Source organism: Rhamphochromis sp. 'chilingali' (genome assembly GCF_963969265.1).
Source record: "Rhamphochromis sp. 'chilingali' genome assembly, chromosome: 7".
NCBI classification, from domain to species: Eukaryota; Metazoa; Chordata; class Actinopteri; order Cichliformes; family Cichlidae; genus Rhamphochromis; species Rhamphochromis sp. 'chilingali'.
The window spans coordinates 2,076,698-2,218,785 of NC_137934.1; the positions used below are offsets into that span (position 1 = coordinate 2,076,698).

Here is a 142,088-nt window from a genome sequence, read left to right on the forward strand (position 1 = left end):
CTAGTAATGTTGTGGAGTTGTATTTTGTCTCGCATCAATTATATCGTCGGTTATATCGTTATCGCAAATTTTCAAATATATATCGTGATAAATATTTTTGGCCATATCGCCCTGCTCTACCCTCGAAGCGTTAAAGCTAGCTTTGTAAGGGAATATAACGGAAAAGTATGAAACGAAAATGTTTTCTTTGTTGATAGACTTTGTTTGCAGTGCAATTTATTTGTTGCCGGATTGTAAGATGAAAGTAGACACAATTTCGGGCTCCCACATTTTATCCGAAACTTTACATTAACAAGTTTTTTTTTGTTTTTTGTTTTACTGTTATTCAAATGCAACCGTGGAAATAACGAATAGAACAAAAGTCATTCATTCTTACCTTATACTAATCGTGGTGCAGGCCAGTGCAGTGCATGAACTGATGCCTTCTCCGGTCAATTCCGCTGAGAGTAAATCTAATGTCCCGCTCTACTGTACAAGACAATGGTTACCTGGAGGGATGTACCAATGTGATAGGGGTGCTGCGGAATAGTCCAATGGTAGCAGCTTTAATTTCCCGCTCAACCATAAATCGATGGTTTTTCAACGTGATTGTTGTCACCTTGTCAACTATAAATAGATCAACAATCAACGATGACAGAACAACAGTGAATCAATGTTATTTCAATGTCAGTGTCAGGTTTCATCAGTATTTCAATGTTGTTTCAACATTGGTTTTGTGTTGACATTTCAATCCTGACGATTCTGATGGTTCAGATGGAAAATCAACATCTGTTCAATGTCTCCTTGCTATCTGGGTTCTTCAAAAAAGTAACTGAGTTTTGCAAACAACAAAGTTTTTGCAGCTGTTTTGTTATGATGATTTCTGATATGAGGTTCAGTTCTACGGTGGTGATCGCAGGGTGTGCACAGGTCAAGTGCCACTATGACCCTCCAGAAATTAACGAGGACAGGGGATGATCGTTCAGCTCTTTAATGGCAGATTTAGCGTGGGTGTGGGTATGTGTGTGTGTGTGGTTCTACAAACAGAATGGAAAATAGAACACAAATTACAATCAAATTATAGACAACAATAATCACCATATAACATATTACAGCCACATACTTGTCTTATAGGCCCTAATACTAAGCTGGCGGCTTTTACTTATAGTCTGAACCATATTTGACAACAAAGAAAATAAACATCTTCCCATCACTTAACTCTTGTGCCCCACTCACTTATGATGCCAACTAAAGAAGGCAAATACACATAACAAATCCCCAACTCAAACTGAACTCAGTTTGGCCTAGGCGAACTTAGCTTAGCTTAGCCCGCTTAGCTTAGCGATAACTTAGCTTATAGAAAATGTACAAACAGAGGACATCCAGAGCAAGAAAACATACAGGCTATCCTTCTTACACAAGAAATATCCTGTAACTCACCAGTCTTATGGACGCACACTCTCATTGAACCCACATAAACTGCTCCCGAGCATAACTTGTGATTCACACTGCCTTCATGAACACCATTTTCCATCCCAGTCAAACATTACTCACAAAACGGCCGCGCCCTCTAGTGGCGAGGCAGAAAACTGCATCACAGTCCTGCCTTCAGAACAGCCGCCCCCAAACTTGCCCTCGCAAGTTTGCAGAATGTCATTTACTGTCCATTTTGTTCTGGTACTGCAGGTAGTCGAATAAGGCGGCTCACTGGGCGTACGTAGGTACGGTCCTTTACGTCCACTTCTGCAGATCGGATCAAACCATCAGCTCCGGGGAATACCCTGTTGATCTTCCCAACAGGCCATGATGCTCTGGGAAGATGGGGATCCACTATCATCACCACAGTGCCCAGCTGGATCGGAGCAGTGTCTTTCTGCCACTTTGACCGTGTCTGCAGTGTAGGCAGGTAGTGGCGTATGAACTGTGTCCAGAAGCGATCGGATAACACCTGACAGGTCCTCCATGATCGTCGTCCAATGAGCTCTGAGTCGTGGTATATCACTTGGGGTAGGGAAGGGTCTAGCCGCCCCATCAGCAACAAATTTGGGGTAATGGGGTCTGGGTCAGCCACGTCTGATGACACGTACCCCAAAGGTTTCGAGTTGAGTATTCCCTCGATCTCGATCAACACTGTTTGGAGTATTTCCTCTTTTACAACCTGTGAGCCCAATGTGGAGGCCAGAGCTGCCTTTATGGACCTGATCTCTCGCTCCCAGGATCCTCCAAAGTGGGGAGAACTGGGAGGGTTAAATCGAAACTTGATCTGCTGCTCTGCTAACTTGCCTTGTAAAGAGGGATGCAGGGCTTTGAAAGTTTCCTGGAGCTCCCGATCCCCACCTCGGAAATTTGTTCCCTGGTCACACAGTATCTCAGCTGGTTTCCCACGACGAGAGACAAATCTTCTTAATGCCATTAGAAATGAGTCGGTGTTGATACTAGACAACACCTCAATATGAATGGCACGAGTCGTCAAGCATTTGAAGAGCAGGCCCCAGCGTTTTTCATTTCTCCGACCAACTTTCACCTGCATTGGCCCAAAGCAGTCGATGCCTGTTGAGAAGAAGGCTGGCTGATGTAATCGTAGGCGTGCAAGGGGAAGGTCAGCCATCTTTGGGTTGGCAGGTTGGGCTCTCCATTTTTGGCACTCAGGGCAGGAGCGCTGTTCGCTTCTTACGGCTTCACGGCCGCGAAGAATCCAGTATTTCCTTCTCAACTCTGCAAACAATCTCTCTGCTCCTGGGTGTTTCAAATCACTGTCAGCCTGTCGGATGAGTAGTCTGGTGACTGGATGTTTAGGGTCCAATACTACTGGATGTATCACAGCAGCTTCCAAATCATGGCATCGTCTGAGACGACCACCTACTCTTATGAGTTGAAGCGACTTATCAAATTCCGGGTCTAGGCAAAACAGACGGCTGGATGAGAGAACTGGTTTCCCAGTGGTCAGGCACTGGATCTCATCAGGGAAACTGTCTTTCTGAGCAGCTCTCAGCAGAATAAGCTCAGCCTCCTTGTAGTTCTCTGATGTGAGATTGTCACCAGCCGCCCCGTGAAGGCACCTGGCTGTTTCTTCCAAAAGCTTGCTAAAACTGGTAAACTGCTGTGCATCAGGCAGGGAGATAGAGTCAGTAGACACAGCTAAGCAAGTTATTGGTTTACGCTGCTCCTCAGCAAAGTCTGTACATGGTGTGGCTGGGTGCTCTGGCCACTGGTCTCGATGTAGCTGCAGAAACGGGGGCCCACATGCCCACCGGGACTGGACTGTGAGGTCTTGTAGCCTTTTACCCCTAGTTAGATCATCTGCCGGATTGTCATATGTTGTCACATAACGCCAAGACTGGCTGTCTGTCAGTTCCTGGATTTCAGCTATCCGAGTTCCCACAAACACCTTGAAATGACAGGACTCTGACTGGATCCATGTTAGGACAGTGGTGGAGTCTGTCCATAACACCACTCTGCATAGTGGTAGGGTGAGCTCTTTGGTCAGCAGGCTAGCAAGTTGAGCTCCAGTCAAGGCTGCACATAGTTCCAGACGTGGCATGGACATCTGCCGTTTAGGGGCCACCCTAGAGCGGGCAGTCAGGAAAGCAACTTCCACCTTTCCAGCAGCATCTTCCGTCCGTAGGTAGGCAACGCTTCCATATGCTTGTTGAGATGCATCGCAGAAGATGTGCAACTCACGCCTACTGTCAGATTTGTCCAGCTCTGGGCTTACATAACAACGTTGTAGACTAATGTCGTCCAGATGTTGCAGCTCACCCTCCCATTCGTTCCATGCCGAGAGCAGGTCACTTGGTAACAGGGGGTCATCCCACTCACGCTTTTTGTCCCACAGCTGCTGGACTAGTACCTTCGCCCTCGTTGTGAAGGGGACGAGAAACCCTAGTGGGTCATACTGACTCGCCAGAACCCGGTAGATGTTTCTCATGGTAGGAGGATTCCTCTCCAACTGCATGGACTTGTAGTGCAGAGTGTCAGAGCAGCAAATCCAGCGCAAACCTAGAGCAGGTTCTTGAGGGTCCATATCAGTTTGATTCAGCCACTGTACGCTGCTCTCCGATCTTATTTCCTTTGGTAGATGGCTGATGAGATCTGGGGTGCTGCTGGCCCACTGTCTGAGCTCAAATCCTCCCTCCGATAATAGTGACCGTAGTTTGTCCACAACCTCTGTGGCCACATCTGGAGAAGAGAAGCTCTGTAACCAGTTGTCAACATAAAAATTCTTCTCAATGGAGTCACGCACATCATCTCCCTGGTCACTGTGGTCATGGACGTGTCGCTGGAGTGCATAAATTGCACAGCACGGTGAGCATGTTGTCCCAAAGGGGAGCACCTGCCATTCATACACCTTGGGATGGGTGTCTCGTTGCAGATCGCGCCAGAGGAAACGTAGTAGTGGCCGGTCCTCAGGCAGTAGTCTCACCTGGTGGAACATCCCCTTGATATCACTGCTAACTGCGATGGAGCGTTCTCTGAAGCGTAGCAGCACACCAAGAAGAGAGGCCCCCAGGATCGGGCCTGGTAAAAGCAGCTCGTTGAGGTTCTGATCCCTATAGGTGAATGAGCAATTAAACACCACACGGTTCTTTCCGTTGTGTGTCACCATGTGGTGGGGGATGAACCATGATTCTGTGGAGGCCCTCATTTCCTCCTCACTGATTTCTCTGACATAGCCTGCTGCTATCAACTTTGCCATCTCCGCTTGATAAGCTTTAGCCTTCTCTGGGTCTCGACTGAGGCGCTTCTCCGTGCCACGTAGATTGGGGAGTACTGCTTCAGGTGGCACCCGGAGTGTAGGCATATCACTGACACGCAGAAGGGGAGTTGAACATCTGTTTACTCCCTCGACATTCAGTCTTGTCGTCTTTGCCTCCAAAAGCCTCATAGCTTGCTCTTCCCTCCGAGACCGTGTCACTAGTTTCTCACTTCGATATGGGAGAGTGTCAAGTTGCCAAAGCCTCTCTACTTGACTATGAAGTTCTGATTGAGGAGAGGCAGTTGAGAGGAAGAGGCACTGTTGTGGTTGAGCAGAGTGCTTAAGGGAGGGGATTGGTCCCTGTAGTACCCAACCAAGTCTAGTCTTGACTGCAGCTGGTCCTCCAGGTAAGCCTAGGCGCACAGGTTTGATGGGCGTTACTAGGTGAGGACAGTCAGAGCCGATCAGAAGGAGTGGCTGGGCATTTGTGAAGGGCTGCAAGGGAAGCCTTCTCAAGTGTCTATATTTCTGTTGAAGTGCCTTCACAGGGTAGGAATGTTCAGCCAAGCCTAGGTCATCTGCTGTGAAGGCTCTCTCAATGGTGAATGTTCTGGATGGTTGGCTGGCAGGGGAGACTTTGACTGTCACTGATGCGCCATGCAAGGTTCTCAATCCTTGTCTCACCGTACGTAGAGTAAGACTCTCTGCCGTGCCCTGTAACTGCAGTCTTTGAGTGGCCTCAGGGAGAAGGATCGTCCTCTCAGATCCATCATCCAATATGGCGAATGTCTCCAGGGTGTGCTCACCGTTCTGCAGCAGCACTTTGGTTATCTTCAGAAGTACTTGGCTACAGCCAGCACGCCGGTCTAGATAAAGTACCTCAGTAGATGGTTTACTCCCCAGCTCAGCGACGTGTTCCATTGGTGGATTGGGTGCAGCAGGTCTGAGATTCACTTCATGCAGGGCCTCTAGGTGTTTTCCCCTGCATGTCTTACACTGCACTTTAAGTCGACACTGAGCGGCCTGGTGGTGCCGCCCACAACGCCAGCAGCGATTGTTGGACTTAATCCAAGTTGATTTCTGCTCCTTAGTCAGCATCTTGAAGTTGACACATTGATCTAGGAAGTGCAGAGTGTTATTACAATATGGACAATAAGCTGTGTGCTTGTCTTGGACCTCAGAAGTGGAAGGGGTTGTGGCTGAGGACCTTTGGGGGGCAGTGTTGTGTGTTGCACCATGCAGCACGGTGGTAGTCCTTTTGGTGGCTCGTTTATCTCTTTTCATGCTGCTCCTGTCTCTCGAGCTCTCCTCTACCTTCTCTGTGTGATCTCCGCCCTCTTGAATGACCAGCTCATACTCCAGCCACTCTGCAAAGTCTCTCAATGATGGTATTCCATCTTTCTGTGGGTAAAGGTAGCGGCGGAAAGCAGCACGTAGGTCTTGGGGTAGCTTTCGTGTCAGTCTAGCAACATGAGACCCGCATTGCAGCTCTGTGTCCATCTTCCCCAAGTTGCTCTAACATGCCGACCAGAGCACGGACTCTCAGTGCAAACCTTCTGAATCCAGTTGTGTCACCTGGGCGGATGCTGGGCTCATCCATAAGCTCTGCTATCCTCTGCAGTGACAGCTGGTGCGGCTGACCGTAATGTTTAATGAGCGAGGCCATCGTGTCAGAGTAGGGGTGAGGTGAGTTACTGTAGGAGTCAGCAATTAAAAGAGCTTCCTCAAATATAAGGTGGTCACATAAGACCTGATATTTGAACCTCTCCGTTGCATCAAAGGGGAGAATATTGTCTAGGGCAAGCCTTAATCTAGCAAACTGCCTGGGATCACCCTGCGTGAACTCTGGGATGGAGGGCGATGGTCCTCTGTAGGTCTTCTCCTTTACACCTATGGCTGTAGTGGGAGCCAGCACTTGTTCTGGGGGGAGCATGTTCGCGTCGAAACTAGGTCCAGCTAGTGATTGAGATAAGGGGGTGGACTGTGGCGCACGAGGCTGAAACTCAGGAGCTTCAGTGGCTGAGGGTTGCTGTAACTGTAGCTCTTGTAAGCGTTGGCTAAGCTCTTGTGCAATGGCTGGTAGCGGTGGAGGTGGAACAGACTGTACCTCTGGTAGATCAGGATGATTTCTTGGGAGAAAAACTGGAGGTGGTGGTACTGGCCATTCTTCAGCTGCATCCTGTGTGTAGGATATATTGTGCTGCTCTGGTCTCAGGGGAAAAGGCTGTGTAGTTAGAGGTGTGGAGACCCAAGTGTTATCAGCTGAAATGTAGCCCCCTGGTTGCTGGGCAGAACGTAAGCGGGTGGATTCCAACGTGCTGACATTACGATCCATCTGCCTCCTCATGTCTCCTACCATCATCTGAAGTTGCCTGTTGTCCTCCTGCAGTTGCTGCACAATGTTCATGAACTCCTGAGGGATGCTGGATGACACTGGAGTCTGTCCTGCAGCTCCAGTAGAACCAGGAGTCTGGGTGAGGGGCGTCATCTTGGCGTATCCCTCTCTAGTCTGCTGTTGCTCCAATGTAGCAGTGGGTGGCAGTGTGTAGCCTTCATACTGAGTCATCCATCCTGGTGGTCGCACAGCCCTCCGTGGACGTGCACCTGCTCTCTGGGGGTCATAATCCATCTTCACTCTGTAATCACCTATCCGGCTCGAAGGACCAATTTTGTTATGATGATTTCTGATATGAGGTTCAGTTCTACGGTGGTGATCGCAGGGTGTGCACAGGTCAAGTGCCACTATGACCCTCCAGAAATTAACGAGGACAGGGGATGATCGTTCAGCTCTTTAATGGCAGATTTAGCGTGGGTGTGGGTATGTGTGTGTGTGTGGTTCTACAAACAGAATGGAAAATAGAACACAAATTACAATCAAATTATAGACAACAATAATCACCATATAACATATTACAGCCACATACTTGTCTTATAGGCCCTAATACTAAGCTGGCGGCTTTTACTTATAGTCTGAACCATATTTGACAACAAAGAAAATAAACATCTTCCCATCACTTAACTCTTGTGCCCCACTCACTTATGATGCCAACTAAAGAAGGCAAATACACATAACAAATCCCCAACTCAAACTGAACTCAGTTTGGCCTAGGCGAACTTAGCTTAGCTTAGCCCGCTTAGCTTAGCGATAACTTAGCTTATAGAAAATGTACAAACAGAGGACGTCCAGAGCAAGAAAACATACAGGCTATCCTTCTTACACAAGAAATATCCTGTAACTCACCAGTCTTATGGACGCACACTCTCATTGAACCCACATAAACTGCTCCCGAGCATAACTTGTGATTCACACTGCCTTCATGAACACCATTTTCCATCCCAGTCAAACATTACTCACAAAACGGCCGCGCCCTCTAGTGGCGAGGCAGAAAACTGCATCACAGTCCTGCCTTCAGAACAGTTTACCTGAAAATGCAGCCAAGGTGTTTTTTAAACAAACATTTCAAACTATTTACAGAACAATCAGCTGTTCTGCATCAAATCTGATGCCACACAAATTATTTGTGTCACAAAAAATAATTTCTGTCCATTATGAGATGAAGGAGAACAACAGCCTGATACCTGCAGGCCTGACAGCAGCAGATGTGTCACTGCTGTAACACCTGTAACACTCAGCAGGCGCCTCATTGTTCTGACACACACAACAAAACTACTGACCACACTACACACTAACTACACACTAACTACACAAGATTTGCGCTAACTTCGCAAATCTCTCACATCTCAAACACGCCTTCACTCCTAAAACTTCCCCCTTCCTAAACAACTAAATGTCATGTTGCCATATCATTTTTGATTGGTCCACATGGTACATTTTTCCACCAATAGGAAAGGCTGGAGGGTGTTTTTGTTTTTGCTCACAGGCTTTTGAGCGTTTTCCTTATCAAACGCAGTTTTTACCGTTTCTTCCCGCAGTAAATATAAACAACGACAGTATTCAGGAAGAAAAACAAACATTGCAGATATTTTTATCATAACTCTGGTTTTACGCGGCCGATCAACACAGTTTAAAAACTGGTATAAAGTCCACACTTTGTCCGTCAGTTGTTCCGTCTGTGGCTTGGACTGTGGGATAAGGTGGCATCGCTCTAATCCCATACGGGAGCAGCCAGTCACTCACTGACTAACACTGCAAAACAGAATTGTTAAAGTTTTAATTTTAATTTCAATTCAGGTAGATTTTTTTTTGTGCGCAACGCAGATTTTCTGTGCGCAGAGACCGTGCCCGCAGTGCGCACGCGCGCAGCTTAGAGGGAGCATTGCATCCAACTATTATTAAGTTGGTTTCTACATGAGTTCAACATTTATACATTTATACAAAGCTGCACTGAAGGTTACAGACACACGGGGGCGTGCTTACTCTACTTTCTAAAATGTTCAGCTTGCACTTCTTTTCTTTTCCTGTCACTGGGTTGTTGTTTTTTTGTTCTTAAATTAAGATCAGCGGGTTTAATCAATCTCATTTCACAGTATATGAGTGAGAAATATTTCTGCTGATGTTTCCTGTGATGTCTGCTAGACCCGACTGTTTGGTCGGCTCGGCCACTTCAACCAGATCCTGTTGTTATTATTGGGTTGACAGGAGCGTACTAATGAGCCCTTTTCCTCTAACTGAACCATGACATGATGGAAAAATACCACATGCATGATACGGTCCGTCACAACAGCCACACGAGGCTCAAATTATTAAAATGTCTTGTCTGTTAAGAAGGATGCTGTTTGTTCCACTTACAAAGAAAGTAACAAACAAACAAACAAATAAAAAGAAATAAAGCTACATTGTTGTAGGTTTCTTTCTATCTGTGTTTTACAGGTAAAGGTGTACATTTTAAACGATGTTAATCCTGCAACAGTTTACATGAAAACACAATAAACATTCTATTAATGAAAATACAGAGAAATAAAGTAGCATGTGACGAATTCAAATACATTGAATTTGCTGTGAATTAATTTACAGTAACTTTAATAAATTACTGTAAATTCCAGTTACAGCAGCAGAGCAGGAAGAGTGTAGAGAATAAGTTGATTATGGGTGGAGGGAGTTACAGCCAAACGCAGTCACAGCCTCTTTAAATACTAAAGATAAACATGTTTTTACTGAGACGCTGCAAATGCTACAGTAATGTCCCCAACTTGAAGGTCAGGAGGCGTTAAATCAACCCTGTTTTCCTTCTCTTGCACTGTCATTGCAGCTTTTTGGCCTTCAACACCTGTAAACCTCATATTTAACAGTACAAATGGTGAATATAGGAGTTTATTTATTTTGGCAGTGACAAGAAACTCAGCTGCCAACAGGGGGAGAGAGGATTTAATATGATTTTACTCTTGATCTATAATTTAATAATTGCTAAAACAAAGATGTAGTAAATGTAAATTGTCTAAGAATAGTTTTAGTGCGTATGTGCTTTATTCTAAAATAGATGGCAGCTGTAAGGGGAAATCAGATTCACAATAAACAGATATATAGAACATATACAGAAAACAGCCAGCTGCTATTTGAGTGTCCATGTGACTTTTATTTGGAAGCTTTAAAGTCTGGGATGAAGCTAAAAGAATTTCCTACTTGTGAACAGTCGGGTTCAGACACTTTTCTTTTTTTTCTTCTTCTTTTGCTCGGAAGTGTGTAAAGTCCGACACACGTGTTTTGATGTCCTTCCAGCTGTTTGTGGCGAATCATGCTGTCTGGACCTGCAGTCTGGACTGGAGGACCCTCCCTACAGCCTGTGAGATCACTGCACATTTAATTAGACAGGATCCGCCAATTAATGGGAGGTCACACTGCAGCTCTCAGCCTTTTAAAAGCAGGCGGAGCCGAACCTTCAGCAGTGCTCCGAGGCTCCGGCGAGGTAAGCCACGTTTTTGTTCCCGTGTTGTCCCTCTTTGGCACATCAGTCAGAAACATCACTGGAAATATGATGGAGTTTGTGTGCGTGCTTTTGTGTCTACTTTCAGATTCTACAGGAGGATGTCTTCCACGCTACTTTGTGCGCTTATTTTTCTGGCTTGTGCTTTGACGTTTAGTGGCGCTCAGAGTGAGTATAACCTGGCATCCTGTAACATGGAAACATTAAACTGGTTTCCATTCTTTAATATTCTTTGGTTTCATTTGTTTTTAATGAAAGCCTTTCCTGGAATGCTTCAGGTTTTTTCTGCTTGTACTCGTTCATATTTACTCTGTTAAATAATTATTTACCTGAGGGGGAACCTATGTGTACCTTATATACATAAGGTACACATAGGTTCCCCCTGTGTCACTACAGCAGAAATCAATTTCTGGCAGGGTTGCACAGACTGTGCCCTCAAGCGGGACACATCAGGAGCGCACGTGTCGTCTCATCGCTGCACCCTCTGCCTCTGACATTTATCCTTCTTTTACTGTTACTGACAGCGAGCTGCAGAGGACGGTGCGGTGGCGAGTACTACAGGGGTTACAGATGCCAGTGCGACTATAACTGTCTGTCTTATGGCGAGTGCTGCAACGACTATGAATCTCAGTGCACCACAAGTGAGGCCTTTTCATTCTTTGGATCTGTAGCATCCAGCAGAATTGAGATTTTTGGTCACCATTGCTGAACCCTTACATATAATAACGTCTAACAACCAGCTGTGCAGTCTCACTGTGTTTGTGCGTCTATTATGATGTTTGTGCGCAACAGAAAACTCATGTAAGGGGCGCTGTGGAGAAAACTTCAAACGAGGCCGGCTGTGTAGCTGTGACTCTGACTGCATAACGTACAACCAGTGCTGTCCGGACTACAAGAACCACTGCGATGCACAAGGTTGGTCCTTTCTAGCTCATTCAACTCCTGTGTGTATGTGAGGGATTCTTAATGCATGCTAAACAGATAGATTTCATCATCATCCTTAGTTCATCTGTGGAGTCATACAGCCCTTATGTAACAGATTACATTTAGTCATCAATATAATATACCATCAGCTCATGCACGTTGTTATTATATAATTATGGCAATTTGTGACGCATATTGTGCACAAACGGGAGGAAGATACTAGGATGAATGTGTCTGTGAAGGTTCTCAGTCATCCAGGTCATCGTAGTCTAAGGAGCTTGGAAAGAAAAGCGTCTGGACTTCTTTAAGTTGCTTGAAGACGTTTCACCTCTCATCTGAGCAGCTTCTTCAGTTCTAGGGTCAAATGGTGGGGACAAAGGTAAAGATCAAAGGTCACTCTCTCGAGGATGCTAATGTTCACATTTTGGAAAGAGAAGACAGATGGTTTGACAGAAACATCTATGTCCACTGTGAACGACCATCTTTGAACAGAGGGCGGGGCTTACCACACCAAGGGGGCTCTGGGACTCTCCACCATTTGACCCTAGAACTGAAGAAGCTTCTCGGCTGAGAGGTTAAACATCCAGACGTTTTTCTTTCCAAGCTCCTTAGACCAGGATGAATGTGACATCCCCACTCTAACTCTGCCTGCATGTCCATCACCAGCATGCACAGTACGGCAGTATAACCGCAGCATGCAGCGCATGCAGTAATCTGCAACGATGCAACGTTTGACAATAATTTCTGTCTTGGTAATTGCTGCAGAACAGAACAGTGGAGAGGCCAGTGCAGCAGCAGCAAAGAAGACTAGTTCATGCAATAATGTAAATGATAACAAATCCAAAGGTATATTTTTCTTGGTAAAAGGTTCGATTCCTCCTAGATTTTCAGTCATTTGGGGTTAAAGGCAGATTTTATGGGGGCTACACCAATAATGGTGATTTTTGTTCTCGTTCGTGAACGTTCCCACAGATCAAACTTTGAAAGAGGCAACAGACCAGCTTTCTACGTTCAGTGAGGGAAACGATGAAGGTGAGTTTGCTCTTTTTGAACTTTGCTAGAGAAAGCTATCCAACATTTGGCTCTAATGACAGGAACAAATGCTCACTCAGTCACTTTGATGACTGTCGTGAACTTGATTCGGTGGATTTTAAAACGCATACGTCAGGAGGATGTTTATGGCTGTGAATTTGTCACAGTGGTTTATTTTCGGGGCTAAATCCAGGGGCATTAGCCTCACAGGCCAAATGAAACACAAGGTTGTTGTGAGTGGACTGTGTGTGGGAGGGTTGGGCTGAGTCACAAGAGAGGAAAGCGCTAAATGATGCCAGAAATGAGGACAGGACATTTTCTGGGAGTTTTCTTCAATCAAAGCTCTGAACACTTTTGCATCCAGAGTCCGGAGGAGGACATGTAGGAAAAATAAAGATGGCCGATTAAATGATTAAACTGTTTGTGTGAACCCTGCTGCTGCCAACAGATGACTCTTCAGTTCCTCCGGTCGGTCCAACATCACATCCACCAGATGATCCCACTGATGGTGAGCAAAGCTCTTTCCCAATAAAGTTACACAAGTCTTACGTCCAAGTGCGCACCTCATCTCGCTCTCGTCACATTCTCACAGATGTGTCTGGCCCGATCTTTCCCACTGAAGACTTTTCTAAAACTGAACCTGAAGATCTGGAGGCCAGTCCAGTCCCGGAGATCAGCAGTGACTATGAGCTCTCCACAGTCGACCCGCTGGGTGAGATTTCCACCGAGGCCACCCCGACTGCAGTGAGGACTCCTTCAGACAACGACGACCTCGTCAGCACCACTGCAGAGGCCCCGAGTGACAGCACGAGTATGTGAGATATCTGTTTATGGTATTTGATTCATACAGTTTTTGTGAGTTACTTTAGCAATAGATTGCAGAAAAAAACCTCAAATGTAGCAACTAAGATACAAATTGCAACTAAAATATGCAAATTGATATTTAATTATTTTATTAAATCGATTAAAAGACTTGATTTACAGTGATATGACTTTCTCTCTGCTCACAGCAGCAGCTGACCACATTTCCAGCGAGCCAACATCAACTTCAGTACCCTCAGTCGAGCCTAGTTCTTCAACCAGCTCCCCACAGCTGGACGCGCAGACACCAGCAGTGGCTATTATGGATGCTGTCTTTCCCTCTGATGAACCAGATAACTCACTGCTCACCATCACCTCTGCCTCCTCAACCATCCCAGAGGAACCCACTGCAAGCCACCCTGAGGATGTCACTGCAAGCAACCCTTCAGTTCTTCCTTCCACCAGTGCTTCCTCAGTGGGATCTGAGGAGATATCAATGGTTGAAGCTGTGACCACCCACGCTCCCTCACCCACAACTGCAGCGTGGAGTATTGCCACAGACGATCTGCAGACCTCCAAACCCACCGGGGCTCAAGAACCAGAGCCGACTCCACCTGTGGAAAAACCAGAGCCATACGAGCCAGACCCAGCTAAGCCCACTTCTAAACCTGACACGAAGCCCCTGGAAACCCGGAATATAGACGATACAGGAGATTACCAAGCAGGTAAGACTGTTTAAAAAAAAATAATTTGACCAGATTCTTTATGTCACATGCAGAAAACACCTGAGGGACTCACTCTGTGATGGGCACAAGTACCAAAATTTCCGAAAATCTAATTTGTTTTACGAGTCTGGCACGATTGCAGCCTGTGATTACGTGTAATCACAGGCTGCTACCAGTTTTATGAGCTCAGTTGTTTTTTCATTTTCCCTCACGCTGTAAATAAATCTGACATTCCTCCGAAATTGGAAGTAAAGTTCAGCCACATTTAAGAGGTGAAAACAAGCTCACAAAAACAGCAGAAAATGACAGTCAACGCCCAGAAACACAGTCTGGGATTACGTGGTGGGTGGTGTTTATTCCCACGGGTGTCTTTACTTTCCCCAGATGACAGCAACGATACAAACCTATGCAGCGGGCGGCCCGTCAGTGGAGTCACCACACTGAGGAACGGCACAATGGTGGTGTTCAGAGGTTAGTGCAGCTCCTGTGCAGGTTTAACTCTAAAAGGATCAGTCGTGTCATCCCAGTCCAACAACAGTGGATTTGCATATAAGAGAGAAACTAACGGAATGCATTGAAGACGGGGAGAACTGAGGGGAAATTATTATGAAGCATTAAACTGAGAGAATGAAATTACAATGTTACAATAGCTTATCTAAAACCCTATATAGTGATATTATCACTTTTACAGGTCACTACTTCTGGTTGCTGGATAGTAACAGGGTGCCAGGTCCACCCAGAGGCATCACCCAGGAGTGGGGCGTCCCGTCACCCATTGACACCGTGTTCACCCGCTGTAACTGCCAGGGCAAGACGTACATTTTCAAGGTAAACGGACCAATCTCAGCAGAACCACTGAGCGAACAGCGTTACCCTTTATCTGCCCAGAGTTTAACACTGCATGGTGTTCACAGGGAAGTCAGTACTGGAGATTTGAAAACGACGCTTTGGACCCCGGCTACCCCAAAGTCATTACAACGTGGTTCGACGGGCTGCGGGGCCACATCACGGCCGCCCTGTCGGTGCCCCAGTACAAGAGGAGGGCAGAGTCAGTCTACTTCTTCAAGAGAGGTAAAAATTAGGGGGGCGGAGCTTATTAAACTACCAGAAAAGATAGATTTTGCTGTTCATTGCTTCAGAAAGAGAATTGTAATAAACAATGTGTACAATGTTTGTTTTGAACACATAAAAAGGTTTTAAGATGTTTACTTTCTTTTCCTCTAGGTGGAATGGTTCAGAAGTATTCATACCAGGCTGGTGTCAGGCCAACATGTGGCAAGAAAGTCCAGTATGACGTTTACACAGTCCGCAACCGAGTAGTTCGACAAGCAGGTAACCAATCAGTTTATTTCGATCATGTAAACAATATACAAAGTTCATTTAGCAAAGAAAAGAAGAGACACAGCTACACAACATAAAGCCAAAACATTTCACCGTTACCTGTTCTGATTCAGTTACATATAGAAGAGCAGGAAGTAATCCCGCCCCTTCGCCACGAGTTATCGGTCAGCATTCAATCAGCTTCCTTACTGATAATCTGCAGTAATAATAACGACATTTCTGATATAATATTTACACCACATTATATCATTGTGTTTTTGTGGTTCAACAACTTTGCCTCCACTTTTAAAAAGTTAATGTAGAATCCAACAAGTATGAATCCAATTTCCATTCACTGAATTTGAACATTTTCCCTTTCTCTATAACTCATAAAGAACAACTTAATACCTCTCTTTATGTTTGTGCACACTAACTTTTACAATAGTTGTGCGTGAACTTCATGAAGCGAACCCCGGACAATCCTCACTATTGTTAAGCGTGTTTACAGACGTATGACTGGCTCCATGCTTAGACTTTGGCTTAAACGTGTACACGAGCTGCAGCGCACACACTGCACCGAAAAAGCGAGTCATAGCTGGTGGAGAGGAGCAAATAACTGCAAAATGGAAACAAACACCCATCGTACGGTTTATGGGATGAACAAGGGTTAAGAGTTTGTTCACAAAACAAAAACACTGCACTGGACAACGCCAGTACGGTTTGGCTTCATGGCACAACTTTAAACCGGATCGTTTCATTTCCAGCCCCCGTTTTAGGACCGGTCATCAACATTCGGACTTCCTGGAGAGGCTTCCCGCCCGCCGTCACAGCCGCCGTGTCTGTTCCCACAACCGCCGAACCAGAGGGCTACAGATACTTTGTCTTCTCAGGACGTAAGTCACACACACCGCACTGTTTACAGAGCTGGAATAAAAGCATGCGGTTTGGCAGTGTTTAAAGCAGCAGTGGTGTTTACGCACGCCTTTGTTGCTCAACTTCAGAAGCACAGAATGTCCTTCACGTGTCCGTCGGCATGTCGTTAACAAGGACCACGTGTGTGTGTGTGTGTGTGTGTGTGTTAGGGTGTTCACCTGCAGCTCAGATTTATTGCAGTTCCCACAGTCAAGATTTCCATTTCAATGGTGATGCGTAAGAAAACAGGCGGGTGTCCGTGGACGAGCTGCAAACTGTAGCAGCGACCGTGTTGATAAACAGCTCTGTGCCGCGTTCATGCCAGTCTACCTGAATATAGAGCGGCACGAAGGAAAATATTGTTTTGTAAGTATCAGCTATTAATGTAATCGTCTAATGAACTTTCTGTTTATTCTGCTTCTGCAGCAAAATCCTACAACGTGAGGTTGGATGGTGAACGTCCCGTCATCGCTCCTCCTGCGGCCGGCTCATCACCGCAGTCCAACAACTTCATCAGATGTTCACAGTAAAACAACAAAAATGTTTTCGCTTTGTAAGTTTATTATAATCATCATAAAACACATCAGGATGGACCCAATAACAAGAAAGTATCTAATCGCATTAACAAAATGAAACTAAATCAAAGCCAAACACGCTTCATAACAACAGATCAGTCTGAGCTTTCCTGAAGGGAACTACGGGCTCTTCACTTTGATTTTTCCTTCATCGGGCGAATCTTCTCCCCTGTTTCCATGACGGAAAAGCTTGACCTGTGGAGATGGAAGCATGTTTTTAGACAGGTTTGCTGCACTGATGTAAAAAATTAATAAAAAATAAAAATATGGTGACAGTAAAATGTGTTCTGAATAACCACAATGAATGTACCGTGTTTCCTGTCGTGCTTTTCATTAATAAAAGCCTGAATGAAATGTCTGAAGTCCTTTATGAGTGGCCATTTAAAGCAGTAATAAAATCATTGCTCAGTCTTGTGCCCATTATAACGTTCGTGTTACATCACTGTTACCACGAGCTTTCAAACGCGTTACCTCCTCTCTTCATGCGGCCGCCGCGGCTGTCCGGCCATCGTTGGAGCTGTCTGCTGGGCCCGGGCCGGGACTGTTTTGGTGGAGCGCTGCTTGTATCTAAAAAAACAAAAACAAACATAACCTACTGAATATGCAACAAAGACAAAACAGATGGGGAACGGCACAGTCACGAGGCTGCAGTGCACCTGCAGAGCTGGAGGAAGGCTCCTGGCTGGTGGAGGGGAGGCTGCTCTTGTCGGACGCTTGGCTCGACTCCTCCATATCGCCCTGAGACACCACGGGGTCCATCGACACTTCAGCACCGGGCCTGAATCAAGCAAAATGCACCTCGGATTATGTAAACTGTGACCTTCGTAACTTCTCTCATTTTGGTGAAGTTATTGAAACCGAGTGGAACGAAAGGTTTCAAAGAGGCAGAAGTTCGAGGAGTGACAAGCTGCTGAGAGGGCGAGGCTCACCGATCAGTGTCTGGCTCCAGGAAGACGTCGTCTCTCTCCTCCCCTGCACCGGCAGCTCCTGGTGTTGATGTGCTCACCATGGGAACAGACTGAGAGGCGTGCTCTGTTGTGTCGGACTGAGCCACTTCTGAGAAAACAGTTACTGGAAGATAGAAAGATGAAAACAAATTTCAACTTTCCAGTAACTTGTAGTGCTCCCAAACCCAAATTTCATCACACTTATCCTAGAAAAGATAGTTTTGAGGAAGCTCGGGAAAAGGCAGTGCGACATGCTTTAACGGACACATCCCTTCACATCAGACTGACAGAGACAGACAAATACCTGGAGCCCCAACTTGTAGCGGAGTGGTGGGAACGCTGCGTCCACCAGACTCCTCCTCGTGAGTGGCTAAAAACAAGGGACTGTCATACATCCCAAGACCTGAAGAGAAGAATTAGTTTGCAGTTAAAGAGACTGTGGTGCGTACTGATGGTTCTTTGGGGTTAACATTTGGTAGATTACCTCCTTGTGATGCGAGCTGACCCAGATCAGAGTGTGAGGAAGAGCTGGTCTGCGGCATGTCCTCTGAAGGGCCAAACCTGAAGCGTGGCACGCCAGCTACCTGTGGCGAGCTGAGAAACAAAAGAAGCACGAACGTGAATTAGGCGACTGTGGAGCGACCAAAACGGACCAGTTAAGATTTCATTTTAGAAGCAAATGATCAAGTTTGAATGAATAAAGGCTGGTTTATATGAACTCAAGTCTCAGTTTGAGGAGATGCAGTCAGACAGCTCTACATGACTGCATGTTTGTGGCCTATACACGTGCTGTACTACAGTAATGTATGCTACAGGATAATGTAGCACACAACACAGTAGTTCTTTGCAGATTTTCCTCCCATTAAAACATTAACACACACACACACACACACACACACACACACACACACACACACACACACACACACACACACAAAAGTCTGGACACACCTTCCCATTTAGTCATTTTTCTGTATTTTTACTTCTTTCCACACTGTAGATACAAACTCAAGAATCACATATATTAAGTAAGATCTATGGAATCTAAATTTGTTGCCAAGTAGCCGTTCTTTGCTTTGTTGACAGCGCTGCAAACCCTTCTCTCAATGAGCTGAGTAAAGAGAGGCCACAGTCCATCATTACTGAAGGTCAGTCAGTTTGAAATTGCGAAAACTCCCCAAGTGCAGTCGCAGAAACCATCAAGCGCTACGAGGAAACTGGCTCACATGAGGACCGGCCCAGAAAAGGAAGAACAAGACGAATTTATCCGAGCATCGGATCACAAGTTAACAACACCTCAGATTAGAGCCCAGATAAATGCTCCAGGAGCTGGAAAACCACGACCTCATGAAGCTCATCGAGAGAACACCAAGTGTGCAAAGCAGTAATCACAGCAAAGGGCGGCTATTTCAAAGAATCTAAATTTTAAAACATGTTTTGAGTTATTTCACAATTTTTTGTTGGCTACATGATTCCACGTGTGTTCCTTCATAGTTTTGATGCCTTCAGAGAGAATCTATGATGTAAATAGTCATGAAAATAGAGAAAAAACATTAAATGAGAAGGTGTGTCCAAACTTTTGACTGATAGTGTATAAAACAATGTGTTTCTGTCTGATGAGATCTGGTCAAGTTATATGTACAATTTTTCCAACCAACATTCATCAGTCCATTAAATCACGATAGGTGATATATTCACGCAGGTGACTTTTATGAGGGGAGGAGCAACGTAGTCATGCACAGACTGATTTGTGTGCTTAGAAAACTTTGTTTGTTTCAGTATTAATATAATATAATAATAATATAATACAGCTACTTTTTGTATTATTTATTCACTTATTTGAAATGCACCAAACTGCACAAAAGACTTAAAGTTGGGGATTTTTTTTTTTTTTTTTTAATTTCTGTTCGCCTGAAGAAACTTTTTGATTTTTAACTTGTTTAATTTGGTATTTGTTGTTTGGTTGAGTGCGTAAGACAGATAAACGCAGTTATAATGGAAAAAAGCCAGTTTTTCTTCTGTGTTTTCTTTAATTTAAATTACATGTTTTGTTTTTTCTGAACATAGACCACTGCCCTTCTTTCCTTCTGTTATGAGTTTGAGTAAGTGAATCGCTGCACACTATTACCGTTTTTTGTTGACTGCTCCCCTTAGCTTCAACCAACCTTATTAGCAAACTTACTCAAGGACAAATAAATAAATAAATAAATAAATAAATAAATCGCTCTTGTAAAAACGACCGGTGAACGGCTCAGCTTATCGTTGATTAGGGCTGTGCGATATGACCAAAATCTCATATCCCGATATCAGACATTTATCGTCACAACGACATATAATCAAACATTTTACATTTTCTGTAAATTTTGTGAATCTCAGGCAGCTCAACTTGCGTGAAGTGTTTTCAGCTGCGCGTCGTGTAGCTGGAGTCGAGTGTTACATAAGTTTAAACAGCTGCAGTTTTCTTTGTGAGCATTTATTGCACGGCTGCGGGCAAAAGCCTGTTCTAAGGTTTATTTTTTAGCACCCGACAGCTCTTTTTAGCTTCTCATCCGTAAACACTCTGCATCATATTTCACGTAATTCAGTTTATTTTGAAAGATCTCCGCAGGATCTTCAGCTTTATTGTGAAAGGTTTATGTTAAAAATAATCAAATGGACGGCGGAGGCACGCGATGGTGTTACCGTCGTTGTTGCCAACGACAACGCATAAAACAGTCGCTTGTCCGTCCGTAGTGTGGTTATGTTACATATCAGAGAACTTTCAGAAATTCTACAGTGACATCAAAACGATGAAAAATTATTGACGGAAAAAGTTTATTTTGCGACACCACGAAACAAACAACAGCGTAAAATGAAACGATAGACGTTTTCACATCGTCATCTGATATATATCGTTATATCCAACAGCCCTATCGTCGATGGGTGATAAATTCGTCCAACCTTAAGACCAAGGTTAATTTTTAGTCTGCAAGTCCAACAGTTCGTTTAGCACAAAAACAAAGTGTTGTTTGTTCACATGGAGAAGAATTTCCCCTTTCAACACGACCGAGGATACATTTAAAAACAACAAACAGAAAACTGAAGTTTTGAATGAGCCAGCCGGAGCCACGTCACTGGTGTGAGCTGAAGACGGAGGTGCAGAGATGTCCTCATAATCTGAGTGCTTTGCAACAAAGAGTGGGGAAACTACACTACGATGTATCACGCCAGCTGCTACCCAAGAAAACTGAACAAATCAAAAGGTGCATCAACAGAGTACTAGTGTAATGCTGTGCACTTATACAACCAGCCTAATTTACATTTGCAAAATATTTATTTTTCCACTGACAAGATTTATTTTTCAGTGGAATTACACAAACTACAGGTCACAATGAAACCAGGAGAAGTTTCGACATGATTCACTGTTTGTATAAACGTGTAGTTCCTTAAAACCTTTAAAAGGTTTTCTGTGTTCCAACTTGCGGCCCGATGTGTGCGACACTTACTGGATGGCCTGATCGAAACCATCAGAGCGGTGAGGCACCACCAGAGTGGGAGTGCTGGGAACCATCCTGTCATCCTCATCGAAAAAGTGCTGCTGCAGATTGAAAGAGGGAAGAAAAGGGGGTCAAGGTTTCACACAGAGGTTCGTAGGAGTATCATGATGTAAATTCTCAGCCTTTCGATGTGACTCACAGCGCTGCCCGGCACACCGGGAGCAAGTCTGCCCACTGACTGGCGGCGCACTGGGATACGCTGTGAAGGCAGCTGATGCACTGGTCTCCGTGGCGACTGGGGCATGCGTGTACCAGAACTTGTGGGTTGCTCTGCAGAGAAAGCCTCCATTGTGCCACTCTCAACTAAAACAGAATTCAAAGGTTCAAATGAACAAGAGAAAATAAGATTTTAGATAAATATACTTTAAAACACCAAAAATGTAAACAAAGTAACTCCCTTTATAATCAGTATCTCAGTTACTTGTGACATTTAAACCTCCTTTTACCTAAAACATAAGTGAGTCGGGTTAATTTGCTTATTTTTCCCGTAAAGCAAATCTCTTCTTAGCAGTGACCTTTGTTACGCCCGCTTTCAGACAGAAAACACAACACGACATCTTTCTCAGTCATCGCAGACTGTGGATACTAATTGGATGGCGGGACGGTTTGTGAGCGCATGCAGAGTCTGAGGCACAGCTACGTATTCGACAGGGTTTCCTGGCGCTTACAGCTGGGTGTCTGGGAATCCGCCGGCCTTTGGGTGGAGTCGGACGCCCCCAGACTCTCCTCCGTCTCAGTGCCCGGCTCCGTTACGTCAGCTCCCTGAGAAACGAGGGGAAATAAAAGGAAACGAGTCAAAGAAGAAATTCAAAACCACTCAGAGTTTAAAAAAGGCTAAATTTGGCAAACGAAGGTAAGACCAACGAGTAACATAACTTTGATGAGTGAGAGGAACCGCCGAAAGAGAAAGGTCATAAAACGGAGCAGTGCCAGGGTATACTGGCAGAGCATCACATGCAGATTATGATTCACTAAAACAACCGTGAGAGAAGCCGAGAGGTTAAAAAAAAAAAAAAAAAAGAAGAAGTTTGACCTCCGTCACAGAGAAAAACTCTGAATCAGATAGTGAGACGGTCCAGTGGTCTAACAGGCGAGTCCGGCTTAGCCTCCCTGTACTCTAAACAGGTACTACGGATGGCTTTATCGATTCTTAAGAACGGTCCCGTCCTCTACGGCAGCGGTCTCCAACCTTTTTTGCGCCACAGACCGGTTTGTGCCCGACAATATTTTCACGAACCGGCCTTTAAGGTGTCGCAGATAAATACAACAAAATAAAACCAAAAATTTAATGACTTTAAGTTAATTTCAGCTGCTTCTCTGGAGGTGTCTAGCGCCAAGATGCAGTTACAGAAACAGCTTTTTCCCCGCTGCCGTCACTAAACTTACCCGTGTATGTGTGGACGTAGGCTACTTTTGAAAACTGCAGTTTTGAAAAATATCTCCGTCCACATGTAAACGCTAAAAATGCACTTAAACGCTGTCAAGAACATGCCAAATCCTAGCTGTGCAGAAATGTTGGCCCATTAGAAGTGTAGAAGCCTGGCAGGGAAACAGTAAACAGGGTTTTATGCAAACCGTAACTACTTCTGAAAGGTTTTTGGGGTTTTTTGGAAAGGCAGCTAATTCTGTGTTACTTTTAGAGAGCCTTTATATTTTAAATGCTAATAACCAAAAACAGTATTTTGGCTGGTATAGACTCACAACTCAACTTAGGAATGAACAAAATGCATACAGCATTCATACATTTTAATTTAAAATGTATTCAAACCCGACGTCGGTGTTGAATGAAGTTCACTCTGATGCATCAGTCTTTCTAAATGGAGGGACAGTAACTGTGCGTACATGTTTGTTACCCAAGTAATACTAAGCTGTTTTTGTTTACACATTTTATAGTTTAATCCGTGCTGCTATTTAACATTTTCTATCGTGTATAAAGAGAATAGTTTCTATTTAACTTGGTTCAGATACCTGCCTTTGAATATAACACGTGTATCATTATTCCAAAACCTCACACAAAGATTACAAGTAAAAAGCTCGTTAGCTGTTCCCTTGCAGACACTGACTCATCCTACTGAATATGTGCAACGAAGACTCGAGTAAAAATGTAAACAGCTAAAGTCAACACAGGCGCGCAGACAGGACGTTACGACACAGGGGCAGCATGTAAGTGACGGTGAAACGAGAGTGTGTGGAAAAACTGAGTGTGTGAGCGGGAAAGGCAGCGAGTGGGAAGGGTTAACACGGCGTGTGGGTGGCAGAGGTCACAGCTGGAGCTGCAGGTACTCTTACCTCTGTGTCGTCTCCTTCGTAGGGCTCGTTGCAATCGCCGCTGCCCTCATTGCTGTCCTCTCCTTCCTCTCCCATCTCTCCGTCATCATCATCCTCCTCATCATCTTCCTCCTCCTCGTCTTCATCTTCTTCATCCTCGTCATCGTAGTCCTGGAAACCGGCAAATTTGTAAGACAAATTTTCACCGTTTTAAATGTCGTCTTTAAAAAAAAAAAAAAATTCCGAGATTGAAGACGAATAAAAGTCCAGGGAGTGATGGGTACCCCAATGAGTGGTATAAGACTTTCAAAGAGGTTTTGGCCCCTATTTTGATAGATTCTTTTAATTGGACAATAAAACACGCTAAAATTCCACCTTCCTGGAAAGAGGCCATCATCACAGTCTTACCGAAAGAAGGTAAAAACAAGGAAAACTGTGATTCTTATCGCCCAATCTCCATCTTAAATGTTGATTATAAACTATTTACATCTATAATCACAAGACGCCTAGAGCTGTTCCTTCCTGATCTGGTGGATGAAGACCAGACAGGGTTCATTAAGGGGCGACAGACACAAGACAATATACGACGCACATTGCATATAATTAATGAAGTTAATCGAGAAAAAATCCCAACAGCCTTAGTGAGTTTAGATGCTGAAAAGGCTTTTGACAGAGTCTCTTGGATATTTCTTTTTGCTGTTTTGAAGAGAATGGGCTTTGACAGTATCTTCATTAAGTGTATACAATCCCTGTATCATAGGCCAATGGCTAGAGTTAAAATAAATGGGGACTTGACAGACAGCTTTGAGCTCTTTAGAGGAACTAGGCAAGGTTGCTGCTTGAGTCCAGCTCTTTTTGCTTTGTATATTGAGCCTTTGGCTCAGTATATACGGCAAAGTACAGACTTAAAAGGGGTTTTTGTTTCCAAACTTGAACAACGAATAGGTCTTTTTGCAGATGATATAATTATATATCTACAGGATCCTGATACGACCTTTCCTTGGCTGTTTAAAGCATTAAAATATTTTGGTAAAAACGCAGGATATAAACTAAACATCGAAAAGACTCAAGTACTCTGTCTGAATTATTTCCCCAAAGAATTATTACAAAATGAACTTAAACTAAAATGGGATTCAAATAAGATCAAATACTTAGGTGTCTATTTAACTAGTGATACAAGTACTTTATACGAGGCAAACTATGTGAAGTTTAGTAACACAATCCAAAAAGATCTGATTAAATGGGCTCCGCTTGTCAAGGACCTTAGCTCAAGAATAGAGGTAATAAAAATGAATGTGCTTCCCCGGTTATTGTACCTATTCACCTCATTACCAGTCCAAATAACAGATGCACAGTTTGGTAAATGGGATAAATTAGTTAGTAGATTTATTTGGAAAGGGACAAAGCCAAGAATAAGATTTAAAATACTTCAATCAGGAAAAGAAAAAGGAGGACTTGCCCTCCCGAATCTCAAGGAATATTTCTATGCAGCCCAGCTGAGATATACTGTTTACTGGTGTTCATCAGAATATACTTCAAAATGGAAGCATATAGAGTTAAATTATTGCCTATCATGTCATCCACTAGCAAGATTGGGAGAAGAAACTACCCAGCCCACGAACAAAAATCTCATCATTGAATTTACTATTAAACTCTGGTGGACAATAATGAAGAAATATAGAATTACAGAAGATTGTAAATTGCTGATTTGGCCTGCATACTCTCGAAAATTCCAAAGTGGACAATGGGATAGCACATTTTTAAGATGGGTCAATAAAGGAATTACAGCAATGTGTACATTAATAGATGGGACAACATTTAAATCTTTTGAGAATCTACAGAAACAATTCGGATTGGATAAATCAGATTTATTTAGGTACTTTCAATTAAGACACTTTTACAATACAGAAATTAGAAAGAAGCTCTCGAGAGAAAGAAATCGTATAATAGGAACAATAACAGGTGCATATAAAAATCTTCCATCAGGAATTCTGTCGAAATTATATGATGGCCTACAAAATTCGAATAGGAATGAAACATTATATATTAAACAAAAGTGGGAATCGGAACTACAAATTGAGTTGTCAGAGGATGATTGGCGATCCTTATGTCTCACACAGCATAACTCCACTAGCTCTAGACGATGGAGAGAATATGGCTGGAAAAATGTGATTAGGTTTTTTATTACTCCGTATATCAAAAGCAAGCAGTTGAAAACACCCCAACAATGCTGGAGATTATGTGGAGACTGGAACGCCAATCACTCACATGTGTTTTGGAAGTGTAAATATATTAAATCATATTGGGAAAGAATCGCGGCAACAATGACGAAGGTGCTGGGGTATGAAGTACTGTGTGAGGCACGAGTAATGTATTTTGGAATATGGGAAAATGTAAAAAAGGAGGACTGGTATTTGTTTAAGATTATGTTGTTGTCAAGCAAAAAGGTGATAACAAAAAATTGGCTGAAAAGCGATCCTTTAAAACTGGAAGACTGGATGGACGTAATCGAGGACATATATACAATGGAAAAAATGACTTACACTCTGAGACTGAAATCTGATAAACACCGAAAACAGTGGACAAAATGGATAATTTATAAGTCTCAGTCAGCCTTATAGGGCGGGACCTCTCGTGGTTTTTTTTTTTTTTTTTTTTTTTTTTTTGTGTATTTGTTGTTGTGTTATTATTATTATTGTCTTGTCCGTATGTAATACAAAGGAAAAAGTACAAAATAAAGAGTTAAAAAAAAAAAAAAAAATTGAACAAAACTGCCGTACCTGCTCTTCGTCTTCGTCTTCCTCCTCCTCTTGTTCTTCGTCACTCTCTGTGTCCGTTACGATAACGATCACTTCCTGCTGCAGTTGTTGCGTGGTCTCGCTTTGGCTCAGGGTAACCTCTTGCTCCATTGTAAGGGACTGGGAGGCTGTGCCTTCATCTCCATCCTCCAGCGTGGAAAACGCCTCCGTCTGCGGGGCGAAAAAGTGACAACGCAAAACATCATGCAAACTAGATACCAGCACAATTCCTGCATGAATGTGACAACATTATCACAAGACTACTTTATGGTACTGCTACAATGGTGAAAACTGTTTTATGGTACAACATTATGAAATCCTCATTGGCAGCTTTGAGATTGAGTCTATTTATTTACTTTTAATCACTGCAAAGATTTAAATGATGGTAATTATCAGCTGATGTACAAAACTAAAAATGTTTGGGCCAACCTGGCTTCCTTCTCCACCGTCTAGACTGTCTGTCGGCACCACTCCCTCGGCCTCAGCGCTATCCTCGGCCAGCACCTCTTCCTACAATCAGAACCGGCGCATCAACATTCGCTCAAATTTAAAACAAACAAACAATCAAAACCATGGAGTTTTATGTGCATCAGTCCAGCCTCACCTCTGGACCCACTCTCTGGATAATGCGCAGCTTCTTTGATATGGGAGCCCGCGAGGTGTCCTCCTGAGTGGCTTCAGTGTCAGTGACCACACTGGCGGTCTCCTCCTCTTCCCGAGGACGCTTGGACATTGCTGATGTCCCCGGTGTTGCTGACACTGGAGAGAAAGTGTGGCTATCGTTGGTTAAAGAATTAAGAAAAAACCTCGTCGTCTAAAACAAAATATCGCCTCGGCTTTCAAAAACATCATCTCTCACCGGTTCCAAACACAGAGGACGACGTTGACGGCCGCTCCACCTGCGAGCTAGGCGTGGCCTCGATCGCCACAGGCGGTGGCTCCTGATTGGCTGGCTCTGTATGGGTCATGCTCTGCTGCTGCGTTGGTTGAACGAATGCGGTGGCCTGTGTCTGGGTCTGCTGCACAGTGAGCATGGGGCTAGCTAAGGTCGTCTGGACGTTGGGGCTGGCGGAGCGCACCGAGCCGCTCGCACTGCCGTACACGGTCACGTGCTCCACTGGTGGCCCTTCAGCTGGCTGCATCACTGTCCAAGAATAAAAATTACAAATACTGCAGGTTTTACCATGACTAAAAAAAACCAAACCTGCGGTTAGTTTCCTACTCACGGACTCGCTAACAGCTCAGCTAAAGCTTTGCCGTTAAACCTACCTTCCTGCGTCTCCACCTGGGTGGTGGGCATGACCGTAGCAGTGGGCGTAGGAGTGGGCACAGGAGCTGGGGTGATCATGGGCCTGATGCTTGCTCTCGGAGTGGGTTTGTTCCCTGGGTTGACGGGCTGTTTACTGGCTGTAGCAACTACAGGTGTAGGCTTAATGTTGGCGGTTGGAGGCTCGGAGGTGCTGGCACTGACGGAGACAAGCATTAGGATGAGTCATTGTTCTCTGGACCTCAAAGATCCACTAAGAAAATGATACTCTCTCCTCCAAAGTCCAGACGTGGCACCTACACTGCCATTTAATTTTGAGATTGCAGAAGTCAGCGGCACGACCAAACGAGTGTCAAACAGCAAAAACTCAGAAAAGTGCAAGTGTGGACCAGCCACCAGTCAAATGAATAAAGTCACCATTAAGACAAATACAAAACTCATGAAATGCATTGATGCATACTGAGTAAGACTTTTTAAATACTCCTCCATGCTTAAATAGTGCCCCTACCTGCCCCTGTCTGCAGCTGGAGTGGTCTTCAGGCTGATCTGCCTCTGCTCTGTGCTCCTCTGCGGCTCTTGGGTCTAAAAGCACCGAAAGAAAGAAAATGCTCAGAATCAGGACGCCGAACGGTCACTAAACTCGCCGTACTTCTCCAATCCAACATAGTTAAGCCATCAAAATAGAGAACACTGATAAAATAAAGACACAATTTTAGCAACGCTTGCAGATAATCGTGTTTTAGTTGTGTGACACATACCTAAAACATTAAAATATTTATATCACAGCGAACCAGTGTAAGTAGACTAAAGTAAACAACATCCTCACCTTGCTGGGACCTGCCTCAGCTGGCTCATCTCGCTGCTCTTGTCTCTCCTGTTGACCTCGCAGGTCTCGGAGTTCTCGCTCCTGCCGACTCAGACGGCCCTCGTATTGAGACTTCAGAGCGCTCACTCGCACCTCCAGCTCCTCACGCTGCTGTTTTAGCTCCTCGTTTTCCTTCTGCAACTGGTCTTTAGCGCCTGGTCATAAATCGCAAACGTCACAGATTCGAAGTGAGAAGCGATGCTCGTTACGCAGAGCCAAGCGATGTGAGGAAGAGCAAGTAACTGGTAAAAATCAGGAGTTTATGGTAGTCCCCTCACCCATGAGCTGGTTGATCTTCTGCTTGGCACAAACGATGGCTTTCCTGGTCTTCTCCTCCTTCTCAGCCATCTGCTGTCGGAGCGCGTCCTCCTGAGAAGCTTTATCCTGCAGCTCCTGCCGCAGCCTGGTCAGCTCCGTCTGCAGCCGAGATGATTGTTCCTGGGCGTTACGTGCATCGGTCTCACGCTCCGTGACCACCTAAGGTAAGCGTGCAGAATTGTCTAAACACTTGTTTTTTTCCCACCATCCCAAGAACTTTTAGTATAGAGGTTTATCAGCACATATAAAACGGGGGGAAGTTTTCCTACCTTGTTCATGTTCTCCAGCTGTCCTTCTAGGTCTGCACTCCGAGCTTCAGCTTGACTCAGAGAATCTCTGAGGCTCTGCAGCTCCTGAACAGAGGCCTGACGAGCCTCCTCCTCTTGGGATGGGCCTGCCGCGGCCTCAGCTACAAGCTGGAGTACATATGGAGTTAAAGTTTAACCTCAAGGAAGCACAACTGTACTACTGATGAACTAATTTATCACCAGATCGTGATAAATTAAAACACATTTTACAACCACCCACTTTAACTTCAGGCTTTGGATTGAAGTTTAAGCTGTAATGGTAACAAGTACCTTGTCGTGCGCCACCTTAAGCTCATCGTACTGCGTCCTGTAACGCCGTCCGATCTTCTTGATCTGTGCGATGGTTCGCATCTTCTCCTGGAGTTCATGGTTTTTGGTCTCAATCTCCTTCTGCAGCCCGTTCTTGTCTTCGGTTATCTTACTCATACTGTCACGCAAGCTTTGTATTTGGTTCTGTAGGGAAGCTGTAAGATTATTTGTCCTATGGAGAGAAAAGAAGAGAAAACTAAAATGAATGAAGACAGGGGAAGAAAGAACAGACCAGGAGAGCCCAGTTCAGCACCTGTATGTAGTTCCTCACCTGACCACCTCAGATTTAAGTCTGTTGTTTTCCTCATTCAGCTGCTGGATACGTTTTAGATGCGCCTCCTTCTCAGAATGCAGACGCTTGTACTCTTCTGGATCCGAATCTTTCTGCTGACTCACCAAATGCTAGAGCGACATAAGGAAAACTAGTCATTCATCTCACAACTTAGAAGTCTGTCTCATGACAAATGTAATTTTTCCCCTTCGTGTACAAAATAAAATCTTTTTGTTTATATTTGGGTCTTTGCACCGACCTGAGTACGAGCCTTCCAGCGTTTGATTTCCTCTTCCAGCAGCTTCTTCTCTGCCTGCAGCATGCCGCTTTTCTCACTCAGCTCAGAGTTGGCCTGCTGCAGTGGCAAGATGTCCGACTCCAGCTTTTGCACCTGAACACACAAGAGATACTCGCGCACTGAGAAGATTTCAAACATAGCTGCCGCTTTGCTGCTGATTTCCTCCACCGAGTTGTCAAGTCTGCAGTTTATGTCTGTCTAGACTGTGTGTGTCTGTTAGGGTTCGGCGATTGAACGAATACGTCGACTATCACCGATAGGCTGAGCCCACTGGCGATCGTTTTTACAAGAGTGACTTATTTATTTGTCCGTGCGTACGTTTGCTAATAGTGATGGAGCTAATAGAAGCAGTCAACAGAAAAAACATAATAATAGCACCCTGTTTCATCTGCGAGCAAATGCTTGTTCCTGCAGAAGCTGGTGATAGCCTAGCATACTCAGCACGTACATGTTAATGCAAGTTAGTCGTGTTTGAGTCCTTTGCTCGCACTACACGTCTGCACAAGCGGCACACCGCTTTGGTTACATCCTCAGGTTTACCTCTTTCATCTGGTTTAAAGCCAAAGAAATCCCAAATTGGTGACTTTAGATTTTTTTATTGCTGTCAGCGTTAATGCGCCGTCATCAAGACAAATGCGATTAACAATTAACCCATCTGTGCGCAGACTGAGTCAAAATCCCTGAAATGTCTCCGTCAACGCATTTGTTCACTCTGCGCTCCAGATGTGTTGAGCGCGTCAATAATTTTTAATCGTTAACCGCGTTAACGCTGACAGCCTTAATTTTTTTGGAAATTAGTTCGTCCATGTTTGGACTTCCTCTTGTTAACGCGCAAATCCGTGCATGATTACATTGCTCCGCCCATCAAAAAGTCTGCGCATGTGCGAATATATCGACCGGACTGACGAGTGTCGGTTGAATTTATTATTTTTTTTTTTTACACATCTTCTGTGTTTACATATCTTTGTGGGGACCAACAGCCCTTATGGGGACAAAATCCAGGTCCCCGCGAGTTTGAAAGCATTTTTCAGACTCAAAATGTGGTTTTAGTCTCAGGGTTACAATTAGGTCACGGTTAGGCATCCATTTTTGATGGTTAGGGTGAGCAGCTACGGAAAGCATTATGTCAGTTAGATGACAACACAGTGAGTGTATGTAAGACTATACAGAAATCTGATACGTGGGCACTCATTCACTATAACTCACCCTGTCTGTGAGTTACAGGTGTGAATAGTGATCATAAATTAAGCTGACCATTCAGATTCAACATGTTGGTGTTTTTGGACATTTTTATGGTCACAATAACCTTTGACCACCAAAACTCTTAAAATACGTAGATGTTAACGCAAAATTTGAAATGTACAGAAGACTTTCCAGACTCCACGTAGCATGCACTGATCGTCAAAGGGAAAATAAAATAACGCTCTTCTCGTGGGTGTTGTCAACATCAAATTTAAACACTTGCAATATTTGGATAATCGAGTGGTTATAGTGTACAAATGAGAAACTAATCTCCAGTGCACTGCTGGAGAACATGTGAGATTCAAGTCATCAGTGAGACTGACCTTGGCTTGAGTTTGCTGCAGTTCCTGCTCCATCTTATCCCTCTCTTCTCTCAGACTCTTGTTTGTCTCCAATAGGATGCTCATCGTTTCCGTCTTCTTCATCAGCTCATCGTGCTGAGCCAGGGTCTTCGCTGTCACCTGAAACAGAGTAAAGTGTAAGATAAAGAAAATCCGTAGGTGATCTGCGCGCTCGGTACAGCCGCAAACCAGAAGTTACTGAGTCAACGAGTAAACAAACAAACCTGCATCCTCTCTCGAGCAGCGCTCAAACTGTCCTGCACCTCCTTCAGCTCTCGTTCCAAATGCTCCACCCTCAAACGGTAACGCAAAGTCTCCCCTTGGGCGACCTCAAAACGAGACTCTGAGATCTCCTTCTCCCGACGTACAAACCTGTGATGAACAATGCGGATCAACCGTTCTTAGAAATAGTGAAATCATGATTGTGCAAGAACATCCTGCAGTGTAAGCTAGATAAGCCCGTTACCTGAGAATCTCAAGAAGCTGGTCCTGGGATTTTCCCTCTTCAGTCAAAGATATGTTGAGGGAACTTTCACTGGCAGCACGCTGCAAATTATCTGCCATCTTGCTGCTCATGGCCTGGATCTGCTCATGAAGGAGGGTGTTCTGCCTTTGCAGCTCCTCATAGCGGCTCTCCATCTTGGACATCTCCTCCTGTCAGACGAGTTAAGACGAATTAAAACATATCATAATATATCTAACATAACATATCTAATCTATTTATGTAATGTAAAACAAACCTTGAGGATCTTCTCTTGCTCCTCCCATGACACTCTGGCCTCCAGTAGCTCAGCACTGATCCTCTGCTCTCTCTCCCCCAGCTGGTGTTTGAGCTCTGCAGCCTGCAGGACCTGGGCTTTAGCTGCCTGCAGGGCTTCCACGTCCGCTGCGTGCAGCATCATCTCCCGCTCATATTTATCTTGAGCTTCAGCTGCCAGTTTAACCTTGAAGAGCAAAAGAAGGTTTGGAGTCAATCTCTGCATATCAGAGTTTCTCAACATTTCTTCCCCTCTCCCCACAAATTACTTCATATTTTTGATTTTTACCTGCATTAAGTGACCTCAAACCAGAATATTCCACACTTGGATTATTTTCCTCCATGTAATATTTTATTATGACTGCTTACCTGATCTTGGCAGTCCTTAATAGCCTGCTGTTTCTGGGCTTCAACGACTGCAACCTGCTGTAGCGCTGCCTGGTGGTCTGCCTGGGCACTGCTAAGACTTCTCTTCAGGTCATTTATCTAACACAAACAAACAAAAATGTTTCCAGTAACAGAAACAAGTAAACGCATTTTTCACTTGTGCCTGGTTATAACAAGGCTTTCGTACTTGTTCCTCCAGAGCAGCCAGGACACTCTTCTTCTGCTCCTTCAGGTCTTGCTTCTCTTTCTCTGCTTGCAGAAGCTTCTCTTCGAGTCTGCAGCGCTGCTCCTCGGCCTCCTTCATACGGCCTTCAATGGATGAGCGCGCCTGCTCCGTCACCTGGTTGTCACACACGTCACATTACATTTAGAAAAACAAAACATTTACGTGATTTTTAAAACGTGCCAAATTTGTAATTGTTGAGACGATCTCAACCCTGATCATTGTGTACACCAATAATAAATAATATTGAGCTGCGTCGTGGCTACTTTTTAACTTTCATACAGTAACAGACTGTGAAGCTTCTTGAATCACATCTGTATCGTCTGTACTTTCATATAAAGTTACAATGTCAACATAAACTAAAACAACTTTTTATTTGATTAACAGCAACAACCCTTTGAATGTTTTCCACTTTCATATTTTTTGTCCTATTTGGATGTTTTATGAGCTGACGTTGTTTCACGATCGAGCCCCCAACCTGTTTCTCGTTCTCCAGCGATTCCTCGAGGCTCTGAGCCATCGCTTGGTACTGCTCCATGCTGGATGTGGTGGCCCGGAGGCTCTCTGCAAGCTCTTCAACCCGCGTTTCAGCAAGCTGCAGGCGGCCTCGTAGGTCCTCTCTGTCTTGATCTGAACCAGGCAGGCCTGCAAGCGAGTAAAGCATTTTGAAGTGGTTGTGTGAGAAAGGGGGACGCAAATGTGCACTAATCAAATATACCAATTAAGTTTGAAGAACCTGTGCTTAAGTTCCCACAGATTTTCAAAAGGAGCGCGGTTTTAGACATTGAGTGCAACACTCAGGCTTTTAAAAGTTCAGATAAAACTGGAACATCTGAGCAATTTACTTGCGTCTCAAACATTCAAACTAGAACGTAGGATCCAAAAGAATGACGACGCTAAACATGCCTCGTGGTACTTCATGACATCCCGACAACATACAAAGAATTTAGGTTTGTACGTGTCTGGATTTTATTGTGAATGTTAGTTTAACTTCTTCTGTCTGTAAACATTTAATGCCGACCTCTGCCGATCGGTGTAGAGGGGGAGCTCAGGATGTGACGCCCTTCGATGCTGCCTTGCTGCATCCTGAGGGTGTTGAGCTCAGACTCGGCGGCATGAAGTTGTTCCTTTGTTTTTTGGTGTAAGGCGACTTGTGTCTCCAACTGCCTCTTTGCATCCATTAACTGAATCTGTGCATATGAAAAAAAGAAAATCATTAGCACTATATCTGCATCCTTCTCTGGCCTACAAAAGATGATAGAAACTGTTTTATTGGATGCCTACTTCCTGGTTTCTGCTGAGCAGGTGGCGCTGCTCCACTTCTTGTTCAAGCCTCTTCTGTAGCTGGGAGATCTCTCGCTCCTGTTTCTCTAGCTGGCTGTTCAGACGCTGACGTGTGTCGACCTCAGAGCGCTCCAGAGTGGCCTAAAAGAACAGAAAAGGTAACGTTAATTTTGTTTACGTGAAGATGTGACAGTCAGACACTGACAGAAAAAAAACAACCTCAGATTACCTGAATAGCCTGGAGGTTGGTCAGCAGCAGGTTTTGGCTCTGCTGCTGGCTCAGAATCGTCTCTTTCTCCTGACTCAGCCGGGACTCGACCAGCTTCAGCATGTCTCTCTCCTTACGCAAGTTCTCAGCACGGCCCTGAAAAGGTGGATGAGATTCAGTTCACAGTACGTGTCTCAGTATATCCTGGAGCAGGGACACGTCCAACTCCAAAGTGATCCGAAGCACAAATATGACACTGGATACGGGGCAAACCTCAGCCATGGCGAGTTTCTCCTTGGACTCTTTAAGATCCTCATTCAACGTGTGGACGGTCTGTTCAAGCTTTTGTGTGGCAGCCTCCATCTTCTGTCCTTTCTCTCTCAGTGAAGCAATCTCCTTCCTGTAGCCCTCGACATTGTCCTGCAGCATCTCGTACCTGAGAGCGTAAAAAGCTGACGTCACTTCTGCTGACTGATGTCCTTGTGATTAAATGTTTGATTTTAACAGTGGACATTTCCCCTGAAAAGTTCACATGCTCCCAAGTTCTGTTCCTGCTACACCCCCCCCCCCACACACACTTTTTTTAAATTACCTTTTGGAAGCAAACTCTAGCTGTGTGGATATCTTGGCATTCTGGGAGCGGAGCTCCGAGAGCTGTTCCTGGAGTTTCTCGTTCTGTTCGGTCATCGCCTTCTCGCTCTCCGCGCGCTCCTTCTTATAGGTGGAGAAGACGTCCTGCAACTGCAAAGAAACCAGACATTTTATTTACTTTGATAGAGGTGTTAGTAAATAAATAAATACAATTTTATTTCTATAGCACCTTTCTAGACAGAATCACAAAGTGCTGCACATAAGATAACAAATAATAAAAGGGTAAAACAGACAATATAAAACAGGCAGAAATTTAACCAAAAACAGTTTTAAAAAGGTGAGTTTTGAGTTGTTTTTTTTAAAAACAACGACCGAGTCCACAGATCTTAATGTCTGAGGGAGAGAGTCCACAGTCTCGGGGCCACTGTGGCAAAAGCTCCGTCACCCTTAATTCTCATCTTAGTCTGTTTTATAGCAAGTAAGCCCTGATCAGATGACCTCAGGGACCTGCTGGGGACGTAAGGCTGTAGCAGATCGGAGATGTAGGCTGGTGCCAGTCTATGCAAGGCTCTAAATGTCAAGACCAGGATCTTAAAATGAACTCTAAATTCAACAGGAAGCCAGTGTAGCTGAAACAGCAACGGTGTCACATGAGAATACTTGGAGGATTTTGTCAAAAGTCTAGCTGCAGCGTTTTGCACAACCTGCAGACGATCCAGAGAACCTTTGCTTAGACACATGAACAAAGAGTTACAACAGTCCAAGCGTGAGGAAATAAGTGCATGTATAGCTATCTCCAGTTCAGGACGAGATAAAATAGGGCTTAACTTAGCCACATTTCTTAAATAATAAAAAGCGAGTCAAAAGTGACACCTAAATTCCTGATAGAGGATTTAACATACACAGAAAGAGGACCAAGGGCTTTCACTATCTGGGATACAAATCTGTCCGGAGCACATATGAGGACTTCAGTTTTCCCTCGTTGAGTTGGTGGAAATTTACAGCCATCCAACGTTTGATAGAATCTAAGCAGTCATTTAAAAGCCAATAAAGTCTGCCAATAAACACACTGCTGTCTGTGATTCAGAGACCTACAAACGTCTTTATGTGGGCACTGTGCCATCTGGTGGCCAGCACGAGCAACACGATGCAAAGTCCCAAGCTTTTAATGAAGAAAAGAAATAAAAGAATAAAATAAAAGAAATAAATATTTTCAGTTTCCGTCTTGTGAGGCAAATTTAGCTCACCTGTCGCAGAGCCGCCTTGGCCTCCAACGCCTCAGCAGACTCTGTGGCCATGGAAACAAGAGCGGTGGGTGTTCCTGCGGTGGGAGTGGCCGCGGGGGAACGACGTGGGGTAGACGTCAGGGAGAATTCTTCAGTTGGTGTACCTGGTGGATAAACAATCAAATATTCATCCGTGCTCTTCTGCTTATCCTTTTCAGGGTCGCGGGAGGGCGGAGAGGCAGCGCAGACCCTGGACAGGTCGCCAGTCTGTCACAGGGCGAACACAGAGGCAGACATTCGATTCGCTCTCACCTATCGGCAATTTAGAGTTTCCAGTTAACACTAACTGCATGTCTTTGCACTGTGGGAGGAAGCCAGAGCGAACAACATGCAAACTCAAATATTCAAATATTCAAATTCTGTGTAACGTGTAAAACTGCTGTGAAATTAGTGTATCGAATTCTATAAACAGTATTCGTTTATGATTTTCAAGATGCAAGTGTTCACGTTCTTACCTTGTTGTGGGAAGTTGACTCCGGTCGCCTGAGCCAGTAAGACTCGGTACATGTCCCTCTGCCTCACAATGGACTCGGTCATCTTTATCTGCTGGCTGCGTTGCTCTCTCAAAGACTCCAGCTCAGCCTGGGCCTTCCCCAAACTCTGCTCCAGCTCCCCGTGCCTGAGACAGTTCATTGTGGGGGAAAAAAGGTGAGATAATATTTTAGGTCAGATGCAAAACTCTGGCTAAATAAATACATTTTAAACAAGCCATTAAACATTGTAACATACTTATTGCCGGTAGCCTCAAACTCCTCCTTCTCCTGGGCTTCACTGAGATCTCTGAGGGCCGCAAGAAGACGCTGGTTCTGCTTCTGAAGCTCCTCCACACTACGGAAAGTCACCAAGTGTTGGCTGATCACCTCTGACGTGCTGCTGACATCAGCTGAGCTCACCTCCTCCTCGTGAATCACGTGGTTCCCACGAGCTTCTTCGAGCTCAATCAGCAGCACGCGAACCTAGAAGAAACGATAAGGGGTAGTAGAGAAATTTTATTTGAGTGATTTGATTATTTCGGTCATTATTTTGAAGACTGACAAAGTTTATCCACACAAAGAAAAGGACGAACCCACCTGCTGAGCCATGTCAGCGAGCTGAAGCTCAAATCTCTGATTGTCTCTCTCCAGGACCGAGGAGCGCTTGTTGGCCTCGTCGGCCTCGCTCTGCAGGCGGTGAACCTCCTGTAACAAACGTGAACGGAAAGCTCGAGCGTTGCTTGTTATTAGCAGTCACTGTTTACGGTTTTCTTGTCAATTAAAAAGCAGCAAAAATCTATTTGATCACGCAAACAACGCGGCTCCATTACAAACCTTAACAGCCTGCTCCAGCTTGGCAGAAAGGCTGGCCACTGATTTCTGCATGCGCTCATGCTCATCCCTCTGCCTTTTCAGGATGGGGGCTTTCGCTTCCACTTCCTGCACAATGTCGTCCAGATACTTGTTGACTCGCTTGTTCTCCAACCGCTCCAACTGCAGCTGCTCCTGGCTCTCCACGTATGCTGTATACAACTGAAGACGTGATAATCAAACATCTTGTTGTTAGTTCAACACACGTCGGTAAGAAATCCGAACAAGCAAGACACACAACTCTAGAGTAATGAAATTTGTAATGAAACTTAACCCTGAGCTGTACGCACCTCAGTCAGCTTCATACCAGGTTTTATCTTGGATATAGCAGCGGCTGTTGGAGACATTGTTGTCATTTGCTCTTCTGTCAGAATGGATGTTGAGGCAACAGGGCCTGGACAGACAAAGAGAAAGTTCAAATGATCACATTAAATATAAATAAATAAATTAAATAAATCCACGCAAGGCTTGGCTGAAGTTCCAGAAAATTTATTTTGCATTGCCTACAAATAATCAGCATGTCAATGAAATGAAGACAGGAATAAAAATCAACTCCACTGACCTCTAAGTTTGGAACTTGACAGCAGTTCATTGGCATTGTCCAGCTCCTTCTCAAGGCCCTGAATCCTGTCCTTTAGCTCACCGACAGTTTTGTCTGTGACGCCATTCATTTCCTGCAACTTATCCTCGAGAGCCTTGTTGGCTGTCAAGGAGGGAAGAAAAACAAAGACTCTAAAATCCCAACAACCTGCAACTACACGAGCAAACAAACTGAACATCTTCTGTCCTTCTAGGATAGAAAACATGATTACAGAGGAGCCTTTTACCTTCACCGGCATCTTTCAGCAGCTTGTGCAGCTCCTCCACCGCCTGACTCAGCTCTTTGCTTTTGGCCTCAGAATCTGCAGCTGCTCCCTGCCAGAATAAACGGTGAAGTATAACAAACACCGGCAAAGAAGCCGAGCAAATACATGCAGGTATTCATTGCATTTACAAACGTAAAGCTTAAGCACTGTCATTTTAATTAAATATGTAAACACTCAAAGATTATGTTTTTAAATCACAAGTTCCTTATAACAATTTTATTGAGCCAAGAACACACAAACAATAATTAACCGGCATCTGTGGGTCAGCAAAGAAAGAATTTCATTGCACAAAGAAATGACTTTTCTCTTGTGACACATGACAATAAACACTTTGAATCTTTGAATTTGAATCCTGGTAACAAATTTAGAAGTTGTTGATCACGGGCGCTACAATCATAACGTAACGTAATAATTTACCAATGCAAACTTGGAAATAATGGTACCACACCACATGGTTTCATTTTGCACGTGTACATACCTTGTGTAAATTGCAAAGCTTAATGTTGGTATTGAGCTCATTTCGTAACTTCTCCTCCATGCTGGTGTGTTGCTCCTTGGCCTAAAACAAGTTCAAATCCAACCATTCATTTTCACTCCGAGTGCCTTCATTATAATGTAAGTTTACATAATACCAAAGGGTTTGATTAAAAAGGAATTACTGTCTGCAAACAGACATACTTCTTTGAGTTTGCTGATCATCTCCTCATTTTGTTTCTGAAGGTTCTCGTTTGATGTCTTCAGACTGGTCACTTGATCTTGGAGTTTTTTCATCTAGAAATCACAAATGGCATCAGATGACAAGTCAAATAAGGTTCTACACAGTCTCAAAATAAATAACTGCCTACACTCAAGGCACAATGAGCACTGAGATCAAAGTAACAAACCAAGACTATCGCGACAAACTTCTTCAGACATAAACATCCCAAAGAAAAAACAAAAAAAACAAAATCAACAAAAAAAGGGACTTGCCTCATCTTCTTTATTCTCCAGGGAACACTTCAGCTCCAGGATCTCGTTACCCTTCTGCCGGGACAGGGACAGCAGGTCCTCACTCTTGGCCTTCAGCTCCTCGTTAAGCCAAGCTGTCTGGCTGTTCAGCAGCTCTTTCTCTTGTTCCATTCGCTTCTCCTTATACTAGAATAGATGACAACTTCAATCAGTGATCTGCTGATAACCGCAGAAAACAGAAAACAACTTTCTCTCGCAGGTGGTGTTAAGATATTAAATCTACATGAAAATATCAACTCACTTTGATGTTGACTTCAGCTGCTTCGAGATCATCCAACTTCATCTGCAGGGTCATCTTTGACGAGTTCACTTCCACCAACTTATCATTGAGTTGCCTCAGGTCATCTGGAAGAGCAAAAGAAATGACTCTGTTATGTAGAGGTGAGATTTTACATTTACAATATAGATGCAATACATATGAAGTTATATAAAAATGTTCTTTTCATACCATTTAAGTTCTCCACTTCTAAGGATCTCCTTTCCAGTGTTCGCACAAGTTCTCGCTTTTCTGCCTCCAATTCATCTTTGGCTTTGGACAGCACAGTCTAAACAAATGCATGAATTTAAACAGAGTGCTTAGTGTTATAATACTTACCGTACAAATTAAGCACATCTTAAATCCTTAAAGCATCCAAAGCAGTTTAGTAACGCAGACATTCCCTCTTTACACATATATTTTCATTATAAAGAAACTTCTTCTACAAGGTGCATGAGTGCAAAAGGGGAGGGGCTGGTCACGTTAAGAGATCTGATTGGTCAATCCAGTGTTATTAATGAAAATGAAGGAATGGGCTCCTTTTATATTAAACGTGGAAGTTATGGCATAAGCGCAAGTAGGATTTAAATCTTGGGTGTCAAACTGTGTTAAACCTTTTTCTATTGTTATGTTTGATTTGATCACCTGCCTACGTACAGTTTTTACAAACATTCTTGCTAAAAAACGCTTGATTGTTCTAAAACTGTTCGTAATTACTCTGAACCTCACACCAACAGCAATAATAAATGCTCAGGCTCCAGAGGACATGACCACTGCAGTTCCCGATAGACTAAAATAAATTAGAAACATTCTTTAACACAAAGCGGTTATCGGTGATTTTCGGATTCCCTACCTGCTCTGATGACAACCTCTGTTGTGCAGATTCATATTCTCGGTTCTTCTCGCGAACACTTTGGAGTTCCTCTCCTTCAGGAAAAAAAAATGAAAGTTAGCAGAAAGAATAAAGGTCAACATTGTGGAGTCATAAGTGGAATCAGTCCGAGTCCGATCAGAAAACCTAAATATATTATTCTCACCAAGTCTGTTAAACTCATCTTTGAGTTTAAGATGTTCTTGAGTGTGAGACAGGAAGTCTTCTTGACATTGGGAAAGCTGTTTAACTTTTTCGAAGAACTGTTGCTCTGTAACAAGAAGGTAAACAAAAACAGCTAAGACAAGAAGACAGAATCATCGCCTTCTTGCTTTATTTACATCTTGTTTGCTATGAAAAGCAGTGGTTAGCTCAGAGGGTTAACTAGTGCTAGCATTAGCTAGCATCTCGTTCTTGTTATTGGAAAAGCGCAGGTTCATCGCTTGATAGCTTTAATCAACATTTTAAAGCCCCTGACGGACAAATGAAGTAACAAACAAAGGACGGTTAGTATGTTCAGTACGTTCAAACTTCTGAGGTTTAACATTGCACGGTTTAAAACGGGCATGCATGCACTGTAAGCAAAGCCAAACACTTTAGCACAGCTAGCTATCAGGATAACAGGGAATAACTTACCGCTGTCAACCCGGAATTGCTCGTGTTGGGCTTTTAATGAATCGATTTCATACCGCAGATCAGAAACTATTTTCTCGAGTTTACTTTGAATTGTTTTTGGTAGCTTGGCTAGTTCGGAAGCCTCCAACTCCTGTTGCAGGAGTGCCGCCATTTTTCCCGACTACAAGACGAGCACGCGCAGTTGATAATTTGAAGCATTATGGGAAATGTATTTCTTTTAAGCGAGGTAGCAGTTTAGTCAACCTAAACAAATCTCGCTTGAAAACATAAGTATTAAGCTGTAAAAACAAAACAACAAACAAACAAAATAATTATGTGTATACCGTGTATTAGCAACTAGGTCTAAGTTTTTAAAAAATCGTCCTCGTGACCTCTGGTGTATACAGATACTCCAGACAGTGACCGCCGGCAGATGACGCCAAAACATACTAAATCGACGTCAATGTAAGTACCAATGTACCAATGACTGTAGAAAAGATTGTTTTTACAGTCATTGGTAAATACGCTTGTGCAAGCATAGAAATACAGGTAGCAAATATCTGTTATTTTTATGCATCATATATATATATATATATATATATATATATATATATATATATATATATATATATATATATATATATATATGTGTGTGTGTGTGTGTGTGTGTGTGTGTATATATATATATATATATATACTGAGCATACATATACATATATATATATATATATACACATATACACACACACACATATATATATATATATATATATATATATATATGTGTATATATATATATATGTATATGTATGCTCAGTGAATACCTCAGGTAGCAGAAACCCAAGAAGGAGGAGGGAGACGAGGAACCATCATGGAAGGACAGGCCCCTACATGGTATGTACCACCGGCAGATAGGGGAGGTGGCTGATATCCAGAAATCCTACCAGTGGATGGACAAAGCTGGACTGAAAGACAGCACAGAGGCACTAATCATGGCAGCACAAGAACAAGCTCTGAGCACAAGATCCATAGAGGCTGGGGTCTATCACACCAGGCAAGACCCCAGGTGCAGGCTGTGTAAAGATGCCCCAGAGACAATCCAGCTCATAACAGCAGGGTGGAAGATGCTAGCAGGCAAGGCATACATGGAAAGCCATAACAAAGTGGCCGGCATAGTGTACAGGAACATCTGTGCCAAGTATAACCTGGAGTAATTAGTTAGATTACTCGTTAGTCCCATCACTGTATATATATATATATATTTACATATATGAGGCATAATATATAATAATAACATTATGATATCATCAAATCAAATCTCATGAGGCATTAAAAAAATATTTGCAAAAGGCTTAAAGACAACTGGAGTATATTGGACTAACCAATACAGGACTAAAGTTGTCTTTAAAAGTCTCTGTAGTATAATTAAAGGATACTGAGGGTAGTGCTGTGCAGAAAGAATAAAAGCCTAAACTAGCTTATTTATGTAATTCATTGACTGCTTGACTGGATATCACTATTTTCCATTATTATTAGTATGTATAAAAGTTCTGTATAAAGTTCAGTTTGCATTTTTGTTTGCATTTATGAAAAGGCAGCACGATGGTTAGCAGTGTTGCCTCACAGCAAGAAGGTCCTGAGCCGGGGTCTTTCTGTGCGGACTTTGCATGTTCCCGTGTTTGCGTGGGTTCTCCCCGGGTACTCCGGCTTCCTCCCACAGTCCAAAGACATGCACTTTGTGGTTAATTGAAAAATCCAAATTGCCCATAGGTGTGAATGTGAGTGCGAATGGTTGTCTGTCCCTGTGTGTTAGCCCTGCGAGAGACTGGCGACCTGTCCAGGGTGTACCCCGCCTCTCGCCCTATGACAGCTGGGATAGGCTCCAGCGCCCCCACGACCCTGAAAAGGATAAGCGGAAGCGGATGGATGTATGGATTTATAAAAAGGTGTGGGTCTTGATAAGTGTTAAACTTATACACTTAAAAAACAATCGTTGGCCCTTAGAAACATGGACCAACAATTTTAAAATAAATAATAATAATGATAATAAAATGCAGCTGAAACATATGAAATCATAGGTTTATTTATTCAAATAATTAATCATTAAGGATGTTGTGTTAGGTGGAAACTGAATGTGTACAGATTATATTTGAATAGATTAAATTTAAAGTCATTTCACTCATATAACAAAATTACATTGAAATTGTACATGTAATGTGTGTATCTGTCGATCTAGCTAGCTGCCTATTATGATGCACATGCAAGTTTTGCTTTGTGTCCTTATGGATTTACAGTAATAACTTGAATATCTTTATAAATGTGATTCCTCTGCTCCGTACAGGAGCAACAGAGCTAATCTTATCTTTGAGCTACACCCTTCATAACTTCATGCTCCGTATTACACAGCACATTTAATTACTTGTAGAAGGTTGAAGTGTGAATGTTTTCTTTTTATGTGTGCAGCTGTGTGTGTTTTTTCCTTTCTTTTGTTACACAGCCACTTGCACTTTCACTTGGTGCTCTTGGGTGGAATTTCTTCGGAAGTCTCAGTTTCAGACATTTTACTGTGTCCCTTTGTGACATAAACCTTGTTGGTATTCAGAAACTGTTGAGACTAGTTGGACAAATACCTCAGTGGCTTGTTGGTTCATAATGAAAATGAGACTTCCATGAGACAAAAGCGTGAACACGAGACGTTTTAAGGCAAACATTTGCTGCAGGCAGCGGAGCTATTTTCTGACAGTCTGCCGTCACGCCTGGATACCAACGTGTACAGTAAGCTGCAGCAACATTACAGTGAAAACCTCTTAATCTGAGTCAACCATACCGACAGTTGTCAGGACTTGTCATCAGCATTAAAGGCAGGAGCATGGACACTCCAGCCTGTGGTGTTTGAATTTAAACAGATGTGATTCATGGTTATGGGGACATTTACTTAAATCCAGCAAAGATGAGAGTACTTCAAAAGAACTTTGCAGGAAGTTAATCCTTTGGAAATCTAGCCACTCATCTCTTACACCATCCTTGACATTTTTTCAAGTTTCGGTCCTTTCATTCAGTAAAGTGAGCCTAGCGTGTGAAACATCAATAGGACCAACCCAAAAGTAGGAGGTGGGAGCCTGCTGTGCACCATAATTTATTTTTCTGCAGCCGTTCCAGCTGTGTTACTCATTCTCATCCTCCACTGAGTCCTCCATCCTCTATCTTCCCCATTTCTTTGAAAAGTTTGCTCCCCCCACCTTTGTTTTGGTAACAACAATCACGTTCTGTGAGGCCGTGTTGCTGTGGCGGTTGCATTGCGTTGGACTTTATTCCACGCGTTCAAAAAGTTGCCCCTTGTTTGTACTGAAAGCTCACCAGGCCCAACACTCACATCATCACTTCATCGCTGACCTTCATGAGTCACGAGGATCTTAACAACATATATAAACAACTTTACTTAAAATAGGTTTTCTTACAGGCAGTTAAGTCATCTCCCAAACATCCGGTGTCCATATTTGGTCTAGCGTGTTTCCAACCGGGTGTCCTGCTGTGTCATGACATCACCTCAGTTAAACTGTTTTTTATGTGGGTGAACTAGAGCGTGACAGATGGGCTTTCCAAGACTCCAAACATAAAAAAAGCACAAAAAAGTGTTCCAATTAGCGAAGGAGTATAAACAAAGGGGGGACCAAAATGTCAGGATGGGGGTGGAATCAGGTGGTCGGAGCATGGGTAAACAGTGAGATAAACATTTGTTTGAGTGGAGCAGTGAGTCAGGTCATGTATGGGGTCTTTTCCAAGAGGAAAGACTTACTGTATCTGTGTAAATGTTTTTCTGGACTTCACTCTGCAGTTATTCAGGAAACTCGGCTCATGTGAGGCCGACCCTTCAGATAAGCATCGAGGTAAAATATACCCTCATTTCTTAATGGCGTTAAAAAGATCTTTCCTCAGCTCTTCCAAGATGACTCACTGTGTCTTCTGCCTCACTCACTTGTGGCCAAAAGCCAGGAATAGATGGTTGTAGATTGACTAAAGTGTGACTTAAACATTGCACCATATTATTAGGAAGTCGATGGCTGTCCTGTTTGCAAACAGTGCTGTAGTAGTCGAGACTTGACGTGTTTGGGCACCCTGAACCACTTTCTGCTCCGATGGCTTCTGTGGAAAGTATCCAAAAGATTTTGATAGAGACGCTATGGTGTAAAAATGATGCAATAAAAGCTAGAGGCTATGCAAGTCATGCGAGATGCGCTACTGTGGAATGGCAAACACACGTAGATCCTTAGAGGAATATTTATAAGAGTGTAACAGTTTGGCAGCTCTGGCTTCAATATTCATTAGAAATCCTTCTTACAGGCAATTACTGTATATAAGAGACTAATGTAATTTCCCCCCCAAGGAAGCCACAACCCCCCCTCACCTGAGAAAGTTTGAAATAAGCTTGGACGTTCTTTTCCAAATTTCTAAATCACTAAAGCTACAAAACCTACAACAAATAAAGTGACCCCCTATTAGTCAAATTTAACCCTTTTCTTTGCCTTACAGCAGGGCTGGGCAACTCCAGGCCTCGAGGGCCGGTGTCCTGCAGCTTTTAGATGTCCTTGAACCAACACAGCTGATTTAAACGGCTAAATTACCTCATCAACACGTCTTGAAGTTGCAATCATGTCATTCAGGTGTGTCGACCCAGGATGAGATCTAAAACTTGCAGGACACCGGCCCACGAGGCCTGGAGGTGCCCAGCCCTGCCTTACAGCATGAAACCTGCCAGTTCAATTAACCTGATACGTCCATGATACGTTAGGTTGTGGGACCATCTTTACCAGCAAGAAGTCTGGAGTCTGAAATGGTCATCACTGCTGTGCTCGTGGTCATTTGTCCTGTCACGTGATCCAGTTTCAGCTAAATTTTGTATCTGAAATTGGACATGAAATTGGATTTCATACATGATTCAGTGACTCCAAGGTGCCCAAGTCCTGTGGCTGTAAATCAAACCCAACTCATCACCCCTGCGCCGCCATGCTTCACAGTCAGCAGGAAGTGTTTTTGCAGATATGCTGTGTCTATTTTGTTTGTTAGATGTCACACATCTATTCACACAGAATAGAAGGTGTTTGCTGTTAAACCATTTTAGTGTTTGAGTTCATTCACGACAATTTGGTGCGATACTCCAGTAACTGGGACCGGTGGTGGCACTTGGTGAGCATATTAGAGCTTCATAGTCCAAAGGTAAACTGTGCCTCTGAGTCAGTGCACAACTCTGACGACCTGGGTAAGTCCTCCAGGGGACCTCTTCAACTTTTTCTCAAACTGTTATGGAGTCGAAGCATCGCATTAAATGAGAACACACGGATGAACTTTCCCGGAAACACATAAAACTGCAGCCTTTTCAGATACACGCGCGCCCGTCACTGAGCAATAATGTCCGACACTCCTGCTTTTCAGTCAAGCTGAAGATTGTCGAATCATTGGTGGACAGAAGATTAAAAAACAAGTCTGATAAATGAAAACGATAAATGTAGTAAGAAAAGCAGTAAACTAAGGACGGCCTTTTGAGAAGAAGGAAGCATGAACGGTAAATGTGTCTTATTTCTATAAAGCTTCTCTATTTTCTCAAGTGTTGTTCCCAAAATGTGGTTTTAATGATTTGATTATAAGTTAAACAAAGTAAGTATGATAATATAGTTCTGATAAATTTACGACGAGATGGAGGAAACCTGTCTGGAGGCTGTCTGAGCTTTAAGAGGCGAACTGCGTCTCGAAAATACACACATAATAACACAAAAACACTTACCTTCCATAAGAATTTATTTGATCCTATTATCTACTTCATGACAAACCTTGTTTCCTAGAGGCTGTTTGATTTAGCTCACTGCAAATTAAATTGTGGGTTATTGCAAGTCATCACTGAAAAGGAAAACAAAAAATTAAGTTGTGGTTTCAGCATGCCAGGAGGAGTTCAGGGGGTCACGGGTGAGTCAAGTCTGTGCTTCGATACAGATGAAGTTATCATACACGCGACAGCATCCGTCTGCACACTATTTTTCTTCCGTAACCTTATGCAAACTTTTGAAAACTTTCTTTTTCTGATCCCTTTTTGAAAATTTTACTTCATTTCAAGATGAGTTACTAAACTCGAGAGTATTTACACCAGGCCTTTTAATCTACGCAAAGTACGCACACTTAAACGAAAGGGTTTAAGTGTGTGGAGTGTAGACAGAGGTGGTGGGAGTGAAGGAAAAAGTCGTCAGATGACAGAGTAAAATTCTTGGCTTCATCTCCTGGCAAATTCTGAAGCGATCCTCTGCTGCTTAGGTTCAATATAGACTTAAAATATGTGTGAAATTGTGTGAAATTTCACTGTATTTTAGTTTTACTAAGTATGAATGGAAAATGGAGAAAAGCCTCGCTCTGTCCGAAGGCTTAAACACATTTGAAATCCTAATTTTACTTCCTCTTTGAGCCGCAAATGAAACGTGCAATTTCTACAATTCGAAAAAGCCCAAACTCACTACTTTATAACCACCTGAACAGGAACTACTAATGCAAGATGTTGTGGACTCCATCAGCGACTTCCTGGCCACAGTGGTGAGCATTCTCACCCTGCCTTTAAAACCCCCAAATCTATATCGTGTATGAATGAAATGCAATGGCAAACATTCGATTTTTTATTATTATTGTTATTATGACTGACAGGAGTATGTTTACTTAAATACTAATACAAAGGTTAAAGGGAAACCTGGCGTGAGCAACTTTAAATGCGATGATGTTGACACTGTGCTGAGTCATGACTTGTGGGGTAAGATTACACACAGGAACCCCAACATTAACCATTTCCTTTTTTGTGACTTCCTCCATTTGTTTCCAATTCCCAGTATGACCTGTGCAGACATGAATGAACCCGTCTATGATCACAGTGATGAAAATGAAGCTGCGAAACGTTGATCTTTTTCTTACTTCCTCTGTTTTTAAATGCTGTCAGAGCACCCGGGATACATCAAACATACACGTGTAACACATTTGGGGATGTCTGTTTGTACAAACCCTGATTTTTTACAAGCAGCCTGTGTAAATCTCAATTGAATCGAATATAAAAACTACAAAAAAAACCCTGTTAATCATTATTTTTACAAGTAGATACAGCGTTGGAGTCAGTGTTACAGTTTTGGCTTGTATCGGGGTAGTGGTGAGGGGAGTTGTGCTCTCTCTCTCTTGCTCTCTCTCTCTAAATATATATATTTATATATATTGTATTAATAGAAGCTGCTCTCCTCACATTACTGTAACTGTCTCGCCCATATTCTGAAGCACCCATATCTGGGTCACTGATGTTTCGTCATCAACTGGATGTCAATCTTTTCCTTTAGACAACAATCCCAAAACACTAGAGCGCTGGTGGAGATGTTACGCTTGCCTATTTATTGAAACCCAGCTCAATATTTTCATATTTTAATGTAACTGTCTTTCTTAGATCTTTCTTCCTTTGGTTCTTCATCAGCAGCCAAACTCTTCATTTACTCTATGTTGTTCTCTTCATCGTCTTCCATCTGAGGCTGCTCTTTCTCTGGCAACAGGCCGTAGCTGTTGAGGAAACCCTCCACGTCAGTAGCAAAGAATTCCTCATTTAGATGCTGTGTGCAGGACAGGAAGTTTCCCAGTAGCTCTCCAGCTTTGTACACGAGCAGCGTGGGTAAATATTCATCTGAGAAGCGCTCGGCGGCACCGGAGGCGACGGCGTCAATCTTGCAGAACTTTACGGTGGGATACTCAGTGGCCAGGCAGTCAAGGCAGCTGTTGAGTGCCTCGCAGCCTTTAATCCCATTCTTGTAGATGTGCACAACCACAACCGTGCTGTGATGCTCCTTTTCAATAACTTCTAGGAAAGCCTCTCCACTGTCCAGGTCATACACGCCTTCAAACCTTGGCCCAAAGCTGAGCTTGTCATGCATCTCTTGCATGCACCGCTTTCTGTAGCTCTTTAGACATCCTTCATCCTCCTCCTTAAGCAGTTCATACTCTTGGACACTCATCTGAAGGAAGTGTATTAAAACAGTAGTTACATTTTTGGGTTGATATTTATGTGCAGCATTTGGAATGGCAAACATTTGCTGCTCGAGGCCAAAGTTTTCTAAATTAACTGAGAATTTCTACAATTTCCTGCACATCGGAGTTAAGAACTGGTTTAGCGCTGTGGGAACTGGGTTGTGTCATACCTTGCGGTTAAGGTTTCCTCTGGAGGTATCTTTTGCTTTGCTGGGGGATGACATTTGTCTCAGCAGTTCCCTTTTTGCAGGATTCAAGTTTTCTTGGTCCATGCTTTCCAACTTAAACCTCCTCCAGTCATTGATCACCCCTTTGGGGCCTACGGAGAAAGCAGATAGTTGTTTGTGTTCAGGGAAATTACTAATGTCTGTGCTAAACTATTTATGAACGCAGAGTGGCGAGAACGAAACAGGAGTGGGAAGGCAGATGCTTCAAGAGACAGGATTTAATTCATGTCTGTCAGTCCTGCATGTGGGAGCTGTGCTTTTATAAAGCAGCAGTCATACAAGTCTTGGTTTTAACAGTGATGTCGTATATATTTATGTTTGAAACCACTGGTCACGCTTATGGATAAGGAAGTGTACCAGTTACCTCCGTGTTGCATAATAAAAAGAAGATTAGCATCTGTTAACGTCTTACAATCCTCCAGGTCACTGATGTACAGTGGCTCTGAGAGGCCAAACGGTCTGCAACTTAAGAAAACACCAGCAATAAAAAAAAATGCTGCAAAAGCACACAAAACACAACGGAAACAGGAAAAAAGAAAACAGAAATAGAAAAAACAAAAACGGAAATAGGAAAAAACAGATTTCCAAAAGCACAAGGGAAGTGTTTGTGGGGAGACAATAACTCGACGGACCAGTTGCAGTTTTTTCCTATTTTTGTTTTCTTTTTTCCTAAATCCGTTGTGTTTTGTGTGCTTTTGCAGCGTTTTTCTTATTGCTGGTGTGTTCTTAAGTTCCAGTCCGTTTGGCCTCTCAGGGCCACCGTACTGATGGCTTGTTTAAAGCTTTGATTTTCAAACAATAAAAAACATCCACAGAGAATTTTATTTAAAAAGATGTGCAAGAGTGTCAGCAAACTCTTCTTCTATGTCTACACTTCAGTTTAACACACACGGCCCAGTTTTATAGAATCGTCCGTGTGGTAGATTGGAAATGTTTATGACCGGAGAACTGTGATGCCAAAATTCATGCTTGAGATTTAATTTGAACAGTAGCTTGTCCTAATTTCTTAAGATATGCTTGTTTACCATGTGACTCAGACACATCCTAACCCATGTCAGGTTGCGTTAGGTTGTGTTTGAGCCACAGCCTGGCCCTAATCTTTGTCAGGTTGCTGATGAAGTGGTGGACGTGAGGTTGAAGTGCCCAGACTCTGCAGATTTACACTTCGCTCTGCTTTTTTACTCTAAAAACGATTTTCTTGATGAAAAATCTCATAGTGTTTGTGAAAACACCATAAACACAAAGTGTCAGTTCCTGTGTGAGGTTTTAAACGCCATGTCGCCTCACCTGTTTGGGTCGCGGTCTCTTCCAAGTCAATCAGTCGCTCAGACATTTTCCTGGTTGGTTAGCTGGAGGACGAAAATCGAGAAAATGCCGACATGGCGCCATTAATTATTTAGATAATGTTTGGGTTGTCACTGCAACAGATTTAGAGTCACTGCTACTGGATATCCGGTGACTTCCACGATTTTTAATTAAATTAATGCAGTCTAAGAGGATTACTGACCTGCGGCAGACTTGCGTGCTTGCTATAAGTCCTTAAAGCTACTGCTTGAAGAATGAGCTGATGAATGTGGTCACTAAAATCATGAAACGCAATCATAAACACAAGATTACAAAATCACAGTGATGCTGCAAATTTAGTGATTAAAACAGATGTGTGAATGCAACAGAAACTACACATTTAGATGCATTAGCATATTCTTATTGCAAATATATTCTTAGTGCAAATACTGGTAAAATTACCATCTTGCTAAACTTTTGACCTTCGCACTGCTTCCTAATGTCTCTGTGATGCTGCTGTTTGCACAGGTAGGTTGGCCTACATCCACCTCTATGCTGTAGCCAATATCTGATTGGATTAAATGATCTGTCCCCAGGGTTCCAGGTACTGCAGTCCTGCTTCCTGTATGCAGTCACAATGCTCATCTGGGGTAATGATCTTTATGACGGCAGGTCTAAGTTCCTCTAAGGTCACAGTTTGCAAGATGTAATTTTCTGTGATTAGCTCTAGCATTAGCAAATGGAGCTAGGTAAACAGCCTATACTTGTTATTATTATTACTATTATTATTGTTATTATTATTATTATTGTAGGTCTGTTTCTCTGTGTGTTGGTGAGAAATTGACGTCTCGTAACCATCTGACTTCCAATTAGTCACAGACCCGTGACTAAACTCAGCACTGTCAGAATGAACTCTTTGTTTGTGTTCTGCGCAGAAGCTTTTACTTTAAGTCATCAAAGAAACGAAATGAGAATAAACAAAAACAGCCCCTTGGATACATAACGTGGCAACATAATGTAAATTATACACATGAAACATAAAAAAGGCCCCAAAGTCTGTGTATGTAAGCAAAACACACTGACCAAATAACTCGTATACTTTAAATGATTTCGTTCAAAACTCAACTTCACATTTCTAAACCCGCCTGTGTGACTTTTTACTGCATTATTAACAAAGGTTGTCTTACCTCCCACGGTCACAGTGAGGTCCTCCCTTTGTAGCAGCAGATAACCTTGCACTGATCTCCACTCAGTCACTTCACTGAGCTATCTGTTGCTGGACGGTGTGTGTTTTTGCGTGCTTGTGTGTGTCTATTCCAGCCAATGAAATTGGTCTAATGGAGATTTCAAAAGCAACCCTGTACGCCGAACAGAAATAGAGCGCAGATCCTAAGAGGATTTCACTTCAGCAATTAGAAGACTCGACTTGATAAAGGCCTGACTACACTTGACGACGAAAGAGAGAGAATGACAAAAAACTGAAAGAAAAACGTTTCTTTTTTAAAAAGCTTCTTTTCTTTTTTCTCCCATATCGCACATTTAATGCATCACTTGATCAGGCAGCTGATAAAAGCCATCCCTATTCAAGAGCAGTACACAAGAGCCACTGTGTTGCATTTTTTATGAGCAGCGCATTAAGAGTTAACTCGAGGAAAAGCACCATATCCCCAAGATGAACTTTCAAATAAAGTGATCCTGTCTGGAATTCAAAGTTCTTCCAGGCATAGAGCTTCACACGAAACACATGACGGGAATCTTTCAAAACACAAAACACCGCTAGCTAAGGGTGGGGAATATCTAGTGATATGCTTTGTCATGTGCTTCCCGACTGTTTTCCACACAAAAATCCCACTCATTCATTTCTAAAACCTAGATTTCCCTCACAGGTAGATTGGTCGTTACGTTTCAGAATTATGTAAAATTTTATTTTGAGGTTAAAAAAAAACAAACAAAAACAAAACAATGTCAACATGTGATCCTGTTTTATTCACTGGTTATAACCAAGTAAGAAATACTGAGAATATTAAGAAACACAAGTAGTAAGAACAAAGCAGAGACAACTGTGAAAGTTGTGTGTGGTTAGGTAATTAAGTTCTTCAAGTTAAGACAGAGTTCAGCACGAGCTTATAAAACCTAAATTCTTGTTATAGTTTTGTCATGTAATGCGTGTTGTCTCCTTGCATGTCTCCACAGGTCAAGAATTTCCGCTTTTAAGCGACAAAAGAGGAAGACGTGATTTCCTTTGGTTTAAGAATGTATGCATCTGTTCCTCAATATTAAAATATAACTAACTAATATTACTAATCAGGAGGACGTTTATATGGATAACAAAGCAAATTTTATCCCTTCCTGTTTTTATATTTTCCCAAATACGAGTGCTTGTTACTGATCCTTAAACAACAACATTACGCAGTAAACTGGTGGCACACAGTGACGTAAAAATGGTAAACACTTTAAGTGGAAAAAGTATTTTAGTAAACACATTTACTTTCCATTGCAGTTGAACTTTGCTCATCTGCCCAAAGCATCTGAATATCATTATCTTCACAGCAGGTATTTGTTTCCCTTCAGAGCAACATAAATGCAGGAACTGCACCTTTCAAGTTTTACAATTTCGCAAGTTTACGTGCGAGAAGGAATCCCCTCTTTGCACTCTTTGCCTTCATGCATCACTGCAAGCTTTCCGTTCCCTGAGTGCTGAATCACTGCAGCGCATTTAGGAAGGGCAAATGCTCGCCACACCCACACGATATTTTCTGCTACCGTGTTTGGCTTTTGCCCTTCATCTCTGCGTCTGTGTCCTGTCTTTATTGGCTTAAGGGATTACTGGACTTTTTTATTTAGGCACACAGAGCATGCATGTCAGGTGGGGTTCCATTATTCTCAGTCACTCGTAAAGCCCGGGTTGCTTACAGTGGAATTCGGCTGAATATTTTGCACCTTTTGTGCTAAAACTGTCTGTCAGCAGCAGCTATCTATCTGTCTGAAGGTTCTAAAAAAAGAGCAGCGACTATTATTAACGTCAACAACTGTTTTTAATGTGTTGTTTTAGTAACTTTTGTGAGAAAATGTGCTTTCAGTTGAATTCTTGTAATGAGCACAAGGTCAAACAGCCCACTGCAAACCTTATATGTATTAGTGTTTTTTCTCATTTTAATAATGAAAAATACAAGTGACCCAAATGGATCTTCTCATTGTGTAATGGCTAACATAATAGCATACTGCCAGTGTACTGCTAGCTCTGCGTCCAAGCCTGGATAATTGTGGAGGGTTTTGTCATCTGGTGGAAAATCTTTGCCAACTACGACATGGAAGATTAGGATTTCCATACTGGATCGGCTGGGGAAGAGTTAACAATGACTGCATCTGATGTTGTTGGCCCACATTAGAAGGTGTAAACTGTGTTACTGTTGGCCGAAGACAAAATAAGAGTAATGGAAGAAGATTCAGAGACAGAGAGGGAAAGAAAAGTGGGAGTGTGGAGGTTAGACTAGAGCTTTAAATGTAGGGACTATGAGTGGTAAAGGAGAGCGTTGGCTGATATGATGGAGAAATGGAAGGTAGATAAGGTGTGTGTGCAGGAGACCAGGTGGAAGAGGAGCAAGGGTGCAAGCTCTGGAGGTGGAGTCAACTTGTTCATCATGGCATAGATGAAGAATTGGAGTAGGGGTAACGTTAAAGGAACGGTACATGAATAAAGTCGTGTAACTGAAGAGTGTTGGGCTGGATCATGGTTGACTGGTAGATTGGATCAGAAGATGAATGTGTAGGTGAAGGGAACAGGGGTGATTAGGGGCTGTTGGGTATGTATGGTGCTGGGGAGAGAAATGGTGGTCGTGGATTTTGTGAAAACCAAAGCAATAGCTGAGATCGGGTGACAAAGGAGTGTCGGGAGGTGCACACCAGGGGGACTACAACTTAGGCAGAAGGTGCAAACTGAAAGCGACAGGAGAGAGCAGGTTGCCTTCCTCGGTCAGGTTTAGGGATTAGAGATGTGATCAAGCTTATCATATTAAAATTTGGGACACATCGTCAGTAGTGGACCTTGGATTCATCGGATGTTTCGGCCATTATCACCTGACACCCTCATCCAAGGAGGCCCTGCCAGGGTTGGTCAGGCCCCACAGTGTGTCACTGGTTTGTGTTAAAATTGTTATTTCTCTTCTTCTTTCTTCTGTTTAGTTTTCTAAAGTTTATTTTCTTCTATCTATTCACTGCAGCTGAGAAGTAATACTTACCTCTTTAATATTTATGGAGCCTCACTTCTTCAAAGGGATAGAAAAGGAAGTAGATACGATCACTGAGCAGGAAGCTATGATGTATTCTTTCATCGTGCTTGTAGCACTGAAATCTCCTCCACTGTCATCAGATCCCTTAATTGGGATCTGAAGTCATGGTCTAAATATGAAATTAAAATATGAAATACTGAAATACTAATAAAAAAAATTCACTTATCAAATGGGAGGTTAAAAGAGCAGGCGATTGAACACTACCAGGGATGTAACTGTGCACGTGGCTCTGTTATATCATCGGTAATTCGATCGCTTCCCTTGGCTGTAAAAGGTCAAGACAAGTCGAGACAGCCCTTGAACACTAGAGGTCAGCCTTCATCCTAATTCATTTGACTTTCAAAGCCTGTAAGGATGGAGACAGTTTCTCTCATTAGCTTTTTCTCCAGCTGAATTCCTCACAGCATTTCTTACTTACGACCAACAGAAAGAGTATTTCTGTTTCTGTCGATATTTGAAATGTGTATTTAACACACAGGCAAATCATTAAGCACAGCTGGTTCCCCTTCACCATTGTAGTCTTAGAAGAGTAAATAACGTAACCCACTTTTCCGAGAACTAAAAATAAGGTTTTAGATTCCATAGGTTGCATATACAGCTGCACATAAAGTTGCATATGCACCCACTTACTTAACAAAGATTTTCTTTGCCTAGTACCCTTACATTTCTTTTGCATTTAATGCAGAATAACATTTTATCGACTTATTTTTGCCCAGTCCTCTCGCATTTTGTGATATTGCGGTTTGGTAAAATAACAATGAAAATGTTGAAAAATTTAACAAAAAACCCAACTGTCACGGTCCTGGGTCTTATGACACATGAACACATACAGTCTGCCCCAGCCAGACTGTGACACCAACCTCTTCACAGTTCAACTCCAGAAACATCCTGGCTCCTTATTTCTTGATGACGCGCCAAAGCCGCCATGCTTTTGTTTGGTTTATAAATACGCATTTACATCTACCAGCATGCCAGGCGCCGGGTCATTTAAAAGGTACATCAGATTGATGTTTTTAGGTTTCAGTGGCAGGTGGGGAAATAATAAAATAGAGACCAGGAGTAAACAAAACGATCGTATGCGTCATCTTGCCTCTCCCACCACAGTATGGTTTCAGCTAATGCTTTACATACCTCTGTGCTGCGGTTTCCCAGTAACGTGGTCTTTACGTATCACTGAGGCATGAAGAGCAACATGAAGGTGTGGAGTGTTGCTGGTTTTATGTAATAGATGAAAGAGATCTCTCTTGTGTCCGGTGCTGTGGGATAAAGGAGTCCCTCTACCTGCATATTACTCAGGTTACTCAGTCATGTTTGCATTCCTGCGATAGGAAGGAAGCAACGGCTTTTCCCGAGGCTACCGGCCATTTATATGTTAAAAGCAAAAATGATGTTTTCATCAGCTGGAGAGGCGACAATGACAGATTTGTTCTTGAAAGAGAAGTTTGCTTTACTCTGCTGTTTTTAGCTCTTGACATAAGTGTAAGTCAAGTGCCAAGTGCCTGCTGCCATTTCTAACAACTTTCATAACCTAAAACATTTTAGCTCATGACAAATGTTTATATTATGTTGGGTGGCTGTGAGCAGAGCAGGTCAGCCACTAATCAGAAGGTCGGTAGTTTGATCCCAGGCTACATGCCAAATATCCTTGGGCAAGATACTAACCCCATGTTTGCCTACTGGTGGTGGTCAGAGGGCCTGGTGGTGCCCGGTGGCGCCAGTGTCCAGCAGCCTCGCCTCTGTCAGTGCGCCCCAGGGCAGCTGTGGCTACAATGTAGCTGCCATTGCCAGTGTGTGAATGACTGAGTAAAGCGCTATACAAATGCAGGCCATTTACCATGAATTAAAAGTAATCTATTAAAAAGTATATATTTTACTGAGCTCCACTATAGCAAACCTTTGGGTGTTTTATTGCTCGGTCTTTTGGTCTGTAAAAACAGGAAAACATTTGTGGTTCTGTAAGTTTCCCCTGACCGCGATTAGACCTAGTTTGTGTTCTTGGTGTGAAGCGGTCATTCCTAGCAGTGTTCCAATATTATGACAACTGTGGGCTATTACGTGCTTAGGAGAAAGTCTGAAAGTCCAGCCTTGCTTTACTCGAGGCACAAAAAAAATCCAAACCGCTGACTCAGGAACTTTCATTTCCAGTTGAAGAGTTATCACAAACTGGCTGTTACCGGCTGTCTCATCCGGCTCCATGATGGTGAGTAAAAAAAACAAAAAAGATGAGACACTGAACATGCGTCAGGCGATTCTAAACTAGGTGTTGTTTGCTCATAGTCTAGAGGTTTTTCCCCCATTTTCCAAACCGAGGTCAGACGCTTAGCTTTGCTGTGAATGATGATCTGCTTTTCACAAACTGCTCCGACCTAATTTCCCAAAGTGGAGTCCAGCCTTGTGCAGCCTCTTGGTATGCAGGTGTGAAAATAAACAGAGATCCACACTTTTTCCCTTATTTCCACGTTGGTCTGCTCATTTCTCTGTTAAATATTTTTCTTCGCTTCATTCTCTTCTTCACTGCAGGCTTTGACAAATAAATAGCTTCTTTGATTAAATCCAATAAATATTTGTATTAAATATTTTTTTTATTTGTAAAGAACTAATGCTGCTTTCTGCCTGTCTAATTAGTTGAACCTTACAGGACATATAGTTGTAACTATGTATAGCTATACATCCATCCATCTTATTCAGCTTATCTGGGGCCGGGTTGCGGGGGCAGCAGCCTAGGCAGAGAAGAAGCCCAGACCTCCCTCTCCCCAGGCCCCTCCTCCAGCTTGTCTGGGGGAACACCAAGGTGTTCCCAGGCCAGCTGAGAGATGTAATGTCCTGGGTCCGCCCCGGGCCTCCTTCCAGTGGGACTGTTATGGCCCTGGGCCTTGGAGGGAGTGAGACTGCCCTTTTGTGTTCATGCAAATCCATGTGTGCCATGACTTGTGGGTGATTGGTTACTGGGAGACCCGTGCCAGCCCACTTTTATGCAGAATGAAGTGTGCCAGACCACACGGACGATTGGCTGCCCGGGGATCCCGTGATGCTCCAAGAGGCAATCAGTGGCTGATCGTGCCCACCTGTATGGAACTCCAAAGTGTTCAAAATTAAATAAATAAATAGGTCAAGATGAAATAAATAACTATGTGAATAAATAAGACACAGATATGTAATGTGAGAATGATATTGTGAAATAATGGAACACATTTTGAAAAAAATGCTCATTATTGTGAAATATATTGCATTCTGCTATATAAATTTACTTATTATTGTGAAATATTATTTCATGGTCATTATTTTTCACAATAACAGAGATTATTCCTGAGGCATTTTATTTATTTCCAGCCGTTTTTAGTCCAAAATGACCTTTTTTCAAAGTCAGTCTTTATTTCAAAATCCCGTTTTTCCCGATGGTCTATTTATTTCATAATGCGACTTTTCAGCAGAATGACTTTGTCTGTCAATCAATGTAAGTGGGCTGGACCTTTGCACCTATTGGCTTATCGTTTACCATCGACTAGTTTTCCTGGATACCGGCTCCGCGGACGGCTACTGCAGCTAGCAACAGCGTGCTAGGTCAAAAGTCACGGAGGATGGCGGACTGGTGTGAACTTCAGCCAGTTCTGCTCATTTAAGCAAATCAGATAGAGAGGGATCATTTACCTGTAGATACTGTTTTGAGTCGTTTAGATGTTTCTGAAATGCTTGGGATGATAATTGCTCTTCAAGATGTTAGCATCGATGACAGCATTGTCAAAGGTTTAAGATCAATTCAGCACCGTGTTCGTTTGGAATACGCCGAGGAAGAACAGTCTTCAAATGTTGGCCGTCCACGTCTAGAAATCCCGGTGCAGCACTCAGGACTTTAGTGCTGTCCGGGATAACCATCGGGGTAATTGCCGATACATTTTCTGTGTCTCCGAGCACAATTAGGAGGAAAATGACGGAGGATGGTCTAAGGTAAGTTTATGCTGTAATTGAGCACCTGTGTGATTCTGTACACAGCATTGTTTAGGTGTTGACCTTAATTATGACGTTTGACAATGAATTATCGCTTACTTTTTTTTGTTACTGTCTAAACTAAGTGGGGCAGCTACGGCTAAAGCTATCGGCGCCATCTCGGCGTTGAGACACGTTTAGCAGTGTTAGCTGTTAGTGTGTTAACTCGGAGACTGGGGTCAGTGGAGCCTGTAGGAACCTTTTACACAGAGAGTAGACCCACCAGCTTTCCACAGTCTACTTACTTATCACATCTTGTTAGACAACAGGGTCATTAGTGCTTTAAATAGTACATAGTTGAATGTTTCATTGCTGTTTGAAGTTGATTGTTCTCTGATAACGCATAACAAGGTTGATGTTAAATAGCGAGTTTATTGAAATGGTTTTGTCTATTTTAGCAGCATTATAGATATACTTTCTCTGGTGTCTTCGGTAAAGCTAAAACAAGAATACATTTACATCCTTGGTTCTTTCAGCATTAATTGGAAAACTTTGAGATTTGCTGTGCGCCTCCCAAGCCATTCTCTTTTATCCCACCTGTCAGGTATAGATGGCAATACTTTAAACAAAGTTAAATTTGTTATACCTGAAGAGAACCAATCCTGACCTAGAATGGGTGAATGAATAATTAGTTGGTAGCCAATGCCTAAGCAACTCACATAGGCCCTGGCAGACTCAATAAGTCCATCTAGGAACAGCTGCAGGAAACACCTCTTCAGTTTAGATTTAAAACATGTGCATGCTCTTTCAGGTTGATGAGGATTATGGTGTGGACTGGACAGGACAACATAATCGCTGCCCATCAAATGAGATCACCATTCCTGAGATTCAGCTCCCAGATGCACTGAATGAACAAGACCCTGCTGTGCTACCAATACTTCAAAATCACTTGTAGAAAGACATTATTACATTTAATCAGTTTCTATGTCAGGAGGATTTTTTTTTTTTTTAATTTCTACAGCTTTGTAGCTAATACTGACTCAAAACAGCATAACCAATTTCATTTTCAACAAAACAGTGAGTGGCTATAAAACAGGATTTGTTTTATACAGCTGTCACTTTAATGATATTCATTTCTTGGTTGGATATACAGTACATGTCAACTCTGAGCAGATTTAATACAATGAACACAGAGTAGTGTAACATCTTAATTCAAATAATTTTTTCTAGAAATTTTTTTTGTATCAGTAGCGAGTATAAACAAAACATATTGTGTAATTTATAATGTACAGTGAACAACTGATTTTGATATCTGAACTCTTCATCAGTTTATATTAAAAAAGCCATAAATGCACACCTGTACTCTGTATTTTTCACTGTCAAGTGTATTAAAAAGAACTAGAACTCACTAGATTGTCCGTTTCTTTGAACACCGAGTACAGTAATGTGATGCAAGAAAGAAGAAATGGTCTAATTTTACCATGTGGTTATGGAATCAATCGTAAACCAGACCAAAACCTGAGTCAGTAGAGTTGAGACACACCTGAATGTCCATTAGAAATGACTCATAGGTACAGTAGTGTGCAGGAAGACGTAGTACTTCAAAACCGGTGGAAGACTTTGGAAGATTGCTGTTGACCACTTCCACAGTCATTTCTCGGCAAGACTTCCCATCCTGTCCAAAACTTGATGAGGGCTTTTTGTTGTGCACAAGATGCTGCAACAGAAGATTGTTTTAAACTATAATGACATCCTATATTCATTATTTTGAATCTTTTATGGAGAAATACCATAAAAGATGACCACTTACATACAGGGCACCAGACATTTTTGCCCCACTCAAATTGCTGTTGTAGCTTTTATAGATATTTTTATGTTAACAAAGCTAAAAGTAGTCTACATACAATTCTAGTGCAACTGATAATGCCACCACTCTTATGTATTGCATGGAGCAAATAACAAAACAAAATTATACTATAGCGTAGAGCTGGGCGATAGAACGATAACGATATGTATTGCGAAATAACTTTTTCTCAATAGAAAAATTAAACTATTGCGATAGACCTCACCGCTCTTGTCCTTTTTATAAAAAAAATAAATATCGTGATATGAAAAAATGTCATATCGCCCAGCTCTACTATAGTGTACTTTGTTAATGACCCAAGATCACTGGACTGTATGTAATTTACCAAAGTATAATCAGAGAAAACCAATGGCAAAATACCTATCGCAGCAGACTTACCATTTTCAATGAAGGACCGAAGGTAACCTGCCACTCTGCATTTATCCTCGAGAGCATTCCTCTTCTTCCTCATCTTCATCTTCTGTGGCAGGCCACAGTCATTTTATAGCTTTACTTATCTTGTAGTCTTAAGAGCATCAGCAACATTAGGTGTATTTTTATTAAATGTAACCCAGCTGTTCAACTAACCCACGCATACAAAACAGTATATTGGTGTTTTGTGTCAACAATTAATGTTCATCCTTCATAAATTAACCAAATAGCTTTACTATTCAGATGTTAAAAGATGTGACCTGACCTTACCTCACAACAGGGAGCAGTCTCTGATTCCCTTGGTAAGAAAGGAGGAATGATGTCTGATCTTTCTGTCAGAAGCGGCCATACCATGGTTTCCTTAAGCCCTTTCCTCAGCTGCTTGACTTGACGACTTGTTTGTGTTATGACCTACAACGGTGAGACCAAACCAAAACTGAAGTTGGAGTCTGTAAAGTGACACACATTTTAAATGTTAAATATTTAAAGAACATCCACTGTACTAGTAAAAGCATTTTCAAATTATACCCACTTACAAAATCACTACGTTGAACTAAAATTGCTTTCTTTTCTTTCACATAGATTACTTGTCTTCCATATTAGCACAGAAGATAAGCCACTTTAAAACAGTCATGAATAACTATTACCTACAACAATGTAAATAGTAATACAGACATTAACCCAGAAGACAATTATTTTCTCTTACCTAATTTATAGAATTCTTTGCTATGATAAAAAACAGTATTAAAAAAAATCTGTGACTAAACTGATTAAAAAGCTCATTTTTGCCAGACAGACAGACTAACCAAGCAATAATAACATATCGTTACTTACCCTGAACAGCGTTTCGTGGAGTGGAGCTAGCTGTGATAGCGTTAGCATTTGCTAACGTTAACACTGTGCGGTTGTGATGAGAACTTGGACCAGGGACCACTTCATCTCCAGTACACTGCTGCAATACGCAGACTGAGGTGAAGACGTTCAATCTAAGCGGTTAGCAAGTTCTCTGAGTAACTCAGAAACGGACTTGTTTCCTGCAGCCATGCCCTTCACAAGAATTGATACACCTGTAACGTTATTCGCGCCCAGTGTTTTGCATTTGTCGGTGCCTTAAGTTTATTTTGAGCTGCATACTGCCGCCAGCTGCATAGGAGATGCATTGCACCATTAAACCTAAATCGACAATTCATGTGCTATTACTTATGTCTGAGTAAAGGAGCAACCAATCACACAACTGGCTCCGCCCTGTCTTTCTTGATTGACAGACAAAGTCATTCTGCTGAAAAGTCGCATTATGAAATAAATAGACCATCGGGAAAAACGGGATTTTGAAATAAAGACTGACTTTGAAAAAAGGTCATTTTGGACTAAAAACGGCTGGAAATAAATAAAATGCCTCAGGAATAATCTCTGTTATTGTGAAAAATAATGACCATGAAATAATATTTCACAATAATAAGAAAATTTATATAGCAGAATGTAATATGTTTCACAATAATGAGCATTGTTTTCAAAATGTGTTCCATTATTTCACAATATCATTCTCACATTACATATGTGTCTTATTTATTCACATAGTTATTTATTTCATCTTGACCTATTTATTTATTTAATTTTGAACACTTTGGAGTTCCATACACCTGTGGCTACAAAAGGCTGGAGGTCCTTCACTCAGTGGCTGCTGCTTAGGACTGAACGTGAAGTTTGCCCTTCGTGCCTCCCTCTTCGATCTTTGTTGAACTTGTTTGTAATGCTGAACTTTGTCAAACCTTGGTGCATGCTTGAACTTAGCCTGAGTTTTGAGCTGCTAGCTTGCTTTAGTTATCCCTTAGCTTTTACGTTTACTTGTGTTTTGCTTTACGTGTGTTAGTTGGTTTCCCGGTGGCCTGCTGAACAGCCCTGCCGGTTTTCTGTTTAAAGTTTGAAATAAAACCTTTTATTTTACTCAGTTTTTGTGTGGGGGCTTGTGTATGTTACTCCTCCCCTGTCGCCTAGCAGAGGGGGTCGTAACAGGCACATGCCCAGAACACGTCACCCAGGAGGCGCCCAGGAGGCATCCTTGTCAGATGCCCAAACCACTTCAATTGGCTCCTTTCGGTGCAGAGGAATAGCAGCTCTACTCTGAGCCCCTCCCAGATGGGTGAACTCCTCACCCTATCTCTAAGGGAGAGGCCAGCCACCCTTCAGAGGAAACCCCTTTCCTGCCGCTTGTATCCGCGATCTCGTTTTTTCGGTCACTACTCACAGGCGAGGCGAGGTGAGGTAGGGACCGGTAAATTTAGAGCTCTCACACTCAGCTTCACCACGACGGCCCGGTACAGCGTCCACATCCCTGCAGCCGCAGCACCAATCCGTCTGTCGATCTGCCTTCTACTGTCACTACTGAACAAGACCCCGAGATAACTCCTCCACTTGGGTCAGGAACTCGTGCCATTATATAGTTAAATAAGACTCTCTCCTACCCCATAAACCAAAGTAATATAAAAAACCCCAAATCATTTACTGTAACAAACATAAGGAATCTTACATCCAAATGAATTTGGGCGTATTTTGATTCAAAGACCTGCTGAATTGCAAAACCTTGACAAGAGTAACTGATCAATAAATTATAAACTGAGGGAGGCTGTTATAATAAAATAAAATATCTGACAAACATTATATCAGTTCGTCAGTGAAGATTATCCAAGGTAACTACAATACAAATCCATTCATCCTCTTCTCCTTATCCTCGCCAGGGTCACGGGAAGATGGAGCCTATCCCAGCTCCATAGGGCAAAAGACAGGATACAGCCTAGACAGGTTGTTAGTCTGTCGAATGGTAAACACATAGAGACAGCCAACCATTCGCACTCACATTCACACTGATGGGCAGTTTAGAATCTGCAATTAACTGTGGGAGGAAGCTGGAGTAGAAGCCACACAAACACAGGGAGAGCAAACTCCACACACAAAGGCCTCTGATGGCTCACAGAGTCAAATCAGGACCTTGCTGTGAGGCAACAGTGCTAACCACCACGCCACTGCGCTGCCTCTGGTAAACTGACTCCTTACACTTAAAAAATATATATATATAATTTGACTGAGCACACATGGTATTGCTATCAGCTCAGTTGCACAGAGATGCTGGGAAATAGCTCTGAAAATTAGAGTTATTATGTCTCCTCCCTACGGGGGAAAATAGAAAATCTGCTTTGAACGAACCCCTTAAAGCTCGAATGAACTGGATGAACCCGATGTCTTCTTACCACACTTGTTTCCACTGCTCTCACTTACAGTAAGTTACACCAAATTATTACTTAATACACCGAGTCTACGTTAAAGAGGGACGGAAAGTCTGATCAAGTCCAGAAAGACTTTGGTTAGAAGGTTATGCCTGAATGAGTCCCCCACAGTCTGCATGTGAGCGCAGGGAATCTCACTGGGAATGTGGGAGTCAGTCGGTTGATCTTACGGAGAAAGTTTGAAAATAAGCTTAGTTGAGTCAGTGATTCATTGTGAGCAAAATGTTTTTCTGTGTGTGAAATTTAAGAATGATCATGGCACACATGACAAAACAACCACAACACAAATGTCTATTCAAAAAAATGAAACTGCTGCTCGGTGTCCTGGGCACGCTGGCTTTCAGTGTGCGAGCACAGTCTCAGTCACTTTGTTTTATTTGAGGATTTTTACTGTATTTTTACTGTTAGTTTGTTAGTTAGCGTATATTTTGTATAGCCTGTGCAGAGCTTTGGTCACTAAGGTTATTCAAATCGTGCTGTAGAAATAAACTTTTCCTTGGCTTGAAACCAAAGAGGACATATTTCCTTTTTTCTTTTAAAAATGCACTGGGTCTTTTACATCAACAATTAATTTAACCAAAAATGTTCATTCAAATTGTTTGTTTGTGTCAAATATAAACAGTATTTATATAAAATGATTTGATCTCACCTGTGGTCATGAGCTGTGAGTAGTGACCGAAAGAACGAGATCGCGGATACAAGCGGCAGAAATGGGTTTCCTCCGAAGGTTGGCTGGGCTCTCCCTTAGAGATAGGGTGAGGAGTTCGGCCATCTGGGAGGGGCTCGGAGTAGAGCTGCTATTCCTCTGGATCGAAAGGAGCCAGCTGAGTTGAAGCGGTTTGAGCATCTGACAAGGATGCCTCCTGGGTGAGGTGTTCTGGGCATGTCCCACCAGGAGGAGGTCGCGGTATTCGATGGCAGATCGTAGAGTTGCAGAAAAAGGAGGACAAAAAGTGAAGAACTCTAATGATGAAGGACAGTGGATTTATTTACAGTGAACAAAGAAGTACAGTGCAAGTGTCCGTGAATGTGAAAAAGTCACAACTCCAGAAACACACACACAGCAGGATCATCCACAATAGCGAGGGTTTCTTCATACAAAGTCCACAGCTGTACTAACGAGTGAGACTCAAGGATCCAGCGCCGACCAGAGCGGCAGGTGTGGCTGCCTCCAGCGCAGGATCCCGAGTTTGTAAGTAAAAATTAGTTCACAAAGCTTTCCAGACTCTTGTGTGTAATTTTTTCATAGACAAATAAATTAATAATGTTGACAATGATGCACCAAGCGGGAGTTTTCTATTCTATTCTATTCTATTCTATTCTATTCTAATGAATAATAAAGATAATAATGGTAAAAATGGTAAATGGCCTGTATTTGTATAGCGCTTTTCTAGTCCCTAAGGACCCCAAAGCGCTTTACACAACCTGTCATCCACCCAGTCACACACACATTCACACACTGGTGATGGCAAGCTACAATGTAGCCACAGCCACCCTGGGGCGCACTGACAGAGGCGAGGCTGCCGGACACTGGCGCCACCGGGCCCTCTGACCACCACTGTCATAATGTGCTGTCATAACCACCAGGTGAATACAGTGTCGCTGGAGAATCAAAAGCCTTGTTTGTTTCAGACCATTCAACGCCCTTAAACAAATCCATATGATGTCAGATATGATCTCTGTGTAGCTTTGACACTTTCTAGCCAACTCAGCTTTTCAAGGGTGAGTGAGTACTCGGGTGAAACCTTTCTCTGTAACATGAAATCCAGGGTAAGAAACCTTCACACCCGATCCTGAGAGTGGAAATTGGCTTTGCAGGAGCCAATGTTTGCCTTTGTGTTAATCTAAGCTCAGACTGTGGAAGTGGACAGTATTTTCCCACATTTTAGTTTTTATATTCACTTTCATTGTCAGTGTTATACCTGAAAAAAGGGCAAAGTATTATAGCACACGAAGCTTTGTTTTTAATCTGCTGGATTGACTGAAGCCCCCTGATTCACGTGCATGCAGAGTGTGTGTTGAAGTATTGTGAAATCGTTTGCGTAAGAGAGGAAGAAAGGGAGTGACTCTTGTGTCTATCGCTGTTGCTACTACTACATTCATAACTACTACACACCTACTCATCACAAAGCTATGCTGTTTTCATCCGATTAGCTGCGCTTCGCTTGTTCGACTTCAGTGGGAAAAAGTGACACACATTTTAAAACCACTGAGCAGCGTTAAGTGTGTTTTAACCTGCTGCTGGGAGGAGCTCACAGAGCACACGGAAAAGAAAGACTTGAAATGCCAGTGTTGGCCAGTTTTTTTTAAATTTATCTTTGAAATGGCCAAAATTTACCATAATGATGCAGGCATCATATATATATATATATATATATATATATAAAAACACCCAGCACGCCCCTGCGGGCGGTTTATCCTTCAAGCTCGGGTCCTCTACCAGAGGCCTGGGAGCTTGAGGGTCCTGCGCAGTATCTTAGCTGTTCCCAGGACTGCGCTCTTCTGGACAGAGATCTCCGATGTTGTTCCCGGGATCTGCTGGAGCCACTCGCCTATCTTGGGAGTCACCGCACCTATATATATATATATATATATATATATATATATATATATATATATATATATATATGATGCCTGCATCATATATATATATATATATATATATATATATATATATGATGCCTGCATCATATATATATATATATATATATATATATATATATATATATATATATATATATATATATATATGATGCCTGCATCATATATATATATATATATATATATATATATATATATATATATATATATATGATGCCTGCATCATATATATATATATATATATATATATATATATATATATATATATATATGATGCCTGCATCATATATATATATATATATATATATATATATATATATATATATATATATATATATGATGCCTGCATCATATATATATATATATATATATATATATATATATATATATATATATATATATATATATATGATGCCTGCATCATATATATATATATATATATATATATATATATATATATATATATATATATATATATATATATATATATATATATATATATGATGCAGGCATCATATATATATATATATATGTATATAAATATATTAGGGGTGCAATGATACACAAAATTCGCGGTTCGGTTCGATACTTTGGTGTCACGGTTCGATATTTTTTCGATACAAAAAAAATTTTCATGCCTTTTTAATTTGTCATTTATTAAAATTATAAATATATATTTTAACTCAAAAGTACAGTTTTTAAATTTAATGTTGCTGAAACAACAAAATACAAGAAAAAAATAAATCTGATTGAGGAATCCCTCATCTTTGGAAAAGAGTTTATTACAGAGAAATGTCTCTTTCCAAAATAAAAGCTCTACTATACGATTCTTCTGGGCTATATTCTCAGCAGCATATTAAACATATCAGGTCCCCATAAGGAGAATCACGTGCTAACGGCTGTCTAAATGACTCGGGTAAAGTTTGTAGCATGCGTGCTTGTTGTTTTTGTCTGCTTCCACTTGTCTTTGCACGAGGATGATGTCGGCATAAATGTGCAGTCATATTCGTTGTGTTCCCACTAGTGCTGTCAGCGTTAATCTCGTTAAAATGACATTAACGCCATAACGTGGCAAATCTCCGTTAACAAGTTACCGCGGGATCATCCCGTGCGTGGGGCTGGACGGCGTCAACACGTTAACAAGCTAACTGCGCTAACGCACTAGTTCCCACAAATTGAGCATTGCGTGGCACATCCGACATACTGTTTTACTTTTGTCCATGAAGCGCTTACCTTCAGGGTCATACGTCACATGAAAACCAAAATAGTTCCAAAGGCCAGATCTGAATGAGGGTGGGGGAGGTTCAATTTGCCATGTTACAAAGAGCTTAACTTCTGTCTTGCTAGCTTGCGCTGCGCTCAGTGGATCTGCGCTCGACAGTGCAGCCTAGGTGGAGTAGTCGAACGCAGATCCACTGAGCGCTCAACACAGTCAGAAGAAAAGGTGATAAAATAAATAAAAAATGTTGTATTGTTCGATACATATGCGTACCGAACCGAAAGCACTGTATGAACGGTTCAATATCGATACGAGTATCGTTGCACCCATAATATATATATATATATGTATGTGTGTATATATATATGTTGGATAAAACGAAATAACCATACAGGGTCAGAACCAATTTAAAAAAATTTGTCATTGAATTACAGACTTACTGGCTGTAATCAGCCAATCACAAGACATCAGCTCAGTTCATTTCATTTCAGCAGGTAAACACCGCCAAGGCAATCTGCTAAAGTTCAAACGTTTTTTTTGAAGATGACAATAAGTTTACACCTTTGAGATACAGTGACACAGGAATATTCTTGTCATGGATGTACAGCTGCAGCAATTATGCGATGTTATCATATGACTATGGACCAGAACCTCTGAGGAATGGAGATCCAGCCCAGTACTAGCAAGTGTCCAGCAAGTATACGGCACATCCACAGAAGTGTTTAAATTTTTATAGAGGCTACTTGGTGAAGATGGGATAAGTATAAGCATATTCTTGTCTGACTTTGGAAGCGAAAAGTTGGATGAAATTCAGTCCTGAAAGGAAAAGCTGAACGATATTTAACCTGCATAGCATTAGCATGAAAGCAAAAGTAATTTGATTTCCATAATTAGATAAAAACAAGAACAAAAAACATAAAAAAGCAAATGTCAATACTTGAAACAATGGCATGTGCTATGATGAAGGCAATGTGTTACAATGGATAAACAAATACATGTTAGAGTATTAGCTCTAAGTGCGTTCATGGTTTTGAAACGTGCCAATCACAGACAACAAAGGCCGCTCCTCAGCCACAACCCTTTTGTGTGACGCACAACTCCAATAATAAGAATCTCAGAAACCACTGCAAAAAATTCCCAGAGTAGATTATCTGCATACAATCTCTATACCATTATTAGCCACATACAAGAGAGAAGTTCGCTTAGACGCTCGGTTTTAAAGCTTAATAAAAGCTTTAAATTTAGCTGAATTCTTCATAACCCTCACTCGTCTTCTCTGTTCTTTCTCAGCTTTTCCTAGTTTTGATTTGATTCTTAAATGGAATTGCTGAAAGTTGTCATGATACAGGAAGACATATAATAAAGATACGTAAAGCAAACGGAGGCAAATGACCAGGAACGGTCGTTTTCGATTTGAGCAACGTTTGTTTATATATGCAGCAAGGAAACAACAACAGACTGTGGACGTTTGCTGAGAAGTACAAGCCTCCTCTTTCACTGTTTACGAGAAAGAAGGTTAACCGTGAGTCTGATTTAGAATCTGTGCCAATAAAAGAACAGGAGCGACAGGATATCCCAGCACTATTTATAACTGTAGTATAGTATTGCACTTTTCTTTTTGTAACTGCAGATCTCTGTGTTACAAGAGAGTCGTTATCCCCAGGAGACAATTAAAGTCTGGCACAAGAGGCATTTACTGTCAGTAAAACATGCAGGAAAAGACAGTTATTAAATCAGAAAATGATGAATACTATTCAAATTAATTCATTAATTAATCCATTCATAATCATGCATTTGCTCAAGTGCTTTGGAAAATTTGTATCTGGAAATGATTCAGCATGTGACGACTTGCACGGTGAAATCATGAAACTTAAAACTTCAACTGAAAGATTTCTACTTAAAAGTGATGATTTATAAACCTTCAAATGTCATTTGAGCCAAAGAATGAAAAAAGCTAATATAGTGAATATTTATATAGTAATATTGCAGTTTGTAGGTAATAAGTCAGTAGTTTCCTGGAATAAAGGCTTTTGTTATTTTCCAGGTACATCTCCCAGGTAGATTTCGTGCACGCGCACACATCGATATCTCCACCCTTCCTGTTGTCTCATGCTTCTTCGGTAGTATTTACGTGTAATCTCTGACCGACAGTGATTCATCCACTATAAATACACAAATTACCTGCTCTAGGTTGCTTTCGTAAGCACATACACCAAAACTGCCGTGGTCCTGTAACTGTATACCCAAGCCCACATAATTAGGGTTGCAGGGATCAGCTGAAAGTTGTAAAGGTGAAGTTTTAAATTACTGGCGCTACAATGTTGTTGTTTTTTTGTTTACTCAACAGGAGTTTGTGTGTTTTTTGAAGGTAGAGGTACATGTAACTGAAGCTAGAATGGCATCATTAAGGGGGGGGGGGGCGCTAGCGAGCCAGCAATGGAGTAGGACGTGTTTCTGAAGGCTCCCGCTAACAGAGTTTCAGAAATAGTTTTTTTTCAACCTACAAAGTCTCATTTTATGTCACAGGGGAAGCTAACAGTTTTATATACTATATTAAAGCTTCACTCGAGACAAAATGGCATCGAACCTAAGGAAATACAAGTACACCGGAGGAACTGCGGCTAGACCCGGCGCATCCTCGGGCGAGAATACCAATGGTGGCCCAAGGGCGGCGCCCGGCTCAGCGACCACTGAGGAACGGGCTCAGCAGAGCGATGGGCGCTTTGTGGACACTGATGCCCTGAAATTAGAGCTTCTTCAATCCATTAAAGATGATATCAGCGTGGTGTTAAAAGAAGAACTCAGGAATGCACTGAAAGAAGATTTTGATAACATTAGGGCTGACGTGCAAGAAGTGAGAAATGAGATTGCTAACAATACGGCGGCAGCGCGCGCTGAAATGGATGGAGTTAAGGCCACGGTGAAAGAAGTAGAGGACGGGCTGTCAATGTGGAGCGATGAGGTGGTCACCTTGCAATCTACGGTGAAGACTTTGAGGAAGGAGCTATCTGACCTGAAAGATAAATGTGATGACATGGAAGGCAGGATGCGGAGATCCAATATCCGTATCATGGGGGTCCCGGAGGGCCCGGATTCGAGCTCCACCACGGCCGTATCCGCGCTACTACGTGAAGCGCTGGGTATGGATAAAGATGTTATTGTCGACCGCTCACACAGGAGTCTGGCCCCGAGAAGGCCGGGTGGTAACCCGCGGGCCATCATAGCCAAGCTTCATTACTACCAGGACTGTGTGGAAATTCTACGCCGTGCCAGGACCCAAGCTCCGCTGAGGTTCAATGGACAACCGATTGCAATATTCCCGGATTTTACGACCTCGGTGGCCCGAGCTCGGGCTGCTTTTACAGAAGTCCGGAAACTTCTCCGTGAGCAGGAAGGTATCCGTTTTGGGATCAGGTTCCCAGCGCGACTTTGTATCACGCACAACGGGGAGGAGAAAGAACTTCTGGATGCGGCGAAGGCAATGGAATATGTTAAAGAACATATCATCAACGTTTGAGGAGGCTGCGCCTGTCGCTCTATGTGGGAGTGCCAGTGCTACGGTTGGTTGTCTCAGTTACGGCTGAGTGTACATGACTGTTTGTTGTAGCGTTCGCACGGTGATGAAAAGCTTGAAGAGACACTTCTTGTTCAGACATTTAAACTTATTTCATAAACACATTTTGGTTCATTTTATTTCATGGCAATACCATTGGGTTTAGAAAAGTTCTATACTTTGTTTGGATGTCGATATATGTATGTGTATATATATATTTTTTTTCTTTTTCTTTTTCTATTTTATTGACTATTTTTCTTTGTAGGATATGTTATGTCAAGCGGCCAGCGGGAGCCTAAGAGTCTGGCTTATAGTAACCCAAACAAGCACTAGGCTATATGTGTGGATCTGTTTGCAGGGGGTTTGGCAGTCACCATGTTCGATCTGGTGTAATTGCTCATTGTGTTCTTGGTTTGGGCTTCAGCCAGATATGTTTATTTTACTTATCAATGTGTTTTTTGTTTTTCCCTTTTTTTTTTCTTTTTTTTTTCCTTCTTCTTCCTCCCCTCTCTTTCCTCTTCTCCTATGCCTGTTGTGCATCTGGAGCTTTCATATTTTACTATTTGAGCAGGGATGAGCACAGCGCGATCATTTAGTGATCGGGTGGTAAATTTTGTAAGCTGGAATGTAAAATCACTCAACCATCCAGTCAAGCGGAAAAAGGTTATTACTCATTTACAACGACTTAGAACGGATATAGCATTTCTCCAGGAAACGCATCTGCGTACCTCTGATCATCTTCGAATCAAGTCTGGATGGGTAGGCCAGATATATCACTCTAAATTTAATTCTAAAGCTCGGGGGACAGCAATATTGATAAGCAAAACTTTACCATTTATAGCCACAACTGTAGATGAAGACCCTGCAGGCCGTTTTGTTGTAGTTGTAGGACATTTATATGGTTTCCCCTTGATTTTAGCGAATGTCTATGCCCCTAACTGGGACGATCATAGTTTTTTCACTAATGTCTTTGCACGGCTTCCCAACATGGCAACGCATAATATTATTCTTGGTGGGGACCTAAATTGCTCATTATCTGCTATGGACCGCAGCTCGCACAAATGCACGCCTATTTCAAAATCAGCACGTGTTATACAGCGTTTTCTTCATAACTACGGGTTAGCTGATGTATGGAGATTTCGTAACCCAACTTCAAGTCAATATTCTTTTTTTTCTAATGTCCATAAAACATATACTCGTATAGATTATTTCTTTCTGGACAAAAAACTCCTCCCTTTGGTGACAGACTGTGATTACAAGGCCATGGTGATTTCAGATCATTCACCTGTTGTTCTTTCACTGCGTATTCCCAATGCCTACTCCAATTATCGGCCATGGAGGTTCAACCCAGTATTGTTAGCAGACGAAGAGTTTGTTAATTATATTAGGTCTCAAATAGATTTCTTTCTTGCCATCAATCAAACTCCAGAGATGTCACCATCAACTGTTTGGGAATCTCTAAAAGCATATCTGAGAGGCCAGATAATCTCATTCTGTGCGAACAAAAGGAAGAGGGATACTGAGCAACTCTCTCTATTGGCTGACGAAATTACTAAACTAGACGCTGTATATAGCCATTCCCCTGACCCGGTATTATATAAACGTAGGCTGAAATTACAAACTGAATATAATCTTCTATCTACAAAACAGGCTGAGTATCTAATTTCGAAGTTGCGTAGCTACTCGTATGAGCATGGAGAAAAAACAGGCAAGCTGCTAGCTCATCAGCTACGACAAAGAACAGCTAATCAAGCTATCCCTGAGATCCGGAATGACCAGGGAATAAGATGCACGGATAACCAAGGTATAAATAATAGTTTTTTTTAGATACTATCAGACTTTATACAGCTCCCCCCCGGCTAAGGATGACCTGGCTCTAGAAAATTTCTTTGAGAAACTTGATATCCCTTCCTTAGGAGAAGATGCGGCCACCAGTTTGGAGGAGCCCATTTCTGATGCTGAAATTGAAATGGCCATACAGAGTATGCAGTCTGGAAAATCACCTGGCCCCGACGGGTATCCTTCCGATTTTTTTAAGAAGTTTTCTAACCAATTGAATCCATTGTTAAAATCGACTTTTGAAGAATCTTTCCTCTCACAATCCTTGCCTCCAACAATGCGTCAGGCAGTGATCTCCCTAATTCTAAAAAAGGATAAGGATCATTTAGATTGTGGCTCATACCGTCCAATATCTCTGCTGAACACCGACACCAAAATCCTTGCTAAAGTGTTGGCCCGCCGTTTAGAGAAACATCTGCCCTCCATTATCTCACCTGATCAGACAGGCTTTATCAAAAACAGGTACTCGTTTTTTAATATTAGACGTTTATTAAATATAATCTATAGCCACGTCAAAGGTACTGTATTGGAAACTGTTATTTCACTTGATGCTGAGAAAGCGTTTGATCGGGTGAGATGGGACTTTCTTTTCCATACGCTTGAAAAATTTGGCCTCGGGAGTAATTTTGTATCCTGGATAAAAGTATTGTACTGTGACCCTGTAGCGGCCATTCGGACCAACAATAGTCTGTCCCCCTTTTTTCAGCTTCAGCGTGGCACACGACAGGGGTGCCCTTTGTCACCTCTCCTTTTTGCCATCGCAATTGAACCGCTAGCTATTGCTCTAAGACACTGTGTTGAGGTTGAGGGAATACGTCGTGGGGATATCGAGCATAAAGTCTCTCTTTATGCCGACGACATGCTCTTGTTTATTTCCAACCCTTCAAATAGCCTCCCTAAACTTTTAGATGTACTTAAGGAATTCGGGACAATTTCCGGACATAAGGTGAATTTCGGGAAAAGTGAGGCAATGCCTTTAGGTACAATAACCAGGGAACTTTCGTCTATTTTAGCACCTTTCAAGCTCAGCTATAACAAGTTCAAATACTTGGGCATTTGGATTACGCAGAATCATAGAGACTTGTATAAAACTAATTATCTTCCTTTATTGTCTAAACTAAAGGAGGATTTTGGAAAGTGGGAGTCCTTGCCTCTTTCGCTGGGTGGTAGATTAAATATCATTAAGATGACTATATTCCCTAAATTTCTATATCTTTTTCAGTGTCTTCCAATTTTTTTAACCAAGTCTTTTTTTAATAATCTAAATAGTCAAATCTCCTCCTTCATTTGGAACAAAAAACCACCTAGGCTGAAACAGAGTGTATTACAAAGACCGCGGAGCGCAGGAGGCTTGGCACTCCCAAATTTTCTGTTTTATTACTGGGCAGCTAATATAAGAGCATTATTGTACTGGATGAAAGACCATGATAATTTATCATCATCATGGGTAACACTGGAGCGGCTATCGGTGAGTCAATCCTCCCTGGTGTCTTTGCTGTGTGCCAGATTACCTCTGGCGAGACCGATCTCCAGCTTCACCACGAATCCTCTTGTTGTCCACTCACTGAAGTTATGGTATCAGCTCAGACGGCACTTTAAACAGACTGAACTCTCTCTTAATGCACCATCGCATAGACATTGCATGTTCTCCCCATCCTTGACGGACGAGGCATTTAACATATGGACAAAGCTGGGAATAACGTCAATGGCTGCTCTTTTCACGGACAATATCTTTTCCTCATTTGAACAGCTGGTGAACAAGTTCAAGATCCCTCAGTCACACTTTTTCAGGTATCTACAACTCAGGAATTTTGTTGCTTCTAATACTGACTGCTTTCCGTCCTGTCCACCACCATCCCTTTTGGATGTTATTTTTGATTTTAAGCCAAATGCTAAGCGGGTTATAAGTGATGTTTATGAGCTGTTGAGTAATTTTAGGCTGTCCACATTGCAATCACTTAGGGAACGATGGGGAAGTGATCTTGGCCAACGGATTACAGATGAGACTTGGCACAAGATAATCAATAGCATTTCTTCATCATCTATTTGCCTTAAACATGTGGTGATTCAGTTCAAAGTTGTTCACCGTCTCCATTGGTCTAAAACTAGACTGAGCAAAATCAAGGATGGGTTTGACCCCACATGTGACCGGTGCAAACGAGAGCCTGCTTCCCTATTTCACATGTTCTGGGCGTGTCCAAAACTGGGTAGCTTTTGGAAAAGCATATTTGAAACCATATCCAACATATTTGGTGTTCCAATTGCACCCTGCCCGTTTATAGCTATTTTTGGAGTGACGCCTTGTGATGCCAGTCTTTCCAAATCACACTCTGATCTTCTGGCCTTCTGCACTCTTTTGGCCCGTAGAATGATATTATTGAAATGGAAAGAGCCACTTCCACCTGTATATGGGCAATGGGTTAAGGATGTCATGTACTATACTCAGCTGGAAAAGATCCGCTACACTGTAAAAGGTTCGGTTCGGCGGTTCTATGACACATGGCAACCTTTTCTTACTTACTTTGAAAGATTAAGTCCGGATACTATTGCTTAATGTGCGTGTGAGTGGGGTTTTTGTTTTTTTTTTCTCTTGCTGTTGTTCATTTATTTTATTATTTACTTTGTATCTGTAACTTTATTTTATTTTATGTTATTTTGTCTCTCCTTTCCTCTCTGGCTGGGTTTTAGTTACACTGTTCTGGGGGGGTGGGGGCACAACTGTTTGTTAATTTTGCCATAATTGTTGTTGGAAGCAATTCTTTGTTCAATAAAAAGACCTTGATCAAAAAAAAAAAGAATGGCATCATTAACCTCACATGTGTATTTTAATTAGATAAACATGAACATTTGAATTGTGAAAACTGCAGACAAAAGCTGAGAAAACTCAAAAAGCTACTGAGTCAGTTGCCTCGATTAAAAAAAAACATATTAATAGTAATATTATTTTGGACTTTAATAACACTATTTAAGAGCTGCACCCACCCTATGACACCATCTGGGATAGGCTCCAGCCCCACCACAACCCTGAATTGGATAAGTGGAAGAAAATTGATGGATAGATGAATGGATGGAGTTAATGAATTGACAAAGCCTATGACACCATCTGGGATAGGCCACAGCACAATCCTGAGATGAATGAGTGGAAACAGAACTTTCACAGTTTAATAAGCTCATTATGTTATAATTAGTTTTTGTATGAAGGGTGATCAAATTCACAGTGGAAAAATAAATAAATAATCTTATTTTACCTACTGTCAACAAATTACATGAAGGAAACAAACCAATAATGAACAAATAATCATTTAGCCTAGTTAAGAAAAATCACTGCACAGTCCACAAATATTTCATTAGGAAATCCTTCACGTGAATGTTAAATGAACCTGGAATGCTGGCGTACTGGAGTCAACGCAACCCTTATTGGCAGTGTGACTGAAAAGTCAGACTTCATTAAAGACCTAATATGTGATGATGAAAGAAACAGAAGCTTTAGGATGATAACCTGATGTGGTTCAGGCTCAGGTGGGCTCAGAGTTGAAATTGAAATGATTCAATTCAACTCAATTCAAGTTTTATTGATGTAGTGCTACAATAATAGATCAAAACCCCAACAATCATATGACCCCCTATGAGCAAGTACTTTGGTGACAGTGGGAAGGAAAAACTCCCTTTTAACAGGAAAAAACCTCCAGCAGAACCAGGCTCAGGGAGGGGCGGGGCCATCTGCTGTGATTGGTTGGGTGTGAGGGAATGAAGACAGGACAAAGGCACGCTGTGGAAGAGAGACAGAGATGAATAATAACTAATGATTAAGTGGAGTAAAACAAACAGGGAATGAGCAGAGATGAAATGCTGAGTGCATGATGGGAAATGTGGTTATTATTCCTCCGGTGTCACTACACTCTGCCCAATTGTCATGGCTGTGTGCAGGCAGGCAGAGAGGAAGGACCCAAAATGAAGGACTCGCGGAAGCGAAAGTGAGTTCAGAATAAACAGCTTTATTGCAGGGGTGACTGAACAGAAAACTAACTATACTGGAAAATAACTAAACTGGCAAACAGAACACACAGGGAGGTATGGGTGAACAGACGTTAGCGACGCTACACTGACACAAAGACACACTGGGCTTAAATACACTGAGGGAGGACTGAGAAACAGGAGGGAGACACAGCTGAGAGGGTTTGGGCTAACGAGACGCGCGGCGCAAAGCTAGACACACTGACATGAGGCACAACCTTTCACAATAAAACAGGAAACAAGAAACAGACACAGACTTGACACTGAACTGAACCTATACTAAACACGAGACACAACCCAAGAACTAACCCCCCACAAAGAACATAGAATAACACTAATAAACAAAAGGAATGTAAGAACTGAAAATGCTGGGTCAAAATGACCCGGGACCGTGACACCAATCTTGATCTTTAGCGAAAGCTGGCTGAGAGGTCAACCGTGGGCCAAAAAGAAAACCTATGTTTGATGTTGAAAGGCACCGTTTCCTTTGAAAGTGGCCTCAGCAAAGTTTGACGCATTCCCTCCATTTAACACTTGTGACTCTGAGAAAATAATGACTGTTTTTTGTTTGCTTCCTTCCACTGTGTGCTACATTCAAAATGTCAAAAAAATTGTATGATATTACATCTTCTTTGTACTGCAAACCAAAACCACTGTTCTCTTTTTGAAGTAATGACCTGCTTTGAGCAGAGCGTTCTCTACTTTGTTACCTGTCAACTAACGTGTTGTGACAACAGTACAGATTACATGTCATGGAAACTTCTAGAAGACCTTTTGTTTGTATGCACCTATTGTTTCCGAAATCGGCGGCAGGGTTGCTGTGACTGCCACAATCCATTTTTTTTGCAGTAAGTTGCTTTTACCTGCTGTGATACGGTGTTTAAAAAACCCTCTCCTGACCAGAAGTCCTTCGAGAATATTTCAAACTAGTTGTGTGAACATTTCCACTGAAAGTATCTGAGGACGCAACACCTTCATCCATGACTAGTGTTGGTCAAGTCACTGGAAAATAGTAATTAGTTCCTAATTACTGATTACTTGTCCAAGAAAGTAATCCAGTTACTTTACTGATGACATATTTTTGAAAGTAATTAGTTACTTTATTACTTAGTTACTTTAAAAAAACGTGATACACAACCTGAATAGGTAATAAAACAATAGAACTTTCAGCCCAATTCTATTTTTCTGCATATTTTATAATGTAGAATTGAATCAAATGAAAAAAATGTCTCTTTTTAAAACTTTTTATTAGTTTTAATTTTTTTTTAAACTTTATGCGTCAAGCAAAAATGTAATTATATGCAACAGTCTCTGACTGGAAGAAATGTGTTTAACATTTAAACCTATTTTCTCCATATTCCAGCATATATATATGTGTAAAACACAGTAAAAATGAATAAAATCACAGATTCAGCAGCACTGAGTCCTGTCGCTCTTAAGTCTATTGTCACCTGTGTAGCAGGAGTGGGGCAGGTGGAGGTTTGTCCACAGCGGTCATGTCAGTGGGAGGATCCAGGGTTTCTCTGTGAATGTCACATTCCCGTGGCAGCGTGCTCGCTGTTCGCTCAGAGCTTAAGTTTAATTTTTCGCTGTAGAAAGAAGTTTTCTTCCCACGCAGAGTGAACAGTGGACGCTAATGTTTTTGTCACTTTTTACAGAATCAGACTCAGAGTAATGTGAGTACTGCCAAGCTTTAAACGCTGCATCACGCCATATTATCCATTGTTGATCCGAGCACGTCTGTTGCTGCCACGGACGTCGCACGTGGTTACGTCACTGTCACAAGACGCTCTCAAAAAGAATCATGGTTTAGTAACACAGTAATGCAGCGTGCTTACAGGAAAGTAACAGTAATCTAATTACTTTTTTGCAACAATTATCCCTCACTTTACTTGTTACTTGAAAAAAGTAATCGTATTACAGTAACTTTTAACGTGTTACTGCGAATCTCTGGTTATGACTAGACTGCTTTTGAGCAATATCTTAGAAGGGCACCATGTAAATTCTGAATTTCTCAGCAGACACACACTTGAAATCTGTCTGTAATGTCCTGTACAACTAACTCAAGATTTAATTTAAATTCTCATTCATTTTTTTGTTGCCTTTTTATCAGAGCAGAAACACCAGAAAGCAGGTAGTTGAAGGAAATACAGCAGAAATACAACAAGCAGAGCAATTATTTACAATAATTAGATTATTAAAAGCTTCTGGAATTTTCCTGAACTCACTTTTAGTTTGATGTAGAGGTGGCATCTTAATTAACACACACACACACACACACACACACACACACACACACACACACACACACACACACACACACACACACACACACACACACACACACACACACACACACATTCATCTGAGTTGGAATCTGGACACTAATTAGGGATTGAGTTGCTGAATATGCTTCCAAATAAACTATGGGTGTTCTGCAAATGTCCTGCCAAATCTTGAATCCCTGTGACGTCTTTTCATTGAGCTTTCCAACAAAGACAAAAAGATCATTTCATTTAGACGACCAGAGCGAGATTAAATGAGATACTTTGCATTTGTTAATGTGAAAATGTACTGATTGGCCTTCTAACCAGAGAAAATCTTGCGGTTTTCTTATTTCTATAACTTAATGCTTCCTCATTTGGTTCATTGTCGTCATTTTTGTCAGCTGCCATCTCACTTAAAGTTTATTTAGTGTAACAGCTTTTTTTCTTTGCTTGAAATTAGAGTAATGTTTACATAAGCAAATTACTATATCCTGTATAGATGGAAGAGTCCATGAAAGGGCAGAACACGTAGATGTGACAGATTCAAGGCGTGTCACCGACTTCCAGACGTCAATTACTAACATGGAAAACACAGCATGTCACATAACTGACATTCTACAACTTTAGACCCTTAGTCATTACAGATGATGTCTGAGAAAGAGACTGAGAACAGGTGACGGTGACAAAACAGCGAATGACACAGTGCGGCAGCAGTAATTCCTTTTGTAGTTGAACATGGGAAAAGCATAATGATGGCATCATCTTCATATTTCATACAGAAACACCTTTAAGGGTTCAAGGTTCTTTATTTGTCACATGCATAGTTATACAAGTATAACACACAGTGAAATGTAACCAAATTATTATTTTTTTTATACTATAAAACTAGAGGATTTTGGAACGTAAACCAGAGCAAAAAATAAGTAAAAAAGGAGAAAAGTGGATAGTCGGAGCGGTCAGGAATTCTATTGCACAATACTGTGTCACTTTCTAGAATCGCCTGCACTGATAGTTAAGTTATTTATTCACCAGGATATAGTTATATATATTACTTCGTTAGAGTTATCCGATACTATGTCTTGCACTATCCTACTGTATATTACTGTACACTACTATTCTTATTGTATATATTGTATATCGTATATCTTATTCATCTGTTCCTCTGTCTCTCCTGCTGCTTTGAGCATGTACATGACAAAAGAATTTCCCTCGGGATAAATAAAGTTATTCTTATTCTTTTTTTATTGAACAGCTTTCCTAGCTCAAAATGTTCACCACCATAAAAAAGCATTGCCAACAAACCTACATGTTACACAACCAACATGTGTAACATGATTTCCTTTTAAGAGTCTGAGGTGGTTCCTCGTTTTCTAGCCTTTATTCTATATCTTGAGGTTTCCTGCCTCCCAACGACATTCTTCCGAGCCACAATTACTCATGTACTACATATAGAAGTGTACAAGTCATACATTATGTCACAATTCCCTGTTAGCTTTTATGTTTAAATGTTGTGTTAGTCCATACCTGCCTCCTTCCTGAGATAACTTCATATTAACTTAGTTAAGCGTATTTGCTAAATAGTTACATTTTAGTGAAGTGCAAAAACAAAGTGTTACCGCTTCAAATACAGGCCACAATCTACAGTCAAAATGGTAACAAATAGACTCCCTACCAGCCATCACTTCCTCATTGTTCACAGGGTCAAACATTAGCTAAACATTTTGAGAAATATAGCATTATACTTCCTTGCTCGAAGTTATGAGAAGATGATAGATAGAAGAAAAACGAAGCAAATAAGCTATTTGCTGGTTAAAAAGTAACTACATTTGCTCATTTTAAATGAAGCCATTTCACCAGAATATTTATTAAAAGCAACAAGGAAGTAAAAGTAGGAAGCTTCTTTGTAGCACGATCAGGGTCGGGGGGGTGACTGGCTGATCAACAGAGAATGTAGTGCTACTATTTAAAGCTCACCAAACATAAGAACCTTACCTTCATGTCTGTGTAGGTGTCTCTAACATGCCCTTTATATAAAAGATGAATGAGGCTTCTGGGTCTAGAACATGTAGCAGTTGCAAAAGTGACTCTCACACCAATGGCCTCATTTTTGTGAATAAACAGACAAACTGAAACAAAAGAATGACAAATAAACCAATGGGTGATGTCACTGTGGTCATCTTTTATATACAGGCTGTGGAGCACTAGCCCTGCTGTTTGCCACAGTATACATCGCTATTTAGTTATACTTCAGTGCCATGTTATACATAATATAAGTGTTATTTTTATGTATTTTACCAGTTTTGTACTGAGGAAGCCAATTTTGACACCGATGTCTAAAAGACGTAAAATGATTCTGTTGTGTTGTGGAACAAATAATGGCCGCTGATTGACCCATATCCTTTTTACATACAAGGCCAACCTGCAGTGTTTTAATGCACATCAATAAGATTACGTTAGTGTCTGTGTCTGAGTGCGTATCCTCTCAGAAAACCATGCCCAGGCTTGCATAAACATACCTGAAATTCTTGTGTTTCGGGTTTCACAGAGTGATTCTTATCAGTGCAAAATCTGTTAGTGGAACTTTATAAACAGCGATCATCTCCTGGGGGTGATGTCATGCACTGCATTTCCTCAGATGATTTTACATACAAGCAATGAATGTCTCATAGATGAGTAAGGAAGGTGAAACCAGTGAGTATGCACTGATGACATGATATGACTGCACATCTGTGTGATATAAAGTGTACTAACAGCTGTTTTGTGTTTTATTTTGGTGTTTTCTCCTCCTGTAGCATACTGTCGTGTTGTCGATGAGAAGCCTTAAAAGGCTGTTATACGCAGTGGGGAGTTTCTGTGTAAGAGACACTCCTGTAACGTACACATCCACTGATACTCTAAGTTTGATCGGAAATGGAAACAGTCAGATACCGTGCATTCCTCCACGCTGAGAGTCACTGCGACAAACAGAGCATTTGCCAGCAGGGAAACAACAGCAAACACAAATATTAAAGTAATCCAGTGGCCTCTTTCTCATTAAGAGTAGCAGCAGCGGAGCGGCATGGATGGCCTCTGTGTAAACAGTGACAGCTTTAAGCTTAATTATTAAGGTGTATTTTCATGATTTACCACAGTTGAAATAACCTTTATCTTATCTCTCAGGAACGTCACAGTGAGTAATCCAGATGCAAATTGGTATACACACACATACAGTCAACTGATGAAGATGAGTCATCAGGGCTGTCCTTCCTGTCTGCCTCTTACCTGCATCATCTTTCATTATATGCAGATTTGGGTGAAACCTCATATTGTCCTTCCTTCCTTTTAATCCTGTACAGTTATAGGTTGACCCTGCACTACCACAGGGTCTCACAATCTGTCCAAGGATTTCATCCCAATACCTAATGGCAGATAGGGTGCCGTTGCCTAGTCTCTAGAGTTCTGCATATCAAATCAGCCCATCGCTGACCGACCACCAATCCACTCATGCTAAACGATGTTACAGGAAGCAGAATGTTCTCCACGGCTTCTCCAGACCCTTTCAAATCTCTTAATGTGCTCAGGGTGAACCTGCTCTCATCTGTGAAAAGCACAGTGTAATAGTGGTGGACCTGCCAATTCAGGTATTCTTTGGCAAATGGCAATCACGTTACACAGCGCTAGGTAGTGAGCACAGGACCCACTAGAGGACACTGGGCCCGCAGGCCACCCTCATCCAGTCTGTTTCTGATTGTTTGGTCAGAGACATTCACACCATTGGCCTACTGGAGGTTATTTTGCAAGGCAAGGCAAGGCAAGTTTATTTGTATAGCACAATTCAACAACAAGGTGATTCAAAGTGCTTTACAGAGACATTAGAAACAAGAACAAATAAAAAGCATGATTTAAAATTGATTAAAACAAGCAAATAAACTAACTAACTAATTAACAAACAAACAAACAAACAAACAAACAACAGTATATAAAATCAAAACAGATAAAATCAGAACAGTAGATAAAATCAGTAGTTAAATGTAAGTTTTGAAATTTAAGCTTAAAGTGTGGATTTGGTGCTTTATTCAAATGCAGCTGAGAACAGGTGAGTCTTCAACCTGGATTTAAATAAACTGAGTGTTTCAGCTGATCTGAGGCTTTCTGGGAGTTTGTTCCAGATATAAGGAGCATAAAAGCTGAATGCAGCTTCTCCGTGTCTGGTTCTGACTCTGGGAACTGATAAAAGACCGGATCCAGATGACCTGAGGGATCTGGATGGTTCATACTGGGTCAGGAGGTCATTGATGTATTTTGGTCCTAAACCATTCAGAGCTTTATAGGCCAGCATCAGAACTTTAAAGTCTATCCTCTGACGGACAGGCAGCCAGTGTAAGGACCTCAGAGCTGGACTGATGTGGTCCACTTTTTTGGTCTTAGTGAGGACTCGAGCAGCAGAGTTCTGAATGAGCTGTAGTTGTCTGACTGATTTTTTAGGTAGACCTGTAAAGATGCTGTTACAGTAATCAAGCCTACTAAAGATGAATGCATGGACTAGTTTTTCCAGGTCCTGTTGAGACATCAGATCTTTTATCCTTGATATATTCTTGAGGTGATAGTAAGCTGACTTTGTTATTGTCTTAATGTGTTTTTCTAAGTTTAGGTCTGCATCCATCACTACACCCACATTTCTCGCCTGGTTTGTGGTTTTTAGATGTATAGATTGAAGTTCTCTGGTGACCTGTAATCGTTTTTCTTTGGCGCCAAAGACTATTACCTCAGTTTGTTTTTGTTTAGCTGGAGAAAATTGTGGCACAACCAGTCATTGATTTCCTCAATGCATTTACCAAGAGCCTGTACAGGGCCTCAGTCTCCTGGTGACATTGTGATATATATTTGTGTGTCATCTGCATAGCTGTGATAGTTTATTTTGTTGTTGTTTATAATCTGTGCCAGTGGGAGCATGTAGATGTTAAACAGAAGGGGTCCCAAGATGGAACCTTGGGGAACTCCACATGTGATACTTGTCTGCTCAGATGTGAAGTTACCTATTGATACAAAGTATTTCCTGTTTTCTACGTATGTTTTGAACCAGTTTAGTACAGTTCCTGAAAGACCTGTCCAGTTCTCCAGTCGTTTGAGTAATATGTTGTGGTCAACTGTATCAAATGCTGCACTGAGATCCAGTAAAACTAAGACTGACATTTTTCCACTGTCTGTATTCAGACATATGTCATTAAACACTTTGGTCAGAGCGGTTTCAGTGCTGTGGTTCTGTCTAAAACCTGACTGGAAGGCATCGTAGCAATTATTCTGTGTTAAGAAGTAACTGAGCTGTTGAGAAACTGCTTTTTCAATGATCTTACTTAAAAACGGGAGATTTGAGATCGGCCTGTAGTTGTTCATTTGTGTCTTGTCAAGATTGTCCTTTTTCAGTATAGGTTTGATTACAGCAGTTTTTAGTGATTCTGGAAACACACCTGATAATAAAGAAAAGTTGACGATCTGTAACAGGTCTGACTCTAAAGTCTTTGAGACCTTTTTGAAAAAACTTGTTGTCAGGACATCTAAACAGCAGGAGGAGGAGTTCAGTTGACCTAAGATGTCCTCCAGGTCTTTGCTGTTAATAGGTTGAAACTGTTTCATGGTGTTTAAACAGTTTTTTGGTGGACACAGTACATATCCTGGATCTGTTGTTGATGTACCAATTGCTTGTCTAATTTTTTGGATTTTTTCAGTGAAGAATTTGGCAAAGTCATTGCAGGCCATGGTCGAATGAAGTTCAGCTGCCACTGACACAGGAGGGTTTGTTAGCCTGTCAACTGTAGAAAATAAGACCCGAGCATTATGGCTGTTTTTAGTGATGATGTCAGAGAAGTAGGACCTCCTTGCATTCCTCAGTTGTAAATTATAATTGTGAAGTTTCTCTTTATAGATGTCATAATGAACCTGGAGGTTTGTTTTTCTCTATCTGCGCTCAGCTTTCCTTTTACCTTTTCCTTTTTCACCAAGCACAGATGGATGACGTATGGAATAAAACAAGTTGGAGGTGAACAGTTTCACCCCTGACTTGTTAAAATTAAATCCATTTGCTTTGAACAGATGCCTGCGTTCCCAAAAAATATTAAAGTTGTCGATAAAGTGCACTGAGTGGTCAGCACATGCTGATATAAGCCATTTATTCAGTGTAAACAACCTGCTGAATCTCTCGTCTCCTCCTCTGACCGGCGGTACAGGTCCACTGATGAATACAGCTGCATTCAGAGAGTTTACAGTATTTAATAATCCAGTAAAGTCCCGTTTCAGAACCTCCGACTGTTGTTTGGACACATCGTTTGACCCTGTATGCAGAACAATGTTTGTCACAGTTGGATATTCATCTGCAATTTGAAGAATTCTCTCCTTCAGGTTGTTGACCATATCGTTAGGAAAGCAGAGGACTTTAGTGTTCTTACCGCACATCCTTTGTACATCCTTTACGGCAGAGTCACCCACAATCAGAGTTTCAGGCCTAGCCTTTAGCTTTCCCTGTGGCCTTTCACTTTTCAACAGATTTTCAGACCTTATTTTGCTGCTTTTAGATGGATGGTTGTCCGATATAGATCCAGGGTCCTTTGATAGTGGAGCAAATCTGTTCTGCAGTTTCACATTCAGTTGTTTTGGAGGTTTGTTGTTAACCTTCCTATTCACGGTTGTCCAGTCCTGTTTCCTCCCGTATATAGGGGTAGAAGAGCTTCTCTGTCTCGTAGGAAGTGAAGGCCAGTCGGTTTCAGAGATTTCAGCTCGCTGTGCCCTGCCTGTGATACGTCCTCCCCCTTCCAGGAGACATGATTTATGTCTTGGTTTTGCACCAAGACAGTCTAAGGGGGGATTATCACTTGAGGATTTATAATAATGCACAGAGTCTACTTTCTTGGTCATGTTATCTGTGCTCCTTAGCTGTGTACTAGCTTGCTCATCGCCATTGTTTTGAATCAAAGGCAAGGTTGTTTCATTTCCACACAGTCCATTTACCTCCACGTTTACTTCTAAGCGATGAATTTTTGTCTCCAGTACCTCAATCTTCTGCAGGAGGCTGTGGTAGTCATCTGTGGAGAGGGAAGGCATCTTGTTGCTAGTTAGCCTAGCGGTTAGCACCTTTCCAGGCTATTGAGGCTGCTCGGTGCCCAGACGCTGTAATCAGGCTTCAGCTGTGTCTAGGCCACAGACACACGGAGCGCTGAGGACAAGGTAACCATAAAATGTTGCTGTTTCTGTTAAGAACACTCTAGTCCTAATGATCTACAAGTGTCCAGAAGTTATCGCAGGTAAGCTCACACGGAAAAAAGGGAAAAAATCAGCATAAAAATCAATAAAAATCAATATAAGAAGCAAAGCATTCAAGAGCAAAGAGATGAAGCGTCCACACTCACCAACTCCAGTAGTGCTCATCCTGTTTCTTTTTTTGCACGCAAGAGCAGATACCAGTCCTGCTGATGGATTAAAGAACGTCTACGCCTCATCACGCTCTCCTAGAGTAACTGTCTATATCCTGGAATCTCCTCCATGCCCTTGAGACTGTGCTGGGAGACACAGTCTTCCTGCAATGGCACCTATTGATGTGCCATCCTGAGGAATTGGACTGCCCATGCAACCTCCAAGGGTCCAAGTATCGGCTCGTGTTACCAGAATAAGGAAAACTAAAAAGTATGAAAGATCAACTTCTTTCCATACTGGACGCATTAAGTTCCTCAATCATCTGTTTTGCTAGTTAAATTATTATTATTGTTTTTTTTTTCAAAATTGTAGCAGTAATTGGTCAATCCTAATAAACCAAACAAAGCATTCTCAATGTGAATGTGATCAGGTATCGTGCGTTAGCAGCCTATCACAGGTCGGTTCATACGAAAGTGTGTCGCAACCAGAGATGGGCAGTAACGCGTTACTGTAATCTGATTACTTTTTTCAAGTAACGAGTAAAGTAAGGGATTACTATCGCAAAAACGGTAATTAGATTACTGTAACTTTCCCGTAGGAACGCTGCGTTACTGCGTTACTAAAACCGTGATTTTTTTGCGAGAATGTCTCACGACAGTGACGTAAGCGAGTGCACCATTTGTGACAACAGCTGTGTGCAGATCAACAATGGATCATATATCGAGTGCGGGAGAGAGTATGAGCGTGCAGCGTTTAAAGCGTGGAAGTACTGACCTTACTTTGAGTTTGATTCCATAAAAAGTGACAAAAACATTAGCGTCCATCATGCGTGGGAAGAAAAAACCCCTAAACTTCCGAGCAAGCACAGAGTAGCTACGACGTAATGGGAAACTCACAGAGAAACTCGCGGATTCTTCCACTGACCGCGGCACACCTGCACCAGGGTAAACCTCCGCCTACCCCACTCCTGCTTTACAGGTGAAAATAGAGCAACAGGACCACTGAGTCTTTGACTTTATTTATTTTCTGCTGTGTTTTACTTGCATCTATTTGAAAGACTGAGTGTAAACACACAAAATATTTTATTTTATGTGCTGGAATGTGCAGAAAATAGGTTTAAATGTTAAACTAATTTATTCAAGTCAGAGAATGTTGCATATAATTAAATTTTTTGCTTGATGCATAAAGTTAAAAGATTAAAACTAATAAAACAAGTTTTAAAAAGAGATTTTTCCATCTGATTACATTTTGTATGATGGATTATGCAGAAAAAGTAGAATTGGGCTGAAAGATCTATCACTTTATCACCTATTCAGGTTGTAAATCGTGTTTTTAAAAAGTAACTAAGTAATTAATTACTTTTGAAAATAAGTAATCAGTAAAGTAACAGGATTACTTTTTTAGGGCAGTAATCAGTAATTAGTTACTGATTACTTTTTTCAAGTAACTTGACCAACACTGGTCGCAACTGCAGTTTGTTCATTAAAGTGTGAGGTGGTGCACATTGTCAGATGAAAAGATAACCATTTAAAAAGAATGATAGTGACAAATCTTCCTTGTGACAGCAAAGTTGCCTTAACAACAAGAAAAGATTTGTGTTTGTCATCGTGGAGACTCAGCATTAGATGCAAGGAAATAACTTCCTCGTACCAGCATCCACGTGAGCCGGGTTAGGCAAAGCTTCAGCTGCAGTCACGTAGACTGTGATTAATAGTTTTGCTTCACTTGTTTTCCTCACACACCGTTCTCAGGTCATTAAGAACAATTGCCACATTGTTTTAGACTTTGTTGTAGTAACACACTTTTTTCTTACAACACATTATCGCTCAGTTGAAACAGTTGGCAGTGAAAACTATAAAATGGATTGACTGATAAAGAATATAAACCATTAGATAATCTGATCAGGGATTAATCATTTCAGTCAAGTCATTTGGTTTCAGTGCCAGTGCCTCACGGGCCGAGGCGGCCTGCGCCAGCTCCCATTTCACCCCAGTCACTGCCACCTGCAGAGCATCACGTAACTCGGGTCCTGGTCACAGTCTCCACACAGGGTCCGACTCCAGAGAGGTCCAGAATCGGTCAGAGAGAAAGCACTCTCCTAATCTTCTCCCGAATCAGGGCCCACGGCCCGCTCGTTCTCATTAAACTCACACAAAGCAAGATGCGTTCCCCTGCTCGATGTCGCAGATCGAGACCTGACCATGCCACACATTGTTGCACAATAGAGTGATAAAACTCCCCCTGACAATATGGGGGAAACAACTAATATGCACACACAATCATGTCATTTTCATGCAGTGATGCTCCAAGTCCCTCTGACAGGGGACTCCTACGCCTCTCGCTTTGAAGTGCGGGACAAAGACTGTGCGATGGAGGACTAACTGCTCATGACATTCAGTTAAGGTGACAGCTGATGCACAAGAAGTTTTTGTTTTTTAAAACTTTAATCACCCGGTGTGAGGGGAGAGAGCAAATGTGATTTCGTTGTCATTTGTGCGAAATACGTGAATGGATGAGAAAGTTTAGCTTGTCATTGTCTGTGTTTAGAAAGGATGCTGCCTGGCGGTCTGACTCACCGCTCCATGCTGCCAGTCACGTCAACATTCCTTCCACTATGTTTGTTTTGGACTGGATAACCTAAAAAAACCCTTTTGTTCCACTGTAATACTGCCAGTCTGTACGACTGTGGCTAGGTTTACTGTATGCTTTTGAACTGAGTGCTAGTCCACGCACCACATACAGTAAAACTACTTTTTTTCTCCTGGCATGTGTGTAACAACCATTGGAAAGTTTTAGGGATATGCATAATGCCTCAGCATACAGTCATCTCCTCACTTTCTTTTTACTACTAGTCATGCAGTCTGTGGAGTTCTAGCTTAAAATAATACAAAAACTGAGACAGCACATAGAAACTGTCACCTGGAAAAGATTTGTGTTACCCAAAGACACCCTTACATGCACTGGTGAAACTGTATTCTTTTAATGCAAAACGGATCGTTTACGTTCTAAAGCGATCTCACACGAAGCACGAGATCTTGCCAGGCTCCCTCACAGCACGCAAACTTCTTTAAGCTTAACAAGTATAGACTTGTTTTATTCTACAAAAGTGAAAACTCTTCAGCTACAAAGTGCACTCGAGAGAATAGCAGTCGCGCAGGGAATCTTGATTGAAGCTCAGACTTTATGACATCAGTAGTATGTGAAATGTAATGTTGCTACGTTGCGCTTTCAGACCTGCAGATAAGAGTGTTTACACACACAGCGAGAGAATGGGACTGCTGCTGTCAAGTTTGAATGTGAAGTTGATACTTAACTCAAGGTCACGCTCTCGCTCTCTTTGTTCAAAGAACACCCCAACTGGTAGCAGATGGCCCCGCCCCTCCCTGAGCCTGGTTCTGCTGGAGGTTTCTTCCTGTTAAAAGGGAGTTTTTCCTTCCCACTGTCGCCAAAGTGCTGCTCACACAGGGTCATATGATTGTTGGGTTTTCTCTATATGTATTATTGTAGGGTCTACCTTACAATATAAAGCACCTTGAGGCGACTATTATGTGATTTCGTGCTGTATAAATTAAATTAAATTGTATAGAAAAGGCTTGATGTGAGATTTGGTTTGCTAATTAGACTGAGACGTTATATACCTAAACTTTATCCTTTCTAGTTTATTCACAGACGGGGATCTTTTTACCTCTGAGTCCAGCTGATTTACAGGAATGTATCCTGTAAATCAGTTTCTTACATTGTAACTATTATTATAACGGACAGTTTCAGTAATTACATTACGCTGTGGTCTCTGCTTCTTGGTTGTTTTTGTGAGTTCATTATCTCAGAGTTTTGTTATTTGTTTATATATTTGTGTGATTTATCAGTCATCCGGTCTCAGTCCAGCAGAGAACCTGTCCTCTATCAACAGTTCGGACTAATGGTGGCAGCGCAATGATGTGGGGGATGTTTTCTTGACACACTTTGGCCCCGTTAACACCAACAGAACATCATTTAAATGTCAATAGGTCTCCAGCCATTTGAACACATTTGTTAGTTTTGTATCTTGTAGGAAGGAAGGTCCAACCCAGCCCTAGCAAAGCCTACTTAGAAAAAGCGGCCGCTGAGTGTGTCGAAAGAAACAACTTCTCAGAGTTACAGACATTTGCATTTCAGTCGGAGCATGTGAACTGATATGTGTGCGCTCTATGTTCAGATAACAGTGTCTTATCCTGCTGTCACAGCCAGTTCAGAGTTTATACAAGAACACAAAGTGACGTCATGAAAACAGCAACACGGACAGTTGATTTCTGAAGTATGACTTCCATCATTTATTCAGTTTAATACTCTGAAGACCGTAGGCACACACTATTTTAAGCCTGTACAATCAGAATATTTGTTTGTTCCTTGAAAATACAAATAAAAAAAATAAAAAAACAAAAACGAAACAAAAAAAAAAAAAAAAAACAGTGCGGATTCAACATACACTTGTCATTTCATATTATTCTGACTAATACGAAAACTGGTCAAAATGAAATCACTAAAACAACGTGAACTGCAGATAGTCACAATCAGTCTGCACCGGAGCACTGCCCTTTAAAACTCTCATCACTGTTTATTACTGGGATACAACTATGGGAACATAAATGGAGAGGCAACAGGTAATCCAGGGAAACATTTAACAGTAACTTACTGTTTTAATGAAACTGTAAACTGACCTTCAAGTATTAAGTTGCAGTGCCTGAGGTTATCAGTATAAGAAGACAGTGTACAAAATAAATACAAATTACTTACTCTAATTTCAATCACAAATATAAAAATTTGTTCCACTTGTTCTGGTTTTATTTTACAGTATAAATATATAAAATAAATATACCAATAAATAAATAAATAAAACTGTGTTTTTTTAAAAACAACAACAACAACAACAACAACAACAACACGCTTAAATAAAATTAGAGCTCAGTAGTCCTTTCTTTCAAAATAATGGTGGGGTTGATGTCGCTGCCCTGCGACTGCGACGTGCTTGAGTTGATGATCATGGACCCGGTCTCTTTAACATCAGGCACATGAAAGGACGCCACGGGGCAGGGACCCCGCACGTTATTGCACACCAGCTTCTGGAGCGAGGCGGTGTTGACCACGTCGAAGCCGACTGTGCCTCCGAAGGTGCTGGGCTTCCAGTACTCTGGGGAGCAGATGGGATTTCCCATTAGGCCCTTGAGGGAGAAAGGAGCCCCCATCTCCACCATTGTTTCCCCAAAGATGCCGTTATGTCTGGGCTTCTCCACCAGCAGGCCCGGGTAGAGCTCCACAGCATCGACGTGCCCGTACAGCTCCTCCAGCACCGCAGCCATTTCTTTCTCCCCTGAATAACACAAACAAGGAAATGGTTTTGGTCAGTAACACAATCTGGCGTCCTTCCCACTGGCTCGGTCACTGCGATTTGACAGATTTCATATGTCTTTACTTCCTGATTTTTATCTTTCCACTAGCATGCACGCCATTTTTTCCTTCACTTATACAGCAAGTCAAAGTTAGTTTTTAATCGACATTAAACCTCTTGAAAAGTTTAAATCTTCCTCTTTAAAGTAGAGGGACTCCCCGTGTCTGTTTATATCTCGCCTGCAGTCATGACAGTCTGCTTACTCTACCTTAAGATGAAATGGCCATCTGGTTCTCAGAGTCATGGAAATAAATACCTAACCTTCAAAACTGCCAGCAGCTGCTTAGGGACTCTGAGGCATTTCCTCAATATCAGGTAAACTATTGCATAAACCGTATTGTGCAGCCTGCAGGTTTTTCAGTCACACTTTGTGAAAATAAGAATCAGCGCATTGCAAAGATATTAATCTATCAATAGCTGGGCCTGAGACAGCAATTACAAGAACCTGTTTTTGTCACATTTTCAGCATACAGGTATTTTCAAGAAGTGCTGAATCTGTCTCACCTGTCAGGTCTTCGAAAGACGTGTAGGGCTTCATGGAGAATCGTTTCCTGTAGGCGTTGAGGGACTGGTAACGCATTTGTCTGCTGTTCTCTATGGATTTAATGGCCACATACAAGATGGGTCCGGGGACATTTCGACCACCAGCAACCTAAATTACAAAAAAAAGAAATTTCAATTCTGCATCCTTAGAGCAACACTGGTCTTGTATGTTTCAGTCTAACTGCTGCTGCGGAGCTTAAAGAGTTCGTACCCGTCCGGCAATCTGATTGGTGAACGACTCCACCAGGTTGCTGATGCCGTGCTCGGTCACGACAGAGGTGTTGAAGACAAACTGCTTGTAGCTATAATCTGTCTCCTCAATGTGGAAACTATCGGGCATCAGAGGGTGCCAGTGGTAAAGGGTGTTGAACTCAGATGCAATGCGGTTCTGGTACTGGAAGTGCTGGTTAAAGAGCAGCTCGGGGTCAAACTTGAGTTTGAAGTGATAGCCGCTCAGATGCTGCACGTAGTCCTCAATCACGATTTTGATGGTCTCACCTGCCAGATGAGAAATGTGACGGTTTATATAATGAAGACACTCTAGATGCTAAAAGCCACTCTGCTTTAGAATAAATCGTGCTTATTGATGCTTCATTTGCATGTCTGTAGTGTGGGTAAGCACAAAGTGGAGTCCTGAGAGTAAAACACATTTCCTCTTTCTGATGTTTACAAGAAATTCTCAAGTCTTTCAGTAAATCAGGTTCCTGAAATGAAATGCTCCACTGTGCGCAACATCATTGGGAGGTGAATAAGAAGTCCTGCTAACAATATGATTATTAGCTTTTTAATAAAAAATCCCAACTACGTCACAGCTGGTATCTGGACTTCTTTTGTCTTACCGATTAGGATGAGCCGTGTGGTCTGGAAGAGTCTTTCGTCATCCCAGTATGGGTGGACCTCTTTCAGCACATCGCACACACGGTTGTGTTCGCGGAGCCAGATGGTGGCGTACATCATCAGACCAGGGACCAGGCCAAATGCCTCGTGGCCGACAGCGAAGCGGTGAGAATCTGGGACGTGAGGGGGGTAATGCATCGTGACACCCACTTCCTTAACTGTAGGGGGGTACATCTCTCCATCGAGCATCTGCGGAGTTACGCAAAAGAGGAAACTGCTGTGAGAAACGCACATGAGCTGGTCTCTTTGACTGCCTCGAGTACAGCTACCTTTCCCCCCCATACCTGATATTTCAGCTTGCCATCCTTGAAGAGTCTCAGCTTGTGCTGCTTTTCCAGGTTGTCACCGTAGATGTGGTTGAGGTCCACCTGACAGCACAAGACACGCCAATTAAAACTGGGTCACATTAAAATGAGTTTGCTTTTCAAAAACCGGGATCTTCAGCTCCACTTACCCCATGACCCTTAGCAACAGTGAAAGCAGGCCCTCTCTTCATGTCAGATTTGAAGAACTGGTGGGTGAAGTGCTGTGCGAAGAAGGCAAACATCAAACTGGTGCCCTGCGGGTCTGGTATAAACTGTCTCCTCATTAAGAGCTTCTCAGCCAGAACTTTAACATCAGGTAGCTCCTTTTTGCCTGGAAGAATAAGAAGACTTCAATGAGCACATAACAGTATGATAGGAAAATCACAGCTCTTTGGGTCTGTTTCATACTTCTGACGCAAAAAATAACTTGATCTCTTTGGTTTGGGCTTGTAGGGGGAGGTTTTTCCATGTTGCCTCAGACACTTTATAATTGATCTAAGAGGAAAGCTAATTCCAATGTGCGCGCTTCCTATGATGTAATTCGACAAAGACGGTTTTGTATCTTAAGAATCTAAGAAAACTGGTTCTCCAAAGGTAGAGAGTGTACTCACCTACTACTCCCATAGGGGTTGGGCAATCCTGCGGCACAGGGGGGAGGGAGCGCGTATAGTAGGAAAGGTTGGAGTAGGCTTCCCAGCTCTTATAGCCGTAATCAGCATTATAAGTTGGAGGACTGTCAATCATGTGGGATCGGGCTAGAGAAAGGAAAACCCATATTAGTCCTTCATTTAGTATAAACACTACAACAAGTTCCTGCGCAAACTGTTTAATGTACTGTGAAAAACTTTCCAATCCACTTTTTCATTTTTGCCTTCGAGCAGAGAGAGACTTACATGTCAGCACATATCTCATGATGGCATCCCTGAGGAATGAGATGCTGTTGATGATGTTCCAGAAACCCTTGAAGTGGGTCAGGATGTAGTGGACTGTGTTGGGTGTTGGCTTCAGAGACACTTTGATCCAGGTGAAGAACTCAGCTGTAAGAGACCAAGAGAGCACGTGAATCAAGCCATCAAGTCACCACCAGAGATGCACCTTGTTTCACTCCAAGCGCGATGTTCACACTTACGTGTTGTGCAGTTTTGCCCATAGTACCCCGTGCGTGTGCAGTCACACTCGTATTTTTCTGAGGCCAGTGGTGTGCAGACGCCCCTGTTCTGGCATGGCTCTGAGCAACATGGGTTAACTGTAACAGATACGGTTGGACACTTACTGTCTGTTTAATAAAAAATAATCAGTTCTCAAGAAGACATCTTATTAGGCATCATCATCATAATAATAATAGAAAGAAATCACGACTTCTAAACTGTTGCTGTGATTTGGGCTGTAGCAATAAAATAAAATGGAAAAACTGTAAGAAATAATCTCCAGTTTCCGCAGCTTACCAGTTTCACCGGCGAGAAAGCACAGGGCCAACAGGAAAAGCGGCAAGGTGAGTTTGTTCATGCTCCGGAGACTTTGTGAGATCCACGTTTGTTTCATGTCTGCAACTCCCTCTCGCGCACGACGACGACGCTGAAATTAAGAACGTCCACAGCGAGGTTGAGCTTTATTTGTATGGGGGGGGCGGTGCTTCCTCCTTCCTTCCTTCCCCTCCTATCACCCTCACTACTCACCCATCCACCCTGTGACAAAGAGGGATTTTAGTGAGCAGAGTTTATGAATCACCTGCTTTGCGAGTGTCTTTATGCCTCTGGGTAACTCTACCTACATTATGATCGTTTCAGTCCTTTTTGGCCACTTAAAATATCTTTATAAAACCAATATGTTATACGCGTTGTAATTTCTGATGCACCCTTGGCTACATCACTCTTTAAAAAACATTTCTAATGTCAATGAGACTGTTTAGCCGGATCAAACACGGACATATAAAAACCACTTTGCTAAAAAGTGATTGCAGAAAACATTCTTTTTGTCAAAATAACTTTATATCTTTCATGAGTTAAGTTTCACAGATTATAGGACAACAAGTAACAAGTAGACAATCTTTTTCCTTCTTTCTTTCTGCCAGAAATCATTTTTGGGAGAAACAAGCTTTTTTATCCACAGAATATTTATTTTCTATTCTCACTCCTTCAGTGCTACAGCCTTAAATTAACTAATTGTATGCGTTTTTGTTTGTTTTTTGTCCCCATAAAAACCGGAAGCTGTGATTTTAATTAATGTCTAATAATATTTACTGGTTTACACAACGTATTACCACGACAGGGGGGATTCTAATTTTTGCGTCATAACTTTTGCACTGTCCACTTCCTGCTGTGACAAAACAAATTTCCCACGTGTGGGACTAATAAAGGTTATCTTATCTTATCTTATCTTATCTTATCTTATCTTATCTTATCTTATCTTATCTTATCTTATCTTATTTAATATCTATAGCCTCTATAAAACCTATGAACAAACATGGAGAAATGATAAGTACAAATACTCGAGTACTCTTTGATTGATAAAAAATTACAAGTTTGTGAATCACCTCCAGAGAGATTCACAAACTTGTACTTTAAAAAAAAAAAAAGTGAACATATAAAACTCTTTTTTTCCTTGAATTGAATTTCACTGGATTAAATGAATCACCACCTAAATCAGTAAATAGTCACATGGCTCAAAGCACATCTTCGGAAAAATGTAAAAGACAGAAAAAATGAAGTTGGTCTCTTTCACAAACTTTCTTGAGCTTCAGCCACAGTTGCCACCTTGCGGTTGCTCATCGTGCACATTTGGAGAGCTCTAGCTCAAGTCTCAAAATCTGAGTCACAGACAGTCTGACTGCTACTCGGAAATTTCCTATTAAAAGAATCCTGACCATCACTCTTTAAATCCAGCGGTCATTTGAACCCCGCTGTATTTTTATTGTCTTCCGGTAGTTTTTTGTCTCTCTCGACGCGAACGTAACAAGCTACGACAGCGCTCACTGCCGGGTACGGTAGCACCTCCTCTCCACCTCCTGAGCTTTTGGCGTTACAGTATGAGACATTTACTGTGAGCTGATAGCATGCGCCTGCTGAGGTACGTGGATATTTCCTTTCATTTTTTAGACACATTGTTGTGTTTTAACAAACGGGTGTGGGCGCAGTTTAAAGGAGGAGGTCTGAGCCTTTGCTCCGAATGGGTTAAACAGCAAAGGCTTACATTTTACGCAACGCCGTAAGACAAGGAAACTCACAGGCCAGTTTAAATAGGACCGATCACTGCAGGGATACACAAGTAAAACTGAATAAAACTGAACTTAATAATGATTATTATCATGTTTATTATGAACTACCTTCATAGATATTTTATATCATGTGTCATGTTTATATAAGTGCAAATTCATAGTATCCACCACATCTTTACTGCCTTAGTAGGACTAACATTACTCAGCATCGCATGTAGCGCACTCATAACATCATCGATCCTTGTTTGATCTGCCCTTAATCTGCCGGGCTAATAAGAATAATGTAAAGCCTCTTAGCAGTGCCTAATGATAAGTTTTGCGTGAAGCCTCTAAGCCGTATAAGAATTAAATTGCAGTGACTCCTCGACGTAATCTTTCTCTGGAGACACGCACAGTGATTCACTGAAGTGAGTCTTCGACCTGCTCCTTGTGTGGCTCAGGTGAGCACACTCCCTCAAGAGGATCCTGACTGTGCTCCGCTGAAAGCCACAGTTGCGGCAGCTGTTTTGCATTATAGTCCGTTGCTGCAAGTCTCTCTTACGTTCTGCATCCTCATATGAAAATGTGCTGCCACGCGGCGCTTTGCTGAAGCTGGCACACTTGCAGAGCTCTGCATGCGCCTATTGTATGCAGCAGCGGAACAAGGGCAGCGTGAACTGGCACCGTCAGAAGTTGGACCACTGATGCAAAGTACGTGACCGCTTCTGTGAACACACAGACGCTCTACGTGCTCTCAGTCCTCTCAGTAATTACACACTTTGGTGAGCAGCAGAGAAAAGGCTGGTGACCTTCATATGCTATCAGTTGTACACTCGCACACATAGACATGCACATATCTATGCAAATTTCTTATCAAGATATGGTTTTCAGACATCACAGAGAAAGAGTTGGGGTTGCTAAAAATAGCCACCGTGCCACCTATTCTGCAAATGCGCACTAAGCTTTACATTTTGTCGTCCAGCATGTTGAACGAACCGCATTTATTCAGGGAAGACCCTCCTCCCTTTACCGTCATATTTTCTCGTTCTCTTAACATACGCTTGTGGTGAACACACACACACACACACACACACACACACACACACACACACACACACACACACACACACACACACACACACACACACACACACACACCATTTCTATTGGCCCGGTCCTCTTATCGGGATTTTGTGGCTCAGCACACTTCCCTTTACCCCTGCCAAGATGTAAAAGAAAAGACTTCACTGGTATTTGCGAAGCTACTTGTTTTTAAAAAATTCCAGTGCACTATAAAAAAAGTGTTTTGTTTAGGAAAGGCACCCTTTTAAGAGATACTGTCATATTATGGCGTTATTTTTGTGTCACTATTCTGAGCGCACGTAAAAAGAATTTGCAGGTGCAAGTGTTGCATTTTGAGGAGAAATTTATTTTGACCGAAGAAAAGCTGAATTTGAGTGAACAAAATTCATTACTGCCTGCAAAAAATGTATTTCAGTGCTTGCTATTATCCACACACACACGCACACACACACACACACACACACACAATAGCAGCCCCTCTCGCTCAGATTTTGCGCTCGCTGGCAATGTGTTGCTCGCGCTCTCAACATTTCTGCGCTCAGCTCTTTCTGTACACCGTTCTATTTGTGCCACAAAACCAGCCAATCACAGACTTGGATGCAAAAAAATCTGATTGGCTGTTTTGGTCTCCAATCAGCCCTGTTCTCCTCAAAATGCAACACTTGCACCTGCAAACTTTTTACGTGGCACAGAAATAACGCCATATAATATGTCCATTTGTTGCATCTCTGGCTAAAAGTAAAGCTGTAATTATGCCAGTATTTTGTTGTCGTTTGCATCACAGTTTAAATATGATGTTTTTTTCCGCCTGTTCAAACTCTAACCCTTTGTTTGCACTTCTTTGTTTCATATTTCAGGCTGTCTGTGCTGCAGTTTGTGACAGATATGTTCCCTTGACCTAAAGTTCACATCTTGACGAAGGCTTTCCTGCGAGTTGCTCACCTCACATGACAATGGCTTCCAATATAATTGTGAGTGTCGACACAGTGCGTGTTTACATAACTGTAAATAAGAGTGAGGCCAAAACAAAAGTGGACAGATTCCTTTGGCATCAACTGTGACACAAATAATTCTGTGGAAGTTCTTAGTTCACTGGTATTAAAAAATTTCCCTCTTATCGCAAGCCACAGCCTTGGGTCTAAGTATAACAATGAGCGTGTCAACGTCAAGGCCATTTTCATTTCTATTTTGGTGGAAGACAAGTTTGAAAGGGTTGGTTTAAAGGAAAAATATGCATAATATTTGATCAGTGTGACGTCTGAGTTTTTATCACGTAATTCCAGGTAAATTTCATTTATTTAGCACCATAATCATAAAATAATTAAGCTCACAGTGTTGTAGAGGAAAAACTGAACAAGCAGCCCTTTCAACAAGAAGGGGTGAGAGGGGAGCTATTTTAAAGCCGCAAAAAAGTCTCACAGCACTTCCTGTTTTAGAGATTTGCAAATGTCGTTGAAAACTATTTGTCTTTTTGGGTTTTTAAAAATAATTTTAAAGTGTGTAAAAGGCTGCCAGAAACAGGAAATCTTAAATAGTCACAATATCAAACTGCACTGCAACACACAGAAATTCAAAACAAAATCTATTCTGTGAGATTGGAGATATCTGATATCTAGAAATGACAAAGAACACTGTTGGGACCTTCAAGTAGTCGTATTGAACAGAATCCAATACTTTAACTTTCATTTCAGTGTGCGACCAAACTTTCAGGGATACGACAATGTAGCAAAAGGGAAGCTGAGGTGAAAGGGTTGCTGTAAAATATATAAATGGTTTACAGTACGGGCCCATTAAATGCTCATCAGTATGTATTAGAGTCACAGTATTTGGGAAAGGGCTACAAATTTAGCAGTACTGTCAAAATATAAAGAGAAAGCTGTCGTAGCACATTGTGAACACAGCTGGGAAGTGCATCCTTAACTGGAGAGTTCTAAAAAATCCAGATGTTCTCAATGATGCTCTCACTTGGGGCACGCCAGACTTCACTGAACCAGTGTATGTCATGCTGCAGTGCAGCCAACTGCTTGGCTGTGTCATCTGGATGTGTTCATTTTTCATTCTCAGCATGGCTGATGTGATTTTTTTCTCATGAAGCAATGAAGTGAGACTGAACTCTGAATGTCCAAATTGCAGGTGGAGCAGCAGTTTTCTCACAAATTCACAGTGACTGTAGTTCGAGCTCAGAACGTCACCAAGGGAGCGCTGGGCGACCTGCGTAAGTGCTCATATCATTTTTGCCTTACAGTCACATATTACCATGCTTTCCTTCATATCGTTGGAATCTAATCCATGTACATTTACAGCAAAAGAAATACAAAAGCACTTGATGATGGTTATTTTGAGGTTGGTTTTCGGCTGTGTAGTAACCCTGTGGAACTTGTTTGTGCGCCCAGTGGACACTCCAGACCCGTATGTGGAGATTTTCATCCCGACGGCTCCTGAAAGCAGAAGGAGGACCAAGCACATAGACAACGACATCAATCCAAAATGGAACGAGACCTTTCATTTCATATTAGACCCCAACCAGCACAACGTTCTGGAGGTTAGACCTGCATTTACTGTAACAGAGCGCAGCACAGGATGACAAGAAGTGATGTCATGGAGCGCAATCCCACATAAACACAGCCTAACACTTGTAGCTCGCCATGAGGTGATATGTTAATGTTATCCTAACATCTAGCCTTTGACTGACTCAAGTGTTAGTTTGGGGTAAGCTACTCAAGCTGCCTACATATTTACATCCATGACTAATGGAAAATCATGTCATGAGGTGACTTTTAAAGTCGACTGCTAAGGTCGGTGACTTTATGCGGTCTGCCACATCAAGGCTGAGTTTCCATAGTTTCTAAATGTTTCTACTTTCTAATAACACCGTTTACAGTTGGCACAATTTGGTCCGACGCTGTTACAGCACTACGCTCAAAGTCGGTGAGGTCCTTCCATGTTTGTGAAGGCAATCGGCATATAACGTCTAAGTCATAATCAGTTTAACTAATCGACAAAACTAGCCAGTTGGAAGACGTGAACACCGGCCACAATTTCTATTTGAGTATAAACTGCTGTTGTTTATGCCCAACAGTTAACATTAATGGATGCCAACTACGTGATGGATGAGACGCTTGGGACAGCATCCTTTGAAATCTCCAAACTCAATGTGGGCCAGACAAAGACGGAGGTGTTCCTCATTGGCAAAGTAAGAAAGTTAATTTGTCCGACTTTCATTATTTATCGTCATTATGTTATAAGCAATCATGTAAGAGGTTCGTCTAAAAACATAAAAAACCCAATCTGAATTAGGGTCATCTTCTTGTGCGCCTCTAGATCTTTTTCAGCACGGCTGCTATGTCTACATTACTTTATAGAAGTCTTGTTCTGACCACATGGAAGTGGATGAAGTGGCAAGTAGAGCAAAAAACATAGTCTGGCTCAATTTTCTGCTCCTCATGCCTCAGAAGTTTGCACTAAAAGCTTTCATTGTTACACTAATCTAATTTAATTGTGCGCACAGCTAAAGACAAGTGTCTTCTGTGCACCTCGAAAAAGTTGGATTCTTTGAGCTTAAACTGCTTGAAAACAAAAAGTTTGATGCAGGACTTCACGTTCGCTTACGGGTCAACTTTGAACTCTATGTTCTTCACATGAATATAGACATAGCTAAATTTCCATAGAGTAATTTACAAGCAGCGTGAGTGTTGGAAGTGGTCCAGAGATCCACAGAAAGACTGCCTTGAAGAGCATATCAGCCCTTTAACTGAAAAAAAGCTGCTGGAAGAAGATAAGGACCTAATATTTTAATTTGATATTTTGTTAATGTCCTAAAAGAAGTGTCAGTGTATGGCCACAGAGGCAGATTTCGCATTAAACGAGTATGGAGGCTACAAAGTATCAGCAAAGTAACCTTGTAAGGTTTTTTTGTTACAAATCACAATAGAAAAGTACAATATGTATTTCCAAGAGACTTTAAAGGGATCAGTTGTGTTTCTGTGTTTATTTCTTGCCCTCAACCACAATTAAATAATGTATAATAACCACATATTTAATTATTTTGACAGGCAACCAAAGTGCACTTAGAGATGTCACTGGAGATCTGGTATGTAATACCTTCAAAATCAAATAGTTTTATTTTGTTTCACAGCAACATTTACTGTTTAACCTAAAATCAAACTAAGCTCTTCAGAATTATTGCAGGTTTAAAACTGCAGAAACTCCCCTGAAGCATACCATAGGTTAAAACTAGAAAGTAGGTGCAGCACGATTCAGCAAATGTGAGCTGAGTCATTCTAACAATAAGATTAATGAGAATTTTGATCGCACAATTGTGGGAGGATTTCAAAGAAAAAATTGAATGTTTGAGAGGAAATTCAGTGAAAAAAGAGTGTGTAATGAATTCCTTGAGGCCATGACTATTTGTGGTTGTGTTCTCCATCAGATATCCCCCAAATCACATCACCATCAGTTTCAGCATTATCAGTAGTGTTATTAAGAGATCACAGCCTATCTCGGCCTCTAAATACAAACTGAAACACGTGTTTCCGGTGCTGCTTTCCTGGGACTGCTTTGGTGATCTTCCCTCTTGTTGCTTTTATCTGCAGTACAAACCTGGACCTGCGGTTCAGCCACACCCTTTGTGACAAGGAGAAGCAATTTAGAGAAGCCCGTCGAGAAAAGGTGATGCTCGGCATCAAGAAGCTGCTACGCACTGAGGATCCTTGTCACCCAGAAGAGGTGTGGATCAAAGTCCTTTTAACACACATTTTACATGCAAACTTTGCTAAAAGTAAAACAGTGTCGGTGCTGAACTGTGGAATAACCTGATGTTTAGTCTTGATCATTTGTGTGCAAAAAAACCTTTTGGAATGAAGTGAAGCTGTTATATAGTTACTTTGATCATATTTTTCATTATGGCAGCGAATTGTTTGGAGCTTAATGATGCTTCAAAATCTGCACCCACCACAGTCTCAGTGTCAGTCTGAATGCTCTGGTTTACTTTCAGCACTGTGTACACGCTATACTGAGTCCCAAAAGGTGATCCTGTTCATCTGGACGTTTTCAGTGGGAGAAATGTTTGGTTACTCATCCAGGTGACTTCTTCAGTCTCAGCTGACTGCAGGTTTCCTCAACCTTATAAACAGTACATTTGCATAATGACTGAAACCACCCACTGAAGGAACAATGGGCTGGGAAGTCAATTTCTTGATCATTAATATGCAAATTGTCATCACCATTGATCAACAACCACCGATCAATGGCCTTGAGTACCATTTACAGAGAGTTGAGAAATGGCTGCAATCACAGCACTGTACAATGGTGAAATGTACCCTTAGGCCCCCCTCCTCGATTCAGAGATGGTCTTTCCCTTTTCACCTAAATGGCCTCCTTGGTTTCCTCGATGTATAAATCATGCCTGGTACTTAACAGCGTACACTGCATTACTCTGTTTGTGTCAGGGGAACCAATCCTTGGGGTGGACCAATTTTTGGTGCAGTGTGTTTTGCGGTTTAAAAGCCACAGAGACACAGTGTTTAGAAATGTGTCTCAAATGTTTCGATACTCCTGTCACATACAGGATCACAAGCGTTTTCGCTTCTGAGACACTCGGATGACAAAACGTTTCTCCCACTGAAAACGCTACGTCCAGATGAACAGAATCAACCTTTTGGGATTTACTTACCTGGATGATCGAGCTGCATAAAGACATTGCTATACTGAGTGTCTTATGGGGAGGGGCAAGCTCAAAACATAAATGGAAATTATTAACATTATAATGCCTCTAAGTCCGTTTTACTCTCATTGAAACTCAAAAAGTTCAGAGCCATCCAAGCTTTGACATCTTCGAGGCAGTTCAAAAGGATTTGGATGGAGCCTGGGCCATTTGGTGCTAAAGACAAATCAATTTGGCAGTCGTCTGCGTAGCAGTGAAAGGCTATTTCGTGTTTTCTAAAAATAGACCCCAAAGGGAGCAGGTATAATGGAGAAAGAAGAGGGCCAAGGATTGAGCCCTGGGGCACCCCACAATTTTGATAATCCCATTTGAATTGTAGCTTCAGTTTTCGGTTCTTATCTGACAGAAGTGGCACTCAGTGTGGTCTTCTGCTGTTATACCCCATCTGCTTCAAGATTTCACGTGTTGTCTATAAGCAGATGCTCTTCTGCACATACTGGTTGTAACGACTGGTTATTGAGTTACTGTTGGCTTCCCATCAACTCAAAGCAATCCGACCAGTCATTTTGGCTCAGAGAACTGCCGTTCAAGGGATCTCTACAGTAGGGCTGTTCGATATAATGATATATATCGGATGGCGATATAAAAACGTCTATGTTTCATTTTACGCTATCGTTTGTTTCGTGGTGTCGCAAAATAAACTGTTTACGGCAATATTTGTTCATCGTTTTGATGCTCACTGTAGTGGCTATATTAATTTCTTAAAGTTCTCTCTTTCTCTTATATTTAATATAACCACACTACACACGGACAAGCGACTGTTTTTATGCGTTGTCGTTAGCAACAACGACGGTAAAACCATCGCGTGTCCGCTTGTGTATGTTCCACATAAACCTTTCACAATAAAGCTCAAGATCCTGTTGAGACTTTTCAAAATAAATGGAATCACGTGAAAGAGTATGCAGATTATTTACGGATGAGAAGTAAAAAAGAGCCGCCAGGTGCTAAAAAAATAGACCTTAGACGTTAGAACAGGCTTTTCCCCGCAGCACGCCGTGTAATAAACACTCACAAAGAAAACGGCGGCCGTTACAACTTATGTCTAAAAATGTATCGTTTCATGCATCGGTTAAAACACTCGACTCCAGCTACATGACGCGCAGCTGGAAACACTTCATGCAAGTCGAGCTGCCCGAGATTCACAGAACTTACAGAAAATGTTACATTTTTGTGATTTATATCGTTACCGGGACGATAGAATTCTTATATCGGGATATGAGATTTTGGTTATATCGCACAGCCCTACTCTACAGTGTTCTGCTGTAAGATGACATTTTCTCCCTGCAGCCGTTAGACTGTACAATCAAAACTGCTCCCAACAAACATAGATGTTTACATCAGTGCTATAACAAGTTCTACTGTCATAACTTGCACATTACTTTTCTCAGTTCATATATACACTAACTTATTGGAAGTTACATGTCTACTTTTTAATGCACAGGTACAACGCACAATCTGCACATTTCCAGTTATTCTAAATATTCTTAACTATTTAAACATCTTTCAGTATCCTGCTCTGTTTGCACACTACAACCTGGGTTTGCCACTTATCTGTACTCTAATTTTAATAACTGTACAGTACTCTGCTTTGGTAACTATTATCCATTATGTAAATATGTAAAAAATGTGTTTCTGTTCTGTGTCCTGTTCTGTTTATATGTGTGTGTTTTTTCTGCTGACACAACCAAATTTCCCCTTGTGGGACAGTTAAAGAATTATTCTATTCTATTCTATTCTATTCTATTCTATTCTATTTCCAATTATATATTTTTGGCTGATAGGAATGATGGATGTGAAATCTGGACTCATTGTGCAATTGTTACCTCCCTTGAGGTCGGTTTCATTAGTACCAAATAGCACAAAGCGTGGTGAGTGTGCTGACTTTAGGGAGGGTATTCGTGCTTGGTGCTGACTTTCAGATCTGCTGGCTTTCTAAATTCATGACCGTGGTGCAGCTTTTGACACGCTGCATTCTCAAATTTAAAATAACACCTCAACAATTCTCACACCAGGAAGTAAAAGACAAGCCTCATACAGCTCCAATACTCTGAGCTGCACTAGCTTTCCCAGTGGTGTGGTTTTGGCTCGATGCCTTAGGGCCACGTCTGTTCATGTTTCTAACATGTGACGGAAGCTCCAGAGGAATGAGATATCCAGTTCCATGCCTTCCACCGTGCCACAACAATTCCTCCACAGTGACTTTGTAATTCAGAAATGACCATGCAGACTGGAAAAAGAAGCAATGTTGCACAATTGCAGTTTTGAAAAGCTGCAAATCTACCAGTCAGAAAACGCTGCAAAGCCATGATGCAATCAGCAAGCTGCTGCCCATAGAGACGGCAAAAGGAAATTACTCAAGATGAAAGAATGAAGTTGAGACTCATAGCTGCTGTCATTTATTCTGTAACAAAGGTGTGAGTAAGCATGGCCCTGTCTTCTTCCTTTTATGACTGTTACTGTGTGTGTGTGTGTGTGTGTGTGTGTGTGTGTGTGTGTGTGTGTGTGTGTGTGTGTGTGTGTGTGTGTGTGTGTGTGTATTTTACAGGTGCCAGTGATAGCAATAGCCGGGTCAGGAGGCGGTTTCCGCGCCATGGTGGGGTTTTCGGGCGTTATGAAGGCCCTGTTTGAGTCCGGGGTCCTCGACTGTACCACATATATTGCTGGCCTCTCTGGATCCACATGGTCTGTTTTTATTTCACCTCCTCTTTGTTTCCTTTGCACCCTGCCTCTGTCTGACCTATTTCTAAAGACACCTTTTCATTTTTACACATTTTTTGCCACTGCTACGTTTCTCTCTCGTTTTATTTCCTAATTCTTCCTCGGTGTTGCTCCTCCCTGCTCTGGCAAACTTTCCACCCTTCCCCTGCTGGTATGAAGTCTTCAAGCAGGCACCTCTGGCTTATTTCTGTCTCCACGACTTAGTGGATTTAACTTCCTTACAAGTAAAGTACCTGCATAAACCTCATAAAGAGGTATATTGTTAAAACATGTATTAACTGACATGGCATCTGTGTTAACTTCCTCCCTCTTTACTCCTGCAGGTACATGTCAACTCTCTACTCCAACCCTGACTTTCCAAATAAGGGCCCGAAGGACATCAACAGTGAGTTGATGAAGAGAGTTAGCAGTAACCCACTTAGGCTGTTGATGCCCCAGCACATCACCCACTATATCCAGGCCCTGTGGACCAAAAAGGCTTCAGGACAGCCGGTTACTTTTGCAGATATCTTTGGTATGCTCATAGGAGAGACACTTATACCCTCGGTAAGAACCTCGTATGTGCTCTTTGTTTTAATGCTGACAACACTCCATATTCCCATGTCTGATTTTTTTTTACCAGTAAGTTAGTCAGTTCCTTCCCTTTAAATCCATCTGCCACTTCTTCTCTTTTCTTCGAACTGCCATCCGAGTTTATCGTTCTTCTTTTAGTGTCACATAACTGTGCAGTCATATTGAGATAGAAATCTGAATCTTATGACTGACGTGTAAAACTTGGTGTTCAGATGATTAACACTGAGTGTTCTCTCCTACAAGAGAATGGGCATCAAGCTAAGCGACATCCAGGAGAAAATAAACCAAGCCCAGTGTCCGCTTCCTCTTTTCACATGTCTGCATGTCAAACCGGATGTTTCTGAGCTCATGTTTGCAGGTAAATATGTCTCTTCTGTTTGACACCTGCAGGTGTCATACGTTACATTATGTATCCTAAATCCTTCAAAACAATATTTTGCATATCCATATATCATGAGTACATGATACGATGACTGAAGCCACATGCAAAATAAGTGAGCGGTACATTTCCATATAATCCCTGTCTGCTACCATAAAGAACATGTGGCAAGATGTGGTTGGCTGTCATCTAATGAAAGCCCTGTGGTCAGTGACGTGGGAGTTTGTACAGTACAAAATGTTGTACAGTACTTCCTAAATTCTAATATAGCTCCCACGCAATCTTGGACTCATCTCTGAATATACACTCTCTACTAGTATTACAGAAAACTTCCTGAAACACTGAAATTCTTCTAAATAAAACTGTGAAAATAAATATTCTGATCATGTTTCGCTTTCAAGTTTAGACTTTTCTGATGCTTAGCAAGAACAAACTCTTCCTATCCGCGTTCACCGAATTCCATCACGCCGTCAAACTGTTTATCGAGGAAATGTTTGTGCTTCTCTTCACAAATCTAAATTGTCGTGGGCGGCTGAGTTTTGGATTACAAACTGCCTTTCGGCTATTTTAACAATAAATACATTCAGCGGTCCACACAGGCAGGAAACAATGACATACACAGACAGCCTTCTTCACGGCATCTCAGTGTGTGAGTGTGTAGGAAACCGACTACATCCACGTCGTTTGTTACAGCAGGTTTATAAAAAATGAATATATTGTTCAGTGGCACTTTGATACGCATAAGGGCAAGGCCAAACCTGCTGCCAGTCTAGATTTACGTGTTTTCCATCATCAGTCGTTTATCAGATCTTTAAAAGTAAGATTGAAAGTAAGATAAAACTTGTTTTTCTCTTTTATCTGCTCATCTAAAATCTCCAATGACAATTTCAGTAGAAAATTCCTGGCTGCCAACTGAAGCGAGATGTGAAATAAGCTGCGATTGTTGAGGTTTCCGAGGTCTGAGTAGTGTCACCGTGAGAGTATGCGTCCATTTGTATGTCTGTGTTCCCTTCAGTGGCTATTTATGGGCGAATACGTGTCTGTAAAAGCAGTTACCAATATGTCATAACGACATGTTACATCAGGTTGGTGTATAAACACGCCATGAAGAGTCTCTCCTCTCCCGAGTCTGTTTCAAAGCGGGGTTTGTGGGCCCCGGGGCACAAAATTAGTTTTGGTTTTGGCTCCAAAAAGCAATAGGAAAACAACACCCATCCAGTAAATGCAGATAGAAGCATCCTGTTGATGAGCGAGTTCAGAGCAGAATGCCCAGACAGGTTCAAGCTCAGAGAAAGATTATTGTAATACCGAGAATCACTCCACAGACATTCTCAAGAAACTCTTGGAGTATTCATCCATGCACATCCCTTTACGGCCAGAACGTACCCATGTTCAGGCATCTTTGAGTAGAAAAGGAGAACGGTGGCATCATTTCTGTAAAACCTTGGAAATCATCTCTTGCAGTCTCACCAACATGGACCAGATTCTGACAGGAATGTTCCAATATAATGTGAAGTCAGTGATATAATAAACTGAGATGTTTTGACAGGAAAGGGAAGTTGTGCCTACTGTTGATGACCAGTAGCTCAAAATGAGAACTGTGTGTTAATCTTTGACGACGTCTTTTTGTGAGAGAGATGGTGTGTGGGCGAGCGTGCGACTTTGACATGTGCAGACATGCAAAGCGAACATGTTTTTTTTCCTGTTGACGTTGGGAAGTGTTATCCCTGAGCGGTGACTTAAAGATGGCCATCTCTTAAAGGGCAGCAAACTGTGTAAACTGTGTCAAATTCCCATCGGATGTGTTGGCAGCGTGACGCAGGGACAGTATTAATTGTTTGGCAGCTGGTTCTGTTAATTGTAAGCAAGGCATTGTCAAGTATATGTAAGGTTTATTTCCATGCATGACATTTTTATCCAACAATGTAGCCTGTGTCAGAGTGCACAATGCAATTATGCAATGCAGTATTACTATTGTGTGTTCCTTATTGTGACCATAACACTGGGATTTCAACCTGCAGACTGGGTGGAGTTTAGCCCGTATGAAATTGGGATGGCAAAGTATGGCACCTTCATGACCCCTGACCTATTTGGAAGCAAGTTCTTCATGGGAACTGTTGTGAAGAAGTACGAGGAAAACCCTCTTCATTTTCTGATGGGTGAGAAACATGTTTTCATCTGCAGTCATACAAAAAAGAAAGGTTTTCCACAGGACTTACAAGCTTCCCTTATTGCTTCCCGAGGAAATAAAAGGGTCAACGAATGTGAGCACATCTATAAAAGCAGACATTTCAGAGGTTTTCTGATCTGAAGCGTTCAGGAGCAACAGGTACAAGTAGATACAATAGATACAAGATTCAAACCTGACATGTTTTTTATGTTTTTTTTAGGTGTGTGGGGAAGTGCCTTCTCAATTCTGTTCAACAGAGTGCTAGGGGTCAAGGACAGAGCTGGTGGCAGCACCATGGAGGAGGAGTTAGGTAATATTTTTCATTCTGTTTGTTTGGACTGAACAATACAAGTGCTAAAAAACCCAGAAAGTGACCCGATAATTTTGCCGCAAGGCAGATTCATCTGCCGATCAGAGGGCATCAAATAAATGGGTTTAGTCAGCAGACAAAATTTTAATTGTAGATGTGCACATTCCAAGCACTTATTTTAAATCAAGTATTATAAAAGAAGTAAAAATTGGAGTACTCGAGAAACGATAAGAATCGAAATGTTATTTCTTATTTTAAAAGCATAAGCTTCCATGTAGAAATGAAATACAAATCGTCCACACAGTATATGTGACGTATTTTTCGGACCAGAAGGCGCATTAATCAAAACAAAACAGTCAGATAAGTCAAACTTTACTCAGCTCATTCTTCTTGCTTCCTCCACTTCCGTACCTTTGATTCATTAATGTTGAATTCTCTGCAGCTGCTCTATTCCCATGTTGTTGCACTATATTAATGACTAACCTCGTATTGTGGATGGATTATCTCAGTTGTTCTCCTGACTGATGTTTGGTCCGTTTACAGCATCCTGCCATGCGATTGCATTTGTCCCTAACCATCAGGAACCCTCATGTTAACTTTAATCGAGTGGAAAAAAGTTAGCGTTCAACCTCCAGCTTCACTGTGTTTATGCTATGCTAACATAGCTGTGTCGCTAGCGATCACGTAGCACATCATTATATACCAGCTAGCCCAACTTCAGTAACCCTACAAACGTCACTGCTGTTTAGTTTTCTGTCTTCATTTATGTTGGAAGTGATAACAGAGCTGTACGTTTGAATTTTTCAGAAATCTCTCAGTCAGAACATGCTATATCATGTTTAGGTGGAAGCTAGCGAGCTAACTTCCTGCTAACTTCTAACTCTGTTAAATGTAATAAATTCTGTTTTCATGGATGCCTGGATGTTAAACTTAATTATTACACCTGGTAAAGCAGCAACGCTGATCATTTTATTAAAGATGAAAGAATTTAGACAGTTTTTAACTCTCAGTGATGCTGCAGTGTTCGATTGACTTTGGGACCTGAAGCAGAGTTTAGGACCCAGATTCCTCCGCGAGGCTCCTGACTACGGCAGCCGTAATGCTCCGACAATCCGTCAAGTGGTGCAGCTTCGTAGCGGATTATAAGCACTGTCGATTTTTGAGAAAATTAAAGGATTTTAAGTGAGCCTAAAAGTGAGGAAAACACGCTACTTATTTTATACAGATTTACTGAACGTAATCTGAAATTGGTGCTTTTAGTCATGGTTAGCTGGCTACTTTGCATTAGTTTATGTTTTCATTTTTTAGATAATCTCTTTGTTTTGGTATGAGCATCTGCTGCTGAAATAACTTCCACAGCGCAGTCTCCCACTGACACAGGCGTTCAGTCATGTCTGAGAGCCTATTGTCACAGTCATGTGTCACACTTGAATTTGTTTTGTTTAGAATTATTTTCTCACACTTAGCAGGTATTCCCAACCTCATTTTTTTCTCACTATTTATCATGGGATTCTTTGAGTGTTTATGTAATGTTAACGCAACAGCGGAAAGGCATCAGGTTCTTTTGCCTGGTGAGATGACTCGGTTTGCTTGAATGCACATGTTAGGGTGACCTTTTACATTGAGACGCACTCTCACAATGTGTTGGTTGTGCAAAAGCGTCTCCACCTTACTAAAGAATGCATTAGTAACAGGTGCTCGCTTGTGTCAGGTCTTTCTTTGTTTGATTTAAGTTCTGTAAAGTTGCATGATTAAACAAAAGTTTAGATGCAGTTTTGCCGTGTATATGAATCAAATTAACAAATGTTGCCTCGTGTCCTACAGAGCAGATCAAACCACAGCACATCGTTGGAGAAGACACCCTGGACGACGACGAGCCACGCAAAGGTGAACTCGGCGTTCCTTTTGATGGAGAAAAAATTAGGTTCAGCACACTGGTTGACACATTGAAATGTTTGAGCAAAAGTTGAACCCCTTGAGACGTTGTGAAAGTTTGTGGTAATGGTGCAAATTTTGTCTGTGTTTTGCAACTGCATGGGAGCAGCTGCCGAGGTCAGATCGCGATAAAGTGCTGATCGGCGTGCTTTTCTGCCGCTATCCAACAGCCAGAGTTTGCATTGTTTTTATTTATTTTGTTTTTATTCAGGGTCTGACTTTGATGATTGAAGCCAAACATTTATGTAAATATTCACGTAATTGCCTTTTCTTCCTTCTTGAAGAAGTGTTTGCACTACCCCCTGAGTGAATTTTTAGAAACAGCTATATATAGACAAAGAGGAAGAGGCGGAGAGAGAATGGGTGGGTGGATTATAAGGGTACAAACAAAACCAACAACAGTGTTTGTTTCAAGTGACACTGAAGATGAAATAAAACTAGATAAGAAAGATGTTGTGATAGTTTTTTTTAAATTGCCTACAAGCATCTTAAGTGTCCATATTCCTTTACATATTTCAGCTTATTGAATATTTGCTGCTCTGACACATTAATGACGGATTTTTCTACTGGGTTTCATTTTCTTTTGAATGGTGGAAAGAATGCTTGTCATGCTGTCAGTCTTGGGTTTAACAATACAAAAGTGCAAAACAAAAGAAAAACAGGTCTGAAATCTTTCCCGCTGCCCCTCTCTGAGCACGTCAGAACCAAGCTCAGGGAGCAGCTTCTGTAAAATGGAGTTCTTCCTTCCCACTGTCGCCAAGCGGACAGTGCTGATTGTTGGTGTTCTCTCTAAAATTGTAGGGTCTTTATGTTACAGTGGAAAGCACCTTGATTGGCACTGCATCAATAAATTTCAATTGATGTCGTGCGTACAAGAACATTTAAAACAATTCCAGATTTGGAATGAATCAATACCCATAAAAAAAATGTTTTTGTACTTTTCGTGCAACATGTTAACACAGTTTTAGCACATTTATGCAACAATGCAAAATCATGTATTTTGTTGAAATGTATCTGTTTTTAATTACTTTTGTGGACATTATGCATTAGATTAACCACCTTTGCATATTCCACCTGGGGTTACTTTGGTTTTTAGGTGGGACAGAAAACCAGGAGGCAGAGGAGGAGTTTCATCGCACCGCTCAGGCCAGCTGGGTTCAGCGTATGTTCACGTCAGTCTTGGGCGACTCTGCTTTGTTCAACACAAGGGAGGGTCGTGCTGGAAAGGTACACGAATATATTCAATACATTATGCATACAGGTATGCGTGAGTCGAGTCTTCCTGCGTTAGTAGTTACAACAGCCTTGCATCGCTCGCTGTCCTAATCCTTCCTTGTCATCATTTTCCAGGTGCATAACTTCATGTTGGGCCTGAACCTGAACACCAACATGCCATTCTCTCCATTACTTGAGATAACACACGCTATGACACCTGAAGAGGAGGTGGATGCTGTCACAGGCAAGAATAATACATTGATCACAGTTTAATAAATGTGTATGTTAATGCAGTGAGGGCTGTAATCAAACATAACCTTAGTATACTTTCTCTACTGACTCAACTTCACCCAATCTCCATCATAACTTTTGGAAAACTATTTTGGAAAACTGCACAAATATCTTTGGTTGCTGAAAATATCACACATCTCTGTCTATAGAAATAAATTTAATGAAAGCTTCACAGGTCACAGCTGAGGGAAGTCGTGGCTTAAACGGTCACTTTAAGTTGTTTAATTCAAATAATATTTGTATTTGTAAATGTATGAAAACAAATATGCGGTCCTACTTCCAGTAAAGGACAAGTACCAAACGAAACAATTTGCTCGGTGAGTCAGGAAGAATAAAATTTATCATTGCTCAGATCCCGATGAGTTCGATCGAATCTACGAGCCTCTGGATGTGAAGAGCAAGAAGATCCACGTAGTAGACAGCGGCCTGACCTACAACCTTCCCTACCCCCTTATCCTGCGCTCGCAGCGTGGCGTCGACCTCATCATCTCCTTTGACTTTTCAGCTCGACCGAGTGACTCAAGCCCTCCGTTCAAGGTAAAACGGGACTTTTTGTGGTCATAAATGATTCATGTAAACAGCAAGTCTAACAGGATTTGCATCTCACAGGAGCTTCTCCTCGCTGAGAAATGGGCTAGAATGAACAAGCTGCCATTCCCCAAGATCGACCCCAAAGTCTTTGACCGTGAAGGTCTGAAGGAATGCTACGTCTTCAAACCAAAGAGCGGTGAAAAGAACTGCCCGACGGTCATCCACTTTGTCCTCGTCAACATCAACTTCAGGAAATTCAAAGCGCCTGGTAAGTATGACTGTATGTGGAGGTTATGTGGGGGTAAAATTTCACTGTTGTGGCACATGAGGCATCTCTTCGTCAAAGCTGGACTGGGGGAAATTGACCATATTCAGTCAGCAGCCAGATGTTAGGCACCTCCTCTGAGTGACCCCAATAGAAACCATCTTCCCATCCTCCCTTTGAGTATGTGTGTGCTTACAGTAAACTACGAATTCCGTCTTTTTTATGACCCAAGTGAAATATGGTTCCTGGGGGAGTTAGGTGCTAGAAGGAAATCTCTCGCCTCAGTAGGCGGACCATATGTATAAACAGGTCATATATCAGAAGCCATGCAAACAAACACTATCACCTCATCTCCACTGCACGTCCTTTACATTAAATAGGTCATCCATTCAGATAAACAGAGTCTGTTTATGGTTTTGCACTCAAACGGAGAAGAATCGCAGTATACCATAACTATTACATCCGGTATCAGTTCAGCAATGAACAGTATTACATACATGGTTGAACTGAAAAGTGCCCCAACTCTTGTTGTTGTTAAATATCAGGCGTTGCCAGGGAGACTGAGAAGGAGAAGGAGCTGGCCGATTTTGACATTTTTGACGACACCGAGACACCATACTCCACCTTCAACTTCCAATACTCCAACGAAGCTTTCATCCAGCTTCATGACCTGATGGAGTTCAACACTCTCAACAACCTGGAGGTCAGTTTAGCGCTGCTGCAAAACTGGTGTAGCACAGTGTTACCTGTTGAGCCTATCACTGTGGATGTTTTCATAAGGCTTACAGGCATCGGTAGATTAAGTGATTCATGAACAGGTTTGTTATTGGCCAACTGCTGTTCCTTCATTTCCTCAGCTGTTCATTCTTAGTGTTGTCAGAGGGGAAATTTTGGATTGAGTCTACTCACATTTTGATTGTGCAACATTAGAAATTTCATCGCAGTCAAAACCGGATGGTACAGGCCTAAACTAATTCTCTAAAGGTGTGTCATTTATGTGACGTCAGGCTGACTTTCACTTGCTAACTTCTGAGTAACTATGTTGAGTAAGGGTTCAGCCTCTTTGATTTCACTGGGTGGTCAGGTGATGCAGACAGACTTACGCTGCCACTCAAGATATGTTCCGATGCTAGGCTCCAGCATTTTGAGCCCAGTTAGCCAGCAGCGCTAATATTTGGAAACGTACTGATAAAACCTCTGTCATTCATGGTTAATATAAAACAAATCTGCCCACCGACACTGATTCATATGAAAGTGCAAGACAGAAATTTCCTGGACTTACTCGTTTTTACATCGTTAAAGTGTCACCAGCTGAGCTCTGGGGATGTGTAGTGAGAACCTCATACAGGTTTACACAGTTGGGGGGATGAAATGATTAGTGAACATAAATCGGTAATAAACCTAAGCCTATGTAATCCACTAACTTTGGATCATTTATTAATTGACAAATATTAACTAATTACTAAATGATGATGTTTCCCAAATAATTGGGTTAAATACTAACTCTACACTTGTCAGGGGCGTATCCAGAAGGTGGGCATGGGGTGGCACCAGCCCCCCAAAATATGATTCCCCCACCGCTATAGAACTTTGCTGAATTTTAATGTACTTTTACATCTTTCAAGTATTTACGTGTCATGCTGCTTTTACTCTACTATATTTTGTACTCCTTACTGGCTCATCAGACATTACTCCCTCTGCTATTTGGGTTTTATTCTTTTTATGTGGCTCACATATCTTCATGTTGTACCTTCCATGTCACTTGGTTGCAGTGTGGCGCTGACGTTAAATGTTTTACGAGATCTTACTCGACCATTTAAATAATGACCCTTTAATTCAAAGTGCTGCTGTGTTGAAGAGCAGCTTTTTTTCTGAATGACTCAACGTGTATTAGATTTCAGGACAGTATGGTAGCCATACAAATATATGGAAATCTACCTTCCAGCATGATGTTATTCAAAATTCATCCAACATTATATTTATCTGAACTTTTTAACCTTTTTTAAATATCGCTCTTTGAATTTAATGTAGCAGCATTTGTTCCATATGAGATTACAATATGGACTTTGTCCCCCTCCCTGCAGGTTATTAAAGAAGCCATCAAGGACTGCATCGCGTCTCGTAAGGACAATCCCTCGAGCGTCTCTCGTCCTTTCAACCTCAGTGAGATCCCAAAAAAGAAGATTCTCAAACGAGATCATCAAGGAAAGCCTGTGAATCACCTTGGGAATAATAGCCAGTAGCTTCGGTCTAAGACTTCAGGGCTTTTGGGGGATTATGTTTTCACCTTAGAACGAAGCATTTTCTTTTTGGAAAATGCTCTCATGCTGATCTTTTCTTTGTGTAATAGAGATGCTTTTGATTTGCTCTGGGTTTGATATGATTTCTGATAAAGGGCTACTGCAAGGAAGCTGGATGTTACATGATATGATATTATTTCATTCATATACAGCTTTCACCTGGGCTTACGTGCACTATAGTGACTGCTGGCCACAAACAGCTGATAGGTGCTTTCCCTGCAGGCTGTGAGAGACAGACTAGAAAATGAACCAAACAGTGCAATGTGAGTGAATTGGTTCCATATCCACTGAGCAACCCAAACTACAATTTTGTTTATTGTGCCTGTTTTAAACTCACATGCTCATTCACTTCACTTCACTTACATTTTCTTGCAACATTCCCAAATGTCGGTGAGGAGACTGCATTTGGATCTCACAGCCGTGTGTGGACGTTTCTAAACACTGAGCTGTGTGAACGGACACATTGCAGGAAGCCGTTCCTGCACTGCGTCTTTTTGTGAGCTGAGCTCTTTCCACACTGAACGTGTGACAACAGAGCATGCAAATCACCTCTTTTTTTTTTTTTTTTTAATTACCGGATGGCTTGTCTAAACATGCAAGCTTGTTTGAAAACATGGATGGGGATATTATCGGTAACCATTGGTTTTGTTTGATGGCAACTTCTAAACACTCCAAGTGCACCCCCCTCTGGATACCTCAAACATCCCAGTGATGTTTACCCACCTACAGCGTAGGAGCACTCCCTGCTCCCCTCTAGGGAGTGCCTCATATTAAAGCCATTTTGGAAAAACAAAACTGGATGCCATGGAAACGGCCCTGCTCCTTCTCTCATCCGGTTCTGTGTCCTGACTCCATGGTTTCAGGGTGCTTTTTCTTTTTAAACACAGTGTTTGTCCCCCCGCCTCCCAACAAACCCAGCTTGCTGCCGGATCTTTTCAACAGTGAGGTGCAGCTTAGGTCAAAGTGAGGGCGCGATCACGAGACCTGCCCACAGCTGAAAGGTGTTCCCTAGTGGCAGCACCCAGTGGAATTTTACACACTACACCTTCACCTGCAGCAGTGGAGGCCTGAAATCAGACACACTACACCTACACCTGCAGGGGCCCAGAGGCTGCACGCGGAGCAGGGGAATTTTACACCGGACACTTCCGGCCCTCACGCTCTTACGTTTCAGCCGAGGTTGTTGGAAAGAAACCGAGAAAACAAAACAGTCGTTTGCAGTTTTGCTGCAAGATGAAACCACGAAACTTTTGCAACATGCTTTTTTTTATTTTTAGCTGATTTCTATCAGGTGTTTTTTTCCTGTTTGTTTGTGTAGTTGCATTTTTTTAATAGCTGTAAGCATTTCCTCATTTCTGTTGTTCTTTTAGAAAAAATGGTTTTGGATAGCAGCAGTTTTTTACTTCCTCTTGTTGAATCAGATGAGAAGATTGACAGCGTTATATTTATGTACTGTAAAGGCTTATAAGTGAATAATTAGCAGTCAGGTACAACACAGCACAAAGACAGAAAATGGGCTAAAAAGTTACTTAACTGTTGAGCTTTTAGTAATTGCTGGATGGCTTTTCTTGCCTCAGCACAGAGTCCATTGACCTGGCAGTGCGTCACATCAAGGCTAAATCTGGTTCTGGTGATCCCTACTGTAGGAGAAACTATTGCAAAGTGTGTGTCTGTCTGTGGACACTTTGTCATTGTGTTACCTTCACAGCTATGATTTAGTCCCAACACTTGAATGAAAATGAAGGCCAACTTCTAAAAGTGGGTTTGGTCTAACTCATTTAAATCATTTCAGTTGTTCAGTAGTCCAGAAATAACTACTGAACTGCTGAGCCAGGGGACTGTGGATACTACCACCATCATTGTTGTGTCTCTACCAACTCCTGGGAGACATTTCTGGCTGCTAAATGTTCTCTGCGTGTGTTAAAAAGCCTGTTCCTCTTGGCGCTTATCACTCTGCTGTTCCTGTTTTTAATGGGTGCTTATCTCTTGTTGTTGTTGCTAAAAAAGAGCTACTTGGTAAGAGCAGAGATGATTGCAAAGTGAGCTGTGAGAGTGAGCCACAAGATAAGAGTTGTTTGTTCGAAAGCCTTACATAAAACTTGTTTAGAGGTTTGGGTTTTTTTTGCAGATTAATGTCAAATTAATTTAAGCGAAGCTAACCTGCTGCTGGCTATAACCATAGGGTGAATGCGGTGTCATTGTATCAGGGCTACTTAAGAAAGTGAGTGATTGTGTTTCCCCATAAATGTTAAAATAGCAAAAAAAAAAAAAAAAAAAATAGCATCGACTATCTTATGAAGACATCCTGTCGAGTTCTGCCATTAACCTTTTCATATTTTACATATTGTTTTACTTTAACTTTGATTATTTCTACTATATATTCGGCCACCTATGACCATGTTTACATGTTACAAGATCCAAAATGGTCAGCTGTAGTGTATAAAACATTTCTGTGATTAATAACTGTATTATGACTGGCAAAACATAACATACATAATGTTTATGTGCATTGTTAAATGAGATTAATAAAAGAGAATTTATCTCATGTGTAATCTTTTCTGTTTAAATAGTTGAGACTCTTTCCTCATCCGTGAGCCCCCTCCTGAAAAAACACAGCAGCTGAGGTCAAAGTTCAAGGTTCGGGTTCAACCATGACCTGCTTTAGTTTGGCTTGTATTTAAAAAGAACTGCGTCAGAGTATTAATGTGTGTGGATGTCGGAGTGTGTAAAAGTCTTGAGTCACCTCTCATTTCTTTATTTGTTGTCAGGCAAATTGAAAATGGGTTCAGCAGTTTATTAAATTGAAATACAGTATTTGATATGACCGCCTTATTCTTCAACACAGACGGAATTCTCTGAGGTAGATGACTTGTCATTTCTTTGAGTAGTCTTCAGGAATATTTGAAGGATGTTCAGAGCTCTTCTTTGGATGTTGGCTGTCTTTTTTCCTCTGTCAACATGATCCCACACAGCGTCATTAACTTCGGCTTCGGATACAACGTGTTCTCACCCCCAAAGCATCGATATATTACGCTTCCGGGCACCCAACACGTCACTAGATTACGAGATTGAAAAAATGAGGAAACATGACAACCGTTTGAAATGAATCTATACATGTACATTCATTTTACTTAAATCGCTTGGAAAACACTATGTAACGTCATTAAAGTGCTGGTTCAGGTTAGGGATAAGGTGAGGGTTAGGGCTGGAATACATGGCTGGAATCTGTGTTACCGCGGGAGCATCATCCTACTGGATTTCATCCATAACCCGGCGCGTAGCATAAGAATGGGGACGGTCACCTTTTGTGTTCCTCGGGAACGCCAGATCGTCATTATATTACGCCTCGGGAATGAGAACGGGCTGCGCTCCTCTGAAAGTGGTCATATACAAAGAGTGTAATGAAAATGTGTAGCTATTATACCACCATATTGATTTCAAGGAATTTACAAAATTTTGCCCTCGGGTATGTAAATACCTGAAAAATCAGCTTGTATTGACTGGCATCACAAGAAACCCCAAATCCTAACGAAACAGACCGTTTTCAGCAGTATAGAGCATTTTAACTGTGACATGTTAAACAAACCAAAAGGAATGCATTTGTATTATTTTCCATATAAAGAAGTAACTGGAGGGTGTGCTTCAACTATTGGGCGATTGCACCATGCCAGTTCATTGTCCATCCACTAGCCAGACTTTGGATGTAGGACCAACATTGTGGATTTTGTCCTGGTCGTGGAACAGTGGACCTGCTCTTTGTCCTCTAAAGGATATTTGTTAGTGTGTGTGGGTTCGCCCATCCAGTCGGTTCTTCAACCTCATGATCGATGCAATTATGCGCAGGACCTTCAACGGCCGCCGCCGTGGAATCGAGTTCGCCGATGACCAATCTTCAACTGACTTGATGTTCACGCATTACAAGGCTACAGACATCCTATGCAACGTTGTCCAATATGCTCAACCATATGGCCTCAAGATCAGTGCTGAGAAGACAGAAGTCCTTACTACTGGTGGATCGCCAGCCACCGTGTATCTTGAAGGCATGTAAATCTAACAATTCAAATACCTTGGCTCTCTGGTGCAGGAAAAGAAAGTGGATTCAACAGCTGTCAATCGGTGTCAGCATTCGCCTACCTCCATTGGTGCATCTGGAAGAAGACAAACGTCACCCTCATCATCAAAATCCACCTGTCCCACACACTAGTATTGCCCATTCTTCTCTATGGATCTTTGACCCGGGTCATCCTCAAACATGACCTCAACAAGCTCGAGGTCTTCCAAATGCACTGTTTGCATCAGATTTTCCCAGTGTCCCTTCGTGACCATCTCGGCAACAGCGCGATACGTGGTCAGTGTAATCAGCAGGCCTCGATGGAAGAGCTTATCCAGAAGCAACGACTGCAATGGTTTGGCTGAGTGTAAAAGTGAAGCTGTTGATTTATCGTCAATCTGCATTCCTATCTTCACCTGTGGTCAAGAGCTCTGATTAGTGAGTTTCCTGCAAAAGGGTGACTGGGCTGTCCATTAGAGATTGGGAGAGCTTGGTCATTAGAGACGGATTCCTAGTAGAACCGCTGCAATTGGCATGAGCAGTTACTGATGTCAAATGCTGATTGGGATGCATCCTGAGAGGTTACATGTCTCAGCTGGCTTGGGAACAACTTGGTTTCTCCTTCAGACAAGCTGCAAGAGGTTTCCGGGGTGAGGGAAGTCTGGTCTCCTCTGCTCAGACTGCTGCCCAACAACCCGAACTCACATAAGTGACAGAAAACAAATGGATGGATAAAGATCAGTTAGTGCTCACACACCCTTTGAAAAACTGGAGCCAGCGTTCTAACTTCTGAGAACAGATAATACAATCTGTGTTATTTCTACAAGCCCAAATCAGATAGGATTGTCTTGATTTGGGCTTGGAGATTACACATCTGAAATTAAAAAAAAAAAAAAAAAAAAAAAAAGGCTCGTGAATTTTAAAAACTGCAGATGCTTACGTAGTCTCTTACATCACAGAAAACAATGTCCCTCTTTTTAAATCAGTTTTTTGTAATAATTTATCTGTAAGAACCATTTTTGACTCATTGGTAAGTACTGTAGTTTATAAAATGCAATGACATCTCTACATCTCTGCTTTGTTAATAGTTACCTAACAGTATGTGAGATTAATCATTTTCGGTGGAGGTAAATAGACCAGTGGCCAGTCCCAGACTTCCTTGATTGCTCACGACTTCCTTTTACTAAAGAAATCGTCTATGTGAAAGAATTACCTAATGCAATGGGAATATTTGGTTCCAGGAAGAGGGGAATACACACCGATGCAGCGATTTCCTTTAAATCTCAGTTTTTCAGTCAGAGAGGACTGTTTTGATTTGAAAATGTGATTTGAGGACCCGTACCAAATATCGAATGATGTTAACCAATAAATGTCAAAGTAGTGATGTTACAAAACGTGACAAAACGATTCCCTTTGACCTGCATGATAAAGAAAACCACACAGAGCCTCTAAAACTTGGAGACCTGCTCCAACAAAGCCCCCGCTAAATTATTACATTCCCCAATTAAATCCTCATCCAAAAGCAATATTCTCCTTGTGTGAGAGTACTAATTAAGTGCTTAGGATAGTTTGCTATTCTGTTAGTCCTTTCCTCTGGCACGGAAGCACCTGGCCAGATTCCCAACAGATTTGCCCAGAGTCTAAAAGCTCTGTATCGGCATCTTTTCAGAGAACGTTTCAAGTTTCACCTCTTCCTTAGAGCCAGCACAGCACAAAAGGGACTCCATGTGGAACTTTTTCACAGGTTTGTTAATTGGCAGATGAACAGAAATGCCCTCTGTGAGGCTGTATCCTCACCCTCGCCTCTGTCAGTGTGCCCCAGGGCGGCTGTGGCTACAATGTAGCTGCCATCACCAGTGTGTGAATGTGTGGATGGCTGAATGTAGTGTAAAGCACTTTGGGGTCCTTAGGGACTAGTAAAGCGCTATACAAGTACAGGCCATTTACCCTCTGTGTGCTGAGTCATTCACATAGCAACATAGCACGGACAGGTTGGGGCACTGCAGAAAGCCTGCAATGAGGCCACTTGTGACCAATGCACGCCAGATTGTGTGTATGTGTGCAGCAATAAGAGGGAGTGGGAAAATCACAGGGAAAGAGAAGGAAAAGAAAACGTCTCTGTATGTTTTTCATGGACGAATGTGTGAGTGAGGAGCCTCTCAGAGGCAGGGTTCAATGTTTTGCAATTGTTTGACCTTTTCCTTTTTTTGGTGCAGTCATCGCTGTTTTCTAATACTCCCACTGTGTAGGTTGGCATGTAAGGAAAAAGGCAGTGATATATCTTTTTTTTTTTTTTTTTTTTTTTTACTCTTGGGGCAGTCTAGACAGGCCAGATAAGGAAATAAAAAGATCCCACTTCTAAAGGGAAAAAAGGCATTGATGAAACATAGGTGTGCCCTAGTTACTTGCTTTCCCAGAAAAGATCTGCGTGTTATGAACTACGTTCTTTTGGTTCGCAGTGAAAATGCCTGCCCATTATCCCTGGGAACATCACGGGACGATAAGCCAAAATTTAATATGAGCTCATGTGGTTTTCAAAAGGCAACAAAGCCACACTCCCCCACCCCCAAGGCGTCATGCAGTTTGAAAACTAGATACTTCAGTTTGGGTTTATTTCTAACTGTTTCTGTGATGCAAACAGAGACGAGTGTGGGGATTAGTAACATGGGAAATTTGGTCTTACTTCCTATACTGAAAAAATGCACATTCATATGACGTATGAAAGCCCCCATGGATCGCAGGCCTGATTACAAATCCATTCAGACTCCATTCTTCTGACTCATCGCACACAGTACTGGGCTCACCAGACTCCCACATTTCCGCATCGTAGCAGAATATTCAGAATAAACCTGTGCAATCATAAAGGTGAATGACACAGGTATCTGAATTCTGCAGCAATCCAGAATTTTCATGTATGGATTCACTGATTCAACTGTATCACATTAGCATAAAGATGTAACATCGTGTTTTTAAGAAGGTTTTTAGTTCATTTATGCGTATCTTCAAAACATTACATTCACGCTTGATGCTACTGTTAATGCTCTTTCTTAAATGGAACATACAAATAGCAATACTGTGATTATGATTACCTGCAGCTGAAGCCCATTTGCTTAAAGGTTTGATATGTTGTGTATCCAGACAAACTTTATTTGCCTTCCTGTCAACTCAAAGCACTCTGACCAGTCTCCTCTGACCTGTGATGAAACGTAGGTCAGATAATTGCTGTTCACTGGATTTTTTTCTGTTTTTCTGACCATGTAAATCTTACAGATGGTTGTGCAGAAAAATCCCAGTAGGTCAGCAGTTTTGGGTTTTTTAAATACAGCCTGTCTGGCACCAACAACCGTGCTACATTCAGAGTCACTTAAATGACCATTCTGACGCTCAGTTCAAACTTCAGGTACATGCCAGCTGTCTTCATGCCCAAATGCACTGAGTTGCTGCCATGTGACTGACTGATTAGATATTTGTGATAACCACTGAACAGGTGTACCTAAAAAGCGACGTTTTAGGTACACCTGTTTTTGTTCACTTTGTTTTGCTTACATGTTACTTTTTTTGAACGTTCAACTTCTTTCTTTCTTTCTTCATCATCATTTTTTTCAGATATGAGATAAGATTAAAAAAGAGAGAGAATAATAAAAATAAACAAAATAAAATCAGGGCTGTAAACACTGGTAAACTGTGGAGAAGTTTATAGGGGAGACTGGGGACAGCTGCAACGAGGGACGGTTACAACTGTCCCCGGGGTTGTGAACTACAATTCTTTTATTCAAAAAAAAGAGAGCACCTGATATCAGATGTATTTATCTTTGGCTGTCAGACAAATGTGTTTCATCTATCAAAATGAGTTTGGTTTAGTCCAAACTGTCTGGGAATAACCTACAAGTCCAAACGTAGAATTTTAATGATGATAGTGATGACTTTGCAGCTTACTGACTTAGAAATTATTCACAAAGCAGGAACTCCAGCAACACTTGAGGGAAGATGAACAACTTTAATAATAGACCAACGCGTTTCCGCTTGTGGCCTTCATCAGGGTCATAGTAAAACATTTTAAAATTGCTTAAATACAAGACAGGAAACAGAAATTTTTTTCAAATTAACCAGTCAAAACTTCATAGATAGGTACTGGTTAATTTGAAATTTTTTTCTGTTTCCTGTCTTGTATTTAAGCAATTTTAAAATGTTTTACTATGACCCTGATGAAGGCCACAAGCGGAAACGCGTTGGTCTATTATTAAAGTTGTTCATCTTCCCTCAAGTGTTGCTGGAGCTCCTGCTTTGTGAATTCTTTTATCCTCTCCATGCACCTTGGAAGCAGGTGAAGTTGTGCCAGAAAATTATTTTTGCTGACTTAGAAATTAAGACTATTCCACTGCTCAAAATAAAAATAAATAGCTGCAGAATTTCATTTTATTTTGCAATGTCATAGTACACTGTGACAAAAAGTGATGCAAATTAATTAAATACTAAAGTTGAAAATCTTAACATAGCCTGCTTAGTTTTGTTGACCGCGGAACTATTTCTTTGGTTTGAGCTCCCTCTGGCGGTGAGAACAGAAACTGCAGCCACGGGGCGGCATTGAGTCAGCGGAAGTCAAAGTAACGGCGAGGGAGGAAAGAAGGGGGAGGCCCGGAAGTCGCCTGTCTGCCAGTGACAGCCCACATCAGAAAAAAGCACTGCAGAAATAATTTTTTTAAAAAGGATTTGCGCGCGAACGCTTCTGCTTTTCGGTTTAATATAAATCACCCGAATCGCCGCAGACATGTCGAAGAATACCGTGTCCGCCCGCTTCAGGCGAGTGGACGTGGACGAATACGACGAGAACAAGTTTGTGGACGAGGAGGACGGAGGAGAAAATCAGATGGGTCCTGACGAGGCAGAGGTGGACTCGCTCATCAGACAATATCCTTTACGAGATTAGCTAGCCCGCCCGTTAGCCTACACGGCGTGCTGAATGAAAGTGCCGCGGTGGCCTGTGCAGTGTGCCCGTAAGGCTCAGATTTATCCGCACACTTCACTTAGCTTTCGGGGATGCTAGCTGCATGGATGGGCGTTTAGCTAGCAGGCCAGTCACTGCCCCGACTTGCCTGACAGTCACATTCCAGGGATTGCGCTCCAAGATTGAACAAGCGGGCGTGCATCACTTTTACTGAGTTCACCCTCCTGCCCAGGTCTGCTTTCTCCCTGATGCTGCAAGTGCATTTTAGGGTGTGGTGAACCCGGCATCTCGCAGAGGGTCAAAAGAGCTTTGTAGGCCATATAGGGCTCGAAGGCGCTCCACTTCCCCATTGAGCAACTCCTCCCAGCGCGTGTTACAACAGCGAAAACTCAAAACATCAAAGCAAAACCCAGTCAAGCAATCTTGAGCAATCGCTGTATAACAGAGATTTGCTGGTACGGTAGCTCTTGATTTAGTCACGCGAGAAATCTCCCCGTCTGTGTCTGTAGGGATCAATATCCACATTCAAGTAAATGACTGGAACCTGAACAGCGTCACTGTGGAAGCACTCAGGCTTCAGTCACTTATTCGTACAAGTGCTGTTTCCCCTGTGCCTGAGCAGTTTTGCTACCATGGACTGCAATAAGGTCGAGCGTCTTTATGAAGCATACTTACGGCTGATTAGTGTAGAAAACCACCAATCAGGAGACTGAGCAATGCTGCAAACAGAATTATTTGGGGGGAAATGGAGCTGTGGAAGGTGTTTAATACATTTTTCATGATTAACAGAGCTGCGGGGCATGAATGCATTTGTATTATTCAGGCAGTGAACTGCTCATAAAGCTGATTTAACTGAAAGACTTTGTGCTTTTAAAATTGGACTGCACTGATTGTGCAGCTTGTTGTTCTTTATGAGAGACGAAGGCAAAGGCTAGTTTCTAATTTTCTTTACATCCGTTGTGATGGAGGGTGAGTCTTTGCTGTGCTGCTTCCTTAACCTTTCCTGCACAGGAAATCTCACGGAGGCTTTACACGCAGTACTGAAGAACCCACCAATCAACACAAAGAACCAGAACGTCAAGGTGAGCTCGGTTTTCCTCGTCAGTAAAGCTTCAAGCGCCAGCACATTTTAATGCATCACTTTGAGAAACTTCAGGTTCTTGATTTGTAGTATAGCAGTGATATTTGGTTCTTCTTAAGCTCTCCAAACTTAAAGTAGCAGATCTTCAGCACCTTATAGCTGAGGTCCTTTCAGGGTGTGTGCGGCTCAAGGTCCAGTGGTCGATGATTTCACAGCCAGGTATACGAACTGACTGGAATGTGTAGCGACTCTGGCCTTCAGCCGTCTGCTCTCTTCTGGCCAGGACCGTGCGGAGGGTCTGGTGCTGAAGGTGCTCAGCTCCTTCAAGAGCGGTGACATCGAGAAAGGCGTTCAGTCTCTCGACAAAAACGGCGTGGACCTGCTGATGAAATACATCTACAAAGGCTTCGAGAGGCCGTCAGAGAACAGCAGCGCGGTCCTGCTGCAGTGGCACGAAAAGGTAAATATTCCCACCTCACTGTGGGATCTCCAGCGTCTTCTTGAGCCAAAACAATAGACAAGTTCAACTTTTCCCGCAATGATACTCGTTCCACTTTGAAAACACCCAAAGGGTCAGATAACTGTGTTTCTCAGCTTCTAAATCAAACAGTTGTAGACGTTGTGCTTTAAACTTCATGTTCTTAATCTTCTTGGGTTAAAAACATACAGATTGGGTCATTATTCTGTCTGATACAGCAGGTTCATGTGCACGTAAATTAGGGGTTAATAAATGGTCCAAGCCGTCCAAGTCATTCTCACACATGCGCTACAGCCTGGACGTGGTGGCAATAATGTTTATATCGCACGTTGCGTTACATTGAAACTCAGTGTTCAGAAGACAAACCTGCAGAGGTTTGCAATGCAGTGAAAGCAGCACAGAACAATCGAACAAATCGACAGTACTTAAGTGTAAGAAAACGATTTTAGTTGGTTTATTATGATCATCAAAAACAGTTTCTCTTTCTGTGTTCTCAGGCTCTGGCAGCTGGAGGAGTGGGGAGCATCGTCAGGGTACTGACGGCGAGGAAGACGGTGTAGAAGACGAGCAGCTCACTCCACATCCCTGACAGAGAGAGGGGGCGGTGCTCTGTTTATGTAACAGATGGCACAGGGACTAACAGGAAAACCAGATTTTTAACCCAATGAGATGTTTTCAAGCCAAGACTTTATTTCCTTTTTTTTTTTTTAAGTACAGTCTGGCTCGTATTAAGTTAAAAATGGGTTTTCCTGTGGAGTCCCTGCACGGTCATAGCTTAAATCGTACTCCTCACAGGGCGCTACAGATCATTTTGTACCCGTGTGTCTGTGCTGATTCCCCGACCTGTTAACCTTTATGTCTAGGTCATTCCTGTGCACTGTGCCCCCAGCGGTTCCCAACTTACAGAGGTAAATGTTAGTAAAACTGCTCATGATTGAATTGCATAAAGCAGGGCTGTTGGTCAAAACCAGTAGAAACCAGAGCGCTCCCTGCTGGTCAGAAAGGTCGGGTGGCACCGCTGCGCGCACACGTTCATAGGAACAAACATGTTTTTCCATCGTCCACCGAATGTTTCAGGGATTTTATCTGTGAGGAAACTCTGAGTGTTTGGTTTCCATCGTCAGAGACTTCCAGATGGAATAAAAGCCGGGCTCCGCCCCTCTCGCTGTAACACTTGAGCAGCGAGAGCTGCTTGAAAAGCACAGTCACGCACAGAGGGTGGTGGATTTGCACTGGAGGAGGGGCCGGGGGGATTCATCCATCTATCCCCTCGTGCTGCCCCAGTTAAGGGTTATACTACCCACGATGCATCTCCATCGCCACTCTATTAATCCCACTTTGCTTGTGACCCCTCTGCTACTGAACAGGGCATTGATGCGGCTCTGCTGGTACTGTTCATCGCAGCGTCTCCCAGAGAACGTGCGCTCACACGGTTTTGTTTTGTTTAAAAAACTTTTTCACTATTTAACAGAAAAACATTAATCTAGGATCAAACATCTGCTTTGTTTTATTGTTTTGAGTGACGTTATTTTCGCCTCCACTCACTCAGTTAAAAACACCGTTTGCAGGCCTGACACGCCGTTCGGTACGATGATGCGTTTTCTTCTTCTTCTTTTTTGTGAACTGACGGGGATTAATAGTTTAAAGAATAGATGATGTATTTTCAGTATTCACTTTAGCATTTCATACCTGACATTTGTTTTTCCAAGGTTTCAGGAATTTTGTCTGTGAGGAAACTGTTTGGTTTCCATCATCAGACTCCCTGATGGGATAAAAGCCGGGCTCCGCCCCTCTTGTTGTTTTTTTTCTATTTATCCTGAGAGTTGGTCTAATAATAATAATAATAATAATAATAATAATAACACTTTTCCAACACATTTTACATAATTTTCATCCACCTTATTGGGTAGATGACATGTTGCCAAATGTTTTATTTTCGCTTTCATGGAATAACGTTGCTTACATCTGGGATTTAGTTCGGAGCTCGTGTGTTTAGAGAGTAAGTGGTGGATTTTATTACATTTTATTTTGAAACCATGCAGTATATATGAGCATGAAAGAAACGCGTGTTGCGTGAGCTTTGCTCCGAGTGCAGACGTGATGATAGCTCCAGCGTTCGGTTCCTTTCTGCTCGTTTTCAAACACGGAGTTAAAGTTACTCATAGATTTTTATTTATTTGTTCATTTTTTTTTTTTAAATATAAAACACAAGTCACTACAGTTGTGTTTTTTTTCATCACCGGTTGATATTTAGACATGGGTTGTCATGTTTGAATACTGTCATCAGTGACGATGCATCCGGACATCAGACACCTTCTCTAATGCAGTAATGACTAGATTTATGAGCTTCGTGTATTTCTAGTCGGCGATGCTCTTCTGGGTGAGAAGATGATGGAGCGCACCAAACTGATGTACAAACTGCCTTATTCAAATGTTCCTTTTTTATGTTTGTGCTTTTGGAAGAAAAACAACAATAAATTAAAATGTGTGAATGCTGAGTCTTAGCTGTGTTGTGATTATTTTGGATTGTGTCACAACTAAGCGACCAAAGTTAAATTTTTGAGTCAAAGATAAAGACAACGGTTGAACCGTACAGGTACAGAAATTAGCGCACAACGTCTGAGACACACTTTGGAGTGACTGTACAACATGATAGATGATGCTTTACAGCAGAATATAAACTTTATCACATTGTAACAGCCCAGAGTCAACAATTTAGCAACTGTATGATGATGTCATGTCAACCTGACATCAAAGACCTGACAGGGACTAGAAAGAGAGCAGATTTCTCCTGTTTTGGCTTCCTGTTAAATCCAGAATTCAAAATCCTGCTCCTCACATACAAGGTCTTAAATAATCAGGCCCCATCTTATCCTAATGACCTTGTAGTACCATATCACCCTATTAGAGCACTTCGCTCTCGCTCTGCAGGCCTACTTGTTGTTCTTGAGTACCGTAATTGTCGGGCTATAAGCCGCTACTTTTTGAACCCTGCGGCTTTTAGTCAGGTGCGGCTTTTCTATGGATTGTCCGTGATTTTTGTCATATCGTAAGACGATTTGTTTTGTTTGTTCCGCTGTTGTACGGCACTACGTTGCCTGGCGGAATGGCATGTGATCAGACACACAGGTCGTGTCCAAATTCATGGGCTGCATTCTCCTGAGGACCCGGCCTTCGCGGTCTACGTGGGCCGGGTCCTCAGAAGATCGGGTAGGCCGGAAGTAAACGGCCGTGAAATTGGACGGTCTAGCCTTCTGATTAGCGTCACCGCTGTCTCGGTGGAGTTTAATAAACTCGGCCGTCTGCTCCTTGCTGTCTAAAATATAACAGGACACTGGAGTAAACTCTCGGCCATCTCACACTTCTGTTTAATCAGTTTTCTGTTTGACGTTTAGTCAGCTGTGTAAAAACCAAGGAGGAACCCACCCGGGGGATTAATAAAGTTTTATTTTATCTAATCTAATAACTTTAATCTCAGCCAAACCGATTTACTCACGAACAAACAAAACACTGAAAAAAGCCCAACAATAACATTTTTAGGTTGTCTAAGTGACTTATATATTACGTTTGTCACGGCCGGGCGGGTTACACACAGTAATTCGGCGTGCCCGTGTGGCGTGCTGGCTAGACCCAAGCGCGGCGAAGGCTAGCGGTGGGTAGTGATGTGTCCTGTGTGTCGAAGCGTCGAATCGTGTGTCGGGTAATCTCGGGGGCGTTTTTGTGAAGCGCGTATCGAGGCTTGCTTTGATTACGTATGCAGTGACGTTCGAGGCCTCGCGGGCAGTCCGTACCACGTGACTGATTCAGGGACTGGTTTACCGGTTCGCGCCAGATTCGAAATAAAATGGGCAGAAAAACAGCTGATTCCCCATCACACTGTGTTGTGGAATTGGATTACGTACGTGCTACATAGTTACTTGTGCATTTCTTCTTCGATGGAACCAGCAAGGAAGAGATGTTTTTTTTTAATTTTGTCTCTCCTAATAAAGTATGCACACAGTAATAAATATCACAAATGATAAACACCATAATATAAATAAACAACACTACACATCCTATAATCTGATTTCTGTCTTTTAGTTTATTAAAAAGTGAAGCACCAAACACTAGTTTGTGTCATTATCCAGATGTACATAAGCATGATTACACAGGTACTAGGAGCGGGTTTTGATTATAGATTAAAATCGATTCCAGCTTGGATAACGTGATATCGATTCATTAAAATCCTGAATCGATTTTTAATATAAATATTACTACATTTCAACCACCACCAAACAGCTAAAACAGTAAATGAGAGCAGGTACACCGATTCTGCACAAAGATGTAAACACAAGGCGCGGACCGCTGACGCATCAGAATCTCACACACACACACACACACACACACACACACACACACACACACACACACACACACACACACACACACACACACACACACACACACACACACACACACAATATACTTCAAGAACAGTTTCCCGTCTAAAAATCTGTTTTCTGCATTATTCGCTTGTTTGTTACGCATAAGACCTCCGTTGTTTGTCAGCCGCTGTTCTTTCCCATTTAAATACTTCCGAAAAGAAAACCTAATTTCTGCCGTTCAATAGGCTACTAAAATAATTTAAACTTTTTAACATTATGCAAAATTGCAAAACGCTAAGGTGTGTCTCTAAAAAAAACCTCTATTTGCTCTGCTTAAATTCAGCAGCATCAGGTAATGTTCATTTGTTGATTAATGGTTTTCTTTTGGTTTTGATCTACTGCTGAATATTTTTATAAAATCGTTTTTCTGTTTTTGCCTCAGCTATGTTGACACAAAGGCATCTGCTGTGATGCTTACACATTAGATAAAGTCTCGAAAGTGTCAGCTTTCTTTTTATAGTTATACAAATATGCAAATGTACTGATCTATGATCTGAATTATACTATTGACTGACTGTCTGAGGCTAACAGTTACACAGTCATACCAACACGCTGTCCTGATACTTTCCACTTTCTCTTTTGTATCACACATACTGAGACAATATTCGGGATAAATAACCAAGAAAACAATTTATTTATTCAGTTTAGAGGTTTACACATCATCATAATCACAGAGCCCGCTTCACTTGAGTTGTCCACTTGATGGCGCAGTAGAGCAAATGAATCATCACAATGCTTCGAACCATGAGTCGACCAATTGGGTGGAAAGCTTCAGTCCATCATGAGGCTTCATCTCACCATCACTAGCGGTGGGTTTGGAGCAGGCACGCAGTTATTCTAGTAACGATCAGTGCACGAAGCGTGGCTTCGGAACGGTCGTTACCGACAGAGAGCGAGCGGAGCCGGGAAGAGAAAAAGGATTGAAGGGATAATCACTCACGGTTGCTGAATCAGGCGGAGACTGACGTCGGCAGAGTTTCGGAGCTCCTGACACGAAGAGAATGATGTCTGAGCGGCGAACAGGTGGGTGGCGTCTCTCTTTTAACCCCGGCCCCGTGATCAGCTGATCACAGCTGATCACTGGCTGACAACGTTTAACCCGAGCAGCGAAAGTCCGCGGTGATCTGAAAATGATGTGCCGGGAGTTGTGCCATTCTCGGCCGCATCAGTAACCCTCGAGCTCCCGGCTAGCTATCGAGCTGGTGGGTAGCAGACGTCTCCGAAAACGTCGAAGCACTTTAGCAAAGATGCGATATCTTGATAAACCGAGCAGATATTTGATGTTTACACAGCTACTTTCTCGCCTGAAAATATGTTAAAAGTTTATTTCGTGACCCAGAAAGATTAATAAGAGTAATTTTTAAAACTTAGTAGCGGCCGCCATTAGCCGGAAACTGGAGCTTGGCTGGGCCGCGCTATGAATTCTGGGATATGGTGGGCCACGAAGGACACACCCGACCCATCCTTCAAATTCGGAAAAAGGAGCACGCATTTGTCGGCTGCATTCGGAGGGGTCTACGAATTTGGACAGCCTTCGGCGCGTCGCTGTGACGTAATCGGTCTACAAATGCGGCCTCAGGAGAATGCAGCCCATGAATTTGGACACGACAACAGTATCGGGGTTCAAGAGTGGTATGTTGGTCACATCTCCATCCGCCAGGCAACATAGTGCCGTACAAGTAGCGCGAAAAACAAACTTCAAAGTAGCGCTACGCGTTCAGTGGGAGGCGTGGATGATGAGCGGCGATAAACTTGCGAAAAGCAAGTTATGCTCAACTCCACCGGTGGAATCTGACAGCGTGGAAAAGTGTTGAAACATCCACGATCACCAACGGATTTCAAAGGGCTGGACTGCTGCATGATGGAGAGGAGGACACCGCCACGGCCCTTCTGAGGGTGTTCGACTCTGACAACGAGGATTTCTTTGGTTTTGAAAGTGACAACGAAGGAGAGAAGCTGAGAGTGGATGACGTAGCCATCCTGAACCAGTTCGTTTCCGACACTGGAGAAGAGGACTTTGGTGGTTTCAGTGCGCAGGAAGAAGAGAAAGATGGTGAATGACTGACTTTTCTCCTTGTTAAAGCCGTGTCGCTGCACCTGAGCCTGAAAGGTAGTCCGAATCTATTTTTCTGGTGTGCTGTAGGTTACTGTTATGTACTACATTTGTTACTCATTTATGAAGCACAGTACATGTTTTGTACTTGTAATTACCGCTACTTGTACATATACCTAAAAAGTTATGCAAATATGTACCCATAACTTGTTTTTCGAATTATTAATAAACTGGAATGTGTTTATTAGGCTGCCGGGGATTCCCATGATGCATTGAGTTTTTCCTTTCCAGTCACCTTTCTCACTCACTATGTATTAATAGACCTCTCTGCATTGAATCATATCTGTTATTAACCTCTGTCTCTCTTCCACAGCATGTCTTTATCCTGTCTTCCTTCTCTCACCCCAACCGGTCGCAGCAGATGGCCCCGCCCATCCCTGAGCCTGGTTGAGCTGGAGGTTTCTTCCTGTTAAAAGGGAGTTTTTCCTTCCCACTGTTGCCAAAGTGCTGCTCATCGGGGGTCATATGATTGTTGGGTTTTTCTCTGCATCTACTGTACAGTATAAAGCACCTTGAGGCGACTTTTTTTGTGATTTGGTGCTATATAAATAAAATTGAACCAAAACCTCTGTGGAAGATTTCCAGGGCACTCCTGAATCTGTGCCTTGAAGAATTCAGACAGTTATGAAAGCAAAAGCAGGTCCAACCTATTATCAACAAGGTGTGGGTGTATAATCAACAACAGCATAGCTTCAAAATGATTTACACTATCAAACATTTGTAAATGTAATAATTCGGATGTAATAATTACTTTTATTTGATATTGCACATGATTATCATTAATCTTCTTTAACTGATAAGGATACGAAGAATCTAAAGACTTCACGGCAGACGGAGAAAACTTATCTCTGAATGGCCTTCGAGTGTATCTGTGATCAGAAGCTTTGCGTACAGCGCTCGGGTCCACGTGTGGCACGCTCCGTCAAGATCGGGGATGTTTTGTGCAGCAGTGCTGTGCACGCATATATAATTTGTAAAATCAGCGTTTATCTATTCATATTCGATTTTTATTACAAAACGGATACGGTACGTACAAGTGTGGCATTACATTATGAGAAAAACATATGTACAAATCGTAAAAAAATACATCTTGGCACCAGCTGTTGGGTGGATCATCGCGCTGGTGACGTGAGTTTCTGCCTGAGGCGTTCGTGCGCCAGTACCTGAGCACCAAACCCGAACAGTGACGCCTCCGCTTTGGCAACTGATGGCGCAAAAGTGGGACCCGTCTTCCATTTTTCGTGTTCGAGCCCTTCCCAAAGAAGTTAATAATAGGTTGATGTAAATGAAAGAGAAGCTAATATGTTGTACTCTCTGAACCGGTGGCGTTTCGGTTTGGAAGAGTCGAATCTAACGTGTCTTATAAATAAGTCTGAAGAGTCAGGAGATGACTGACTGAGAGGTTTGGGAGGTTTCCAGGGATTAGAGCTGATAAATAGTTGGTAAGTTTCCTCATGTAAACATCAGGCGTCCTACTTCCTTACACCTTCGGGGCTGTATGCACCCGCTGGCCTCTCGCACACACTCGATAATCTTTTTCCAGTCTGTTTACTGATGCAGTCGCATCCACTAACTCTCACCATGCCACTTTTTGCAGCACTGCACTCAGAGGACGCAGCCACTCGGGTCATTTAAAGTGTTTTCAGTAGGGGTAGGCAGAGACAGCGATGTAGACGATGAAGGTCGTCTGGTACTCGATGCCTCCGTCTTCACTGTAGGACAGGGCTCGGACCTTCATGCGGTACGTGTGGGGCTCTCGTAGCGGCAGTGTGGTGAACAGCACTCCCTTTAGGTTCTCATCTCGCAGAGCAAACGGCAACGCGAAATCCTCGTCCACCACCAGGAAGGAGGTCCTGGGGTGCATCACTCCATCCTGTGTGTAGGCCACCAGCCTGATGAGGTCCTGGTTGGCTGCGATGCCAAAGGGAAGCGACAGCAGCTTGTACTCCAAGGCGTACGGGCTCAGTGCACACTCCAGGTCATTTGGCTGGCAGTTTCTCAGACAGAACCTACAAAAAGAAAAAAGTTAATTTTGGTTGAATATGGTGCTGGTGGGCCCAGGAGGCAGAAAACAAAGGTTTGGTGTAAAGGCGATGTGAGAAGCCCAAAGAAGAAGGTTTTACACAGAAATCTGCTACAATTTGAAGAGAAAACAACCCGCCCCCGTACTTATATCTGTAGGATATGATAAAATATGATCACTTTGTCTCAAAGTTCAGAATGATCAGGTTTCATGTATGTGTGCAGGTTTACCCTGTGACCGGGTCCCTCTGGTAGTTTGGGGGACAGGGGGTGTCAATACACTGGTAGCTTCCTCTCGTGTTGAAGCACATTCGATTCACTCCACACTGGATGTTCTGTTCCAGGCACTCGTCTGTGTCTGCGGCAGATACAGCAAACAGCTACAGTAAGCACAGGTCACACCTCGCTTGAGGGTAAATTGCATGAGTTCCAGTGAACAGGTGGATTGCCGGGTAGACAAAGCGAGCACACCGAGGTTCTCACCTTGACAAGTCTTGCCATTGGTCATGAGGCGGTAACCAGCAGGACAGAGACACCTGTAGCTTCCTGGTGTGTTCGTGCACTCGTGCTGACAGGTGTCCCTCACTTCACACTCGTTGATGTCTTTTTGATGTCATGCACACACAAAAACAGCCACAGAGGGATACACAGAACATCAGTTTTCCAGACCCCACTGCAAATTCTCAGGCAGTAATGAAATGCTGAACTTTCCTCTCCCTCATCTCAACCCTGCCTCTTCTCCATAGTTACCTAAGCAGCGGTGACCCCTGGGCTCAAAGCCCTGCTGACAAGCGAGGACGCCCTGATGTGAGGAATGCACACGCGTCTCTCTGCGGCTCCGACTCCTGTAGCGCCCCGACGCGGGGGCTGCGTAGGAGTGGTAGCTCTGGGAGGCCAAGTTGTGGTAGAGCATCTGGCTGGAGCCGCCGCCGGGGGCGGACTGAGACGTGCGGTAAGTGTACGAGTAACTTTCGTAGCTGGGCAGCCGCTCAAGCCCAGCGCAGGACTTGCCGTCCCCCAGCAGGTGGCGCCCAGGAGGGCAGACGCACTTGAAGCTGCCGGGAGTGTTGATGCACTGGTGGGCGCAAGGCTGCGGGAGCCGCTCACATTCATTTACATCTGCCCTCGGCACAGAGAAAGACCAGCACCAAGAAAAGGTGGATAAAAGGTTGGAAATGATGCAGAAGTAAAGAAAAAAGAACAGAGTGATGAGAGGAGCACAGGAGGAGGTGCAGGCCATGAAAGAGGAGAAGGATGAGGGGAGAAAAGGGGATATGCAAGTTACCCCGCTGTATAACAATACATTTTCATGTCAGGGACACAGAAATGTATTGAAACTACAGGTTTAATTTGAATGAGAGAATCACTCCATCTCATAAATAACAAAATCATAATTTTCACATTTTATCTGAAGAAGTACATCAGATATGAATTATGTTAAAAAAACGTTCCCAGTTCATTCAGACTATCTGAATAAAGCAGACAGAGTGTTAATGTCCCAGCAGCATCAGGGTACATACGCCATCACAAAGCGACGCCAGGAAACAGCCAGCCCCAAACATAAAGGTGCTGGAAACACTTTGATAGATCCGAACTGGAGGGAATGAAAAGGAGGAAGTGACAGACAGAGCTGTGAGGTGACGGTGCTGGTCTTTTTACAGTTGGTGTTTTATGTATTCCTTTCCCTCCTTCCTGTTTCCCTAACAGCTGTCTAACACCGTAGCATCATCTTGAGCTGGCAAAGCCTCTGATATCATGCAGCATTGTTTCTTGACAAAAAGCAAGATATTTTTTTTGTTTGCGTTTAATAGAAAGAGTTAATCAGCTGTTCTCAGTGAAGCATTTGGTCATGTGAGCAAGCAGTGGCGCGATATGATGACAGCAGCTTTTTAGGCTTTCTGCAGAAGTGAGTGAGTCAGCATCAGAAAGAAGAAAGTGCATTTCTTGAAGCAAGCAAGCTGATGCGAAACATAAGGAAAGAGCACTGCATTTTTATTTTACTGCTCAGGATGTTTCATGCTTGGCTAAGTAGCCCAAAGTAATCAGAATGACACAGCAGCAATGAGGGTTTGATGTTATACCGCACTGGATTCAATTCAAGGCAGAGACACGTACCGACGCAGGGCCGCCCTACTCCCTGGGATCTGTAACCACGGGGGCAGGTGCAGTGGTAGCTGCCTCTGGTGTTCTCGCAGATCTGGTTGTATCTGCACTGATGGGTACCGTCTCTGCACTCGTCAACGTCTGCAACAGGCCACAAGAGACGAACATGCATCATCTTATTAATCACAATATGCTAATCAAAAAAATGCAAGAAACACCTTTTAATTAGAGGCTGGCATCTAGTCGGTTAAACTTCTGGGCTATCGATGTGGTCAGTTACATAGCAGAGGGGGTTGTTAATCAGTCTCAGCAGCTTTGGTCTTAATGAAATTAACAAGAGCTGCAAACAGGAAGGGTTTCACACATGGAGGCCTCTGACTTTCCCCCCTCCTTATATTTCCTGACTGTTTTTCACTAGTTTTGCGTTTGGCTAGGGTCAGTGTCACTGCTGTTAGCGTGACGTGATACATGAACCCTGCAGAGGCTGCATTGTTGTCCGGCTCCTCCAGGACGACACAGAAGATACCAGAAGATTTACAGAGTCTCCCAGCTCAGTTTCAAGAGCATGGAGGAGAATCCAGGAGACACACAGTTACTCTGGGAGAGCTGGACAGGGCTGTAGAAGATCCTTAACCCATCAGCGGGACAGGAAACTGCTACTTTGTGTGGAATTTTTTCATTTCCAGGCTTGAATTCAGCCCTCTACCTTGATCCTTCCACTCCTAACACATTACCCAGTCTGTATCGGTACAGATATGCTGCATGATTATTTCCCCCCACTGAGAATAGATGTGTTTCTCTACATTTTCTAAACAGCGTATTAGTAACTACTCTACAGTACTTCAGTAGCACTCACCCACACATGTTCCATTGCCACCCTTGGTCATACCACTGGGGCAGAGGTCAATACAGATGTAACCACCGCGAGTGTTTTTACACTGCTGATCAGAGCGGCAAACCCTCTGCCTGCACTCGTTGATATCTGCGGTGAACAGAGGAAAAAGGGAAGTTTGTGGCTCCAGGTTTAGTGATAAATTGTCTTATTTTACGTAGAACATCAATGGAGAGGAGCGCCTCTCTCACCTATGCAGCGCCTGTTCCTGAGATGAAATCCTGGCTCACAGGCGCAGCGGTAACTACCGACGGTATTCAAACAACGTTGATTACACGGATTTGACTCCAGGCACTCGTTCACATCTGAACAACACAAACATGTCCCACTATTATTAGAAAGTCAAATCGATTAAAAAGGAAAGGAATGCCCTTTACGTGTACAATCAAACCTGTACAGCTGTAGCCGTCAGCTGTTCTCCTGAAGCCACGCCCACAGCGCGTGACGCATCTGTAAGAGCCGATGGTATTCTCGCAGTCTTCTGCGTCGTGGCACACATTCCCACCTAGCGAACACTCGTCGACGTCTAGGAGAGAGGAGAGAAGAGGCTTAACGGTGATTTGCTGCCGCGTCGGGTCAGTAGGCGGCGGAGAGTTTTGTACCCTGACACGTCCTCCCGTCGGCTGAGATGGCGAGGCCTCGGGGACAGGAGCAGTAGTAGGTGCCCATCGTGTTGTGGCAGGCATGTGAACACGGATTCCCAACCTCACATTCATTCTCATCTGCAGCACAAAGATAAACACGAATACGAACAATAAGAAACGATCAGATGTTCTAATTATGAATCCATGAATACATCATTTTTAGGTGCAGTTTTTCGTGGTTTGGGGGTAAGTATACGTGTGTTGTGATTAGCATTACCTGCACAGTAAGGCCCGGCAGCCACCAAAGTGAAGCCACGAGGACACTGGTTACTGCGATCACCTGGAGTCACGTTAACAAACTTTAAATTTCGCTTATGTTTGGTGAAAGTGCAACAAAGTATTAGGCAATAGAAGTTGAAACATCTTTTGCGTTCACCTTTGGAGATACTAGCTTGTATGCTGTACTCCAACACCTCCTCCAGTGGGTGGTAGTGTGCACTGATGGCTGCGGCCCTCAGCGTTTCCACCAGGTAGGGCATCTTCCCCTTGGACGGGTCATAGGAGACAGTGTGGTTCCAGGTGTAGGGCACACTTTCCTTGTCGATGCTGAACATGCGAGTGGACAGAGCGTAGAGCTGACCCGGTCCCGTCTGGATGTAGTCCTCTGTGTAGTCCTGGGAAAAAAACACAACAGAACATTGTGCATTTTTATTATTCAGTTTGGCGTCTGTCAGCTGGACCTTAATTTTAGTTTGTTTCCTTGCAATGTGTGACATTAGACTTTAAATTGTTTTTATTGGGTTAAACTGAGTTATTGTGCGTTTATATGAATCTATGAGGTATACAAGACGGGGGACTTGATTTGCTGGTGGGAAGCTTAGAGATGACATATGGCTAAAAAAGAGAGAGAGAAACAAATAATGATAAATTGATGTTTTCTAAAATAGAGGCGTTCACTGTATTCGATTTCCAGTCTTTTCTATGGTTTAAATTTCCAGAAATGCAATAAAACCATTTTGTAAATATACATGAACTGATGTGTTTTGGTTGTAAACAGGCTGATAAGCATATGCATATTTCTTTCAGTCCCTATATTAGTTTATTAGCTGGCTTCATAATATTCCCATTGCCTATTTGTGTACCTTGATGCCGATGAGAGCATGTGAAGGCAGCTGCAGGATGTGTCCGCTCACAACGATGTCCAAAAGCAAAGCGCCGTCAGAGTCCAGACCCCTGACGATGTGGGTCATCCTCAGGATCTCGCCTGCCAACACGCAGTCGCGTCACATATCTTTACATATAAACAGCTGTTCAAAGATTTCATGCCTCCGTGTTGAACCCATGAAATCCTACCTGTGGCAAACTCCACCTGCGTCTCCCGCCTGAAGATACCTCCTGTTAGCGTGTAGCCGTTGACCGCCTCTCCTACTTCATGCGCAGTGGTCCAGTAGACGGGGTTCAGGATGGAGATGAGCTTCCTCATTGCAGGACCTTGAATCAATTTAAAGGTCTTAGATTTATTAGGAGTTCAAGAAAACAGCTGACTTTTAGATGGAGGCAGGAATTAGAGAGCATCATACAACATCTAAAAGCAGAACAGTGATACAACCAACGAGCTAATGGAAAACTGACCTAACGTCCTCGGTACATTAGAGATTGTGGCTTTGATGATTCTGCTGCCAAAGCTGTCGGTGATGGTGGCATTGAGGATGGAGACGCCGAACTCGATATCGTTAATGTTCCCTATGATGCTTCCTCGGGCCTTCAGGGGCCCACCTGATCAAAAGAAACGTGTCTTTAAATGTAAATACAGCAAATGAACACAGAAGCTTTTTTTAAGAGATACGTTACCTGGGCAGGCCTGAGTGTTGCACCTGGACAGCTGAGTAGAGTCTCCTGGACACGGCCGACCACCGTCACTTGGAGACGGACCGTCACAGAGCCGAACACGTGTCCTCTGTCCTCCTCCGCAGGAAGAAGAACATTCTCCCCATGGCTGCCATGAACCCCAGGTACCATCAACTGCAAAATACAAACAGTACAGGTG

At 42.2% G+C, this 142,088-nt stretch overlaps 8 protein-coding genes and 2 long non-coding RNA genes across 14 annotated transcripts in view; 4 read left to right on the plus strand and 6 right to left on the minus strand.

Annotated features, from left to right (window-relative positions):
• Positions 1-854: 854 nt before the first annotated feature.
• On the minus strand, positions 855-3,928 carry LOC308399531 (uncharacterized protein). Its single transcript, XM_080886846.1, has 2 exons — positions 1,420-3,928; positions 855-1,016 (listed from the first exon to the last, which is right to left on the minus strand). Exon 1 carries the CDS (start codon positions 3,905-3,907, stop codon positions 1,637-1,639), a length of 2,271 nt encoding a protein of 756 aa, XP_080742972.1. The 5' UTR covers positions 3,908-3,928; the 3' UTR covers positions 855-1,016; positions 1,420-1,636.
• A 6,730-nt stretch (positions 3,929-10,658) lies between these two features.
• On the plus strand, positions 10,659-16,837 carry prg4b (proteoglycan 4b; the record flags this gene model as incomplete). The annotated part of the gene is made up of 13 exons (XM_080887220.1): positions 10,659-10,725; positions 11,082-11,198; positions 11,350-11,472; positions 12,454-12,513; positions 12,962-13,021; positions 13,106-13,324; positions 13,524-14,039; positions 14,349-14,510; positions 14,731-14,867; positions 14,954-15,110; positions 15,264-15,371; positions 16,124-16,252; positions 16,698-16,837. The coding sequence occupies 13 exons, from the start codon at positions 10,659-10,661 to the stop codon at positions 16,799-16,801; spliced, it is 1,959 nt and encodes a 652-aa protein (XP_080743346.1). The 3' UTR covers positions 16,802-16,837.
• Positions 16,813-41,498, minus strand: tprb (translocated promoter region b, nuclear basket protein). Its single transcript, XM_080886481.1, has 50 exons — positions 41,331-41,498; positions 40,861-40,965; positions 40,677-40,750; positions 40,016-40,112; positions 39,809-39,912; positions 39,529-39,693; positions 39,238-39,330; positions 39,038-39,118; positions 38,521-38,608; positions 38,256-38,396; positions 37,984-38,087; positions 37,658-37,855; positions 37,421-37,528; positions 37,080-37,306; positions 36,806-36,969; positions 36,312-36,454; positions 35,066-35,214; positions 34,747-34,909; positions 34,495-34,629; positions 34,266-34,406; positions 34,003-34,171; positions 33,460-33,626; positions 32,946-33,098; positions 32,741-32,857; positions 32,355-32,558; positions 32,081-32,268; positions 31,839-31,986; positions 31,597-31,734; positions 29,993-30,124; positions 29,734-29,864; positions 29,424-29,634; positions 29,115-29,261; positions 28,806-29,004; positions 28,489-28,682; positions 28,171-28,244; positions 27,665-27,861; positions 27,255-27,539; positions 27,000-27,154; positions 26,825-26,905; positions 26,378-26,566; positions 23,619-23,768; positions 21,998-22,091; positions 21,469-21,632; positions 21,279-21,370; positions 18,278-18,387; positions 18,098-18,196; positions 17,776-17,917; positions 17,503-17,624; positions 17,318-17,413; positions 16,813-17,041 (listed from the first exon to the last, which is right to left on the minus strand). The coding sequence occupies exons 1-50, from the start codon at positions 41,479-41,481 to the stop codon at positions 16,995-16,997; spliced, it is 7,026 nt and encodes a 2,341-aa protein (XP_080742607.1). The 5' UTR covers positions 41,482-41,498; the 3' UTR covers positions 16,813-16,994.
• A 6,468-nt stretch (positions 41,499-47,966) lies between these two features.
• Positions 47,967-65,479, minus strand: pdcb (phosducin b). Of its 2 annotated transcripts, none has more exons than XM_080887448.1 (5): positions 65,267-65,479; positions 51,072-51,144; positions 50,852-50,913; positions 49,508-49,656; positions 47,967-49,324 (listed from the first exon to the last, which is right to left on the minus strand). In XM_080887448.1, the coding sequence occupies exons 3-5, from the start codon at positions 50,895-50,897 to the stop codon at positions 48,809-48,811; spliced, it is 711 nt and encodes a 236-aa protein (XP_080743574.1). In that variant the 5' UTR covers positions 50,898-50,913; positions 51,072-51,144; positions 65,267-65,479; the 3' UTR covers positions 47,967-48,808. The 2 variants fall into 2 exon arrangements, with proteins under 2 accessions (XP_080743574.1, XP_080743573.1); XM_080887447.1 differs by lacking the exon at positions 65,267-65,479 and adding an exon at positions 52,036-52,318.
• On the plus strand, positions 58,219-60,469 carry LOC308399610. Its single transcript, XR_013972214.1, has 2 exons — positions 58,219-59,082; positions 59,873-60,469. It is a non-coding gene; the product is annotated as an uncharacterized lncRNA (long non-coding RNA).
• Positions 59,548-62,687, minus strand: LOC308399609. Of its 2 annotated transcripts, none has more exons than XR_013972212.1 (4): positions 62,171-62,687; positions 61,607-61,785; positions 61,304-61,385; positions 59,548-60,778 (listed from the first exon to the last, which is right to left on the minus strand). It is a non-coding gene; the product is annotated as an uncharacterized lncRNA (long non-coding RNA). The 2 variants fall into 2 exon arrangements; XR_013972213.1 differs by having other exon boundaries at positions 59,550-60,778; positions 61,607-61,747; positions 62,171-62,681.
• Positions 65,480-91,797: 26,318 nt separating the features above from the next.
• ptgs2b (prostaglandin-endoperoxide synthase 2b) lies at positions 91,798-96,256 on the minus strand. The gene is made up of 10 exons (XM_080887011.1): positions 96,109-96,256; positions 95,793-95,909; positions 95,557-95,700; positions 95,275-95,418; positions 94,813-94,994; positions 94,643-94,726; positions 94,301-94,547; positions 93,673-93,959; positions 93,423-93,570; positions 91,798-92,840 (listed from the first exon to the last, which is right to left on the minus strand). The coding sequence occupies exons 1-10, from the start codon at positions 96,203-96,205 to the stop codon at positions 92,428-92,430; spliced, it is 1,863 nt and encodes a 620-aa protein (XP_080743137.1). The 5' UTR covers positions 96,206-96,256; the 3' UTR covers positions 91,798-92,427.
• A 1,182-nt stretch (positions 96,257-97,438) lies between these two features.
• pla2g4ab (phospholipase A2, group IVAb (cytosolic, calcium-dependent)) lies at positions 97,439-119,880 on the plus strand. Its single transcript, XM_080887291.1, has 19 exons — positions 97,439-97,729; positions 99,797-99,910; positions 101,073-101,154; positions 101,333-101,481; positions 102,019-102,132; positions 102,992-103,029; positions 103,532-103,664; positions 107,207-107,343; positions 107,703-107,925; positions 108,196-108,310; positions 110,353-110,490; positions 110,722-110,811; positions 112,636-112,698; positions 113,843-113,973; positions 114,097-114,205; positions 114,605-114,789; positions 114,862-115,051; positions 115,594-115,751; positions 117,133-119,880. The coding sequence occupies exons 2-19, from the start codon at positions 99,887-99,889 to the stop codon at positions 117,289-117,291; spliced, it is 2,238 nt and encodes a 745-aa protein (XP_080743417.1). The 5' UTR covers positions 97,439-97,729; positions 99,797-99,886; the 3' UTR covers positions 117,292-119,880.
• Positions 119,881-126,019: 6,139 nt separating this feature from the next.
• arpc5b (actin related protein 2/3 complex, subunit 5B) lies at positions 126,020-130,401 on the plus strand. Its single transcript, XM_080886980.1, has 4 exons — positions 126,020-126,307; positions 127,354-127,426; positions 127,709-127,885; positions 128,401-130,401. Exons 1-4 carry the CDS (start codon positions 126,168-126,170, stop codon positions 128,461-128,463), a joined length of 453 nt encoding a protein of 150 aa, XP_080743106.1. The 5' UTR covers positions 126,020-126,167; the 3' UTR covers positions 128,464-130,401.
• Positions 130,402-135,155: 4,754 nt separating this feature from the next.
• hmcn1 (hemicentin 1) overlaps positions 135,156-142,088 on the minus strand; it is a 90,479-nt gene continuing 83,546 nt past the window's right edge. For 2 of the 3 annotated variants that reach the window (XM_080886978.1, XM_080886977.1), the window contains exons 93-107: positions 141,893-142,063; positions 141,674-141,817; positions 141,395-141,532; positions 141,184-141,305; positions 140,478-140,715; positions 140,319-140,381; positions 140,060-140,179; positions 139,849-139,983; positions 139,649-139,762; positions 139,422-139,547; positions 138,578-138,706; positions 137,213-137,581; positions 136,946-137,065; positions 136,694-136,820; positions 135,156-136,449 (exon numbers count right to left, since the gene is read on the minus strand). In XM_080886978.1, coding sequence (XP_080743104.1) covers positions 136,083-136,449; positions 136,694-136,820; positions 136,946-137,065; positions 137,213-137,581; positions 138,578-138,706; positions 139,422-139,547; positions 139,649-139,762; positions 139,849-139,983; positions 140,060-140,179; positions 140,319-140,381; positions 140,478-140,715; positions 141,184-141,305; positions 141,395-141,532; positions 141,674-141,817; positions 141,893-142,063 — 2,483 coding nt within the window. In that variant the 3' untranslated portion in view covers positions 135,156-136,082. The remainder of the gene's footprint in view (positions 136,450-136,693; positions 136,821-136,945; positions 137,066-137,212; positions 137,582-138,577; positions 138,707-139,421; positions 139,548-139,648; positions 139,763-139,848; positions 139,984-140,059; positions 140,180-140,318; positions 140,382-140,477; positions 140,716-141,183; positions 141,306-141,394; positions 141,533-141,673; positions 141,818-141,892; positions 142,064-142,088) is intronic. The other variant, XM_080886979.1, reaches the window with a different exon arrangement.

What these genes read in the sequence shown, in the direction of transcription:
- pla2g4ab (XM_080887291.1), top strand. Translation starts at nt 99,887, where the DNA reads ATGACAATGGCTTCCAATATAATT. An exon ending in GGCCTCTCTGGATCCACATG is followed by an intron (nt 107,344 to 107,702) that starts GTCTGTTTTTAT and finishes TTACTCCTGCAG; the next exon opens with GTACATGTCAACTCTCTACT. An exon ending in TTCTGAGCTCATGTTTGCAG is followed by an intron (nt 108,311 to 110,352) that starts GTAAATATGTCT and finishes TTCAACCTGCAG; the next exon opens with ACTGGGTGGAGTTTAGCCCG.
- arpc5b (XM_080886980.1), top strand. Translation starts at nt 126,168, where the DNA reads ATGTCGAAGAATACCGTGTCCGCCCGCTTCAGGCGAGTGGACGTGGAC. An exon ending in CAAAGAACCAGAACGTCAAG is followed by an intron (nt 127,427 to 127,708) that starts GTGAGCTCGGTT and finishes TCTTCTGGCCAG; the next exon opens with GACCGTGCGGAGGGTCTGGT. An exon ending in TGCTGCAGTGGCACGAAAAG is followed by an intron (nt 127,886 to 128,400) that starts GTAAATATTCCC and finishes CTGTGTTCTCAG; the next exon opens with GCTCTGGCAGCTGGAGGAGT.
- LOC308399531 (XM_080886846.1), bottom strand. Translation starts at nt 3,907, where the DNA reads ATGAGAAACATCTACCGGGTTCTGGCGAGTCAGTATGACCCACTAGGG.
- tprb (XM_080886481.1), bottom strand. Translation starts at nt 41,481, where the DNA reads ATGGCGGCACTCCTGCAACAGGAGTTGGAGGCTTCCGAACTAGCCAAG. An exon ending in GCAATTCCGGGTTGACAGCG is followed by an intron (nt 40,966 to 41,330) that starts GTAAGTTATTCC and finishes TTCTTGTTACAG; the next exon opens with AGCAACAGTTCTTCGAAAAA. An exon ending in CTGGTATGAAGCTGACTGAG is followed by an intron (nt 37,856 to 37,983) that starts GTGCGTACAGCT and finishes TCACGTCTTCAG; the next exon opens with TTGTATACAGCATACGTGGA.
- ptgs2b (XM_080887011.1), bottom strand. Translation starts at nt 96,205, where the DNA reads ATGAAACAAACGTGGATCTCACAAAGTCTCCGGAGCATGAACAAACTC. An exon ending in AACCCCTATGGGAGTAGTAG is followed by an intron (nt 94,995 to 95,274) that starts GTGAGTACACTC and finishes TTATTCTTCCAG; the next exon opens with GCAAAAAGGAGCTACCTGAT. An exon ending in CACACGGCTCATCCTAATCG is followed by an intron (nt 93,960 to 94,300) that starts GTAAGACAAAAG and finishes CTCATCTGGCAG; the next exon opens with GTGAGACCATCAAAATCGTG.
- pdcb (XM_080887448.1), bottom strand. Translation starts at nt 50,897, where the DNA reads ATGTCTGAGCGACTGATTGACTTGGAAGAGACCGCGACCCAAACAG. An exon ending in AGAGACCGCGACCCAAACAG is followed by an intron (nt 49,657 to 50,851) that starts GTGAGGCGACAT and finishes CTTTCTCCGTAG; the next exon opens with GCCCCAAAGGGGTGATCAAT. An exon ending in GAGGAAACCTTAACCGCAAG is followed by an intron (nt 49,325 to 49,507) that starts GTATGACACAAC and finishes CACTTCCTTCAG; the next exon opens with ATGAGTGTCCAAGAGTATGA.